Genomic DNA, 121,896 nt, shown 5'->3' with positions numbered 1-121,896 from the left:
GCAGAAGAAGCAGAGCCTCTCGCCCCGAGGTAAAGAGCCTCAGTGCATCCACGATCCCAGCAAAGGCTTTGTTCTGTGAGTCTTCGTATCCTCAGAAGCTGCAGCCTTCACCACAGCCCTTGCAGTACCAATAGGAAAAAAAAAAAATACTGTTCAAAGCAGTTTGCAAATGTGAAAAAAGAAAAAAATAATAGTCAAAATCACCCCTGGGGAGCTCTGAGGTGTGACTGGCGTGTGACTCCCTTGACTTTTTGGGTGGAGAAGCCAACAGCCTCCCTCTCTCCTGGCTTTTCTTTCAGCAAATCAGAGATGTGCGGCTGCTGTCGCTGCTTTGCATAAATCGGGAGATCCAGCTTTGTGCCTCTTCCTTGGGGTACGTCCTATACGAAGTACATCTGGGGCCATACCTTCTGGTGCAATAGACTTTAGCCTGGAAGCAAAAGCACACAAACAATGCTAAATTCATGCTGACTGGAGTAGATTCCAAGGGAAAGAAGTGTTGGGAAAGCACCTACTTAAGAACTGAGTAAGGATTATCTCTGATCTGAATCTCTGTGTGTGTGTGTTACTGTTGAGCACACAGTGCGGTTTCAGACACGGCCAGAGACGAGGAAAAATGATTGTTTCGGGGTAACCACAAGGAAGATGAATGCAAATGTATTCCTGTAACTGGGAGAGTTCCTCGCTCCTGAGTTGGGCTCCGGTACATGGCCTGGGGGAAGTAAATTTGCAACGACCTTCATTAAATTGTTTAGGCATGATTAATCAGAAGTCAGAGATTTGAAGTTTTTGCACGTTTCACAATGCAGATTTTAACCCCTGCGCTTCCATGCAGTCCGCGGCGCGCGGTTTAACGCTGGGCACGGGACAGGCACCGGCGGGAGACAGATGTTTCCTGCCAGCGCCTATCTCCTCTGCATCCCGGGTTGATAAGCCACCACCGGCTGAGTCGCGGCCACCTGCACCACCGGGATCCAGGTGGTACAAGGGACATTTGCCACGGAGCCGGTCCCTTCGCGGTGCCCCCGTCCGCGTCACGGGAGCGCCGAGGGCCGGGCTGGGCGGGCCGGGAAGCCGCCGCCGCTCCACCCCTGGCTCTGCCCTTCCGCCCTACGCTACTTTACCGCATAAATCGGCGGCCACCGCCCGCCCTGCTCCGGCCCCATGGAGAGGCAGCGGCAGCCCGGCGGTGGCAGCGGCGCGGTGAGCGCGGGGCTCCGGCCGGGAGCGGGGGGATCGGGGCGGGGGATCGGCCGGGATCGGGGCGGGGGGATCGAGGAGGGGGTTCAGCGGGGGAATAGGGGCGGGGAGATGGGAGCGGGGGGATCGGAGCAGGGGGATCAGCGGGGATCGGCCGGGATCGGGGCGGGGGAATCGGAGCGTAGGTCCGGCCGAGATCGGAGCGTAGGTCCGGTCGGGATCGGAGCGGGGATTCGACCGGGATCGGAGCGGGGATTCGGCCGGGATCGAAGCGGGGATTCGACCGGGATCGGAGCGGGGATTCGGCCGGGATCGAAGTGGGGATTCGGCCGGGATCGGAGCGGGGATTCGGCCGGGATCGAAGCGGGGATTCGGCCGGGAGCGGGGCGATCGGAGCGGGAGTCCGGCCGGGATCGGGGCCGCTGCTGGGGCCGCTGCTCACGCCGCTGTCGCCCCGCAGGTCCCGGCGGCGAGCGGAGGCCGCCAGTCCCTCGCCGGGAGCCATGAGCGCGGGCAGCGTCGCCCCGGGCTGGCCTGAGGCGCTGGCCCGGCCCGCAGCGGGGATGAGCGGCGGAGAGAGCCCCGAGGGGCCCGGGGACGGCCCCGAGCTGCAGCTGAAGGTGGATTTTTTCCGCAAGCTCGGCTACTCCTCGGAGGAGATCCGCGTCGTGCTGCAGAAGCTGGGCCTGGGCGCCGACACCAACACGGTGCTGGGGGAGCTGGTGAAGCACGGCCCGGCCGAGCGGGACGGCCCCGAGGCTCCGCCCGAGCCCGGCGAGGCCCCGCTGGTCCCTCGGGGCGGCGCCGGCAACAAATCCCCCGCTCCCGGCGCCGAGGAGACGGAGAGCGACAACCTGAAGCCCATCGTCATCGATGGCAGCAACGTGGCCATGAGGTGAGTCCGGGGTGGGCGCGGGGCTGGCGGGGTGTTGAGCTCTGCCCGGCGCACGGAGCGCTCCGGGGCGAAAAGCTGTGAGCGCCTGGCTCAAAGCGGCAGCCTCTGGGTGCTCGGAAAGGGGCCGGTCATATTTTCCGAGGTGCTTCTCCAACACACGAGGACGGGCATCGCGTTTGGTGCTGCTCCCGGCAGTCACGGGGCAGTGATGAGGACAGCGGTGCTTCCTTCGGAACAGACATTTCCTCCTGTGCTCTAGCGCTGAGGGGCAACCGAAGGGACGTTGTTCTCTCGGCTAGTGGCTTTGTGTAAGTTTCCGTAGCAGGAAGTTGCTCAATGAATAATTACGGCGTTAATTAGAGGAGGCTTTGTAATACGGGGACTTGTCTCGGAATTGTGCCTCTTGTATTTCGTTGAGTTTCCGTACGAGGTGGAGAAGGATGAGGTGTCAAAGGTGTCGCCGAGGCAGGGCTGTGGCTCGTTCTCAGCATTTCTTGTGTCCCGGCGTTGCTGGAGCAGGTCCTGTTGGACACTCAGAGCCCCCAGTGTCCATGAAGCACCCGGAATCTCAGGGCTGGATATTTATCGGTGTGACGTCCCCAGTTTTCACCCTGGTTTTTGCTCCCACCGTGGTGAGCATTGCTTGTCCTCACCTCAACCCCAGCAGGATGTTTTCCCCACCTCTGCATAGCGAGGGTTCTGGGCTCTTGAAATTTAATACACCGGGTTCTGAAAGCTTTTCTCTGTTGCAGCTCAGAAGTCTCCTGCTTTGTTGTTTATGTTTGTGTGTTCAGGTTTTATAAAAAATAACCCTGGGTGCAGGTGGAGCTGCCGTGTGGGTTGCAGTAGGTTTGTCTGAGGTGAAAGTGCTGCGTGGAGCTTTGTTTGCAGGTGTGGTTTTTGCCAAGCCCTGGCTGACAGTTCTGAGAACAGTCCCAGGGCGAATGAGGAATGGTGACAGCAGTGGAACGGGGCTGGAGAGCGAAAGCTGTCCCTGAAGAGAACCTGCTCCAGTTCCTACCCTCTCCAAAGCTATGGAAAATGGCCTTTATGAGCCCAGGCTGATAAGTGACTCTGGCAGCAAAGTTTACCTCGGAAAAGTGCTTGGGCTTTAGCAGCAGGATTGGCTGTGTTTGTTAATGAGGAGCCTCTTACTGGTGAAAGTTACCCCAAAATGCAGAGGGGAAATCACAGCAGCTGTGAGTCAGGGCAGGCCAGAGCCCGGGCTCTGACATGAGAGAAGCAGTCTGGCTTTTTTTTTTTAAGCAATTTGCTAGAAGGGGAATTCCATACTGAAACTTCCTGTATTGATGGTGTGATGTTCCCTGCTGATTCATTTTCAGTGTGTACAGCGGCCTCCCTCAACAGCTCTTGACAAACTTATGCAAATCATAGTGGAAATTAGCTTTTACTTCCTTCTAAGGGAATTTTTCTTTGGCTGCAGCCAAATCAGATCAGCCCAATTTGCTGCCTTCTGGAGATTTGAGGTTGGTAGCAGGGACTCAAAAAATAATAATAAAAAAAAAACCCAACAAACCAAAAAAAAAAAAAATTCACCAAAAAGGATTTGGTTTTCACATTTATGTCTAAAAAAATTGTAGTAACCTGTGCCTGGCTATTTATAGCTAAATCCATCTGATATTGGAGAAAACTTTTAGTGCATCTCCTGATGGTGATTGTCAGCCTTCTGTCATTTAGGATTCTTCTTGGAGGTATGTTAGGTGTCTCTTTTGGTGTTAGTTCTGTTGCCAGGCGTTTAGTTCTTCTAGAATAAGTACTTTTGTACAGCTCTTCAACTTTCTTTGTAGTTTTCAAAGGAAGGGTGAGGCCTGCAGGGGAAGTGAAACTTCTCTGTAGAGGTGCTGCAGCAGTGCCGCTGCAGGGATGGCTCTGGTGAGGGGCTGCTGAGGGGTGGTGGGAGCTGCAATGTCGTTCAGGTGCAGGGGGAAGGAGCAGGATTTAGGACAGGTAGTGCCCAGGCGAGGAAAATCTTCCTGAATTCTGAGAGCGGTTCCCCTTTTGGTGTAGTGCATCTTCCCAGAGTGCTGTCACAGCACGGGCAGTTGGATCCCCACGGTGACATATCAGGCTGGAATAGAAGGGTTGAAATTTTGCCAAAAACGCTATCAGCAGAGGAGCTGATTGCACTGTAAATACTACTGCTTGTAAAACAGGAGGGGCAGTTTCCTCCTAGAAGTTCTGCAAGCCTATTGATATCACCAGATGAATAATGAAGAAGCTTTTTGCATCAGTACCTGGCTTCTGACGGGGTTGTCAGACTTTGTTCTCCAGCTGCCATGAGCTGTTCACTCATGCAGCGCCGATCACAGGAGATGTTGCCATTTTGTGCAAGTAATGCGCTTGTAGATGAGGTTCTGAGCCATGGAATGAATCATCTTTCCTTGAGGTGAGAGTGCATATAAAATATCCAGCTTTCCTGAAGAGATCAGAACAAGTTTGCAGGCAAACCCCCAGTGAGGGTCCGGTGCACCCTGGCAGGAAGCAGCCGCTGGCACTGGCTGTCAGAGTAGCGCAGAGGGGTTTTGGATCACATTGTGCTCTGAGCTAAAAATAACCATCAGAAGTCCAGGGCTGAAGCAGAGGCTGTTTGAGAGCAGCTGCAGCAGTTCCAGCTGCTGTCTCCCTCCCTCAGCGAGTCTTTGGGTGTTTGCTGGTATCCTGAGGTGCTGGAATGAGCAGGGGCGCTGGGCAGGTGTGAGTGAGGCTGTTGTTACACAAGACAAGCACTTGTTGTTTGCTGCCTGTGCTCCTCAGCACTTTACTGGAGCTCGTCCTGGCTGCCAGCTCCCTTTGCTCCGCATTGCCTGACCGGCGTGGACTGAATCATGAAGGAATTAAAGTCTTAATTGTTCTCCTTTGCAGCCATGGGAATAAAGAAGTGTTCTCCTGCCGAGGCATCCTTCTGGCTGTCCAGTGGTTCTGGGACAGGGGACACAAGGATATCACGGTCTTTGTGCCGTCGTGGAGGAAGGAGCAGCCCCGACCAGATGTGCTCATAACAGGTATGAAAACATGAAAACCAAAAGTAGCTTTTCAGGCCGACTGCTCTGCTCACTCAGTGAGCTTGCAGAGTTCTGGCTAAGTCAGTAATTAACTTGGGAATGGAAAGTCTGAGTAGTAGGAGCTGCAATGAGCTGAACTGACCAGGGAGAATTAGTCATTAACTTCTCCCCTAAGCCAGCTTTTGCCTGAATCAGTTGGGATAATTCAGAAAGCAAGGAATGTAATACTGCTCTGCTTCCTAACTTCTCGTCTTTTATTTCTTGATTTTTTTTTATTTCTTGATTTTGCAGGGATACGCTTTATGCTTTATATTTAACTGAAACATATTTAGCCAGGATTATTCAAATTGAGAGGAGCTTGCAGAGAGCTGAGATTTAAGTAACTCAGCTATGAGCAGGGTTGAATACAGTCTGGGTTGTGGAGAGACAGAGTGACTTCACGTGAAATCTCCTGTTAATTTACAATGTCACTTTCGCTGTGGGAAGGGCTGTGTGCTCATGTTGTTACATTTCCTTCGCCTTCTGAAATGTTTATAGTTCTGCAGTGGAGTTTCTCAGCTTGTAACATAAACAAAGTGGTTGTTTTCACATTCCTCTCTGATGAGGGACAGCTGATGGACTTCTAGCCCGGCCAGTAGGACGGAGAGGTGTAACCTTATTCTCCAACCCCTGCCCATTGTCCAGACTCTATATAAACGAGGCCGTGTAAATAAAGTTCCCTTCTCTTTACCGTGACGACTTGAGCGCGAGTACCGCTTCTTTCCGTGTCCTCCAGCCACACGCTCACCCTTGTGCTTGCTCCAGACCAGTACATCCTGCGTGACCTGGAGAAGAAGAAGATCCTGGTGTTCACGCCGTCGCGGCGCGTCGGCGGCAAGCGCGTGGTGTGCTACGACGACCGCTTCATCGTGAAGCTGGCCCACGAGTCCGACGGCGTCGTGGTGTCCAACGACACCTACAGGGACCTGCAGAACGAGCGGCCCGAGTGGAAGAAGTTCATCGAGGAGCGTCTGCTGATGTACTCCTTTGTTAACGACAAGTACGGCTGATGCCTTGGGTTTTTGGCTTTTTGTGGGTTTTTTCCGGGTTTTGTACGGTGTTAGCGTGTGACTCTGGGCTCCGTGTGGAGGGTTAGTAGGGTCTCTTGGCGTTGTGGTCAGACAAAGGGATCCTTCCAGGCCTGAGAACCAAGGACACCCTCTGCCTCAGAGCCCAAAAAGTACAAACAGAGGTGAACTGGGGAGAGGGGAGCAAACTGGGGAATGTGACTTCATTACCTGAAGCTGTAATTGGACAATTAACCCCTGATGTGCAAATAGACCAAACTCAGATCTGTCTGAAAAACTCGTGACCGTGGTCCATCTTGGGCGCAGCCTCTGGGAGGCTTTTGCATCGCCTAAGGTGCATCTATTGAAGGCCTTTAATAAATCCCCACTTTATTCTCCTAACTCTGTCTGGCCTCAGTCCTAGGGAGCCCCTCCGTGGCATCACAGTCACATCTTCCTCGGCTTTTGAGAAGGATCTGTGTGAACACACTGGCTTGTTCTAACAAAGCAAGAGCTAAATGCCAGTGAAGAAATAAAGAAAAGCTGTGGGACACAAAGGCAAAAGAAGTTGGTGGCATCTCAGTAGCTGCTCCTAATTCGGAGCTAGGAGCTCCAAGGAGAGCTTCAGGGTGCAATTTCCTCACAGGACAGCTGTTAGCAGGCTCGGCAGCAGGTACGAATTGTGGTTGACAACCAAGCGTTGAGCCTCTTCTGTGCCTGAAGGGAAGTATTTTGTGCTGGTGTGGACTGGGTGGCAGGTGAGTTGTCTCTGCAGGAAATGGGCTTTGTAGGGCTCAGGTGGCTTTTGATCTTCAACGAAATAGGAGGCTTTGAGAAGAAACCGAACCTCAGCTCAAAAAAGTGAGCTGCTTCTGACTGAGGTTTGTTTTGCTTTAGGTTTATGCCTCCAGATGATCCCTTAGGGCGTCATGGCCCCAGCCTGGATAACTTCCTCAGGAAGAAACCTGTGGTTCCAGAGCACAAGAAACAGCAGTGCCCTTATGGTAGGACCCGCCTTCTTTATGTGAAGAGCAAGGTGTCTCTGCAAGTATCTTTCATAATCCAGTCACATCCAGCTGCTCATTCCATGCTCTGGCTTTCCTTACAGGGAAAAAATGCACTTACGGAATTAAGTGCAAGTTCTACCATCCTGAAAGGATCAACCAGCCCCAGCGCTCGTTGGCTGATGAGCTCCGTGCCAACGCAAGGCTGTCTCCAACCAGAACTGCCAGTGCCAAGGAGGAAAAAAAGGGGAAACGGGGCTCCCAGGCAGAGCTCTTGTGCCCTGTGCCCGCAGAGAGTGACAAGAGCTCTTTACAGAAGGTCTCTGCGGAGAGGAAGAGCTTGACCCACAAAGCCAAGCCCAGTGACGTCGTGCTTCAGGCCAAAGGCTGTGTGTCAGGCAGCGTCTCCCCGGACAGGTACCAGCAGCCTCCCATGGACTCCCTGTCTTACATCTCCCAGGAGCGTCTCGACTCAGGCATCGGCTCTCTGGAGAACCAGCTGTCTGACATGTGGCCCCACAGATGTCCCGCTCACTGTGACCATTCCCACGCCGAGCAGGTGGCCGTCTGCACCTGTGGCAGGCAGAGAGCCGCCTACCCCCATTCCCCCAGCTTAGATCACAACGGTCCGGTCTCTTACAAGCACAGCTCCCATAAATCACCTTCCTCTGGTGCCAGCTTCTTGCAGTACAGCCCCGAGATGTCTCACTCGGGAGCTGCCCGCTCTTTCTCGGGCTATGCCGTCCCCGTGCCCGCTGCCGGGCAGTACAGCCTGCCCGGGGAGCTGGGCGCGGCCCTGCCGCGCTCGCGGGACTTCTGGTCCGAGCCCTTCCCGCTGCCCCCGGTGAGATCCCCGGGCGTGCGCGACCCCCGGGCGGTGCCGCGGGCCCCGGGGCCGCCCTTCGGGGACGCGGGGCGCTGGGCGGGCTCGGAGCAGTTCGCCGAGGAGCGGGCCAGCGTGCACGTCAAGCTGTGCGGCATCTTCCACCCGCACCTGGTGGATGCCGTCATGAGCCGCTTCCCCCGGCTGCTGGACCCCCAGAGGCTGGCAGCAGAGATCCTCACCTACAAAGCCCAGAACCCAGGGATGTGAGGCGGGTGGCAAGGGCGGCCGGGTGGGAGGGGAAGCTCCAGGGGCTGGTGTTGCCTCTGCGGCTGCCACAGACGCCTCCCGAGTGCCCCTTATTCCTTTGGAAGTACTGGGCTCCAGCTGGAGGCTGGGTGCCAGGTGTGGTGTGCTCGCAGCAAATCCTGCTCCGGCTGTGCCAGCGTGCCTGTGGGAGAGGTGAGAACACCCCAGCACCCCACCTTCCCCAGGGGCTGCTAAGCAGAAAGGGAGGCTGCAGCTCTAGAGAGCAGGACTGCTCCTTTGGGGTTCATCAGAGTCTGGCACACCCTGAATTCCTGCACTTGTCCATAACTGGATGTGAGGGAGGTGGCTGCTCTTTGCAGTGGCCTAAGGCTAGTTTCTGAGGACCCAAATGCCTTGTCAATGCTGTTGTTAGGTCCTGGCTAAGCCTCTTTACTAAATCCCACCATTCAGATCTGTGGCAAACGTTGCGTTAGTAATGCAATCTGAAGCTGGGTTTATCTGACTGGTTTTACTGGTGCACTTCTTGAATGATGCTTTCCTCACCCCTCCCACCTCAGCTTATCTTCCTGAGATGAGGTAATTCTGCCACAAGTGCTCAGTGAGCTGCTCGGCTCCCAGGAGCACTGTCCTCGCTCCGGACACTGCTCCAGAGCTGTGTGTGAGCTGTGTGTGAGCGGTGTGTGAGCGGTGTGGGAGCAGTGTGTGAGCTGTGAGCGGTGTGTGAGCGGCGTGTGAGCGGTGTGTGAGCTGTGAGCTGTGTGTGAGCGGTGTGGGAGCAGTGTGTGAGCGGCGTGTGAGCGGTGTGTGAGCGGTGTGTGAGCGGCGTGTGAGCGGTGTGTGAGCGGTGTGTGAGCTGTGTGTGAGCAGTGTGTGAGCTGTGTGTGAGCTGTGTGTGAGCGGTGTGGGAGCAGTGTGTGAGCTGTGTGTGAGCGGTGTGTGCCGACAGCTGCCGTGTCACAGCAGGTGGGTGAGCTGAGCGTGCTGTGAGTGCTGCTCTGGAGCTGTCCCTGTCCCAGGCTGGCTCTGTACAGCTCTGACAAGGATTTATTATGTGCCTTTTGCCTTTAGACAGCAATGGAACAGCTGCAGTCACACCTGGACTGCTGCCAGGGGCCTTCCTGAGGAGTCTTTTAATATTTTACGCTGTAAAGCTGTTGCTTCATCTTCTTCCTCACCAATATTCCCGTCCCATTTGGCTGTGCCCAACTAGAGCAGCATCCAGAATTGCAGAATAAGACTTATTTGGCAAGACTGTTCTGTTTCATTTCCTCTTACTCTGTAAGATATTTTCTATTGTAGGTACTGTAAGAGATTTTTAAATATGCAAAACCAATTGCTGTAGTAATTGGTTCTGGTCCTGGAATTCAGTTGTGCGAGGGATGCAGAAATGCTCCTGGCACTGGCAGGCCAGAAGCAGTTGATTTGTTGATACACATTGTATCTGTGTGTGTTGTTGTTTTCTAAATACAATACGCCCTTCTGTGGTTAAACCAAGGTTATTGAGTGGCAAATTAGGAAGGGGAGAGTGGAAGGCAGCTGGCCCTGGAACCCTCCTGGGAGCGGTGTTGTCTGTTCCTGCTCTTCCCTCTGATGTCCGAGGAATGACCTGCCCAGACTGGCACCGTGTGCCATGAGACCACAGGGACACAGAAACCTGTATACCTGGTGAATAATGATACATTACAAATTAGTAATGTTTCATGTTAGTAAGCAAAATGCTTCTTAATATTGAGTAACCTGATACTTTGCATATTTGTAAATTACAGAGAAGAAAAAAAAAAAATGGTTTATAACGTTATTGTTCAGCACCTTGCTGCTTGCAGTTTTAATCAACGCTGTTCTCACCTCAGCCATTTGTTCCTTGGCAAGGTGGGTTTGGGTTTCTGGTGGAACGCTGGTATCTGCTGCCTCTCTTGCAACGAGAAGATTTAACATTTTTGTACTCCGCGGCTGACACTTGCTGAACTTTCTGTATCACTGTGCAGTATAGTCGTGTACTGAACAGCCACGTGGCAAAGAAGAACTGAGTTATATAAATAAAAACTGCTGAGCTGACATGTTTGGTCTCTGGTGGCTTTGTGGAGGAGCATTCAACATTTTGGTTGGCTTTCCAGGGAAGTCAGAGAAATTATCCTTCCTCCCCGGGGTTCCTGTGGCAGTCTGAGGGATGGTTATTTACGGGCTGTTGATCGATGCAGCGAGACCAAAACATGCATGTGCTGTGGCAGATAAGGGTTTGTGCAGTGCCTGCTGTTTATTTGGCTTCGCTGGGGTTGCTCAGTGCCCAGGGCAGGTGGGACGAGCAGCAGGCTGCAGTGTGGGTGTCTCAGGTGCTAAAGCACAGCACGCTCCTGGCAGTTTTGGACTCGAGAGTGGGCTGTGTTTGGCTTCAAGGGGCAATTCCACAGTACAGCCTGGAAATAAATACGTATTTTATCCAGTTACAGTGCATCTGTGTCAGATGCGTGGAATACGTGAGTGGTAACGCGCCCAGATCTTGCCCTGAAGATTTGTTAGGGACTGGAAGTGCAGCAGGAATATCCGTGCTCACGTCATGGTGTAAGGATCTTCCCCTCTCACCTGCTCCGCTGCAGCACAGCATGTTCTTATCTCACTGCTTAAATAACTTCATGGTCTGTATTGAAACTTGTGCTCTTGGTTTACCACAGGGCAGTGACTCTGCCGTTAATCAGAAACCAGGGAGGCAGGTGCTCCCAGAGAGCAGCTGCATTTCAAAACAAACCTGCAGCCTCACAGGCTGAGCTGTCTTCAGTGACTGTGGCAGAGGAGGTCTCTGAGGACATCACTGCAGTGACAGAGCTCACGTGGCTCTGTGTGTGTGTGGTGGGGATGGAGCGGTGTGCCAGGGCTCTGAGCACACCTTTAACCAGGTAAGGAGTTTGCTGCTGGCCATATTGGGATCCGTGGCTGAAAAACGCTGCAGGGTTTTAAGGCTGGTGTTTCTGTAATAGGCAATAGGCGATTCGAGTTTTACAGGGTGTGCAGAGGGGGTAAATGTTTTTGTGTCTCTCAAAGCTGCACGGAGACAGAATTAAGGGAATCGGTGTGGAAGTGCAGAGGTGCATTATCACAACCAGGAGAGGAGGAGCTGGAGCTGGCTGACTTTGGTGGTGATGTTTCTGTTGCAGTGCAGTCCTGGGGGCACACATGGGAGGGTCAGGCCCTAGCACAGATCTGGTGAAGTCGCTCCCAAACTGCTGTGTGTGCTGCTGGGGCAGCCACCAAGCCCAGCCACGCTCTGTCTCACTGCTGTGCTCTGAATTTCCTCCTTCATTCACACAGAGTTCTGTGTCCCCGTTTCCCAAGCTCGCTGTGGTGCCAGAGGTTTGGGAAGTGGGAATGCTGATTGGAACTGCTGCCCCTGCACATTTTTTCCCCTTACACACTCCTTATTGCCAGAAGCGGGGCTGCCTGCCTGCACACCTTGGCAACCCTGCTGGGGCTGTTAAAGCGGGCTTTTTGGGGTGCATCCTTTGGCTCAGCACTTCTAGCTTTGGGGCTAGAGCCCCTGCTGCGACTGCTGGTGTTTGCTTTGTGTTCCTGGGTGAGCCAAACTGGGTCAGAGCTGTGTGTCAGCTCGCTGCGCTGTTGGAGGGAAGGAGGTCACACATGGGCCTGCTGAAGATTTCCTGTGCTCAGGGGCTTCCCAGCCCTCATCCTGTCAGCTGTGTGCCGCCGAAGCCTCGTGCTGAGCTTCAGGAGAGGCTGGTTCCTCCAAGCAGGCCACTCTGCTCTCCAGGGCTCCTCACCTCTCCCTGGCCCCACCGCCCTGTGCTGCCCTTGCTCCCTGAAACTTCCATTTGAGCTGGGCTGGTTCCTCCCCTTGGGGGTTTCCAGGATGTGGCTAGCCCACTTCCAACATTTTAAAGCGTTTTCAGAGGCAGGAATGGGAAAAGTTCCTGTGCAGGCTGTGGGAAAGGGGATGGGGTGTGTGCACCATCACGGGCTGAGGTGATGGATGTGGCATGGGAGCAGATTCAGCATCAGCCCCGTGTTTCCCCAAGTGCTGAGGCTGCTGCTTTCCCTGTAAAGAAGAACAGATGCACTGAGCATGGCAGCAGCTCTGCAGCCTTTATCCCAAAATGCAGTCAGCATTGCACAGGAGAGAAGGGGAAGGTGCTGGGGAGGAGCTGGGCGCTGCCCCAGGGCTGTGGAGGGAGGCTGGGGTGGGGTGGTGATGGTGCTGCCCCTGCAGATGCCCTCCAGCCACACACCTCAGTTCTCTCCCATGTCCTAAGGGCCCTGAATACCCCGCTGTTCCCCAGGGCCAGGGGCTGTCCCTGGAAGCCAAAGCCCTGTCTGGGGCAGCACAACCTGCTCAGCGCTCCTGACAAAGCCACTGCAGCTCCTGCCCAGGACTGGGGAGCAGCGTTGCACAAGTGTGTTGGAGTAAATACAGCCCCGGGTTAAGCAATAGGTCAGGAGGCTTTGGTGTGGTGGCTGGGTTTCCATGGCCTGTGAGTGGCTCTTGCCTCGCTGCCGGTGCTGTGGGGAGGGGTGCAGAGCTGGTGGCTGCAGTGAAAGCCCAGCCCCAAGCTGGCCCCCACCTCCGGCAGGGATCACAGCAGCAGCCATGCTGAGGCCGTGTCACAGGGATGTGACAAGGTCCTGTTCTGCTGTAGCCATCACTCACCTCTCTGTGGCAATCCTTGGGCTGGAAATCCCCGGCCAGGGTGCAGGAGGTGGAGGGTGACATCAAAGCAGCATCAGCTGCAGCCACCAGCTCTGCACCCCTCACCACAGCACCGGCAGTGAGGCAAGAGCCCCCAGAGCAGCTCATTTACAGGACCTGGTTTATTCTGGTGTTCCTGAGCAGCACGGGGCTGTCCCACCCCCACCCCACCGCGGCCAGGTGGGTGCAGGGTGAGTCAGGGCGCTGCTATTCGCGTTGCATCAGTTCCCTGCATGTGGGAGCTGCACGGGCACGTCGGGAGGACAAATCCCTGCCTGCTGCTGAGGGTGGGTGCTGATCCCCGCTCTGCTCCGGCCACAGCTCATCCTGTCCCCCTCTCCCGGGAGCTGGGGGCTGCTGCGGGGCACTGGTGCAGCTGTCCCAGCTCTGCTGGGCAAAGACCAGGCAGACACAACCCGTGGAGAGCGGCTGCCTGTATTGAACAGCGGGAGCCCGGGCAGGATGCAGCCCCCTGTGCTGGGCCAGGCTGGGCTCCGGGCACCCCTCGGCCCTGCTCCCTGCGGGGCTGCAGCTCTGCTGGCCGGGGAGGGGCCTCAGCCCTGCCGGGGAGCTGGCTGCTCCTGCCCGCCGTCTCAAGGAGCTGACCCAGGGTTGCGACATGTGCAGGAGCAGCCGAGGCAGAGGATGGATCTGGGCAATCAGGAAGTCGGTGGGTGTTTTGCAATCCTGTCACCCCGGTGCTGAGCAGGCTCCGCGCTCCTGGAAGCTCCCAACAAGCAGCAGAGCAGGAGGATGCTCCTGGCTGGGCTTCACCAGAGCCAGCCCGGAGGCAGCAAGCGCTGGGACGTGTCCTCGGCCAGACCCAGGGCCAGTGGCTTGTCCTGACCTGTCTCCAGCTGGTTCCTGCTCCTGGGAAGTGGCTGCAGCTCTGCCGGATGGGGCCGGGCCCCGCCAGCACCAAGGGACGGAGGCACATACAGGGATACAGCTGGGGCTGCACCAGCCTGGCCTGGGCAGGGAGGAACGTGTGGATCCGTTCTGGTCCGCTGAGGCCCTGCTCACACCTTCACTTACATTTTCTGCCTGTCAGGCTGGCTGGAGCCACGTGGCTGCCGAGGTGCCTCCATCCACCGGCGTCCTGGAAAAGAGCGAAGAAGAGAGAGGGGACACCAGTGGGAGCACCCAGCCGGGCCCCTGGTAGGAACAGATGCAGAGAGCTGGGAGCCTTTCCCGGGAGCTACCACCCCGGGCTGCCCAGTGCCACCCAGTGCTGCTGGATTGCCCATACTGGGCACCTTGTCCTGGCGCCAGCTCCGGTGGCAGGTCCAGCACATCGCCCCATCCCAGTTACTGCCCCCCTCCAGTTCCCAGCCCTTACCTTCTGGGCTCTCTCCCTCGCTCCCACTGGCACTTTGGTCCTCTGCTTCCCCCCCGAGCAGCTCTTGGCTGTCACCGCTGTTCCACTGCCACGGCAGCTCCTGCAGCTGCAGGGGGTGTGAGGGTCTGGGGGTTCAGGGGGGACAGGGGCTCCCAGCGGGGCACTCACCCGCTGGCGCAGGCTTTGCTGCTCCTGCAGCAGCTCCAGGAACCGACTGCTCCACAGAAGCTTCTCAGCGCCCAGCTCGGTGCAGAGGAAGCGGACATCGGCCTCCAGAGCCTCCAGCCTCCCCAGCACGGCCTCGCCGGCATCGCCACTCCGCTGCTGCTCCACCGCTGCCCTGGCAGCACAGCTCAGCTCCTGCCAACCCCCACGGCAGCCCCAGGGACACCCCTGGCACAGGGACCCACCTGTCTGGCCGGGCTCCCAGGCAGAATCTGAGTCCGCGTCCTCCTCGCTCCCCTCGAGCCTAAGCTGCAGGGCTGTGCCCAGCTGGAAGCCAACACGGACACGGGGGACTCGCAGCTCCGTGGGCAGCTGAGCCCAGACGGCACCAACCCCGTGTCACCGGGCTCGGGGACACGGGGCCCGGCGAGAGCCGGGGCAGTTACCTCCTCGGTGACCTGGAAGGCGCCGTCCCAGCAGCTCTTGTAGCACATCAGCAGGACCTGGGGGAGAGGACGGCTCACACCCGCCCTGTGGAGGGCAGAGCCTGGAGCGGTGTCCCCGCGTCCCCGGGGCTCTGGGTGGGCACAACCACGCAGCGCCTTGAGCCAAGAACCAGCCCCGGGACGAGGGGTCCCGCTCCCGCAGCCCAGCTGCAACAAACCCCAGCAGCAGCGGTGCAGCGATTGCACCCAGCAGCAGCGGTGCAGCGATTGCACCCAGCAGCACCCCTGCCCCTGCCCGGGCTCCGGCCGCGGTTGGAGCCGGCAGGGGTGCGTGGAGGTCCCCGGGGAAGGGGCTCTGCGGTACCGACCCAGGTCAGGCTCCAGAGCCCCCGCAGCCCCCGCAGCGCCGTCCCGCAGAGCGCCAGGAGCCCGCAGCCGGCGGAGCGCAGGAGCCGCCTCCAGCAGGGCTCGGGCGGGGAGCGCTGCCGGCCCATGGCCCCTGCGGAGCGGAGACACGGCTCGGTGCCCCGGGCTGCCCCCGGCCCCGCGCGCTGCGGGAGCGATGCCAACACGGGCCGGGGGCTGGCCCGGCTCGCCCTGAGCCGGGAGAGGGGAGCCGAGCGTTCGCGGGGCCCCGTCCCCGCCCGCTGCCCCCTCCCCGCTGCCCCCCTTACCCAGCCGTGCACCCCTCCTGCCCCTCGGCCACAGGATGAACTCCTGCCTAATCCTCTTGGTGACGAGGCTGTGCGGGGATTAGCGTTTCCCTAACGCTCCACCTTTGGGGTCCGTAAGGACAGTGGCTGCTCCTCTACGCTTTTCTTTGCTCGGGATTTTATCTTTCATAAGCAAAGGATTCCGGATATATTTCTAACCACTAGTTTTAGCTTTAATTAGCGCTCAGGTGAAGCCCGTGCAGCTCCCTCTGACTCCTGTGCCCAGGCCACCCTGGGGGGCTTTGGGAAGTGAACCAGGAATGTTCAGAAGTCAAATGGAAGCTGTAGGCACAACTGCTGGAGTCAGGGCCCAGCAAGGAACGGCTGATGCTTCGATTGAATCAAGTGTTTGCCAGCGTTCCCCCCTGGGGCTGCTGCCGTCAGACATCGACCCGGCTGTCCCCTCCGTCGGTGACAAGCACAGCCAGAGGCAGGAACGGCTGTCCCCTCCGTCGGTGACAAGCACAGCCAGAGGCAGGCATGGCTGTCCCCTCCGTCGGTGACAAGCACAGCCAGAGGCAGGACTGGCTGTCCCCTCCGTCGGTGACAAGCACAGCCAGAGGCAGGAACGGCTGCGCCTCCCCGTTGTCCCTGCAGCACCCCCGTGTGTCGCAGGAACGCGGAGCTGACCCTGCCGCACCGCCTGCCTGCACCCGCCCGCCGCTGCTTCTCCAAAATGTCCCACCCAAAAAAGGCTGGCAGCTTTCCTGGAGGGCAGAGGTGCAGCAGAGACTTCAGCCTCCGAAATGCAGGTGCTCCAGCCATCCCTGCTTGGAGCAGCGGCAGAACTGTTTTCATAGCGAGGCCAGGGAATCAAAACCATCATCTGAAAGTCCTTTTTTCCAGAACTGGAGGAGCAAAGCCGTGTAGTTTACGATGTTTCCTAGATCTTCCACCCTTCTGTACTCAAACTCTGTAACTTCAAACACAGAAGTAGGCCGGCTTTGCAGCTTGGCCTTTAAGCTGCTCTCTCCTGACCTCCCCGAGCCAGCCCCCGAGCACAGACACAGCTCCCTGCAGGATAAGCCAGCAAACTCCAGGAACAAACACGGAGCTGCCTTGATCCCCAGATCAGACACAGCCCGAAGGAGAATTCTGCTCCCGTGCACTCCCAGTGCCTGGAGGGAGCTGAGGAAGACCCCGAACGCCAGGGGAGCAGAGGTGCAGCAGAACACACGAACCCTCGGCTGTTCCTGGGCTGTGCACGCCCCAGGACTCAGTGACAGCCCTGTCCCATGGCCCCGTTCCCAAGGCCCCGTTCCCACGTCTCCCTCCAGCAGCAGGGGTTACACAAACACATCCCAGCTCTGATAAAAAGGGCAACTCCCCATGAACTGAGCGAAGCAAAGCTCAGCTCAGCAGCATCACCAAGATTCTGACCTGGCTGCTGTGAGAAGCACCCGGCCCTCACTCCTGTCCTGCTCCAGGGACAATCCAGCTGGCTCATCCCTGATCTGCAGGCAAGGTGTCCTCACCAGCAGAACCACGGACATCCCAGTCCTGCCACAGACATCCCAGTCCTGCCACAGACATCCCAGTCCTGCCATGGACATCCCAGTCCTGCCACGGACATCCCAGTCCTGCCACAGACATCCCAGTCCTGCCACGGACATCCATCCCAGTCCTGCCAGGGACATCCCAGTCCTGCCATGGACATCCCAGTCCTGCCACGGACATCCCAGTCCTGCCACAGACATCCCAGTCCTGCCATGGACATCCCAGTCCTGCCATGGACATCCCAGTCCTGCCATGGACATCCCAGTCCTGCCACAGACATCCATCCCAGTCCTGCCATGGACATCCCAGTCCTGCCATGGACATCCCAGTCCTGCCACAGACATCCCAGTCCTGCCACAGACATCCCAGTCCTGCCACGGACATCCCAGTCCTGCCATGGACATCCATCCCAGTCCTGCCAGGGACATCCCAGTCCTGCCAGTGGGATCCGCCAAACACAACTGGAGGTCAGGGCCTGGCACTCCCTGCAGAATTCAGCTGCAGCTGCCCCAAGAAGAAAAAGCACCAAGTGAAGCTCCCAAGGGCCACGGGACAAGGAACAGCTCCAATGCCAAAAGAGAAGAATTCCAGCAAAGTCCCCATAAAGCAGGCAGCACTAAAAAGCACCAGGAGTCTAAGTTTGGACTGAATAGACTGTGAGAAGAGACAAACATGGAACTTTTATTGTTTATGTACAAATGACAGGAGTTTGTATTAAAAAGAGAACCCACCCAAAGTCAGCGACAGTGAAGAGTTGGCTCTGCGCTCTGGCCCTTCCTGCACCTAATACACTGAGGAGTATCAGGAGATGGAGTTTAAAATGAAAGTAAGAGAAAAGGGTTAAACTACCTTCTTCTCTGCTTCAGCAAGAATCAAAAGAGCTGCTCCACAAAATGAAGAACCTTCCACTACACAGACGAAACAAAGAAACCCAAAGTCAACTTGTAACTATACACTTCAGCTTTCAAAAAAGCACAACAAAACCAACAAAATAAAAACAAAACCAAAAACAAACAAACCTGCAGAGCTAAATACCAGCAACAAAAGTAATCTGAGTCTCACAACATGGATGGGACACACTGCTACCCCGGTTCCAGTGGAAAAGGAAATGCCTCTCTGTGCATCTGCAGGTGATGGGGGGGGCAGCAGCATCAGCCATTTCAGGAAGTTCCCGACCAAGGTGGAAGCACAGAACAGTCAGGAATTCAGAACTACTACAACTACTACACCACCTTTGTCCTCCTGCAACTCAGGTGATTTAAAAATGACGCAAAGTACTCGGTCCAGGATTTCCTCCCCCCCATCCAAGTCCCTTAGAGCGAGTCATTCCTGCTGCAGCTGCCATCCTGCTTCAGGGCTTCTCAGTGGGGAGTCACAGACCTAAATCCCAGGAGCATCAGCACTGATGGCTCTAGTAGTCCTGCAGAGAAAGGACAGCACACGCACGTTAACAGCTTCCCACCTCCGGCTCTGCTCTCGGAGCTGGGGGTCTCAGTCCTCTCTCATCCACACACCACCAGCTGCAGGCAAAACAGATCCTTTTCTTGCGGCTAAGCACGGAAAAGGACGGACCCTTCCAACCTCTGAGTATCAACTCAAACCAGATGCTTTTGATGCTCCGGATCATGACAAGACAACAGGATGCAAAGCGGCTTTTTCCATGAGAAGCACACAGGAGTTAGCTGTGACCCGGGCTCAGGGCAGCCCAGCCGGGCTCAGCTGCTGCCACAGCCAGGGGACAATGCCGACCTCACGCTGTGATTCCTCAACCGTGACAGTAAGAACTCAAACGACAGCAGCACAAGGAGGGTTTTTGAAAGCTTGGGAGTCAGCCAGCCCCTCCAGTGAGCAATGAAAACACGGACAGAGCACGGATACTTACGGCTCTTGGCTTTTTGTTTAACTTGAGATCAATCCTGTGGTTGGAAAGACAAGAGAAACGTCCATGTCAATACCTGACCCAACACCAGAGTTACTGCACAGGGCACAGCTACGACAGAGACTACGGTTAATCCATCCATTCCCAACTGGCTGAGCCAGGGCGCTGTTCCCAGCGTTACTGGGCACGAGAGCGGCAGAGGAGAGTCGAGTTATCATTTGCCAAAAAGCAAGATTCCATCCACTCCCAGACAGAGTTAATCACGGGGCACAGTCAATCACTCAGGCAGGTGAACAAGGGGAACTAGGCATGCTCCAGGTTAATTTAATCTGCCAGAGGTGTAACTATGCCACGGGTAATTAGCCAGACACACTGTGAGAGTTATTTACTTGGAGAGAGAGAGTTAGGATGACAGAGATAATATGAGCCAAAGTTACTGAGTTTAGTACATTTTTTCCAAAAGGAAATATCCAAATCTATACTTATCTCCTTAAGCAGCAAAGCCAAAAGAATCAGTTTTTAAACTAATTTTAAAGTTAAAAAGGTTTTATCTATTTAAATATGAAACAGAAAGGTAAAGAAGAGTGAGGTTAATTCATAATTTGCTGAAGTTATTAAATAAAATGTTACCTCCATCACGCTTTTCTGTTTTTAAAAAAAACTTCCCAGCCTAACCTAATATACATACCTACAATTAAACAGATAAACTAGGGGTTAGCGAGGTCTCAAAAGGCACATCGGTGTCTACACACTAACAACACAGCACAAGTACTAATTCAAGTCAAACTTACTCAAAGTCATAATCAAACATGCCAGACGGGCTGAGGGGCAGCATTTGAAAGGAAGAAAGCAATAGAAATTAATATACTAATGAATTAAATCAATTAATTGATTAGCCACCCTAGCGAGATTGCTAAAAAATTAAAACGAAGTAAATAATAAAGCCAGTGTTCAAACACCATCAAGTTCTTCAGATATCTGGACACAAAAAGCACTCTGGCAATCCAGAGTCCCCCTCCCCACTGGATTTCTGGGAACAAGAGGCGTTAGCAGAGGGGTGGGTTTGGTTTACACAGGGGATTTTAGGAGCTGAAAGGGGCAGCTGCCAGGGGCAGAGCTCAGGGGCAGGAGAGGAACCCGAGGGCTTGGAAAACCAAAGTGAGGGGTCAGGAAGCAGGGTGGGCTTAGGGAGCTGGGCTGCCAGGGCAGGGCGAGGCCGGTTCAGGCGGAGGGGACGCAGAACTCGGCGCCCAACCCCGCAGTGGGCTGCTCCCCACGCGCCCCCAGCGCTGCTGTCCCTGCAGCCGTGGCCCAGGGAGCTTTGGCCAGAGCCGAGCAGCGCGGTGACTGTCCCACCCCTCACACAAATGCCACAGCACAGCCTGCAGACACAGCTCTGCCCACAGCTGGCACGGCCCGGGGAGGATCGACCCCGGAATCCCACCCCAGGACTGCGCTGCGAGGAGGAAACGGCACCGGGCTCCCCCAGACACCCATTAGCCACGGAAAATGAGCTGAGCACACAGAAAATATCCAGCCTGGCCTTGCTGGCAGGGAGCAGAGGGGCAGCACAGCCTCTGGAGCCACACCTGAGGCCCTGTGTGCACCTGAAGCCAGACGGGAGCCCCAGCGAGGCCGAGCTCCTGCAGGGCCCCTCCCCAGCAGCTCCAGGAACGGGCAGTGAAACCCAGAGCCGTGCTGGCAAATGGAAGAGCTTCTGAATAAACAGAAAAAAGCCAACATTTCTTTTTATTTTTCTCTTTTTCATGCCAGACCCCTCAGGGGACAGACCCACAGATCTGGCTGGAGCACCTGTGGGGTTGTGGATCACAACTGGGATGTTGCTGGGGTGTTTTTACCCTAATTATACTGGAGAATTGTTTGGCCTTGTCTGCCAAAATTTAGGGGATAGTCAGTAACAGCAATCACAATTTTAACAGAGCTTTTATTACAGACAAATTTAATTATCTTTTTTTTTTTTTTTTTTAATTTTATCTACCTGGCCCTGCTAAGCGTTACAAACAGTCAGTTCCTGCCTCACTGAGCCCCTCGGAGTGTCTGCCAGGGCCTGGGAACACAGAAGCTGCCCCAGGTGAGCAGGGCAGGGCTCCTCCGTCCAACCTGGCCTGGCAGCAGCAGCCAAAGCTGCAGAGGGGGGATGTGAAGGAACCCAGAGCCACACAGCCTGTGTCCCAAAGTCCCCAAAGCCCGGGTCATGGACCGGAGCCAAGGGATTTGTGTCAGTTCCAGCACCTGCCCTGCACCCCACCATGCTGCTGGCCATGGTTTGTCCAGGGAGAATATTTTATAATTTGTCTGAAATGGCAGTTTTCTTAAGCTGTACTTCAGTTTTACAGGTTGTTTCTCTGGACTTGCTCACGGATGTAGTTTCTCGTGTTATTCCTGAACTTCTTCCAAATATCTACAGGCAAAAAAAGAGATTTGAACTCCTTTGGATTCCCAGCTCGTGAGGAACCAAAGGGACATGCAGTCCTTTTGGATATTTGCCCAATTCAGGCTGCTGTAGGAAGGAAATTCTGACCTAAGAATTAAAGACACACTAATGACTCAACACTTAATGAAGGCAAAAAAAAAAGGATTTCAGCATTTTCCAACCATTGTACCTACCTCGTGTCCCCACCCCCAACTGTCCCCAGCCCCTCTTGTAAACTTTTACCACCTTAAACCCTTTCTCTAATTGCATGGCAGGTCCCCTAGAGAGGAGAGCCTGTCCCCAGGCAGAGCCACCAGCTCAGAGCCAGCACAGACACCGGGGAGTTTTAAAAGCTCCATCCCTTCTATTAAATCCTCAGGGCCCAGCTTCAGCAACCCTTCAGAGGGGCACAGCTCTGCAGCGTCTCCTCTCCATGCCCTGCATGGTGTTCCTCCCCCAGGGCCTGACTCACAGGCGCTGGCACGGGGCTGAGGGCACAGGCACCAGCTCATCGCCCTCATTTCGCCTCAGGGGCAGAGCTGGACAGGTAAATCCAACCAGAAAAGAGTTCAAGGAATCTGTTTCACACGAATTTCAGGTCAGTTTAATAACAAACGCTCTGAGGTGAAGGTGACACAGCAACTCCTCTACGCCAGCACTGAGACTCGGCTGGGATGTGAGAGCTGGAAGGGGCTGGAGTGGAAATCCAGATACTGGGAGTGTCCAAAACCCCAAAAACATTCCCAATTGCTTTCCACCCTCCTTTAAAGAAAGCACTAACATTCCTGTCCTACTGGGCTCTGCAGAAACCAAGCAGCAAGCTCAGGAGGCCAGGACCTGCTGAAAGGAATAAGCTTTATCCTGGAGAGATGGGAGAGCTGGAGAAGCTGCCCAGAAGCACAGCTGTGCCACAGCTGGAGCGAGCACCCTGTGCTGCTTGTCCAACTTCCTCAGCACTTTCCCCTCCTCTTCCAAAAACCAGGAAAACCACCCAAACAACTGCCCCCAGCTGCCCGTTATTCCTACGTGTTATTGGCTCCCCTCAGGCAATGAATTCAGTCCAGCCCCAGCCAACTGTCCAGGTGTGGCTGTGGCGAGCAGGCTGCTGGTCCCACTGACCTGTGTCTGTTTTTGTTCTTTCTCTTTTTGTGGCTGCTGTGGTGGCTCCCAGAGGAGGTGGAGGAAGCAGCTTTCTGGGGCTTCACACCCTGCACGGAGCCATCCAGCTCTTCAGCATCCTCCTGGCTGGGCTCATTCTCCTGGTTGTGGAAGTCTGGAGAAGTGTCACTCTCTGTGCCACTGCCCGGCTCCCCTAGAGCAGGACAAACCCAGGTGAGCACCAGGCACAGCCCTGGGTGGGAGAAACAACCCCAGAGGAGCAGCAGAGACAGCTGAGCCCTGCAGCGCTGCGGGGGTGAATGACAGAGCCTGGGGAACAACTCTGCACGACGGACAGGAAGCTGCTCCTCAGCACTGAGGAACCACATCCTATCTGGTGCTGATCACAAAAACAATTTTCAATACCCTGGAGGTGAGTGGCTGCTCCCCACACCTCCTGTGAGTGACACATCTACAGTGACACAGTGCTTCAGCTCCTCCAAAGAGCAGCGAATTTCAACCCCTCTTACACACAACAAACCCCTGCTGAGTGTGGAAGGAACTTGGGAAGTCAACAGCTGGGAGCAGCCAGATAAAGGGACTGGGAACGGGAGCCCCGAGTCCAGCCCAGATCTGGGAGGCTGAATGGTGGGGAGAGTGTAATTCTCCCCTAATTCAGAGAAAAACAACTTACTCTTCTCAATGAGCTGGTCCTGGACTCCAGCTAACGCACTGACAGCCTGGAAAACCAAAGGGGATGTCAAGCCAAGCAGGGATTCACTTCCCAATGCTCAAAGCACGGAGGGCAGGTCACACAGACACGGGACAGCAGTGACACCAGTGACAGCCATCCCCCCGGTTATGGGGACAGGGCTCATCCCCGCTGCGCCCATCCCGGCACTCACCGCTGCTGAAGTGACCGAGGACTTGCTGAAGAGTCTCTCGGCCTCCTTGAACTTGCGGTTCCTCCGATCGTTTTTGCTGTTGGAGTTCCTGAAACAGAGACAGGAGCGATGGCGGGGCCGGGCGGGCATGGGGCGGGGGGGGCCCGGGCAGGTGCGCAGCGCCTCCGCCACTCACTTCTGGTTGGTGAGATAGCGATCCCAGCCGCGGATGATGTTCCCGTACATCTGCGTGTCCTCCAGGTAGCTGCCCTCGAAGGCGTAGATCTGCCGCTCCAGGTTTGCCAGCGTCTCCTGCCGGGAACACCGCCGCGCATGGAGCAGGCCCGGCCGCGCCGCTCCGGCCCCGCCGCTCCCTCAGCCGCTCCGCCGCCACCCGCACCGCACCGAACCCTTCCCCGGCGCTCACCGCCAGCTCCTGTTTGCGTTTCACCAGCTCGGCCAGCTCCCGGCGGGTGTCCGGGATCTGCGGGGGCCCGCCGGCCTTGGCGTGCAGCGCGGCCATGGCGGCGCGGCCTGCGCGGGGCGGGGCGCGGCGATGCCGGCAGCGGCCGCTGGGGGCGGTGGCGAGGCCGGAGCGGGCCCGGGCTCGGCGGCAGCGGCCACCGGCACCGGGGACGGGCCGGCAGGAATGCCGATATCGGCGATCGATTGTGCGGCCTTAGCGCCGATATCGGCGATCGATTGTGCGGCCTTAATCTCAATTTCTGCGTTTGATTGTGCCGGCCTTAATTTCAATATCGGTGATCGATTGTGCCGGCCTTAATAATTCAATAACTTTAATGATTTCAGTATTCTGTGATTGTGCCAGCCCTAATTTCAATATTCTGTGATTCTACCAGCCTTAAAGAGTTCAATAACCTTAATGATTTCAATAAGCTGTGATTCTGCCGGCCTTAATAACTCAGCAATTCTGTGATTTTGTGGTCTTTAGGGTCCCTCTGAAAGGAATGAGGGATTTGTCTTTACAAACCAACCTCGGGTCTGCTGGAAGATAAAGCTGGCACTGAGGGATAAAAGAAACAACGGGAAGGATTCCACTGATTCATAAATGGAATGAGAGAGATCCGTCTTTACAAACAGACTGTAGGTCTGCTGATAAATAAAACTGGATACTGTGACATTAAAGAAGCAATGGGAAGAGCCATAAATTCCATAGGAATTCCACTGATTGACACAAGGGAAAGAAGGGAGGTTGTTATACGTTAGAAGGGGCTCTGTATTAGGTGATTTGGGAAGTCTGTTAACCCTCAAGTACCTCAGCCTTGAGGAAAGAGAGAGGGAAATGCGGTGAGGAATTTGGGATAAAAAGGAGGCTGCGTCCTCTAACAATTGGAGGATGCAGCCCCACGGCCTCTCCCTTTATTCGAATCAAGTCACAGGACTCCTCTGTCTCCTTTTTGGACATAAACCTCGGGTGTTTGTGGATTTACTTTCTGGACACCTCCACCCCAACCCTTCCCATGATCCTGTTAAACTGTGTCCCTCCGATCCTCTGCAGTGACACTTTAGTTTGCACTTCAGCAGTCCAGCAATTCTGTCACTTCACATTCCCATGTGAACTATGCCAGGGGACACAGAATGAGCCTCAGGCCCGGCCAAGGGGAGCGACACAAACCTCCTGTGCTCACAGCCTCTCCAGGATACAAACTGTGCCACTTTTAACTTATTTCTTTACTACAGAAACAAGTACTGAAATTTCATTTCTTTTGACGAAAAGAAGAAATAAAAAGGACGCTAGAAAAGTATTACAACTGAGAGCAATCGGAGCTAAATTTACAAACTGTTTATTTAAAAACCCTTGGAGCAGATATAAAGGAGCTCCTCCTGCTCAAACCCCATCCTACCCATGTGAAACCCCAGAGCAACGCCCCGTATTTACACTGTCAACGTGTACAACAAGCACCCTGGTGTCAGTACACAGCAGGGACGAACAGGGGACACCACAAACACCCAGGGGGATCGGCCAGGTGTGGGACACACACACTGAACACAAAGCAACGTGGAGGAGGCACCAAAGACCCTGCAACTCCCAGTGAGTGGGACTGGTGCTTCTCTCCCCTGAACACTGACTTCTTTACTGTGTGGGGAAGATTTTATAAAAAGAGAACTTAAAATAGTGCAAACTGGTTAAAACACGTCACCCTAAGCAAAGGTGTTTCTGTGTGACACAAACAAATCCTGGGGTGGGGTCAGATATAAGGGCTCCAGCTTTCAACACAGAAACTCCCCATCCAGGACAGTTTCAGCATCATGTGTGGGAACAGGAAACTCGGGTCACAGTCTCATCACCTGAAATTCCAGGAACTCTTTAACTTCTGTTTCCCATTCCCTTGTGATTCCCAGGCGGAATTCCAGTGAAATGCCCACCCCTCAGTCACCACGAGGCAAATTAAATACCCAAAACATACAAATACGCGAGGGTCTTTGCCACATTTCTGCCATTTTAGCAGTGATCCAGGTAAGTTCTCCTGTCAGAACTCCCAACAGGCAGAGGAATTTGGCAAACTACGGAACAGGACGTGCATCAGGTACTCTCTAACTAATCTTTAGTCTGTAGCATTTCCAAAGGGCTACAACAAAACAAGCCACAAAAATAATTTTCCAGATGCTGTCCGTGTTTGACATGGTTTGCTGGAAGAGTCTGGCAACATCTCTGGAGGGTTTCCAGCACCAGAGCTTTCACGTCCGGGTGCTCTTCAGCTTCTTGGGAGAAAAATAAAATAAAAAGTAAAGCTGTATTTCCTGATATGCAAAACTATCAAAACAAGCAAAGCCACCCCCAAAACGAACGATGGGAACAGACCAGCAACACAGAAAGGACTTTAAGGCAACAAGAGGCGTCAGTGCTGCAATGCTCCACGTTCACATCCCAGTCCCGTTCAATCGCAAGGAGTTTCTCTCCTCTGCCTCTCCCCGACTTCTTCCTCATCCGTTAACTGTCAGACTCTTCCTCCTTCTCCTCATCCTCGTCATCGTCCTTTGCATTGGCCTCGGATTTATCTGAGGACTCGTGCAGCAGGACGTACTCCCTGCTGCTGAAGCCAAACTTGAGCACGTCCTTCTCCTTCAGTTCGTAGTAGCGCTGGGGCTCGATGCGCTGGTTGTTGAGGAAGGTGCCGTTGCCCGAGCCCAGGTCGATGATGTAGGGCCTCACCCTGCGGCCCACGGTGCCGTCAGCTCGGGTGTACTCCACCAGCCTGGGAAACAGAAACGCTGCCTGAACCACCAGAGACACGGGAAGCGAGCTCTGAAAGCAGGTGGGACAGAAACTCCCAGGAGCAGGTGGGTGTGTGTGCAGAGAATCCAAGAGGGGAGCAGCCCAGCGAGAGCAACAAGGAACTGTGAGACAGAGAGGCTGCACCATTCCCTAAGCCTCTGGTGATGTACCACAGCAACTCCTGCTCTGGGACAGAGGTTCCCCAAGAGAGCACTGCTGGCAGCAGCAGCAGCAGGAGCCCCCTCTGCATGGGAGCACAGCTGCCCTCCCTGTGAGAGCAAACCAACAAACCCCTCCTCGAAAGGCTTTCACTGTCAATCACACCCCATGCGTTATTCCAGCCCGGATTCACGCCCCATGCTGTATCTAACCCCTGCACATGATTTCTCTGCTTATGGCTAAATTTCAGGAGTCTCAGATATATTTGGCCACTGTTGGGATGATCCAGAGCAGTCACACAGAGATTCCATTCCTGACGTGCCCACAGCGAACTCGCCCCTCCCCACCACCCATTCCACGGCGCTGGCTTTGCGCGCTGCTTTCCTCCCCTGCGGGAACTGACAGCAGTCAGAAATGAGATTTTTAGTCTCCAGGCAGCAGCTTGAAGCCTGTGGGAAAAGGCAAGTACATAACTCTCCCACTCTGACCTGGGAAATCATAAGGAGGAACCCAAACCAATCCTCATCGACATCCTCTTCCTCACACCTGCTCTCTTCCCAACTTGTTCACCAGTAAAGACATTTACCAAAAGGCGCCGGTCTGAAACGACCGCATAAACGAGCTCGTCCTTCAATAACCCTTGGCTACAACGCCCTCCAAAAAGCCTCAGCTGTGCCTGCTGCCTCCCTCCCCAGCTCCCCGAGCTGCTCACCGGTACTGGAAGACGGCGTGCTGCTTGGAGCACGAGGGGTGGTCGATGGGGATGTCGGCGATGCGGCGGTGCCGGCCCAGCAGGTATGCGCTCTGCCTGTGGATGTACATCACGGGCAGGAACTCGTCGTTCTTGAAGGGGTACAGGCGCCAGCGAGTCTTGGGGATGCGCGCCTCGGGGGGCTCGCTGTACTTGATCACCACGCCCCTGAAGGTGTTGGTGTCCTCCAGCAGCGCCCCCGACAGCTCGAAGCTCGGCTTCTGTTTGTTCTCAGCGGTTTTTTCTTTGGGTTTGCTCTCCGACCGCCAGGGCTCCGCGCTCTGGTCGCTGCCGCCCTGCCGGTGCTCTCGCCTCCTGTCGTTGTAGAGCTCCCTCTCCGCCTGCTGCTCCCGCAGGTTCTGCGCGTCGCGCTCGTGGCCGCGAGCTGCCGGCCGGTCACCGGCGCTCTTCTTTCTGTCTGAGTGGTCCTTGTGCCTGTCCCGGTCCCCGCTCCTGTCCCGGTCACCGCTCCTGTCCCGCCGGTGCTCCTGCTCTGACAGGGGCCTCTGCTTCCGCTCCTCATTCCCCCTGCGACAGTGATCATCTCGCTCCTGGAAGGGACAATGAGAATAAAGAGAAGTACATCGACCTCGGCCTTGCAGAAAATCCCAGTCCTACACACTGGGAATGCACGCTCTGGGACGTGTGTGCGCAGCTCTGATACGCTGTGAAACGGATTTTCTCGCCGAACTGCTTGGGTTCCCACAATTTGCATCGAATAAAGCACCAGAAACAGACAGCGTAACCTGCTCTGGGCGAAGGATGCAGCTCCCGGGGACGCCTGAGCCGTGGCACAGGCTGGGCTCCAACAGGAGCTCCAGTCACTGGTGGCACAGCCTGAGCTGGGCAGCGGCAGCTCCTGACTCGCTCAGATCCTCCCCCTGCCCATGGGACACGATGCAGGGCCCAGTCCGAGCTGACAAATGAAGAGGCGCCTTCTGGACCCGGCACGGCCGCGTCTCTGCGAACCGCGTCCGGTGCGGCGCTCGTTGTACCGACAGCAGCGCTTACCTGCTTCACCCTCACGGCGCCGTGGTGCGGGCTGTGGCTGCGGCTCCTCCTGCCTCGCGGGGAGCGGCTCCTCCGCCCGGACCGGCTCCTCCGCCGGGGCGACCTGGGGAACAACGGGAGGGGTTGAGCGGCGGGGCCGGGCCGAGCGTGGGGCCGAGCGGCCGGGCCTCCCTACCTGCTGCCGCGGCTGCCCGCTCGCGGCCCCGCCGGGCCCCGCCGCTCCTCGCCCGGCGGCGACGGGCTGCGCCGGGGGCTTCGCCGCTCGACCTTCACCGCCGCCTCCCGCCGCCGCCGCCGCTCTCGCCGCCGTTCCTCCGCCGCCGCCTCCATGGCGCCCGTCCCGACGGGAAGTGTCGCCACTTCCGCTCGAGGCGCTTCCGCCCTCCGCCGCTTCCGCCCGGGTGACGGGCCCGCGGTCGCCATGGTGACGGGCCCGCGTCCGCCGTGATAACGGTGCCGCGGTCGCCATGGTAACCGGGCCGCGGCCGCCATGGCGGCGCCGCCGGAGTCGCTGCTGCGGTACAGCCAGCCCGTGCTGGTGTCCCGGCGAGGAGACAAGGCCTCCGCGGCGGTGAGCGGGGCCGGCGGGCACGCTGGGGGATACCGCGCCCCGCCGGGGGCACCGCGGTCCCCTGGCCGCTGCTACGGCGCCGTCCTCTCCTGTTCCCGCAGAGTCAGCCGCTGAAGGGGTCCCCCCAGCGAACACCCGCCAGCATCCCCTCCTCGCAGCAGCCGCAGGAGCTCCTGAACGCCATCCTGCCGCCGCGGTGAGCGGGGCCGGGCCGGGGCCGGCAGCGCCCGGAGGGGCTCCCGGTGACTCCCGGTGACGGCCGGTGCTTCTCTGGCAGGGAGTGGGAGGAGGCGCGGAAGCTCTGGATCCAGGAGGTGTCCACAGCGCCCAGCACCCGCCGGGACGTCGTGCTGCTGCAGGAGCAGCTGGACCGGCAGCTGCAGCAGCGGCTGGCACGGGAGACCGGGCTGTGCCCCGTGCGCAGGGAGCTCTACACGCAGTGCTTCGGTCAGTGCTGAGCGCCGCTCACACACAGATGTCTAAATATTTTTCAGAAGGCAAAGGGTATGGAAGGATTTGTTGTCTAATTCTTGCCACCTTTTATAAGGTGTTCCGATACAGACCCAAAATGACTGGGGACTAGGAACGACGCCTCTCTAATCCCGTTGGTGAAACTAGAGAAACAGCAAAACACCACCTGGAGAAGGATTGTTTTGGGAAAGGATCTTGTTTGCTAAGACTGTTTTGAGAAGAAGCTTTCTTGAGAATTTTTCTCTTGAGAAACAGTTAGCACTGCTAGCACGCTAAAATCCCTTCAGACTTGGAAATGTCAGGCCCACACACAAAGGACAGGCTTCAAACCCTCTTAGTTATCCACTTAGCTGCACTTAGGATTTATTTAAAGTAGCTTAAAGGCGTGTGTGTCTTGTGCGCTCTGATGGCACAGCGCTGGTCTCCCAAAGGCGCGGGGTGGAGAGCAGGATCCTCTGAAGGCTCCCCCATAACTGACAAGTTGTTACACACTTTTTGGTGTTTGCTGTTACAGCTTTAGGGGATCAGAATCACTGGTGTTACCTGAAGGGGCTGCACCACCACTGTTCTTTCCTGCTGTGCTCAATGCTACGGCTGCAGTGTAACAAAACAAATCAATTCTTTCTGTCTCTAGTACATGTCATGTCCTAAGTGTGGGCCTGTTTACCCCTAAGGCCCCATTTACCTTTCCAGACCCTCTTTATTCCCTCAGAACCCTCTTCACCCTTCTATATAACAGCTAAAGCTTAAGGCATCACTTCCAGGACTTCATTTTCCCCTCAGGGTCCCCATTTACCCTTCCAGGACCCCATTTTTTCTTTGAAAACCATCTTTACTCTTCCATGACGCCTCAGGAGCCCAGTGCCCCTTCAGGGCCACATTTACCCTTCCAGAACCCTATTTTACACGGTCATGTAATAGGGACTGTGAGGAAACAGATTGTGGGGAGACAGAGATAACGCTAAAGACGATCCTGCCTCCAATACATTGCAGCTCTGTTAGTTATCAAAGGGTGGGAGCAGCCTTGCCCTCACAGCTATGGGTGTGATAAAAGAGTGGCTTAACTCACAGTCAGTTGGAGCCTGCTGGCCCTGCTGTGAGGAGGAAGGGACAGAAAGGGTAAGATGCCATACGAGGGACAGCCAGGAGCAAGCTGGAGCTGCAGAAGGAAGGGAGAAGAAGGAGGGAAAGAGCCAGAGCTGTGTGGAGCTGCCCATGGGAGGTTACATAGAAAAGGCACGAAACACTTGTAGATAACAAAGTGCTGATGCTCGGAGCCCTCTGAAGTTCTTAAAGAAGTGCTCTGAGCGCAGCGTCCATCTCAACAACCACAGGGACGGTTCTGATCTGTGCCTGGCTGTGAGGAGCAGGGAACAGGCGAGAGGAGCGGCTGTGTGTGTGCAGCCACAACACAGGGACAGTTCTGATCTGTGCCCAGCTGTGAGGAGCAGGGAACAGGCGAGAGGAGCGGCTGTGAATGTGCAGCCACAACACAGGGACAGTTCTGATCTGTGCCTGGCTGTGAGGAGCAGGGAACAGGCGAGAGGAGCGGCTGTGAATGTGCAGCCACAACACAGGGACAAGTTCTGATCTGTCCCTGGCTGTGAGGAGCAGGGAACAGGCGAGAGGAGTTACTGTGTGTGTGCAGCCACAACACAGGGATGGTTCTGACCTGTGCCTGGCTGTGAGGAGCAGGGAACAGGCGAGAGGAGTTACTGTGTGTGTGCAGCCACAACACAGGGACAGTTCTGATCTGTGCCTGGCTGTGAGGAGCAGCTGTGCATGTGCAGCGCTCCCAGACGAAGGCACTGCAGCCTCTGTTCCCTCTTTGCAGACGAGCTGATCCGACAGACCACGGTGAGCTGCGCCGAGCGAGGGCTGCTGCTGCTGCGGGTGCGGGACGAGCTGCAGCTGACCCTGTCCGCGTACCAGGCGCTGTACGAGAGCAGCGTGGCCTTCGGCGTGCGCAAGGCGCTGCAGGCCGAGCAGGGCAAGGCGCACCTGGAGAAAAGGGTGAGTGGACGGAGCTCCCCGCATGTGAAAATAGGAAATTCTATCGCCTTAAAGGCCATGGTTTCCACGGGATGGCAGCAAAGGCCGTCAAAGTACTCGGCTGGGTGTTAGCTGCGCCTCTGAAGCTTGTTCTACAGCTTTAAAGGATGTACCACTTTGTCCTGATGCCTTAAGTTTTAGATCCCGTATTTTTCAGATTCTGTACTGCCTTAGTATATAACTCTGAACCTCATATAGAGTGTTAGCAAGTTCTCCTCAGTTTAGTCAGATGAAGCAATCCTTTTCCAGCTCCAGAACAACGCTGCAGCTTCGGGCCCAAAAGTATAAACAGCAAATTGAGGAGAGCAGCCTGGGAGGATGGGACTGCATCACCTGAAGCTGTAATTGGACAATTAACCCCAATATGTAAATGGACCAAAACTTATAAAAGTGTGAAAACTATGACCCGTGGTGTATCTTGGGTGTAGCCTTGGCCAGGCTCTTGTACTGCCCAAGGTGTATCCTTTTAAAAAAAAACCCTTTTATTCCTTTAACACAGTCTAGCCTCTGTTCTAGGTAGCTTCTCAAGGCATCAGTCCCATCTTAACTGCAAATTGACTATTTGCCAACAATAGTTGAGACATCTGTACTCTTTTCCAAGATTGTAGAGCTGGAAGAGGAAAAGAAGGAGCTGGAAAAACAAGTGAGCGAAGAGAAAGCAAAATGTGAGGCTATTGAAAGGCAGGAAACTGAAAGGAGAGAAATAGAAGAGAAGAAACACAGTGAAGAGGTTCAGTTCCTCAAACGGACAAACCAGCAGCTGAAGGTCAGTAAAAATCCAGAATTCCAAATACTAGTGGTAAAATTCTCATTAAAACTATTAAAGCCCTAGTAGCACAACACACCATTTCATATTAAATATTACCCAAGAACAACTGTGCAGGGACTGGATAATTATTTGTATATGTGGCTTTGGGGAGAACAGAGCTTCTGCTCTGTACTTTGTTTTTTAAAAGGAAAAAAAAAATCCTACATCTTTTGAGTAAGGAAAGAATGTCACCCTGAACATCAAATGTTTCTGGCTACAGCTTCCCTCAGAGCAAGCTGCTTTTCCTGCAGATCCTACTTTCTAACTCACATTTTCAGGCTGCCCTGGAATGTTTTAGGACAAAAAAATCTTAGATCAGGTGTGTGTTGCCCCTGAATCTGTTTCTTCCTTTGAAGTACCTGTACTTGGCCCGCTGTGTGTGCCACTGCTGCGGGTTATTGTGCTCCCATCCATCCACTAACTGCTATCAGATTGTCTCAGTAATCACAAAACTTGCTGTTCCCAGAGACAGTCCATGTTCCAAATGCTAGAGAGCCAAATACTTAATTTAGCTCACACAGTCCAGCCTGAAATCAGAGAATTCAGACCACTGTTTCAACAGCTTTTATTTAATTTCCCCCTCGATGCTTCACATTCTAAACCGAGTCTCTCATTGTACAACAGAGCTAAGGCCAACTCTGGTCTCCTCAGAACGCAACAAGTGTGCATGCCAGGAATGAAAAACTGATTTATAAAACATGTAGGAATGGAATTGCTGGGGAACAAACCTGGCCTGGCTCTCCTGGCAGCAGCACAGTGTCCCTCAGCTCCTTGCTGTGAACATCCAACAGAAAATTTAGCCCTTCACAGCACTGAGGGTTTTTTAGGTTGGGGAATCTAATTTGTGTGTCTCATTTGTTTTTCAGGCCCAACTTGAATGCCTCATTGCAGCAAAGAATTAATTGTTTTGTTGTCCTCAAGGCAGGCTCAGAAGAGCTGTCAGAGCAAGAAGCTTGCAATTAGTGACAAAGATTTGTCTTCCTAAAACGATCTTGAGTTTTCACTTACCAGTAACAGCAGGCAGCATAACTGTGTTCTTTCTTTCTCTCTTGAAGAGTTGAAATTCAAGAGCTTCATTAATTACTGCTCCCTCCTTCAGAGCCATCTCAGCAGTCAGCTCTTTGAACAGTGAACTTCTCTGGGACTTGCCTGTTGGTAACGTGCTAATGACCGTCAGAGCAATAACTAATAAACCTTTTTAAATGCAAACACCTCTCTGACATTATTAGTTTGAAAACGATGTAGAAGATTCAGAAACACTATAAAAGTGCCTACGAGAAAAGCAAGTCACATACACCAAGAAAGGCACGGCAGCTCACTCTTGGACAGGTGTCTTGGGGTGTCAACTGTACATGGAAATCCCTTGTCAGAACACACCGAAGCTCTGGGTGTGATTGTTTCTAGTGAAATGAAGAGGCATGGTGGCAGTCAGATTCACTTCTCAGTGGAAGCAAATGAAATCCCTGCTCGAGGTACCTCTGCGAGCAGCTGGTCACATAGCAAGTGAACACGGGAAAGAGAATTCCCTGCAGTCATGTGAAAAACCCCATAAACACAGTTTCCAGAACAAAAAACCCACCCAAACCCCACCACTGAGCAACACTGGGATAGCTGTTTGGCTACTGCAGTGTTTGCTGGCCTAGGACAGCGATGTGGAAATACCATCAGCTCCAACAGCACAAAGAACTTTCAGATGATGCAGAAACAAAGAGGGAGATGCTGCTGCTGGGGCCAGGACAGACCGGTCACACTGGGCTTTGAACAGGAACCGCAAGTTTTATAGTAAAAAAAGCCACTGCATACTAGAGCTGTTTTATGTAAAATTTAATAGAATAAGCAGCTATTGCTTATGTTTGTATTTTTTGTGCTTTGATCTTTGTCCCTCCAAGCCAGTTTTTTTCTTGTTCTTATTCTTATTTTTCACGTTGTGAGTTTCATAATACCGGACTCCGACTTTCTTGGAGCGCTGCTGCCTCTCGGCTCGTCTCCTCTGCAAACACAAAACACATTAGCAAATCCCCAGCACCCAGAGCCTCGGCGTCTGCAGCTCTCCGATGGTGCTCACTTTGCATTCCACACACGTTCAGTAAAATAAATAATTTCAAACAAAATGTTCCTGATGTGAGTCTATACGGAGCCCACCCCTCCTGCTCTTACGAGAGTAAGCTGCACTTCAGCCTTTGCAGAAGCAGCCAGAAAGATACAAAATGCAGTCTGGTAACAGAGAGGTGACAGAAGTTGTCACATTCGTAACAGAATTTGGTTTTCATTCCCCTTCTGTTCATGCCCAAAGTGTCAAAGCTCTGTAGTGGTATCACCAAGGATAAAAAGCCAGATTATTTCCCTGCTCAGCTGTACCACAGGAAAGCACACTTACTTCTTTGGATGTGAGTTTCTTACGAGGCTGTTTACCCAACTGGTCATCATCATCATCACCTTCCTCTTCTTCTCTCCTCTTTCTTTTCTTCTCTGTGCTGCCTGCAAACAGCAGAGATTGTGCACTTGGTATCTTCCAGAACACTCATTTATTTGGAGAACTTCAGGCTGAGGTCAACATCTCAGCTCCTTGAGCAACACATTCCCTTGCCTGTATTTAAGAGCTTCTCCAAAACCAACGTGAATGTTCTTCACAAGGGAATCACAGCTGTCACTGCGAAACCTGCTCTTGAGAAGAAGGTTGTTCCAGCCCCATTCCAGTCCAGGAGAATTCCACAGTCCTGTCAGGACAGGTCTCTCCCACCTGACTGTGCCTTTACTCAAACTGACTACAACAAATGAAGCAGTAAAAACCTATAGCCTGAAGTATTTCTGCTTTTATAACATCCTAAACCCCATTCACCCCTTCCTGTAACACCCCAGAGAAGGGGAGCTGCTCTGGCTTAGCCTGGAGCCCAGGCTGTTGGAACCCAACACATCCCTCACTAAGAGGGACACCTCCCATCACACAGACAGCTGCTCTTTAGGAAAGCTACACCAGGTTAGCAGCAGCCCCTGGCTCAGCTAGAGGGAGACTGAAGTAGCTTTAGGGGAAAAGACATTGCAGAGCAGTGGATGCTTCTCCCCTTAATGCCTTTTTTTTTCCTCTGGCTCCTAAGACTTTCCAAATGTAAATTAAGAACATCTACTAATTTTGTTTTACCTCTGTCTTCAGTTTCTTTGGGTTCTTCAGCCTTCTGCATGGATTTTGCAAACAGTTCGTCACTCATTCTCTTGGGGATTCTATGGAAGATAAAACCAGCAATAAAAGATTGCTGTTACACAAACAGTGACCACCTCTGAGAAGCCATCAGACTCCAGCAGATCCCAGTCCTCTGTCAGCATCAAAGCCAGTCTTTGCACCAGAATATTGCAATACCCTTGCTGGAGTTACTGTGCTTGTGCGCTATATGAGAGAGAAAATGTAGCACTTAAACCTCGAAATCTCAGAAAACCAAGATAATGGTAACTCTAATCCATAGTTCAAGATGCTGCTTTCCAAAAGCGAGAACATTTTAAATTTGCTGGTAAATAGCAGCTCTTGGAGTAATCTTTCAAAAACAAACTGCTACTTGGCACAGTTTTCAACCCTTAGAGCTAAGCCAGATAAGCTGTGGCAATTTGTGTGTGGCAGCACGGGGGAACTCGTCAAGCAAGTCAGAAATGGAGTAAAACTTCAGCAGAGCATCATCAACCCTTTTTCCCCCTTCAATGGATTGGACAGATTCAGGTACCTTATTGCTGAGAATCTCTTAGCCTTGGCTTTATCCAAAAATTTTCTGTATTTTGCAATCTTGTCCTCCAAAGCCTTAAGAACTGCTTTAGAGCTCTCCTGGGCACTTGGTGCAGCCACCTGCAATTCCTCCTCTCCTGGATCTTGATGTTGCTCATTCTCCTCTTTCTCCTCCTCCTCCTCTTCCTCCTCCTCCTGCTCTCCAGAGGAATCATTGTCAGTGTCATCAAAACCTGGCGCATCCACAGGAACCAGGTCTTCTTCTGAGAACTGAGGGGCCACGTTAATCCTGCCAAAGTTCTGCCGAACGTGGGACATGAGCTGCCTGATTTCAGTGTTTGTGCTGTTCCCCTCTTCTGCTGGCTCCACACCTGATGCCACCAGCTCAGAGACTTTCTCCTCAGTATTCTGCTGGCTGGATGTCAAAGATGCTTCCAACACAGGAGGCTGCAAGGAAGAGAAGGATACATTATCCCCAAAGTCTGTCCCACTATCTCCGGGAACAACTTCCATTTTCTCTCTTTGGAAAAAGCCTAAGATGACACCATGATTATGACACTTCTGGTAGTCAGCAATGACTCAGGCACCTCTGTGAAGAGCACTGCTACCTGGTCCTCACCAAATTCAGGTGTCAGCTGAAGACCAGGCTTGGGCAGAGCCCAGGACAGGCACTCTGGGAAAGGCAGCAGTGAATACCATTAGGAAAATCAAAGATGTGGGAAGAGGAGGCACAAGCATCACATTCTTACCTGGGGACCTGGCTGACCTGGTTCTGCATTCGGTGGCTTCACAAAGAAAGGGATTCTGCCCCTCTGCCAGTCATTGAGAACCATCTTGCTCACAGTCTGCAAGTCAGGCTCACCACCCTGAGAAAAACCAGGAACAGTTTATGTCCATGTCTGCAGGGCACACAGCCCTCCTGTGCCCTGTGAGCAACACAGACGTTGCCATTTCCCATGCTCAGAACAGGCCACGCTCTCTTCCAGCCTGCAAATGCAGGAAGCTGTTGCACCTTTAACAGTTTTCCAGTCCTGGCAGCAAGTTTCTCAAGGAAGTCCTCTGTATCCGTCCAGGAATCAATTTTGTACGTCTTCCTGATGTACTCTGCTTTGGCTCTTTCCAGCACGGCACCGATATGGTCCTCGGGGCTCTTAATCTTTTCAACTTGAACCTGAAAAAGCACAGCAGAGGATCACACAAGAGGACCAACCCTCTGAGAGCACCACAGTGACAACAAGCAAAGCTTTCCAGCACCCCGTGCAGACACATACCACTCCCTTCAGCACAATGTCTGTCTCTGAGTCTCCTGATGGATAAACCACCCCGGGGCAGTCGATGAGAAAAATCCGCCGCATCAAGGTGATGTACTGCCACACCTGGAAGAGATCAGCAGCTCCCCATCAGCACCTTCCACACAGACATGGTTTAATTTTTCAAGACCAGAGTCAGAGAAACAGAGCCTGATCCAGCATTTGGATCAGGAGAGCACGGACAGAGAGCAAGGGGAACTTGGGAATTGGGAATGCTGCCAGAGCAGAGACTGTCCAATAGCCCCTCCTGAGGGTCACACAACGTGTGCAGCTCAGTGCAGAACTTATCAAGGTCATTAGGCTGATTTCACACCAATTCTGCCTTCACCACGTCTGTACCTTTAACCCAGGATGTTCCTACCTTTGTCTCCCCTGCAATGGGGGCCACGCTGCACACCTTCTTGGACCGCAGGGTATTGATCACCGAGCTCTTGCCAACGTTGGGGTAACCAATGAATCCCACGCTGATCTGCTTCTTGTCAGAGTGTAACTGGTGAGAAATAATGCGTCCTTTTACATCTTGGAGCAAGGGACAGGATCACCACTGCAGCCCTGAACCCACAAATGCCAACAAAGCAGAAGGCCACGCACAGTAACCCCTCCAAACCAACCACAGAGCCCCAAAATGATTTTGTACCTTTCCAAACTGCCTTAGGAGCTGTATGAAAGCACCTTTGCCGAATGGGTTTGTGAGGCTGGCGTGGAAAGCGAGCGTTGGATACTCCTGGGAAAGGACAGCAACCCAGCGCTTCTGGAGAGGCAAAAGGGGACTGGGTTAGAGAGCCAGGGCTGGAGAGCGACACTCTGTGTCCACAGAGGAGCACACAGCATCTGCACTGGGCTCACAACTGCAACTGGCCATGGACATTGCTAGGGAAGGACCTTTGAAGCACTTCCCCAACGCAAGAGCTAAAAGCACTGAGTATTGTTTGTATAAAAGACAAACAATTTCCCAAAAACGCCTTCACTGCTAGCTAAAACTCATTAGTTTAATGACATAAAGCAAACCAGCTGGGGTGGATATGGATCCTAGGCAGACTAACATTTAGCACACTCTGGAGACAACAGCTGAACTGTTAAATCCAGACAGAGGAAGTAGGGAATTTGTGGCTGGCGTGTGTTGCTCAACTTGGCCAAACTTGGACAGATTTACATGGTAATTGTTACTTTTACTGCAGGCAAGCAGAGAACTCCCAGCACCCCAGTTGCAGTTCAGCCTTGCAGACCAGCATGGGGACTGGCAGGGAGCTACAGGAGCAGCACAGCCACAACAGGAACAAAGAAGGTCCACAGAACAACAGGCAGGACTGTGCTTACAGTGGCCCAGGTAGGAACGAGATCACATTTGTTCAGGACAAAAATGAGGTGTTTCCAGTGCTTCTCCTTTTTAAGGTAGGATTCCACATGAGGGGAGCGAGTGCCTATGGGATCCCGGGCATCAAGAACTTGAACAACAACGTCTGAGGAGTCAATCACCTGAAAAATTTAAAAAAAAAAAAAAAAAATCACACAGAAGTAAAGGATTTTGCAGAAAGCAAGGTATCTGTACCTCTCTAATGGAAACTAGTCATATTTGAAATTATATCATAAATTTAAAACCTTGTATCCTCCACCAACTGCCACTTCACCACAGACCAGTGAAGTTTAGACTAACATCCATTGATGCTCTACTCTCTCCTCTCCTAAATTCCCTCCAAATTCAGCCTGGACAGCTGAACGACTTTTACCTGTTCTTAGGCACCAGGGAAAGAAAACACTACACCCAAATGTGAAAACTGAAGTGCTGCAGCACACAACCCCCCAGTGCTCGTCATCCATTCAGCAACAACTCCCTTCTACCATTTCATAATGGATCAGGGGATAAAGGATGTTTTCTGGAGCAATATGAAACACACAACCAAGCAGGAACCTGCTGTTAGTCCACGAAGCAACTACAGCAGGGAGCTGTCATTTTACGACTTGCTTCAAGCCAAGTGAATTTGTTTCACAGCTTTTTCCTGCAGTTTTGGCAGCCTCTTACTGAAATCTGTTTTTCTGAACCATTCCCAGTGCTTTTAGATCCAAATGAAAAGGTTTTAAGCTACATTCAGAAATTCAGAGCAAAACGTCAAGCAAGTTCACACCTATAGTGACTGAGAGCACACTAACTTCTCATACCACCCCAATTCACTCAGTCTCCATTTCTCTGGCAGCCTTGGTGGCTTCCTGGAGAATCAAGGGTCAGGGCTCTCCCAAGATGACCCCATCAACTTGCCAGATGTTTTTAGCCTAAAGAAACTTAAGGGAACATAATTCTTTTACTTGTGGTGAAGACCCAGGAATCCAAGAGAAACTTACACCTTCATTCAGCCAGTCCTCTTCTAGATCTTTAAGATCTAGATCTTTAAGAATGTTTGCTCCTGTAGGAGAAGAGCTCAAGAATCAAGCTCAGTCAGGCAGAGATTTGGAAATTAAAATCTACTCTTTTTTATTTTTTCTCATTGTTGCTGTACAGGATTTCAATGCTGTGCTGAAGCCCCTAACTGTAAAGGCTGACAGACTCCAAGTGCCATTTACCTTGTAGAGCTCACCCCAAATTCTTTTGGATTGTCCTTTCTTAAAGATTTCCTCTTGTGCTTCATTCCTAGAAGACATCACCAGAAACATCAGCAACCACAGATATAGGGTCAGGATCTTCTTCTCTTCTCTTAAGCCATTTACAGACAAAGCTCAAGTAACAGTTGGTATTTAGCCAAAATCCCAAATCCAGTTTTTCTTTCCTCCTCACACAGTAACAGCATTGACGGAGGTACCAGATACTTCTTTAAAAACAAGGCTGGCTTTTCACACGTGTAAACAACGAATCATTTTTCCTTTCCAGTCACCTTACACCAGTGTCCTCTGTCACCAGGTCTCGGTCCTTGCCCTGGTCATAAGACTCTGTCGAGGCCTCAGCATTCTCCACCAGAGACTGCACATCACTTGCAGAAAGATTCGGTCTCTTCCTTTGTGATTTGGGGCCAAACGTCGTTTCAAATGTTTCTGTGTCAAGAATGTGAACTCTGGAGGTCTGAGGAAAAACAGGTTGGTTAAAAAAAAAAACAACCCTGAGCACTGGTTTTTTCCCATCTCTTGTGACACGCAGGGAAGGAGCCCCGAGTTCAACACAGCCCTGGCAGCCTGGAACAAGTGACAGGCACTTCCCTAACAATGTTTGAGTTTTCCAGCTCAAGCTTTGAGAAACACAAGAGTGGATATTTAACAAGCAACAAAACATTCTGCGCTCGCCAACGAACCATGCTTCAGTTCTCCCACCATAAATGGTGTCAAGTGCAATTACAACCACCATGATGAAAATTCAGCTGCTATCTTTGATCATTTCTCGTTTTTCTAACAAGAGCACAAATCTCGCCAAATTCTCAGATTTTTGTCAGGGACAATTACAATCAAAACTGTAGATTTTAAAGCTTGCAATGAAAGCCAGCTTGTCTTGGAACAGCGAACAATCCATCGCTGAAAGCAGCAATTTGTTTTTGTAACGCACGTTTTAACACAATTTTTTTCCCTAATTTAAATAACGTTCTTATGACATGAACTTAGAAAGTTTCCACATGACAAAATAGCTACCAATAGTCCAAAATAACAGTTCAGACACCGTGAAAAAAAATGGCAATAACTAGAACTTGATGTACTAGAAATGAGGGCTGAATGAACAAGAACTTCTGATACAGGACAAAAGACACGCATTTGAGCTCAAATTCGTCTCGTGAGTGCCTGCAGGGTGAAGCAGCCTCAAGAAAGGCCCAGGAGCTGTTAGAAGCATTAGAACATCAGCTGGCACACCAACCTATGAGAAATCAGACAATATTATGATAGTATCATAACCTATCATAGAATCACAGAAGGCTTTGGGCTGGAAGGGCCCTTAAAACCCATCCAGTGCCACTCTGTGCCATGGGCAGGGACACCTTCCACCATCCCAGGGTGCTCCAAGCCCTGTCCAACCTGGCCTTAGACACTTCCAGGGATGGGGCAGCCACAGCTTCTCTGGGCAGCCCGTGCCAAGGCCTCCCCACCCTCACAGTGAAGAATTTTTGGGGTCATTTCCTATTGGAAAAATGAGAATTTTTATTCAGTAACGTATCTTTCTTTGCCCTTACACTTGATGCCCACAGCGACAGAGAATCAAAATCATCCTTCCCCAAAAAATCTACTACAGCTGCCCAGAACTTCACAGTTCTTCCAGAACCCAGAATTTCCCCAGAGTGGGCAGAGGCAGCACAACTGCTGCCAGGTGAATCCCCGTGTGCACACGGCTGCACAGCGAGGGATACCCACGTGTGGTTTGATCCGGTCATAGAACAGCGACATGGGCAGCTTCTTCTGCTTCATGATCACCCTGTAGGGATCCTTCATCACAGTCTCCATCTCCTCCTGGAATTTCTGTAGGGACGACTGCTTGATCACACGAGTATTTCCTGAGTGTGAAAAACAAACATCGCACCTGGCCATTCCTGATCTCAGCTGCTCCAGCTGGGGACACTAATAAAACATGAGCTTTCCATCTAGGAACAAAAATACCAGAGAAACCCAAAGGGTTTTACCTGATACCAAGCCCAAACAGGCAGCCAATGCCTTTATTTCCCACCATTTATAGGAAATTTCAGAAGTGTCTCTAGGACACTTAACAGCCATACACATGGGCAAACCCATAGGAGCCAAATAACCCCCAAAGCACAGGTACACGCAAGGCGTGACAGTGATGCCTCAGGATTTTAGCTTTTATATTTTTCATATTTTGTAATCCTGCAGTTCTTTAATGTGTAACTCTAACAGTGTGAGCTGCTGCTTTCCCATTTTGGTCACACACAACAATTCCTCTCCAGGCTGGGGATCAAGGACACCTCACTGCCTCAGGCCTGAGAGATGGAAACAAAAGTGAGTTGGGGGCAGCAAACTTGGGGTGAATGACTTCATTAGCTGAAGCTGTAATTGGAGGATGAACCCCCAATGTGCAAATGGACCAAACTTATCAAAGTGTGAAAACCCATGACCATTGTCCATTTTTGGGTGCAGCCCCTGGAGGGGCTCTGTCTGCCCTAAATGAAGGCACTTCAATAAATAGAACTGCTTTTTATTCCCTTAATTTTGTCTGGCCTCTGTTTTTAGGTAGCCTCACAAGGCATCAACAACAGCAGGGACCCCTGACCCTCCCTCTCAGCACCTGTCCCACGCAGCTCTCAGACCTCCATTCTGAAACGCTTTTCAACACACAAAGTTCAACAGTTCTGAAGCTTGCTGAGTCTGGGAGTTGGACAAAACCCACCAAACCATTTGATATTTGGTTCCACTCTTGCGACGGTGCCTGGTGCCACAGTCGACTGATACTGCAGAGGTTTGATCACTTTGCCACGCTTGTTCCTAAGGGACAAATGAAGACCTGTCAGTGCACAAAGGGCAGCACTGACCTCTCCAGCCCCTCTGTGTAGCAGGCCAGAGGTAGAGACACAAAATGCACTGAGATCCTTCACCTACAGCCAGTGCTGCCACGCACTAAGGGTGAGTTAATCCAACCCTGAGCAGCAGCCACGGCAGTCACACCCCCTGGTCTCACTCCAGCCTGACCAGATTCTCCCTGCAGCTGCTTCTGTCAGCCCAGGAAGGGCTCATGGGGCTGCAAAAGCCATCAAGGATGGTTTTCCAGCAAATCCCACTGCCTTCTCTCAGGAAGCCTTTTAAGCAGTTCTGCCCACCAGCCCTGCAGGACTCATCCACACAGGGTTTGCAGGATGAGAACTGCTTTGAATTCAGCAACATTTCAAAATCCCTCCTCCCCGTCTGCTCTCCAAACTGTGGGAAATTGGGCAAAAGAAACCAAACACGCTGATGTGGAGCAGGGATCTCAGAGCTGCCATGGCACAGCCATGGTGGGTGCTGCTCCCCTGCCGTGGCACAGGGCAGGGAACAGAATGGCACAGGGGGGAACAGAGACCTCTGCGAAGGTGCTGAGGCTCTTCGGGTTTTTGTGGGGAGCTTTGGAGCTCTGCTGTGGGAATTTCAGGAATTCTGCTGTGGGAAATCCGGGAATTCTGTGTGTTTTGGGTCTCATGACACTCCACGCAGACGCACCGAGTTTCCCAGCTGCATCCCTGGTACATCGCTGGGCTGCTGAGAGCTCGGGATCAGGCTCGGGATCCGGCTCACAGGGCACACGGCGGAGTGACACCGTGCCAGTACCGAGGCGTTTTGTCGCCTGTCCCCGGCGTGGCCCTGCCCGGCCGGTACCGGGAACGCGGCCGGGCCAGACCCAGCGGGCCGGGCCGCGCTCACCTGCGCTCCTTCTGCCGGTACATGTTGAGGCGCCGGATGGTCGCTCGGTCGCGCATGTTGTTCCCTCCCTCGCCCCCGACGCGATCTGCGGAGGCAAGAGAACATCAGCCTCGGTTCGGTCCGGTTCGGTCCAGCCCGGCCCGACCCGCGGCCCCGTCCGTACCGGGGTTGGTGCTGGCGCGGGAGGGGTTGATGGAGCAGCGGCCCTTGTAGCGCGGCTTCACCATGGTGCCGGTGGCAGTGGCGGTGCCGGTGTTGGTGCCGGTAGCAGTGTCTGTGCCTGTATTGGTGCCGGTAGCGGTGTCGGTGTCGGTGTCGGTGCCGGGACAGGCCCGGAGCGCTCGGGACACACCGCGGACACGCGGGCGGCACTTCCGGCGCGCGGCGGGTCGTGACGCACTTCCGGGAGCACGGCGCGGCCGGGCCCGGTTGCTATAGCAACGCGTGGGCTCGGCCCGCCTCGGCCCGAGAGCCGCGGGGTCCCTTCGTGTCCCGCCGTGTCCCTTCGTGTCCCGCCGTGTCTCTTTGTGTCCCCCGTGTCCCTTCGTGTCCCCCCGGGTCCCCCAGGTGCCCCCGTGCTCCGTGTCACCGCCCGTGTCCGGGCTGGCGGTGCCCGGCCCGGGGCCGCGGCGTTGTTGGAAGGCCCGGCGGGGGCGCTGGCACGGGAGCCCCCATTGTTTGGGAAATGGTGTTTGTTCACAGGCACGGAATGGAAATGGTTCCGGAGAGCGGCGGGAGCGCTCCCTGCCTCTCGCTGATGGATGGGGGCTACTGGAGGGACACGGGTTCAAAGAGGGCACTGGGGCTACTGGTGGGACACTCTGGCTCCCGGTGGGACACCGGGGTTCCTGGTGGAACACTGGGGCAGCTGGAGGGACACTCTGGCTCCTGGAGGGACACTGAGGTTCCTGGTAGGACACTGGGGCAGCTGGAGGGACACTTGAGCCGCTGGTGGGACACTGAGGTTCCTGGTGGGACATTGGGACTCCTGGTGGGACCCCGGGGCTGCCAGAGGGCACTGCTGCAGCAGAGACTCGAGCACAAGGCAGTGCTGGTGGGTGTTAACAGGCACACGGGGCTGTTCTTTCTGGGTTGCTGGCAAAGAATTTTGAAAACTGGCCATCGCAACACTGCGTGTTTTTACGTGCGTGTAAAGAATTGCACGGACGGCGCGCTAACGAATCAAATCTGTGCAAGCTCTGTGTCCAAAGCGTAAGCCCACATTCATGTTACTGCCAGATTGTAACAGCAATTTGAAAGCTCCTCACCTAGGGGAAATGAACAAAGCTGAACTGAAACTGTGTTAATTGATACCAGAGCTTGGGCTAAGGGCCAAGCTCAGCACCTTGGGGAATACTTGCCCAAAACACAGCTCTGGCCCATCTTTCCTAAACACTTATTAGCAGCAGAGCGTTCCCAGCCAGTGCAATGTCCTTCTGGTGCTGCTAATGCTCCTTTAAACCCAGAACAATAACAGAGCTGCTGGGATTTTGTTCTTTTTAATGATTTTCAGCGTTTTGCTGTGAGGTGTAGAGTCCCTGCTGTACAAGGGAGCCACGATGAGTCCGGCCTTGGGACATGTTTTGTAAGACTGAGTCTGGAGTCGGAGGCTGTTTGGCTTAAGCCTACACGTTCTGGTTTTTCTCTTAATAGAATTATCTGTGCCTTGGGCATTGAAAAAGTGCACATTGATGTGGGCATAAAAAAATCAATTCCAAATAGTAGATAATTGTTTAAGCTATCAGACTCGAGGCTCATGTGGAAGAGTTTTCCCGGGACAAGTGTGTTTTCTATTAGAGTCGATATCAATCTGTCAGAAGAGCCTTTTGATTTTTCAAACTTTTAGACTAAATAGTTGAGTAATACTTTTGCTCTGCTCTCCCCAACTCTTTCTTCCTTTCCCTTAAGAAAACTCCCTCTTTATTGTTAGCAAGAGATCTTGGGGCGCAGCCAGAAAGTCGCCGTCTCTGTCTGTGAGAGGACAGCCCCAGCCAGCTTTGGGCAGGAGGCTGTGGCAGAGAGAAGTTGTCTTGGGGGTGCCCCGGAGTTGGGTGCTGAATTCCCAGGCTGGAAGCATTGCTGGGAGGGCTCAGGCCCTTTACCCAGCCATCCCCACGCCCCCATTGGGGTGGGCTACGAGCCTGGATTTTCTGTCACAAGAGAAGATCCTGCTGATAATGTGTGGGGCCTGCATTCAAACTGGCACCTTTTCTGCGGCTCTTTCCTCGCTCTCACATATTCCCTGACCCGAATTCCATCCCTGGGGCCAGCAGTTGGTGTTTAACTTGCAGCATCCCTGAGGCTGCAGCCGCTCATTGTGTATCTGATAACGTGTGAGTTATTTTGCTCCACTGAACTGATGTTTTGTTGCTCTGTGACTCACAGCTTTTCCTTTGCTGTTGATGCATTCCCCCACTTCAATCTTTAGCGTTTTTCTCATTCTGTTACCAATGGCTGTGTCTGTGCCACGACCAGCCAGGACAACAAAGTCACAGATCTCTACGTGGCCCAAGCTTCTCAGCACCACTGCCCTGACCAGGGCTGAAATGAAATCATTTTATGTGGCCTCATCTTTGTCAAATCCCAGTGAATGTGGTTACGTGATGCCATCGGAATGACTCATTCCCATAATTACATATGTTCTGAGGGGTTATTCCCATTGTATTATTAAAAACTAGTGATGTTGGATTTTTGGCAGGGACTGTCTTCCTCGTATGATCTACAGATTTTGTCAATTAAATGAAGGAAAAGTAAATTTCCAAGAGTTCAGAACAAGACCAGACTTGCACTCAGAGCCCTTTTTCAGTGTGCTGTTGAGCTCCACGGTTTTATTTAACAGGATAAAGCAGCATCAGCCATCTCCCTCTATTGCAGCAGTTCCCCGCAGGGCACAAGGATGCAAGTGGAGTTTGTAGCTCATCTTTAAAATCAAAGCAGAATGTATTGCAGGCAGTTTATCACCACAGCAGTTCTCCCAGCTCAGTTCCTCGGGCATGGCTCCCCAGGGATACAGCTGGCAGGAGCAGGAGGTAGGGCTCCTTGGCAAAAGGCTCCAGCTCTTGAACAGGAGAAAACAAAGTGATGCCTGATTGTTGCCCTGGATATGGAATTCCCAAAAAGGTGACTGAAAGCAACAGGGGAACTCGGCTGGGAGGAGAAAACTGAAGTCAAGAGGAAAGGCAAAAAGGTGTGGGAGGACTTGGAGAGCCCGGGCTGAGCTGTGCCGGCGGGGCCGAGCCCTTGGAGCCCTTGGTGGGCTCGGAGCTGTGCGGGCTGCAGAGCCCTGGGCTTCACCCTGGGAGCATCTGCCAGCACCGCAGTGAAATGGGAATGTTTTCCTGTGGTTTGATGTGAGCAGTCATGAAAAGGAACTTCTGCCCCCACGGGCTGGGCTCCTCTGTGCCACAGGAGGGGCTGTGGCTCTAAACCAGCGCTTCACCTCAGGCTGTAAATAACGATATACGACCTACCTGGCTGCCTCTTTTTTCCCGTTCTTCAAAAATCCTGGAAATTCCAGCAAGAAGCTCCATCCAAACTATGGTCTGGCATTCCGTGGGGTGTGATGTATTACCCTGTATGTGAATGCCATCAGGGTGATTTATGTGTGGTGACTGATTAAATACACTGGTATTTCCATAATTTTAATACAGATTTTTTTAAAATGTGATGCCTATCATCTCTCTATGAAGTCTATTGATGTCATAAAATCTGTAAATATATATCGGAATTATCCCTTTTCATATTCTCAATGTAATCCAAACAATAGTTTTGGAGATAACCTGTTTCACTATCCTACTTTGTTTCCCTTAATCAAAGCTAAGATTTCTCCTGAGTGAGAAATCATTTAAACATAAACATGGGCTGAGGAGTATATACATTACCTCCACCTCTCTGGGGGTGGAAAGTCAGTGAACTATTGTGTGAGGAGTGTGTGTGCACACAGTTCATTGACCACAGATGATGAAAAATACAGATTTGTATTACCCAGAGAGGGTTAAGAATGTGATAGAACCAACGTGTGTTTGGTGACATTCGTCTGCTTTAGGTTCCAAATCTCGGCAAGTAAGAGACAAATGAAACCGTTCCAAACCCCTGGCTGCAAGCTGTCCATTATTCCTGGCCCTTTGTTTCCCCCATGGCATGGGATGTATTGCTCGAAAACTCGGGAAACGGACCAGAAAGCATCCTGCAGATCTGAGTGAATGGAATTCTGTCCAGAGAATGACACCAGGTTGTTCAGCAGGGAAAGGGCAGCTGTTTCCTGTGCAGTGCAGTTCCTGACAGAGGATCTCTCTGTCTGTCTGTCTGTCTGTCTGTCTGTCTGTCCACCCAGCAGTGGCTTCTCCAGTTCAGCATCAAGCTGATCAAAGCACAGGGTGGGAATACACGCAGGAGTCAGAGCAGTGACGCTCCCATCCCTGATCCAGGTGGTTCCTCTGGCTCTCAGGAGAGGCTCACTGTGTCTGTGGACATTTTTGGTTCGCTGGCTTTGACTCCAGTTTTGGTGAATAAACAAATGAAGCTGGTTCAGCAAACCCATTTATTGATTTATTTGTGTAAAGACATGTATTTTACAGTGATGCCATGGAGACAACACCACAAGAGGGTTAGTGCATGGAAAGAGAGCGTTCACGTGTGTGAGTTGAGGTGACATCACCCAGCTAAGGACATTCCAGCTTGGACTGGGGAGCTCAGTGTGCAGTTCATGTTGGTCAAAGGCAAAATGTTCCTAAATTCATAACGGGATCAGCTCTCTGGGAGTGGCAATAAGCACAATTCTTGAGCTGACTCAAAAAGAAAAAAGGAAAATAAATTGGATTTATTTTTTGTATTTTTTTCTCCTAATTGTTCTAAAACAATTTAATTTTAAAATCACCCCTACTGAAAAATCTTGGATATTCTTAATATGCATCTTGAACTTCCTGTTGCCTTTGTCCCTTTTTCTTCCCATTTTGCTCTGAAAAAAGGAAGAAAGTAGGGGAAAGGCTACAACAGAAAGAAGTTTGTCAGTTTTTCTAATAATCCCTAGAGCGCTCTAAAATAGGTTCTGTTGATTTATTACATGCAGTTTAGTTTTGAAATAGTTGTGCTAATAGTGCCAGGAGTTACTGTAGGGAATCAAGTCATTACCAGAGCCTCGTGTAGAAATCTTTGCTAATGCATTTTCCTTTCCTGAGCTTCACCGAGGGGTGACTGGTGGGTGCTCGTAAAAGTGGAAGGGAAAATGGTTCTGCTGACAAACGATGCCATGGCACAAACGAAATACTTCTCTCACAAGGTAGAAAATAGAGCAAGACTGGATCGCTCAGCTGGGAGGGTTTCAGAAATCGTATGAACGTGATCTGTAAACAACTTAAAGGGTGGCTTTTGAGAACCTCTTTCTCCCCCTGCTTGGTATGCTGGTCGTTTATCATTGTGCTGAAATGGAATCCCCTTTCAAGGATGTAACAGCTTCTTGTTTACTTAAACACAAAGTGGACGATGGGCTGAAAGGTTTTTCTGCCAGCAGAGCAGTCACGGAGAGCTTGGTACAGCCCCGGAGCCGAAACAACTGTGCAGCCTCCACTTCCTGCACCGAGCCAAGCCAGCCCTGGGGTGCATGGGTGAAGGGATTTGGGGTGTCCTGTGCCAGAGCTGAGTCCTCGGTGGGCACCACGAGCCACAGGACAGAACCGGGGCAGGTGACCCCTGGCAGGGACAGGGAGCTCTCTCACAGGCTCCCTGCACACCTTCTGCCTCAGCCTGCCCTCCAAAGCCAGAGCTGGGGGTGGTATGGAAGCGAGAACAGCGAAGATTGGATTCACAGGGTTCATCTGGGCTGAGGTTTCCTCTGCCCTTTGCCCCACCAGGGGAGTTGGAACTCCAGCAGCGCGTCCCTGATCCACCCTGGGCACATCTCCGTGAGCCATGCCGCCATCCTCGGGAGCAGAGAGCTTCTGCTGAACTCCGGAGAAATGAGATGTGTCTCTAACATGTTTATACAGAGAAAGCACATTTTAAAATCGCGGGGCAGTGGGTGGTGAGACACCCTGTGACCCTGCCACGGGAAGAGCTCCCTGAGCAGAGCAGCGAACGCACGCGTCCCACGCAGGGCTCGCCAGGTCTGTCCTGCGCAGTCCTCGCCCCAGTTCCTCTGCTCAGGTGTCAGCTCTCGCAGAGCAGGAGAATCCAGGACATTCCAGCCAGTGGGATGCAGACAAGTAGTTTCTACGCAATTTAAAATTTTCATTTCTCTTCTGCAGGACCTGAGCTGTGCCTTCCCCCTCCCGCCTGCCTCCCTCCTGTCCCCAGCCCGGGATTGTCGCACAGCTGTGACTGTCTGAGAGGAGGCCCAGTGTTTCAGCAGCCTGTGGTTTGTTGTAGCCTTTCATTTTCTCAATCTGCTGTGTGTTAAGTGGATCCTTCAGTGGGGAATTCCTCGGGGCTCGGCGGGGTGCAGCTGGGGTCCCTCACGCAGGACAGCTGATTTGTGGCTGCAGTGCAGCTGGCAGCATTTTCTGGGATTTTCTTAAAGCTTTGCTGAGTTTCCCTTCCACAAGTGAGTCTCTGTCCTGTGGGACACCAGCCTCCATAGGGGCCAAGGTATGAACCACACACTCAGGAAGCTGGTTGTCATTTTGATTTTGGGGTTTTTTTTTGTTTGTTTTGTTTTGTTTTGTTTTGTTTTTAATTTGAAATAATTCTTTGAAGCAGATTCAGGGCAGATACCACTGACCTCTTACCACAAACTTTTAACATGTATTCGCAATGATAAAGTCATACCGCTTAAAACACAAAATAAGGGGTGAGGGAAGAGAAAGAGGCCACTGCTGCATGTGTCTGGGTCCCAGGCCAGGGACAGTGACCGTGTGGGCTCAGTCTCGTCCCCTGGCTGAGTGGGGCTGTGCTGGGGCCACGTGCTTGGCGTCCAGCTGAGGCCTTTGATCGTGAAACCAATCCCATGTCTGGGTCCTTCACTGGCTTACGCTCCACCTCTCCTCCCTGCAGCATCCCCACGGAGCCCCGGGGCCGTGGGCTTTGCCTCCGCGTGTGCTCCCACTCCTCAGCAGCGTTCTCCCACAGTCCTGGGCGGGGTGTGCGTGCAGCCTCCATAAGTACTGTGTGTGTGGGCTCTGTCAGTCAGTCCGTGGGTCAGTCTGGAGTATATGTCTGTCTCTGGACACGTGTACATGGTGTAGCAGTGCTCTGTTCCATAAAGCTTTCATATACATAGCAGCAACGGAGTCTTGCCATCGGGTGACGCGCGGGGCCGGCTACTGGGCAGGGCTGGCGGGCGTCGCGGGCACCGTGGCCCCTCTCTGTTTGTTCTTCCTCTTCTTGGTGCCAGACTTGGTGTCTTTGGTGTCTTTCCGATTTCTGTTCCCGTTATCCTGCTTTTCTTGCTCTTCCTTTTTCTTCCTTTTCCCTGCGGTAAAGCAAAGGGGCAGCGTGAGGTGGAGCAGATGGACCCTGTCCACCTGCCCACGCCCTGCTGGTTAATTTCTGAGCATTTAATCGCTGCTCAGGACCCTCTCCCCTCAGAACACTCAACACAGCTGCCACCCTTGTCCATCCTGTAACAAGATAACCAAACCATCGTTCATCCTGAAGACACTAATTCCTGGGAAAAACAGACCTGAGCATTGTGGTAGAGAAGCCAACTCCCGTCACAGCAGCACACAGACGTGCACCCTCGGCTGCTCTCTGGGCTGGGAGGAAACTAAAATAGCTGAAACCTGTGGCACACACAGCAAGCTGTGCCAAGGATCACCCCCTCCTTGTGCCTGACCTCTACAGGGTGTGGGGAGGGATGGAGAGACCCCCTCACATTCAGTGTCAGTCAGCTCTCTTCACAGAGCAGGGAGACAAAACAAATCCTTTTCCTGCTGGACACCAAGGACAGCGAGTACAACTTTCAGGCCCAAAAGCATTAAACAATGGTGGAGTGAAGAGAGAAGCAAGAAGGATGGGACATCATAAGCTGAAGCTGTAATTGGGCAATTAAACCCCAACATGCAAATGGACCAAAACTTATAAAAGTGTGAGACCTCGTGACCATTTGTCCATTTTGTGACCATTTTGGGTCCACCTTGGGTGTAACCCTGGCCAGGCTCTTGTCCTGCCCAAGGTGTATCTTTAAAGGCCTTTCAATAAATATCTCCTTTATTCTCTCTCTGTCTGCTCTCTGTTCCAGCTCAGCCTTCCCAAGGCATCACCACCCCTGCTCACCTTCGGGGCACTGGCTCTTCTGCACCGTGCATCGCCGCACCTCTGTGGTGGCAGGACACAGCGACACGTCCCCAGAGGGAGCCTGCAGGATCCGCCGTGTCCGGTCTTCATTGCCCTTCTTGAAGCCACACAGCTTCCTTTTCTTGGAGCAGGGCCCCCAGGGCCCCCACTCGCTCATTTCACATTGTGCTGCGGATAACGAGAGAGCCCAGCTGTAACTCCTGGGCTGGTGTGGGACCCCAGCCAGCTGGGATGGACAACAGCTCAGCCCAGGTTTTTATGCAGAAACCATAAACCTGAGAGCATGGGAGGCAGGATATGGAAATGAGGATGCTAATGGCATCAATTCCAAAATGAGTCATGTCTCTGGTTCTGGTTCTCCATAAGTTTGGGACCTTTGACATGCAATGTCCCTGTCCTGCATTCTGGATTGGATCCCTGCCCTCAGGTAACCTTTGTTAAGTTAGCCACATCCTCTGTGGATGCTGCCTCTCGGACCGTGCAGTCCCTGCGTTTGTTTTTTTACCACCATTACAGTTTATTTTTCGGGCACTCCACCATTCCCTCCCCTCCATTTTCGCCACGCTCCCCCGGCTGGGCCGGACCTGGGGTCGCCGTGAGCCGGGCTGCAATGACTGTCAGCTCAGGCCATCCCAGAGCCCACCACTGCCTCTCTCCCCGACACTGGGCTGCAGGGGAGTCTGCATTTCCCCAGCAGACTCCTGAGTCCCCGAGCACCCCGTTCCTTGCCACACCACACCACCTCTGGGTCGCAGATCACAAACAGCAGGGGCTGCTCCCCACCCAGGCTGGTTCCCGGGGGTTCTGCCCCACCGAGGGCTGTGCTGTCACCCCCTCAACACAGGTACCGTGAGGGGTTCAGATCATCATCTAAACCCCCCTGCAGCACGACCCACGACCAGACGTGCCCGAGTTCAGGGCCGCTTACCAGGACTGCTGCACTCCATGGTGCCGTTGGCAGCAGCGTAGCCTTCGGGGCACGTGACGTAACATCTCCCTTTGTGCAAATACAAACCTTCCTTACATTTTGTGCAAAAGTTTCGACTGAAACAGGACTCACAGTTCTCAATTTTGCATTCTGGGGGGAAAAAAAAAAACAAAAACAAAAAACAAACAAACACCAAAGCCATCATGTTGTCTGATGTGAACAAAAGACTCAAGAAGCTCTGCACTGGCTGTCCTCGCTCCCAGGGGTCTCGCAGCAGCCAGGGAATGTCTCTGCCAGGCCTGGCTGTGCCACTCAGAAGTGAGTTTCCTTTGCACCATTCCCTGTGCTGCAGCTCTCGCAGGCAGCCAGCAGCAGCCACTGCCGGGACAGAATCAGGCAGGGTTGGAAAGTTTTGGGCTGGTGCTCAGCTGAGCATCAGTCAGCCAAAGGGGACGGTGCAAAGGAGACAGCTCCAGCTGCAGCTACAGGACAGGCTGCATGGAGAGGGATCTCGATGGAAACCTGGCCCTGAGGGTGCTGTGCACGGACCTGCCGGGGAGTGACCTCGTGTTTCCACACCCAGCTCTCTCTGGTGCTCTGGCTACAGGATGCAAGCCAAGGATTTCACTCAGAGCCGCCTGAGTCTGGCGAGCAATAGAGCAGGAGAAGATGCACGAAATGCCTGAAAGGATCTCCCTCCTCCCAAAGGCTGCCAGTCTGGCAACAAAACTGCCCAGAGGTCCTGCAGGATCCCACATCCACAGGATGCCCGTGCGGTGCTGAGCTGCCGTGCTCAGCCCTGCCTCGTGCGGCCACAGCACCTGAGCAGAGGCACGTGCTGCCCCACAGAGCACTGCCCCTGCCCCTGCCCCGTCCCTCTCAGCCCCACACTCACTGATGCACTTGTTCATGTCCGTATTGCGAAGGCCAAAATATCCCAGCGGACAAGAAGGCAGGCAAATCCCAATTTGTCGGATATCGTTCCTCTCCAGAAGGATGAAGAGTTTGGGGGAACACCTCAGGCACCCATTGAACTCAGAGCACAGGTCACAACCTCTGGCACAGCCCTGGCTGAGCTCGGTGCTGACTGGAAGAGCAGGAGAGAGGCAGTGGTTAGTGCTGGGCTCTGCAGGCACCGGCTGTGACCCCAAACCTCTGGCACCAGCGGCTGTGACCCCAAATCCCTGACACCACCAGCTGTGACCCCAAACCTCTGGCACTACCAGCTGTGACCCCAAACCTCTGACACCACCGGCTGTGACCCCAAATCCCTGACACCACCGGCTGTGACCCCAAACCTCTGGCACCACCGGCTGTGACCCCAAACCTCTGACACCACCGGCTGTGACCCCAAACCTCTGGCACCACCAGCTGTGACCCCAAACCTCTGACACCACCAGCTGTGACCCCAAACCTCTGACACCACCGGCTGTGACCCCAAATCCCTGGCACCACCAGCTGTGACCCCAAACCTCTGACACCACCAGCTGTGACCCCAAATCCCTGACACCACCGGCTGTGACCCCAAACCTCTGACACCACCAGCTGTGACCCCAAACCCCTGGCACCACCGGCTGTGACCCCAAACCCCTGACACCACCGGCTGTGACCCCAAACCTCTGACACCACCAGCTGTGACCCCAAACCCCTGGCACCACCGGCTGTGACCCCAAACCCCTGACACCACCGGCTGTGACCCCCAAACCCCTGACACCACCGGCTGTGACCCCAAACCCCTGACACCACCGGCTGTGACCCCAAACCCCTGACACCACCAGCTGTGACCCCAAACCTCTGACACCACCGGCTGTGACCCCAAACCCCTGACACCACCGGCTGTGACCCCAAACCTCTGGCACCACCGGCTGTGACCCCAAACCTCTGGCACCACCGGCAGGAGGAGCAGGAACTGGGACAGAGCAAGGGCCAGGGTCCTGCAGCACTGACACACTGCTCTGGCCAGACACCATGGCCCCGTCCCCGATGGCCACAGGAGCCAGAGCTGTGCCCAGCACAGGCACAGGAGTCACAGCAGTGCTGAGGAGCAGGACCCAGAACCAGCTGTGCCCAGAGCCCCAGCACTGTCCCCCCAGCACTGTCCCCCCAGCCCACTGCCTCCCGGCCCTGGTGCCCGTGTGGGGCAGACACCCACGACGGGCTTGTGCCCAGGGCTCCAGCACCTCCCGCTGCCTCCCTGCTTGGAGCTGGAGGTGCCTCCACGCCGAGGAGCAGCGGGGACCGCAGCGCATCGCCCTGCAGCGAAACCGTTCCGCTAATTCCATCCGTGCTGCGTCCCAGCCTGGATCTCACCCTGACCCTGCCTATGTTAAATTTTCTCTGGCAGTCGGGAGGTGTCACTGCCCCCAAAATAGGGATGCGTTCTCAGCTCCTACGTTCAGTCCAAGAAAAATACTCAATCCCATGTCTTGAGAGTTTTCTGCTTTTCATTATCGTGTAAAATGCTGCTTGTTTTGAAACCAATCGCATTCTTTGCAGACTAGAATGCAGGTTATTTTTATTAGTTTATTATGCAAGCCGTGTCCTTGTTTATAGAAAAGCCGTGTATTTAAAAGATGTATTCTTTTAAATACCGTGTTTACTGCACTTCAAAAGCAAGCGCAGAGCGGCACGGTGCTCACGTGTCAGGACTGGAGGTGAGAGAGCTGCGCTGTCCCCCCACCGTGGCCCGAGAGCCTGGCAGCCCCCGCTGCCTGCCCCAGCCCCAGCCCCATCGCCAGGCCTGGGGGTGTGGGGCTGTTCCAGCCTTGGGATGGGAAGGGAGAGGGGTCCTCAGCCCCCAGCTGCCAGGAGGGTTCGCTGGTCGGGATTGGGACCCCCTTGGCACTGTGGGCTCTCGCCCCTCTACGCAGAGACCCCCAGGGATCCGGCCCCATCCCTCCCGCAGCGCTGGGCCCCGGTGCCAAGCTCTGAACCCATGGCGAAGGTATAAACTGGGCCCTGGCTGGAAATTGCCCTTTATAGCATTAGCCATGACGTCAGGTTTTCCTTGTTCTCCCAGGGCTCAGCAGTCCCAGTTTCAATATAAAATCAATTTTATGTAATTCAATTTAAACGGGTTTTAATGTAAAACAGCTCTAACATGAGCTTGCACAAAGGAGGGCAAAGGCCCGTGGCTGCTCTTGTGCCAGTTCTGCCTGGCTGCCCTGCTCGAGCCCCACCAGGGACCCTCAGGGCTGGAGGCAAAACTGACCCCCCCCCCCCGTGACCTCAGGGGACAGCTCGGAGCTGTGGCAGGTCAGGGGACATGGGGAGTGGGACCTGGGGATCTCTGCAGGCTCTTGGGGCTCCACGAGCCCTGCCCAGCTCCCTGTGTCGTAAACGCACTCACACCAGCATGACCTGCACGGCACCGTGAGAGGAAGGAGAGAAGAAAAGCGTTTCATACATACTTCGTCTTTGCCTCTTGCCCTTCACCACTTTGCTGCTGCCTGTTAGATCCATCGAGCTTAGAAAAACCACCACCACAAGCAGTCCAAGCTGCATAGTAACTCTCCAGCGCTGCAGCCCCTCCGTCGTGGGGTGGTCGGGGGAGCGTGCTCCACAGCTGGGCTCTCTGCTGCCGCTAAATCCTCTCGGGTGGGATCAGAGCTGAGAGTCTGTGCACAGAGCCACGTCTGGGACCATATCCGCAAACTACATCAGCACCAGCGAGCTTAGGTAGCGGGTAACATGGCTCTACCTTCATCCCTGTCAGGAGTGCAGGAGCTCGGCCCTAGTCCCATCGGGGGCTCGGCAGCGGGCGTTGGCTGCTCGTGGTTTCCAGGTACGCTGGCAGGAACTGCGAAAGAAGAGGAGAGGAGGTTAACTTGACAGACAGCATCGCTCCCACGGTGACTGGGGGCAAGCACGGGGGTTGTGGGGCGCACTGGGGGTGCTGGCAGACAGCAGCACCCGGAGTGGCGTGGGGAGAGCTGCGCTCAGCCTCGTCTCTAAGTCCCTGTTGCTGATAATCAGCACCGCTCGAAATGCCCGGCGCATCTTTGCCATCTGCCAGCGCTGCAAACAGTAGTTATAGCTGGAACTTGTTTAAAATAGAGCCAGAGCCCTGGGCTGCCCTCCCCAAGCAGCAGATGGCTGCGGAGGGTGCCAGGCACACAAGATGTTTCCCATCAAGTGGGCACCTCTGGGGCTGGTAGTCAAGCCAAGCAGAGAGCGAGCCTGCAGCCCCCAGCCGGGGCTGGGGCTGTCTGGGGACGGGGTGGGATCCTCTGCGAGCTGCCCAAAACGCTGCGTTTCTGCTCTGAGGGAGTTTCCAAACCTCCCATCTCCCGTTCCCCGAAGCACAGGGCAGGGTCAGCGCCGCCTGCACAGGGCTGAGCGCGGGAGCTGCTCTGCCCCAGGCTCACCGGCAGAGACAGCCCGGTGTGGGGCAGAGAGCCCAGTGTGGGGCAGAGAGCCTGGTATGGGGCAGTGAGCCCAGTGTGGGGCAGAGAGCCCAGTATGGGGCAGAGAGCCCAGTGTGGGGCAGAGAGCCCAGTGTGGGGCAGAGAGCCCAGTATGGGGCAGAGAGACCACCATGGGACTGAGAGCCTGGTATGGGGCAGTGAATTCAGTGTGGGGCAGAGAGCCTGGTATGGGGCAGTGAATTCAGTGTGGGGCAGAGAGCCTGGTATGGGGCAGTGAATTCAGTGTGGGGCAGAGAGCCTGGTATGGGGCAGTGAATTCAGTGTGGGGCAGAGAGCCTGGTATGGGGCAGTGAATTCAGTGTGGGGCAGACCGTCCGGCTGCCAGTGCGGCGCTGCCCTCACCAAGCTGTGGCACAGAGGGGCCCAACGTGCACGGCAGGGCAGAGCGATGAGATGGCATCACCAGGAGCACAGGCTGGGCAGCAAAACAGCAGCTCTGCCTCAGCTGCTGGAGAGAGAAGGGAAGCCCAGCACGCAGAACTCCACATGAACCATCCTTTCCTGAGAGTGCCCAAGCCCAACTGGCTGCTGACAGCATTTCCCCTGTTTCCAAGTGGTTTTCCCTGTGCCCTGTGTGAAGCGAGGGCAGGCTCCGTGCAGCACCGAGAGATCTGGCACTGCCCAGCCGGGCCCCACTCCTCTCTGCAGCTGGCAGAGCAAAGCCCTGCCAACGGCGGACATTGTGTTGGAATAAAGGCGACAACATTTGCTCTGTGAAGTCAAATGAAACAGAAAATTGTTTTAATCCCTTTATAACAACTGCGCAATCACCGATGCCCCAAACAACTGGTGGCGACAGTGCTGGAAGCGAGCCCGGCCTCAGCCTGGGATGGGCTCGGTCCCCTCCCTGGCACGCCCTGGGTGCGGGACCTGCTGACGGGCCCCGAGCAGCCCCGAGCTCCGGCGCACCTGAGCGGGGTTTTATGGCCACGGAGCACAACCCCTGGAGGGAGGCGGCTGCTCCAGCTGCTGCGGGGAGATGTGACCCGGCTACCGCCGACGCTGAGCTGTGCCCGCTGCGGGCACCTCCCGGCAGCGCCGGCTCACCTGTGCCGGCACAGCTGGCGGCCACCGGGCGCTCCTGAGCCGCTGTCCCCCCTCCTCGGTGGTTCTGAACTTTTCACCGTGTCCCTGCCGCGACTGCCGGGGCAGGAGCCCAGCGCTCCCCATGTGCTTGTCGTTACAGCCCACGGCTCGTCCGCTGGATTTTCAAATAAATAATTAGTCGCTTGTGTAAACACCAACTTGTTCTGCACTTCCAAGCCTGTTTGCTGCGAGCCGCTTTATAAACACTGTCAAGTGCTTAAGCCGGGCTGCGGGGGGATTTACGGAGCTGCGCAGGGCAGGGATCCCCGCAGCCCCTCTGCTCCTGGGGACAGCGGCTCGGGACGGTCCCTCCGGGCGGGTGGTGTGGGACAGCACGGCCACGGCACCCCGGGGGTGTGAGCGGCCCCGTGGGGGTGCAGCACGACCCAAAGTCTCCCCGAACGAGTGCCGGGTGCCAGCGGCTCCGGGGGGATCGCGCTGCCGCCCGCTCCGGTTTTTAACTGCGGCGGGCGAAGCGCGCTCGCAGGAAGCGCACGCCGCGTTTGCACAACACTCGCAGTCCGGGCACAGCCTCCCGGCGTGGGGACAGCAGCAGGATGGATGTCCGGAGGGAGCAAACGCGGCCCCAGCGTGCCAAGAGCCAGCGTGAAAGCTCGTGTCACCACCAGACCCCATTTCTGAGGGCAGGGACGTGCCACGGGAAACCTGGAGACCGCAGCACAAACCGAGCGAGCGCACGCTCGCCCCTCCTTATTTCCTTGCTTTCTGGCCCGAAGAAAGCCTGGGCTTGGCCACCGCATTCTGAGTGCTGCAGAGTCAAGTGTCTTGGCAGGTCACACATGATCCAAATTCCTTCCCCCCGGGAGCACCTGGGGGTCCGTGGTGAGCTCTCCCCACCCTCAGTGCAGGACACGAGTTATGATTCTTTTTGTTACTGCAGCCATCAATCAGGCTCAGGTTGCTGCAAACAATTTCCAGTCTAAACATTAGCAGGATTTATGCCATTATCCCATCTACAGGAAGAATTTGGGGTAACCTGAATTGCTCTGAATTCGTTTATGGAGAGACCTGAGTCTGAGATGGCGCTAAGCCTTGTTTGCAATTCAATCAGGATAAATTGGTCCTTGGGAGCTCCAATACAAACCAGAAAATGTAAACCATCCAGATAATTTGCCATTAGTCCTCCTACACACAAGGTGAGAAAGACCAACATCATATCCCCGGGATATTTGAGACCTAATCCACAATAACTAAATTGCTGATATATTGCCTCTTGCTGAATGTACCCGGGATCCGAAATGTAAACAGGCTCTCCAAAGGTTTACTGAGCCTTGGAGAGAAGGACCAGATGCTGGAGGCAGGACAAACCTGCTTACAGCAGGAATGAACCCCTGGGAACTGCCAGGCCGCTGCCAACAGAGGGCTGGGCACCAGCTGTGAGGTGAGGAATTTGGGTTTCCAGGTCCTAGAGCTCAACAGGGAATTTGAATTTCCTCTTGGTAAGTCAGCGAGAGGTGTGAGTACGCACAAACTGGCTCCCTGCAGGAGTCACTGCTTTTGCAGGGTCTCACTCGGGTTGGTTTGGTCCCACATCTCCCAGCCCCACACCACGGGACAGCACCCAGGACACAGCCCCAGTGCTGAGGGAGGTTTGGGCCCTGGTTCTCTTTGGGGAATTCCCTCTCTTGTGCCGTGCTGTGCTCCCTGGGCTGTTTCCCCGTCAGCAGGGCTGATGCTGCGGGAGCAGCACGGTGAAATCCTCCACCGTGGAAGGTCCCACGCGCGTGGCTCGGCCGTCGCAGCTGCCACAGGGTGTCTCACGTGCCTCTGGCAAACATCTCCGCACATGCACGGGCAGAGCCACTTTGTGCTGCTCCATCCTCGAAGCAGTAAAAGACGGCTGCATTAAGTCAGATTTCCGAACCAGAAGGTCCTCGTTTGGTATTAGAACCCGGTGCCAAGTTGTGCAAAATCCCCAACCCATAAACTTCGCTGGAAACAAAAAATAAAATAAAATAACAAAGCCCGATCTGGCAGCAGAGCTCTCCGCAGCATTGCTGAGGTCTGACTGCTTCCACGAGCTCCTGCACCGCATTCCCCGGATCTGAGGAGCTGGTGGGGAATGCGCTGAGGAGAGGCTGCTCGTGGCCATCCCTCTGCCCTGGCCTGGCTCTGGGAGCTGCTCCGGGGCTCAGCAGCACCTCAGCAGCTCCAGCCCCGGCTCCTGGCCCGCCTTGAGCGGTGCCCCCGCAGCAGCTGCTCCGAGAAACGCTGTGATCCGTAGTGCCACAGGCCTCCCTCCAGGAGTGCTTGTGCTTCAGCCCTGTAAAACATCAGGAAATGTTTTACAGGGGGATTCCCGTGGCCCTCGTGCCAGCGCAGAGGCAGCACGCTGCTCTGGAGGAGGAGGAGGCAGAGCCCTGAGGCAGGCGGCAGGATCTGTGCCTGCTGCTTTTCCACAGAACCAGAGCAGCATCTGGAGCTGCACTGGGATGGTCCTGGCAGGCACAGCTCTGTGCCTGGGGAGATGACTGCACCCGTGGGAGCAGCAAACCTGTGTCTGTGTCTGTTAGCTACAGCTCGGGCGGGTCTGAGTCTCCTACAGATCAGCGACTCACCAGAACGGCACAACCAAATTTCAGACCAGGAAACAGAGCAGCCCAGTTCGGGGCAGCACAGACCAGGGCACAGAAAATCAGCTCTTCCCCCAAAAGGGCTCCCTGAAGGCCCGTTGCTGAGCAGGGATGTGCTCAGCAGGTGCCCCAGGAGGTGTGGGGTGGGGAGCACGGGGCTCTGACACAGGCAGGAGGCACAGCCAGGGCTGCCGGGGCTCATCCTGCAACAAGTTCACACATCCAGCTCAAGACAGTTCCCCTTATTTCTGTGGAAATGCACACAGACAAGGGCTCACAGCTCCTTCCACCACAGAGCCTGCCAGCTCTGTGAACACAAATTTCCAGGCTCACAGGGGCCCGATGAGCCGTGAGCTGCTGCGCTGAGCTGCAAAGGCAGAGCCAAAACCTGAAGGCCAGGGCAAAGCCCAGAGCAGCGCCTGGGACCATCTGCCAAGCAGGGCTCCCTGAAGGGATTCCTGGTGCTCTGGCTCACCCAGACATCACTGCCTGGGAAACCTGAGCCCTGCAGAGCCAGGAGTAGCTAGCACCATCTACAGCAGCAGAGGGAAACAAATTGTGTAGGATAACCCCCATCCACAGCTCTGGGCACGTGGCAGGACGGAGCAGGAGGCAGTGAGCAGGCAGCCAGGGTGCCCTCCAGAGCAGCTGCTGCTGCCAGCCTGGACTGAGCCCACACAAGCTCTGCCTTTTGTGGGGTGACAGCCCCCCGCAGCCCCCAGGACAGGGGGAGCGAGTTCTGAGCTCTGCAGGTGTGGCAGTGGAGGACGCCCTGCCGCCATCCCACTGCCCGTGAGCGTGTGAGGAAGCTGCAGCCCCAGAGGATCTTCCTGGAGGCAGGCTGGGGGTGGGCATGACAGGAAACCTGTCGGCGTTTGCCAGGTCTTGGGCAAAGACAGGCACTTCCACCCTTGGCACGGTGACAGGTCACCCTCACACCGCGCAGGGGAAGGGTCTCTGCTGCCAGTGCCACCTGTGCCAGCTGCGCTGTCCCCTCTGTGCCTTCCCCACGGGCCGGGAGGGTTGACCTGGCTCTCATCCCTGTTCCCCACGGGCCGGGAGGAGCTGTTCCAGCTCACATCTAGCCCGGCTGATGGAAACGTGGGGTCAGTGCTGGGCTCAGCTGGTTCTGGCTGTGCCCAGGGGATCTCTGTCCCCGCATCTCCCCGGCACCCCGGCTCCTCCCTGCCGCGTCCCTCAGGGTGGTGCTGCTGCTCTCGCAGCGGCCGCGCAGGGGCCGGGGAGCTGATCCAGCTGAAAAGAGCCCTTTTTTTCCAGGGTGGTTTCCAGGCATGCCGCAGCACTGGCATTCCCGGGCCCGCGCTGCTGCTGCTGCCATCCTCCCACCCAGCCTCCAGAGCCCCACGGCGGGGTGAGTGGATGGATTCAGGAGTTCACCCGCTCCAGGGTCACCAGGGCACCTCAGACAAAATCAATCTCCCGACGGAGAACCCTCCAGGCAGAGTTTCACTGCCAGTGCCTGGTCCCCGTGGGACCTCAGCACAGACCTGGCCACCCCAAACAGCGCCCTAAGCGTTGCCCCAAGTTCGCAGACCTTCAGGTGACAGGGTTATTTTTTCCCGTGGGTACCTGCTGGCCCCTGTGCAGCAGAGTGGAGGCTCCGTGCATGCACCATGCAGCATTTTCCTCTGCCACCACTCCCCTATTTTAATGCCTTTTACTTAAGGCGCCTCTCTAAACCCGATCCACATCTCCTGAACCCGAGGGAACACACGTGCCCGAGCCTAGAGAACCCTCCAGCAGCCCAGGGCTGACCCCCTCACCCCCACCCACCAGCGCAGAGGAGCGAGGCTGAAGTCACCCTGACCCTTCGCAGTGTCCCAGCCCGGCTGCGGGAGCCCTGGCTGAGCCGCGGCAGCCGGCCCCGCATCCAGCAGCGCTTGCCCTGCGCATCGGGCTGCTCGCACCGCGTCCAGTTATTGCCACAATCCAAATTAACTGTCTCCCCGCCGATCCCCCGTCCGGACCCCGCTCCCCAGAGCCCGTACTTACCCCGCGCCCTCCCAGCGCCTGCCGTGCGCCCATGGGTGCTGGCAGGAGGCTCGGCTTGGGCGCAGCCACAGCGGCACCGAGACCGCAGCGAGTGAACTGCCCCGTCCTGGCAGCGCCCCTGTCCCCCCGATCAGTGGGAGGGCAGCAGGGCACGGCCACCCCGCTGCCCCGGGACCCCGCAGCTGCTCCAGGACCGGTCAGGAGCTCCGGCGAGCTGTTCAATATCCCGAGCGGCTCTCGGCGTGCCCTTCCCCGGAACGCGAGGGTGGCACGGTGCCGGGGGACACGCGCGGCAGCCCAGCTCCCCTGCGAGCCCCACGCACCTCGGGGAAGGGGAGGGGGGAGGAAGGGGATCCCACAGATGGTGCTGCGATTTCGCACGGCTCTCATTGTCTGAGCTCATTCTCCACGTTGCACAAGGCGAGCCCGCAGTCAGATGCTGACACGGCTCCCGCTCCGCTCTTCGCTAGCAGCCCGCATTGCAAAAGCTCCATCGACACGAACATGCACGGCTGAAGCCCTTACCTTCGGCTCGTCACTCCCTCATCACTGCGGAAAAGACTCTACTGGGTTCTCAGATTTAAAATACTACAAGAGCAACTACAAAATTCCTCAGTTCCTCCAGAGAAAGTTACAGGCACGTTTCTGTCAAAAAAAATGAAAAATATATTCATGGCGAGTTCATGGAGAAGTCTGGTGCCTTTGGATGTTTTGGTCACTCGGTTTTTTTGGAGCCGGTTTCTAACGGGGTCCCGGGTTTTGCACAGAGAAACAAACCCTTCTGCGATGTGCAGGATCTCAGCTCGTAAAGATCGCTCAGGCTAGTTCCTACTCCATCAGCCCACGCTGCTCCCTGCGTATGCAAAGCAGAAAGTATGTGATCATATCAGAGCAATTTGCACATTAATAAATCCTGGTCTCAATCCGTAGACTCCGTCCCCATCCACCGGGTAGGGGCTTTTTATTATTATTATTACCGGAGTATCCAGCTTTGTAAAGGCATCCAGTGCAAACTCCTGCATGAGGGAATTCCACCCCACTAGTACCACCTCCTAAGACAATATCCAGCCAAAATATGGTGACTGTTGCAAAACCCGGACTGGAGCTCCACAAAGGACCTTCCAGCCTCGCATCCAGAGCCAACGGGGTCTCAGTAAATTACTGCAGAGTGACACACCATCGAGCTGTCTTTGTAGTCTTTTTTATTTATGACAGCTAATTCCGAGTTATTACTAACATTTTAGCGGTAAGTGGCGTATGAAGTCATCAGCTGTCACAACTGCATCTGTTAATAAACATGTCAGATATTAAAAGCAGCTTATTATCCTCTGGAGGGGGGAAGGCATGAAGGGAAGAGCTCGGAGCCGGGTTGTTTTTCCATCGCTGGCTGTGCAGCAGGAGGAAACTCTCCTGCCCAGGAGAAGGCGTGGCTGCGGTGGGACTGCCTGGGACACCTGTCCTCCAGCACATGTGAGCAGGCTGGGAGCTCTCCTCCCCGCGCTGTCAGCTCCCTGTCCCCCCTCCACCGGCACTCCAGGATGGACCTGACAGACCCCGCTTCGTGCGGGTGAACGGGGGACATCAGCGCCCAGGCGCCTTCCCTGCGCCCCACCGTGCCTGGTGGGAGGAGCAGACCCTGCCCCGGGGCTCAGGTGGCAGCCAGGCGCTCCCAGGAGCCGTGCTGGACCTGTACAAGCCATACGGAGGGGTTGGTGGCCACCAGCCCCCCGAGGGCCAGCAGCGCTGGTGCCCAGCCATGCCCGACCCTCGTCCCTGGTTCTCGCAGGGCTGATGTGATGCTCAGGGCCATGGGGCTCTGCTCAGAGCCCTGGTGCCCTGGACAGTTGTCCCAGGGGTGTGTGACAAGCCGCCAGGCAGCCCCTCGCTGTGACGTGCCCATGGACCCTGTGGGAGATTCCTCAAGCTTGCAGGGCTCTGAGCTGGAAGCCAGAGGGCACAGGCTCTTCCAAACGATGTGACGAGCGCTGTGGTGGCTCCTGAATCCCTCCTGGATCCCCTGCTGGGGCCAGGGCAGCTCCCGTTGAGCCCTCATTGAAGAGAGGTCCCTGAGAATCCCTGACAGCTGCTGGCATGAGCCACCAGTGCTCCCTGGGACTCAGCACGGAGCTGGGGAAGAGGAGGGCAAGGGTGTGGATGCAGAACATGGCATCAAGCAGCCCCCAGACACAGAGATTCAGAGAGCCCCACGAATTCTTGCCTCACCTGCCACCTCCTCTGCCATACACAGCGCTTGTGTGGGGGCAGCTGGGAACGAAGAGGTGCAAAATAACCCAAACACAGGCGAGGGGGAAAAGTCACCCTTTCTGCATCCTTTCCTTTCTGTGCTGTGTGTGTTAGTGCTCGTGTACATGGAAGTTTCATTCATCCTGAATTTTCCTTGGCGCCTCGTTAAGCGTCCCTCGTTTCCTATGTGTAAATGATGTCACTGAGCTCTTTGCTGTCTCACGGGAGTGTTGTCAATGTGTTCTGCTTGTTGGCAGATGCTGAGCAGTCACTGCTGTGAGTCTCCATGTCAAAGACCTTTTTCTGTTTTTATTTAGAGCTGCTTTTTTTTTTTTTTTTTTTAAACATTCTATTCTAGGAAATTCTCAAGCGCCATCAAATGCTGTCAGGGACAACGTTACTGTGTTTGACTGTATGAGCAAAAACCAAAAAATCTGGCGAACCCAAGCTCTGTATTTCATGCACATTGAACATCCAAACCTCCTTTCTGACACTGGAGTGGTGCAGCCTCAGCTGACAGCTGCAGATCAAGTTTCTAAGTGAGCAATAAAGCCCAAAGCCAGAGCTCTGTGCTGGCGATGCTGACAGGCCCAGATGCAGCAGCAGGGCTACTGGCACAGAGGGAAGCAGCCAACAGAGCAGCGTGTCTGGCTGAAGGCAGCGGGACACGCTCCCAGCTCCCTGGTGCCAGAGGTGTCATTGCAGAGCGTGGTCAATCCAACTAAAACCTGCCTGAACGCCCTGCACCATAAATCCAGCACCAAATCCTGCATTCCTTCCACCTCTGACCGGAGCTCGTTTACAGGCTCGGTTTTCTTTAGCTAGTGGCTGTTGAGGCTGATCCTAAACGGATCACAAACAGGTTGTTTCCTGTAGAAAAGGACATGAAATCCCCTGTTTTAGCAGGGTAAGATGCCAAGCTGCTCCAGAGTGGAAGCAGAGGGTTCCTGGACACTCACAGCAGGTTCCCAGGGCTCCTGTGGCTGGGACATGGGCACAGTGGCTCTGCACAAAGCTCAGGGGAGAACCTCACTCTGTTTCTGCACGGGAACTGCCAATTCCCCCACATCCCCCAGCCCACCCTTGAAGTACGTGGTTCTCCTCTGCATTAAAAACCTGAAATACTTCGGTCCAATTTCACCCCTCTGTAGTTCCTGCTTTACAAAACCCTCTGGCTCTCTCGGAGAGGGGGACGATATCTCCATGGAACGCCGACCCTGCCCGGGGACTGCAGGGACAACCAGGTACCCAGGTCTGCACCGAGCAGATCCAGCACCGAGCACCACAGCTTCTTTCAGACCCACATCCACCCCACCAGAGCCTACAAACTCCCAGCTGGCACAGGAGGCGCATTACTCATCCCCGGTGCCTCATCAGCCTTTGATAATATCTCAGCATAAGCAAAAAGCAGAGAAGACTCATGGAGAAAAGCGGAAGGAAAGCGAGCGTGTCCTGAAAGCGCCTGTGACGCACCCGGGCTGGGCACGGGGTCTTTTCTGCTCCGCTGCGCTCAGGGTTCTCTGCTGCAGGATGAGCGATAGCCCAGGAAATCGTTTGTAACAGCCCCTGAGCATCAGCAGGGTGTGAGGAGCACTTTCTGCCGGTGCCTGCGCGCTGCCCGGACCCGGCCAGGCACGGGCTGCGCTCCCGGCGGGGCTGCACGCAGCGAGCCGGGGCTCAGGGAGGCACCGGCAGATGTGAGAGCCGGAGGATGTGGGGCCGAGTCCCCGATAGCATCACCCAGGCATGCCTCTGCTTCCCAAGCGAGCCCGGGCTCCCATCCAGCCCCTGCTGCCTGCGGGCTGCGCTCGGAGGCGCTGGCAGCCCGGCCCCTGCTGGAAGCGTCTCCCTCCGGGATTGTCCGCGATCCTCAGCCCGGCTCGGGGCTGGGAGCCGCAAGCTGCAGAGACACGCGAGTTCCTTCCGTGTAAAAGTCTCTGCAGGTGAGGGGACAGCGGGACCCTGCCACGCCAGGGTGGGGGATTGAGATGCTCCATCCTGCCCCGGGCGCGGTGCGGGCACAGCCGGTGCCCAGCGCCCCGGGGGCTGCTCGGGAGCGCTCCAGCAGCACTGACCTGCTCGAGGCTTGCCATGCCCAGGGCAGGGCGGAATTCCTGTGTGCCCCACCGGCTGCTCAGACCCTTTCCTTGGGCCTGACATGTCTCCTGGCACCTCATCCAGGCAGTCTGGACGTTTCCCCTCTCCCCAAGGAGCGTGTGTGTTGGGAAATGCTCTTTTCCCATTTGCTCCGAAGGCCCTTTCCCCTGTTGTTTGAGGAATGCTGTTTGAATTAGCTGCACGGATTGCAAACAGACCCCGTTGTTTTCCTTTCCCAATGCAGGGAGGCTTCTGTTCTCTCTGGCCTGCTGGATTAACCAGGGGCCTTGCACACTGACCTCTCTGCAGCTCAGGGAAGCTAATTTAATCCCAATATTGTTACAGATCACAGCAGGACGGATGTCACAGATTCCTTGAGGCAAACCAGCTCGGAGTGCTGGCAGGGACGGCAGCACGCTGTGTTTGTAAGAGGCAGGAGCTGCGGCGATTTTTTTCTGTTGAATTCCCTCTACAAAACTCATGCAGCTGGGGAGGGCAGCAGCACTGGGGAGCAGAGGGATGCCCTGAGCACCGAGGTCCAGCTGAGGAGATGCTCTGCCTGCATCCCCATGGTGGGGATGCCAGAGGGTGCAGGGTGGCTCTGAATCCTGGCAGAAGAGTAGGAGATGCAGACTCGCATCTCCTCGTTATTTCTTTCTCATTATTATTATTATTATTATTATTTTTCCCCCTTGGTACCTGCTCCTGAGATTGGTCTGTGATGTGATGCTGAGCCTGGAAAAGGCATCAGCACCCTCACAGCGGGGCAATCCACACCCATCTCACTCGTATTTCCAGGGGGAGGATCTGCCTTCTCACATCACACTCTGCTCCCCTTGGCCCCACAGCCCCCTGAAATCATCGCTCTCCTGGCACAGCCAAGGAGGGTGTGCAGCCCCCCGAGCAGGGCAGAGGGGTGCAGGAGCCACCAGGATTTTGGGGAGAAGCCCTGCCTCTCCCAGCATTGCTCAGGGGGGGGCTTTGATGTCTGGGAAAAATAAATAACTTTGGGATGCTATTAAAGAGGAGTTTGGATGATGACACATCGCAGGGCTGCGACTTCCAGCATTTCTTGTAAGCTCCATCCAGAGCTGGAAGTGGAAGAGGCCACTGGCACGGCCAAGAGGACATGAAACCAAGAGGCTCTGCAGCAGGAGTGGCTTTGTGAGCAGCTTGTGCCTCTCGGGGCGTCTGCTCCCCCCCTCCCGCCTCTGCTGCTGCAGATGTCCCTCGGGACCGCGGGGCAGGGTTGGAGCAGCACGGATGGGGCACCCAAGGGAGCCACAGCCCTTTGAGCCCGTCCTGGGAGACCTGGGACAGGGATGGGAGCCGGGCATGCAGCCCCTGCTCGAGCCCATCCTTCTCTCAGCCATGATCAGCTCTTGGGAACATTCCTGCTGGATGACATTTCCCAAGGCATAGAGAGAGAGAGAGAGAGAGAAAAAAAAAGGACTTCTTCTTTTTTTTTTTTTTCTTCTTCCCAATATAAATTCTTGCAACATTACAAACCCCACACAATAGTTGTAAGCCCTGGAACGGCTGGGGGTAAAAAAGTTACAGTTCAACATGGAAATAGCACTGCCATCTCCAACTGGCGAGTCCCAGATGTGGGACATCATGTGTGACAAAACCCCACAGGCGGGACAGGCAGGAAGGCTGCAATCGCTCCGGGCTCCCGTCGCTGTGTGGGGACAGGCTGGGAACCCTGGGGGTCCCGTGGGTCACCCCTCAGCGAGAGCAGAGCCCTGCGCCCTGGGCTGGCACTGCAGTGACACAGAGCTCCTCGTTGTGCCCACGGACAAGAGGCTGCAGCGGCGCACTTTTGGCACCCTGGGGTGATTTGGGGATGCTGGGATAGTTTGGGAACGCCCCAGCCATGAGCTGGAGGTTCCTGCTTACCCACAGAACGGATGCTGGTGCTCTGGGTTGTACTGACACAACACCAACGGGTGGGAAGCGCCTGTCCGTGTGTCCACTCACAGTGGGCATCTGTCCCCGGGGCAGGGACCCATTCAGGGGCATCACAGCGCTGAAAGCAGCTGAACGGATCCGCAGCCAGCGCGTGGAGGGGAGCCTCGTGCAGCCAAAGCAGCAGCGATGTGCTCGCTCTGCTGTATCCTGAGCCACTTGCAGAACACCTGTAATTACTTTAATTAAGCTTGGGACTCTGCCATGCCCGTGCCCAGCCACCTCCTGCCACACTCTGCAGAGCTTCCCAGCAGAGCCAAGAGCTTTGCTGGTGTGGATGGGAAACGTCTGCATGCTGTGTCTTAAGCTATAGAATTAATTGGATGCAGCGCTGAGCAAGGAGCTAATTCTGCCCAGGGGCTTTGGTCGTTGCACAGACGTGGAGAAGAGGGAGGCCCAGCCCAGCAGGGCAGGACGAGGCTGGGATGGAGGAGGCTGGGCAGGGAGCAAGGTTCAGGCCCGGGTGGGGAGGATGAGGAGTGAAAAGCTCCCTCGGTAGGAGGGAACACAACAATGGCAGCTCTGCCCTTCCTCTTTCTGCCTTCCGCCCCCGTTCAGTTTTTGGATGCATTCACTCTGCGGGACCTCGAGGTGAGGCTGGGCCAGCCTGCACCCCACAGCAGCACCTTGAACCACCCCACATCGTCCCACATCGTCCCACATCACCCCACATCACCCCACATCACCCCGCATCACCCCACATCGCCCCGCATCAGCAGCCCTGGTTACTGCCCCTGTCCCCCTGCATCTCCACCCACAATAACCCCACACCACAGCACCAACACGGGACACTTTGGACACCGTGCCTGCACCGTGTGTGTTTTAAACACCCACAGGACCGCGGCAGGAGGAAGCGACGGGTCAAGCCTGGCTTTTCCAGGAGGCACGCCAATCCCAGCACAGGGCAGGACAGGCAAGAGCTCAGCCAGAGCAGCAGTGGGGCAGTGCAGCAGGAGCTGGGGCGGTCTCTCACCGTGCCTCTGCCCTGGGAGCTTTGGGGGTTTCATTTCCAATTAAGTTTTTCATATGGTAGCATTCAGAATTTCGATGGGAGATGAGGCTACTTTTGCCTAAGAGAGAACATACTTTCACTGCTGCGCCTGGCCCGGCAATGAGTCCTCCACTATTAAAATGTAATTTAATTTATCTCCGTGGGTTTTGCGATGATTGGGATTTGCTCTAAGGAGACCTTTAAAGGAGAATTTTTGCATTATTGAATGTATGTGCTAGGAAGTTGAGTTCTGGCATCCTCTGATAACCAAATTTCTTTTCTATCCTCCACTATATCAATCATGATAAAAGCCCCTGCCAAAGCCCTAACTCAAGCCATGCTTCTGGCATATTGTGAAACAAATCAGCGGGGGAAAAAGGCAAAACCCACAAGATGCTCTAGCCCAGTATTTTTTAATGTAGGTTTCAAGGATATTGATGGTTTACCTCATCAGGTAAGTATTTGTAACACAGTTGCTTTCCCAGGGTTAAACCGGGACCAAGTGGCTGCTGAAACTGCAACTCATTTGCTCTGACAGACCCCAAGTAGCTTAAAAATGAGTTTTCCCTGAAACCCGAGGCCTGGCAGATGCCAAACCATGGCACTGGTACCTTCCCAGCGAGGGCTGCGGGGTGATCCCCTTTTCCAGGGGACACCCAGCTCCCACAGCTTCCCCCCAAACCCAGCAGACCCCACTGGGCTGTGGCTGAGCTCTGTGCCCGGGGCAGTGGGCAGGGCACCCTTGGCCCTTTGGCCTCTTTGCGGGATTTCCTGCGTGCAGAAGGGAAGGTGTCTCTTTTTTAGAGCCGGAATTTTATCGCTCCCCTGACGCACCGGCCCGTGGAGCGCAGCGAGAGCGAACAGCGCCGTGGAACCCTTCCCTGGGAGCATCTCCAGGGCTGAGGGCAGCGGGGAGCCGGGATGAGGCCAGCACCCAGGCTGGCATCGCCGCCAGGAGCCGCGTGGCACGCACGCCTCGCCGGCATGGCCCAGAACAAGGTGCCCGTGTGGTCCCGGCTGGGAAAGCTGCTGCTCTGCTCTGCACAGAAGCCAAAACCTGCGAGCTACCGCTCACAGACACTCGCTGCTTCAGCAGGCTGGAGTGGGAGAAGGGAGAGAGCCGCCAGATCCAGCTGCTCTCCGCTCCAGGAGCCGATGGAGGATTAGCCCAGCAACGTGCGCCTTTACAAATTGTCGGTTCCCAGAGTACGCAAAGCGAAGCTCCGAGGGTGGAGCGTCTCAGCACAGAGGCAAAGGCAAAAACTTTGGGAACCTGATAGCACCTTCCACCCAGACACAGAGACGTGCAGAACCCGGCCTCCTGCTGCCCCCACAGCAGCTCAGCCTCGCCAAAAGCCCCGCCGAGCCTCTCCTTCTCTAGACCAGTGCCCCACGAACCGGAGAGGGTTTGGAAAGCCACCACAGGTCCCTCCTGGGATGTCCTGGGATGCAGAGAGCCGTCCCCTGCTCTCCGGTGCCCACTGGCACTCTCCTGCAGAGGGCCGGGGCCTCCCCACCGCCCGCTCCGTCACGCACGGTGGCAGAGCTGGAAGCTCTCGCTGCTCGTTTCACGGGAACTTCCGACATTTCAAAAATTGTTTTCATTCTGGCTTGGAATGAAGACAAATATTTCAGAAATTTCCTGGATAACATAAAGTTTAAAATATCCTCCAAACTAAAATAGAAATGTTGGGCTATCTCAGCTCCCGCGTTATGTCATATCATGCCAGCTCACGGCACGCTCTGCAGAGTCACACATGACTTCTCGTGAGGAGACGTAAACAAAAATAAAAATAATGTCAGCAAGGGAGGAGAAATGAAATGCTGAAGTGACAAATACTCTAAAACTACTTTTTTTTTTCCCCCACCCCTCCCCCCCCCCCCCTTTCAAATTAATTCTCCATGGGAAATAGCTTGGATTTCTTTTTTTTTTTAAAAAAAAAAAAAGAGCAGAGCCCGGCCAAAGCAGCCCTGCTGTCCTGTGGAGCAGGAGGAGCGTGATGCCGGCGCTCCCCTGCAGCCCGTCCAGCCGCAGTCCCGCAGCCGCGCTGCTCCGGGATGTCCCGATGTCCCTGCCCCCGCGCGTCTCCCTGGCCGCGCTTGACCCCTTATCGCGTTTCTCGCCAACCAAAGGCGAGGCGAGCTCGTCTGTCTGCTCTCTCGGGGCCCTGCTGTCCGTCCGTCCGTCCCCGATAACGCCGGGATGGATGGCGCCGGGCGCGGCGTTGCGGCTCCGTGGGAGCGCAGGAGGACGCGCCGTGGTCCCGCTCCGTCCGCAGCCGTGGCACGGCGCTTACCTGGCTCAGCTCTGCTCGGCCGGGGCTGGCTCAGCTCTGCTCGGCCGGGGCTGGCTCCTGCCCTCCCTGAGCCCCGCTCATCGCCCTCCCAAGGCGGCCGCTCAGCTCCGCGGCCCCGCTCCGGGGCTCCGAGCCGGGCAGACCTGCGGGCGCCGGCTGGCACCCATCCCCCTGCCTGCCCCGTGCCTCTCCAGAAAGGCTCTGCTGGGAAGGAGCGCCGGGGCTCATGTTCTCCGGTGCTGTATCCACCCCTTCCCACCCTCTTGGGGTTCGGTCCTGCCAGTTCCACTTGTGGGCTGTCCTCACCACTTTGGGCCTTTCTACCGCTCCCCTTCTTGTGGCTCTGGATGTCACCACAGACACGCTTTTATGAGAGTGGGCTTGTGCAAGGCTTGTATAAAGTGTTCTCAGAAATACGAGGTCCTGTCATTTGTAAAACTAATAAAAATGTCCAATAATTTTTACAAGGGGAAAAATGAGTCATTGGATGGCACATTTCTCATTACTGGCATTTTACAATTAAAATGAGCATCTATTGAATCAATCCAAAGCTCTTATTGTTAGCAGACGCTAATAACTTCCTGAGCTATTGAAGATACTTTTTTTTTCTGAAGAAACATGACCCTTTGCCACGGCATTTCTCGTTGAGAGTGGTATCCAGCTGAGACCAGCTCTGCTCAGCTCCTGCTGGAGGGTTTTCAAACACATCCTGATGAGACTGGTGGCTATAACTGGGTGGGAAATTGTTTTTAAGCCCTCAAAAATGTTCGAGATTTCAAAATTTTTCCCGCTCCGCATGGGGACGAAACCAGAATTGTTCAACATTTTTTTTTAACCAAAAAAATAAAAAAAAAAAATAAAATAAAATAAAATAAAGTCCTCATGGAAACCATCTCCGGAATCGCCAATAGCCATGGGTCACACTGAGCCGGTGGCGCAGGGACTGCGGTGGCTCAGACCGCCGTGATGGTGGCTGCGCCGGCATCTGCCGATTTTTGCCCCCAGGGTGGGTGGGACGCCCATCCCGGACCTCGTGACCTTTTCTGGTGAAAAAATTTAATTCATTGGGACTTTCCCGGTTTGGCCGCGGCCGTTGCGTGTGCGCGGTCACGATCCGCCCCACGCAGGGCCGGTGGAGCGGAGGCATCACCACCTCCTGCCTTTGGAAGACCGAGAATTTTGCAGCTGCTTGTGTTTTAAGGACGGTGTATGCAGTTCAGAGCCTGATTTTCAGCGGACACCGAGCCCGTCTGCTGCTGCTTTCCGAAGATCAGCCTCCCTCCAGATGTCTCGGGGTGGATCCTGGTCACCGTAGTCACAACCTGCTTTTTGGAAATGGACACCCTGACGGAACAGAAGGTGTGGTCTGAGGAGGATTCAACGAGGAGAAGCCCCACAGAAGCACAGGGAGACTCTGAGTGCCCTCAACAGTCCTTCCTTGTCCGTGAGGGCTCGTTCCAGCCTCAGGAGGTGAGACCAAGGAGGGCCAGTCTGGCTGCAGGACTTGTTTCTCAAAGTTACTCGAGCTGAAGAAAAAGAGATCAAAATGCAAAACCCATTTATTGCCTTCAGCAGAGGTGGCCAGGGAAAGCTCCCACTGTAGGATGTAGCAGAGGAGCTCCAGGTTGCTGTCTGGTTTTAGGAGTGCTCTTTTCCCGTGTCCATCCTCAAGGCAGAGTGGGAATCCTTTCCCTTGCCACAACACTAGAGAAGCCAAATTGCCCCACGTGCCCAGTAAATACAGAGAGTTTCTGAATGTGAATGGACATCTTTCCTCTCAAGCCCCAGCGGGCCCCAGGCAGCCAGGCTGCTGTCACTTGTGGGGAGATTCAGTTCCTATTTGTACTATCAAACACGTGCAGAGCTTATGAAGAGCTGCCACGAAATCCCACTGCACAGCAGTAACAATCCTGGCTTCTAAACACTGAGTGCCCTGCCAAAGGGCTGGCAAATCCAGATCCTGCTGGGTGGAGGCATCCAGATGCCACATCTGCCACGACAGATCCTCTTGGTGAAAGTCTGCAGGGCACCAGCCCCAGCCCAGCCTCCCCATAAGCCAGCTCTTTTCCAGAAATGAGCACCTGCAGGGCTCAGAGACATCCACGATGGAGGCTTCGCTCTGTCTTGGTTGGAAGTGTCCTTATTTGCGTGGAGCAGAGGGCTGGAGCTTGATTTTTCTGGCTGAGCAGCCCAAAGTGGGCACAGCAGGAGGACACAGGCTCTGCACCCTGAGCACCACACTGGGGACTCTCCTGTCCCCGTGCTCCCCGTGGAAGGGACGGTTCTGCCTCTTAGGAAAGCACCATGGGAGCAGGGGTGCTGATGCAGGGCCCAGATGCTGGGGAGCAGCAGATGAGCTTGTTTTCCATTCTCTGTTGTTGTGCAATGGCCCCAGCGCTGGAGACACTTTCCACTCCTTTTCCTTTGCTACTGAGCATGGGGGTTGGAACCACAATATGTATTGTCATTTATAAGCGCTGGAGGACCCTCCTGGGACCTACGTGCATAAATCTTGGGCTTGCCTTAGCATTCCTTTTCCCTCTTGCGTCCTTGCAGCACAGCTTCTGCCTGCCCTGCCCGTCTGCAAGCCTGAGCTTTGCAGAATCCGGAGCCCCGCTCCCCAGAACGTCGCTCTGTGCTGCTGCCATGCTCATCTGCTCTGGCTCCGAAGGGAACGAGCTGCTAATGCAGCTTGGCCTGGCCGCGGTCCCGCTGCGGCTGCCAGGTGCCTGAGCGCAGCACGCACAGCGGGCACTGCCGGCAGCCGACAGAAACGCCAGGAACTTCCCTTTATGGCTCTGTTAAATTTTTATGGGATTTCCTCAGCACCCAAGAGTCCGGCCACTGGCAAAGCCGAGCGGGAAGACCTGGAGCCCGGAGAGGACAAGGGGGACAGGGCTGGGACTGCCCGGAGGGGACAGGGATGGGTTCTGCCCGGAGGGGACAGGGATGGGTTCTGCCCGGCTCCCTGGAGCCCGGAGGGGACAGGGATGGGTTCTGCCCGGCTCCTGCAGCCCGGAGGGGACAGGGATGGGTCTGCCCGGCTCCTGCAGCCCGGAGGGGACAGGGATGGGTCTGCCCGGAGGGGACAGAGATGGGTCTGCCCGGCTCCTGCAGCCCGGAGGGGACAGAGATGGGTCTGCCCGGAGGGGACAGGGATGGGTCTGCCCGGCTCTTGGTGCCCGGAGGGGACAGGGATGGGTCTGCCCGGCTCCTGCAGCCCGGAGGGGACAGGGATGGGTCTGCCCGGAGGGGACAGGGATGGGTCTGCCCGGCTCCTGCAGCCCGGAGGGGACAGGGATGGGTCTGCCCAGCTCCTGCAGCCCCGAGGGGACAGGGATGGGTCTGCCCGGCTCCTGCAGCCCGGAGGGGACAGGGATGGGACTGCCCGGAGGGGACAGGGATGGGACTGCCCGGCTCCTGCAGCCCGGAGGGGACAGAGATGGGTCTGCCCGGCTCCCTGGTGCCCAGGGCAGGAGCTGCCCGTGCTGGTGCCATCAGGCCGGCCAGGTTCCCGGTCACACACCCTCTGCAGGGACAGCTCCCAGGTGCCACCACAGGCTCCCCGGGGGCTGCCGTGTGCCCGGCCGGCAGTGAATTTGGCGTCCCCGCCGCAGGGACTCATCGGCTGATGTCGCAGGATTTCCTCCCCCGCGCCTGGAGCGCACAATAGCGGGGACAGGCTGCTCCGCAGACACCCTAATCCCTTGGCGATTGTGCCGCCTTTCGGGGGGTGACAATGGCTCAATGAAGGTTTGCAAGGTTAGCAGGAACGTTAATCCTTACAGAAGAAAAATGTGGCGATTACTTAATGCCGTGGCTGGGAGCTTTTGTGCGGCCCTTCTGGGCAGTGTCTCATCCCCAGGCGCTGCCCGGGTACCTGAGACAGGAGGGGGCTGCAGCCGGTGCTGCCACACATCTGCCCAGCCTCCCTCCCTATGGAATTCCCGTCCCAGCCAAGGACTTTCTGCCGTCACCAAGTGAAAGCACAAAACGCCCCCGTGGCCAGAGCGCAGGCGGCTCCGGGCAGCAGCAGAGCTTTTTTGTCGACTCGACTTAATTTCCAGAAAATCGGGTGTCTCTCACAATTCAGAAACACTGCAGAAGAAATGCAGCTGAGAAGAACGTGGAGGGCACACGCCCGCCACGCTGCTCTGGGGGCAGAACACGCTGCAAGCAGGGCCCAGAGAGCCGCAGAGGAGGGGAGCAGGTGGAGAGAGGGGGGCTTACAGGGGCTGGGGCGGCGCGGGGCAAGAGGAGAACGGCAGAACCGGACAGTGATCCCGAGGGTTTGTGGTGACACCATCCGGGAGGAGGGGAGGGAGCCTCTGTCCTGCGGAGCATCCCTGCCCCGTGGCCCGGCGTGTGGGCTCGGTGGGGTGGGGAGAGCCCTCGGCCGGGAGCTGCCGCAGCCGCCGGGGGCTGGAAGGGATGCGCGAGTGCGATCGTGTCAGCGCAGAGCCCCGGCCGCTTCCGCAGGACGCTTCTTCTGGCATCGGGGAGTCGCTGGGAGGTGCAGGAATGAGACACCCTCGGCGCTGCCAGCCCAGCTTGTGCGCGGAGAGCCGTGACAGCCATCCGGGGATTTCTCTGGCTGCAGCCACCGAGGCGAAGGGAAGGAAGGGATAAAGCGCTGAGATCACAGACGAGATCCCGCCTGCTCGCCCGGAGGCAGGCGCAGCACCACAGCACGCCCCGCCGACCTGCTCCCGGCGGCGCTGGCGAAAGTGTCGCCGTGCTGTCCCCGCCTGACCCCGCAGGGACGCGGATCACCGGCAGCCGGGGGCAGCGGGGACAGCCGGGCGTGGTCACGGCGACAAGGGGACCCCGCAGTGCTCCTGGGGCTGCAGCCGGGCTGGGCCGACATCTCCGGCTGTGAGCATCTCTCCAGGTGTGCCGGCAGCCTGCAGCGCGTCCCGGCTCCCCTCGGCTGTCTGCACGCCCGGGATGTCATCGAACCAGCCCCTCGGAGAGAGGCGAGCTGCCGGAAGGCAGAGCCGGACCCCCGCGGGGCTCCGGAGAAGCTCGGGGCAGCCTTCCCTCACCTGTTCCATCCCTCCCTCCCTCCCGTTCTTGGCCACGACCGTACCCTGGGCGCATGGGGCAGGGCAAGAACCCGATGCTGGCCCTGAGCCCCCTCCTCGGTGGGCGAGCAGCCGCCCCAGCCAGCCCCCAGCCCGCTTTTGGGGCAGCGTGTGCGTGTGTGCGCTCTCGTGGGTGTGTCGAAGCCACGGCGGAGTTCAGGCACCGCAGGCGGAGAGCGCAAATCTGCCTCTGATTAAACCGGCCCTTTGTAATATAACCTATATGAGCCTGCACTTAACACCCATCATCGTGAGGAAAGCCCAGGCTCTCTTCCAGCCGCTTGGGCTGCGTGCCTCCGGGGCAGATCTCCCAGGGACACGAAACTGCCGGGGCAGGAACTTGGATGCGTTTCTGTGCGGATTCTTCCCCCTTCTAGAGAGGCACAATGGGGCTTTGCATGAGTGATACAAACATGCCAGTTGTACTTAAGGTTGACAAATAATGTAAACCACACAATCTGGTTTGAGGGAAACGGCTTCGCCACAATTTATTTTAGTGCTTTAAACATCACGCCAAACTCTGTAGTGAATTGCTAAATTAATGCCGGGCTGCCATCTAAATAGACATCTTCAGATCACAAGCATGTTATAGGGGGAATGGTTTCCTTTGAAATGGTTCCCACAGCTTAAAGGCTGCGCAGAGAAAAAATGTGCCCAGGATTCAATTGCTGCCAACATGTGGTGGCCACATTTCTCCGCTGCTATTGGCCAAGATGCGCAGCAAAGCTGAGGAAGCATCATCTGAGGTGGAGAGATAAACTGGTGATTGCAGGGAGAGCGGGAATGCCACGAGCAGCTCGCTCTGAGGAAACGGGTAAAGCAAAACAACCTCAGTTCCAAGCTTTTAGCCTGGAAAAACGTGCCCTGCCCTGGAAGGCGTCTGGTTGTCCCCATCACACGTTGTCTCGGCTGCTTGGGACGCAGCAGAGCCCAGCGGAAGCGCAGTGGATGTGTCCTGCGCTCTTGGCGTTACGTTGGTGCCTTGGCTGATGCTCTCGGCACTGCTGCGCTCTGCTCCCTGGGCTGCTGGCACCGACGGCAACCTCCACGTGCTCACAGCCCCGTCCTGCTCCTCCTGCAACAAAATCCTGCCGGATCCCCTTGGCGTGGGGAGCTGCGCTTCTGGGGCCAATGCTCCCCACAGGTGTCAGAGACCATGGCGTCTTCCCTCCAGCTGAAGGAGCTGGGGATGTTCGTGGTGGGTGCTCAAACCCCACGTGGGCTTCACTTCTGCACTTCAAACTGGAGATACCCCAGCAGCCACTGACCAGGTGTGGACAAAGGAGAGGGAAGGGAGCAGTCGTTTGGCCACTGCTCCCACCCTGGCAAGCTGGGGTTTGTTTCCCCATCACCAGCCTGAAGTCCATCCTCCATGATTTCGTGGCTCAGTCGCTCTTTCCCCTTATGGTTTCCTTCAGCTGAGCTGGAGGAAGAATAAAGAAACGTCTCTCTGGGCCCCAGCCTCTTACAGGGCTCATAAATATGTCTCTGCTTAAAAACTCAAGGATTAATTAACTCATGAGTATCTCCTAACCAAAGTTCTGGGAAAGAGCACCCTCCTGCGTGGGAGGCAGCACATCTGTGGGAGGTTTCCCCGGGGCCTCTCCCCTTCCCACAGATGCCTGAGCGGGATGCACCCGGAGCCAAGCAGTGCCCACCAAGCGGGATCCCGGCCTGGCACCGTCGCTGCATGCCAGCCGTGCCGTGCTGGGACCCCAGTGCCACGGGGCACCTGGGTGGCCATCAGCATCGGCTCTCGGGCCGTGTCGCCGTGTTGCCTTTACAGTGTTTTCAATTAGGTGCTTGACAATGCCCGGGCTTGGTGGTCCCTCGTAAATCCCGAGCGCTGACGGTGCCATGGGAAGGTTTGGGCCGAGGGAGGTGGTGCCTGGGGGTGCGTCACGGGGCTCTCCGGACACACCAGCCCCAGCCCTGCCCAGCTCCTTGCCAGAGCGGCCACCCCCACTGCTGCTGGGCTGGGAGAGCCCTGCCCATGGCTCCCACCTCGTCCCCAAGGCTCCCACCTAGTCCCTGTGGCTCCCACCTCGTCCCCATGGCTCCCACCTCGTCCCCATGGCTCCCACCTCGTCCCCGTGGCTCCCACCTCCTCCCCATGGCTGTCACCTCATCCCCATGGCTCCCACCTCATCCTCATGACCCCCACCTCATCCCCATGGCTCCCACCTCATCCTCATGACCCCCACCTCATCCCCATGGCTCCCACCTCGTCCCCATGGCTGTCACCTCGTCCCCGTGGCTCCCACCTCGTCCCCATGGCTGTCACCTCATCCTCATGGCTTCCACCTTGTCCCCATGGCTCCCACCTCGTCCCCATGGCTCCCACCTCATCCCCATGGCCCCCATCTCATCCCCATGACCCCCACCTCATTCCCATGACCCCCACCTCATCCCCATGGCTGTCACCTCGTCCCCATGGCTGTCACTCCATTCCCATGACCCCCACCTCATCCCCGTGCCCTGTCCCACCTGGGGAGCTGCCAGCTGTGTTGATGGGTGCCTCTTTTCCCCAGATGTACCGGACAGGCGCACTCCCTCTCTGTCCCTGCCGGGTCTGGAGGCGGCAGGCGCGGGGCAGAACAGCTCAGGGGCGCTGCTGGGTGGTGGGCAGGAGTTTGCCCCACGCTGACAGCACCTCTGCCTCAGCATTTGCCCAGGCTCTGCTGGCACCGGCTCAGCAGCCCAGTGGTCCTGGGGGCCCAGGTGGTCACAAGCACCCTGGCAGGGAGCTGGCACAGCCCCCAGGGAGGGAGGGAGTGTGTCCCAACTGTCCCTGGTCCTTGGCACGGAGTGTCAGCCCCGGAGAGCTGAGCTGCCAGCAGCCGCTCCTTGTGCCGCGGGTCTGCGCTGAGCCGGTACGGGACAAACAACTTTTGCAACATGTTTTGTTTTCCGCCGTCGCACTTAAAAAGTAAATAAATTAAATTCATTTTGCTGCCACTTCTCTGTGTCAAGTGTAACCTGAGCGCTGCTGGCAGGGGAAGCAGAGCGGGGTGCGAGGCCTCCCCGGCTCGTGGCAGGGCTGTGCTGGGGGCTGAGAGCTGCGCAGGGAGGGACTCAGAGGAGCTGGGAGTGAACCTGTGCCAGGGACCCGTCCTGCCCTGCTCGGTGCCAGCAGGAATGGCCCCACACCTCCTGGCGAGCTGGGATTGAAGGACCGGTGCTGCAGCAGAGAGGGGCGCAGGGAGCTGAGATAGCCAAGCTGAGCAGGGACCATCCACGACAGCCAAACTGCAGCTGGGGCTGGTGGTGTCCCCCAGGCTGCCCCCAGGCCTCTCTTTGCTGTGTCGCTTCATCTTCACATGTCTGCAGGGATGGTGCTGCTGTCTCAGTGTGGGAAGGAGCAGGCTGCACACGCGGTGTCACCCAGCAGGGCACTGACCCCAGCAGCAGCTGTCCCCAGGGCCTCTCATCGCCCCAGATCAGTGACAGGACAGGACCCTCACTGGGGGAGATCATCTGACCCCATCTCTGCCAGTCCATCCCCAGTCCCCGGGGCTGAAAGCATCTCCCATGGCCACGCTCCCCCAAGGGCAGAGGGGCTTTGCACACAGTCACCCACCACCCCCAGGGCAGCCCCTAACCCCTTGTGGCCAGCACCACAAGAGGGATGTCCAGTCCCAAACCAGCTCCTCTTTGCTGGGGCTCTCTGGCCATGGGGCCTGGGGGGTGCCACTGTCCCCGTGTGGTCTCGGGGACAGCCCAGCCTGCACCGTGACAGCACACTCCAAACCCCTACGAACGAGCAGGGAGGGGACTGTTCGCACTGGGAGCACCATGCAGGGGCCTGGATTTTCTCCTCCCTGAGGAGGCAGCTGTCTGCACCCGGGACAGACCTTGGTTACTTTGGCATGGCAGTCAAAGCACCCACTGATGTCATGTGAAATGGAACTTGGCCCTGGGTGCCGGCGCACTCAGGCTGCTTCCAGCTGGCCTCCTTGCTGCTTCTCGCACTGTCTTTGGGACATAATTAATTTTCTCTGTTGGAAGGGTAGTTTCCAGCTAAGCAGGGATCCTCTGGGTTTAAAAGTCAGTGAAAGTGATTTCCAAAGCACGGGACACCCTTTCCTCTCGAGAGCTGCCTTGGAGAGGCAGCGGCAGCACTCCCACTGTCCCAATGCCGTGCTGCTTGGTTTTCGGACAAGCCCAACAGTTTTGCTTTATCAAACACCTCTAGCTACGACCCAGTTCTCTGCAGCACCATGGCACACGGCTCTGCAGCGTGGCTCTGCCCGTGGGGACAGCTGTGCTGCTGTGCAGGTGGGTGGCCCTGAGGAGTGGCTGCGGACCAATCCAGCCCCTTGGCCTTCTCCTTCTTCCATAGAACTTCTTCCTTTTGCCTCTGCACTGTCTACACTGCTGGAAACCCAGAGAGTTCCTGCCCTTCTTCAGCTTCACCCCAGCTCTGGGAGGTAGCAGGTTGAGCACCCAGCATCAACCTGCCCTGATAAGATCACGGTGCCCGGGATGTGGTCCCCACCTCCACTTGGGGCACTTGCAGAGGTTTTTGATGAGAGAGCTGCCTCCATCCCATCTCACTATCCCATCCCATCCCATCCCATCCCATCCCATCCCATCCCATCCCATCCCATCCCATCCATCCCATCCCATCCCATCCCATCCCATCCCATCCCATCCCATCCCATCCCATCCCATCCCATCCCATCCCATCCCATTCCATCCCATCCCATCCCATCCCATCCCATCCCATCCCATCCCATCCCATCCCATCCCATCCCATCCCATCCCATCCCATCCCATCCTATCCCATCCCATCCCATCCATCCCATCCCATCCCATCCCATCCCATCCCATCCCATCCCATCCCATCCCATCCCATCCCATCCCATCCCATCCCATCCCATCCATCCCATCCCATCCCATCCCATCTCACTATCCCATCCATCCCATCCCATCCCATCCCATCCCATCCCATCCCATCCCATCCCATCCCATCCCATCCATCCCATGCCACCCCATCCCATCCCATCCCATCCCATCCCATCCCATCCCATCCCATCCCATCCCATCCCCATGGCCAGGCCCCATCTGTGCTCCCTGAGCAGGAGGAGAAGAGGAAACATTGCAGCGAACTCTTTTACCAGAAAACACGCAAGTGACTCCTTTAATGATGGCATCCAAAGGAAAACAACGTGGGCTTCAAAGTCTGTCCTCGGGATGCTTTGTGCCCCACGGGCTTTCTGACAGCAGTGCTCCTCTCCATCCCAGGGAACGCACCCAGGGGCAGCAGCCCCTTCCCGGGGTGCCTCGATTTGGGCAGGGAGAGTGGCTGCTGGCAGGGCCTTGCTGGGACACCAGGGATTCTGTCACTGCCCAAAGTGGCCGTGCAGCATCTTCCTCCTCCTGCCCTTTGGCAGCGATGCCTCGGCTGTGGTCGCTCCAAAGGCCGTCTCCCGTTAGCGAAACGCAAATGTTGATGTTTGAGGAGGGGAGATGCTGATGAAAACGGAGCTGGCTCTGTTTGTTTGTCGAAGCAGCTATTTTAAACAAGTTCTGTTCACACAGCTTGCAGATCGGAAGGAAGTTTTCCCAGCCATAATATCCTAGCTCAGCGCTGGGCAGACAATGGTTCAGCAGCTGCCCGGGATTAGCTGGTGAAATCACCCCGTGCAGCCTGGGAAGGGCGTCTGGGAAAGGGCAGCGCTGGATTTTGTGCTGGGGAGGCCGGGGGGGTCAGGAGCTGCCCGGGGAGCTGGGTGTGGTGTGACGGGTCGGGGGCAGCCAGGCTCAGAGCAAGGCAGTGAGCAGCTGCTCCAGCTCGTCCTGGACAGGAGCTTCAGGACAGCCCCCCCCCGGCCTCTCACCACCCCTGTGTCCTGCTTCTTTTCTCCAGGAAGGTGGTTGAATGCAAAGTTTGCATTTAACAGGAGTCCCAGGGAGAGCAAGAGACCCCATCAGAACCACATCTGCCTGTGCCCTGTTCCCAGTCACCTGTTCCCAGTCACCTGTGCCCTGTGCCCTGTGCCCTGTGCCCTGTGCCCTGTGCCCTGTGCCCTGTGCCCTGTGCCCTGTGTCCTGTGTCCTGTTCCCAGTCACCTGTGTCCTGTGTCCTGTGTTGTGTTCCCTGTTCCCTGTGCCCTGTTCCCTGTTCCCTGTTCCCTGTGCCCTGTTCCCTGTGCCCTGTGTCCTGTGTCCTGTGTCCTGTTCCCAGCCACCTGTGTCCTGTGTCCTCTGTCCTGTGTTGTGTTCCCTGTTCCCTGTTCCCTGTTCTGTTCCCTGTTCCCTGTTCTCTGTTCTCTGTTCCCTGTGCCCTGTGCCCCTTGCCCTGTGCCCCGTGTCCCATGCCCCGTGTCCTGTGCCCATGCTCTGTGCCCCATGCCCCGTGTCCCGTGCCCATGCTCTGTGCCCCATGTCCCTTGTCCCGTGCCCATGCCCCGTGTCCCATGCCCCGTGTCCCGTGCCCATGCTCTGTGCCCCATGCCCCGTGTCCCGTGCCCATGCTCTGTGCCCCGTGCCCCATGTCCCTTGTCCCGTGCCCCATGTCCCTTGTCCCGTGCCCCATGTCCCGTGCCCCATGTCCCTTGTCCCGTGCCCCATGTCCCGTGCCCCATGTCCCTTGTCCCGTGCCCCGTGTCCCGTGCCCATGCTCTGTGCCCCGTGCCCCATGTCCCTTGTCCCGTGCCCCGTGTCCCGTGCCCATGCTCTGTGCCCCGTGCCCCATGTCCCTTGTCCCGTGCCCCATGTCCCTTGTCCCGTGCCCCATGTCCCGTGCCCCATGTCCCTTGTCCCGTGCCCCATGTCCCGTGCCCCATGTCCCATGTCTCATGCCCCATGTCCCATGCCCCGTGTCCCATGCCACAGCTGCCCAGCCACCCCGGCCCCGGCGTCACGGCCGCTGCTCCGTGGCGCGTTCCCCTCAGGAAGGCAGACAGGGCTCCTGGAGGGTGGCGGAGGCGGCGGTGCCAACTCCTTTGTTCATTACAGCCTCATATACAAATAAAATCTTTACAAGCTTGCTCTGAGCCTTTAAAAACGCCGTTTAGGACGCGTCGTTGGTATCGTCTGACTCGGGCCGAGCTCGGTGGCAGTAAAAGCTGCTCCCCACGTAAAACCCAAAGGGGTTTATTTTATTTGCAGGGTGAGGGAAGCTCTCAGCAGCTGTGACACCCCAGCGCCCAGGGCAGAGCTCCCGGAATTCATCGCAAATTCCCTTGTGAGCGCCCTGGGGGTCTCAGGGGACAGGGACACGGGGTCCTCACCAGGAGAGCCTCCTGCTACCTCTTGTGCCTCCTCTCCAGAGCGTGGCCGTGGCTGCCGTGCCACGAACATCAGAGGAGGACGCAGGAGATTAAAGCAAATTAATCCCGCCCAACCCTTTGCTTGCTCTGCCGATGCCAAGGCGTGAAAGCTCTGACTCCGGAGGTGCGCATGGAAACTCTCCACCGAGGGGAATTAATTGCAGGAGCGCTGGCCCGCACTGCGAAGATTTTTTCATTAAATGCTCGGATGAAGCGTTCTGCTTCCTCCTCCTCTTGGTGAATCTTATTGTGATTAAATTAAAGGAATTCTTGTTAAAATGTTAGTGTCCTACTAAGACCATTTGTTGTTTTTCTCAGCTGCCTCTGGTCTCTTTAGAGGCTTTGCTGCCTTTTCCTAACATTTTCCAGCTCTCCCCGCTCCGTGCTGCCCTCCCCCCCGGTTTCTGAGGCAAACTGGAAAGTTACAGTTGTGGTTGAGCCGTGGCTGCGGGCGGTGAGTCACGGCGAGGATCCCCACTCACAGCTCGTAAACAGGAGGGAGAAACACGAGTTCCAGCCCGGGGCTGTGCCCGGGGGGCTCGCTCGGGGGTGGGATGGGGATGGGAGGGGCATGGAGAAATGGGGATGGGGACAGGGAGGGGGATGGAGAAATGGGGATGGGGACAGGGAGGGGGATGGTGCAGGGGATGGGAATGGGGATGGCGATGGGAACAGGGACAGGGACAGGGACAGGGACAAGGACAGGGACAGGGAGGGGGCTGGAGAAATGGGGATGGGGATGGGGATGGAGAAATGGGGATGGTACAGGAATGGGGATGGAGAAATGGGTATGGGTATAGGGTTGGGGATGGTGCAGGGGATGGGAATGGGGATGGGAACAGGGACGGGACTGGACTGCTGGCCCTGCCTTTTTGCAGGGCAAAACCAAGGCTGTTTGCTGGTGGCCATCACTGAGCTGGGGGTCAGAGGAAAACCTGGCCCCTGGCAGTTCCCCTGACCCCCTGGCAGTGCCCCTGGCAGTTCCCCTGACCCCCTGACAGTGCTCCTGGCCCCTGGCAGTGCCCCTGGCAGTTCCCCTGACCCCCTGGCAGTGTCCCTGGCCCCTGGAAGTGCCCCTGGCCCCTGGCAGTGCCCCTGGCAGTTCCCCTGACCCCCTGGCAGTGTCCCTGGCCCCTGGAAGTGCCCCTGGCCCCTGGCAGTGCCCCTGACCCCCTGACAGTGCCCCTGACCCCCTGGCAGTGCCCCTGGCCCACGCTGCTCCCACTGCTGTGCACGTGGCCATTCCCCACCTGTGTCCCAACCTCCCTGAGTGGTGGGATGGCTGCACAAAGACCTTCCAGTGACGTGACAGCAGCGCCTAAAAACTTGCTTGAAAAGCTATGGAAAAGTAGAAGAGTGATAGGTTTGGTTGTTTTTTGGTTTTGTTTGTTTGTTTTGTTTGTGGTTTTTTTTTTCCACAGCTAAGGAAAAAGAAATGTTCATTTGTGGGCATTTTCCATTCAGGAGCATCCTGTGCAAATGCATTGTTCCTCTTTGAATTCCTCGGCATATGGCATTCTGTGCTGTTAGAGTTTAATATTCTTTTCATTACCGATATCTAATACAGACAAGTCTTGAGGGTTACACAAAACATATGTGAGCCTAATTTGTTTTTACTGTGCCACATGGTTTTACTCCCTGCATCATTCAGTTTGTCTCTTTTTTTTTTTTTTTAATTTTTTTTTTCGAATCATGTGATCAGCAAAAAACTTAATGCTATTTTTAAGCATGGTAAGAAAGTGAAAAACACATTTACTGTGACTGCAGAGGAAGAGGAGTGCAGATTGCCCTCTGCAAAAGTAGCTGTTACAGCGTGATAGTAAATGACACTGCTGCTGTAAAAATGGCATCCCTTTGGCAGTGCAGTCTGTCACAGCAGCTTGTAAGGAGAATTCCTGAAAATTCTGGGCTTGGAGGGATTGATCTGACTGAGGCAGATGAGAATGGGCTTCACAAACAAGCAGAGCTGTGGTGACAATTCACCTTTCTGTGGGGGAGCTCACCTTCTTCCTGCCCTTCACCCTTCTCCAGCTTTTCCACATCTGACACCTCTCTAGAAAGCTGGGCATTAATTTATTGCATAAATCATCTCTAATGCTCTTTTTTAGCCCTCAAATCATATTGTGGCCCCCATACTCACACAGGGGATGCAGAAATACGAGTCCCTGCTGGTTGTGGTCCCCGTGCCAGCAGCGAGGAATCCGTGCTTGGCTCTCTGCTCTGCAGCTGTGCCCCCAGTCAGCCACGTTGGGGTTGAGCTTATTTGGGGATTTGGGAGCCTGGGAGTGAGCGGAGCAGGGAGCAGGGGAGGGTTGGTGGCTGTTTGCAGAGCGCCTCTCTGCTGCTGGAACAGAAATGAGAAGTCAGATGCTCGCTGCCACACAGGACACGGGCTTCTGTAACGAAAGAACCAATCTTACACCACAGCCAGCTCAGGTGAGGGTGGACCTTTAGCCCAAATCCGAGCCATTGGTGATGAGATCAGCAGAAAAGGAGGGGACGTGTGCTGCCCCACTGGTGGGGCAGGGGGAGAAAGGTACTGCCCACCCACGTGCTTCCCTTTCGGGGGAGCTTGGCCACAGGTGGCTCCTCCATGCCAGGACTGGCTGTCCCAGCCCTCGAGCCAGCACTGAGCTGGTGTGGCAGCACCATCCTGCTGCCAGCCCAGTGCTGCAGCAGGCCAGGGAAACCTGAGCCCTGGCACCTCGTGCTGCCAGAGAGCTCCAGCCATCCCCAAACGCAGGAAATCCTGGTGCTGCCACACGCCGCATCCTCCCTTCCCACACATGTGCCTTGTTAGCAGTGTCAGGAGCCTCCAGCTCGTGGGTGACTGCTAACCACAACCACCAGCATTAACCTCCTGCTTGGAGGTCATTTGCAACAACCCACAGAAATGCCTCAGAGTTGGGCTATATTGAAAGAAGCTGGTGCGTTCCTGAAATAATTGAAAAAAAAAAAAAAAGGAAAAAAAAAAGCTGCTTTATTATTTATGTATTCGAGCCTTTAAGAGTTCTGGAGTAGAGTAATAAAGCTGTTGTGGACATCTGGAGCTTCCAGGGCAGGAACCCCGGAGAGGCTGTGGAGTGGGACAGCTCCATTAATGGGCTGAGGTCACGGCTGCTGCTCTCTGCTCAATCACAGCGGCTGTGTGCATCCAGATGATCCTCAAGGGACCGAAGAAGCCAGTGAGAACTATCTCTCCATCCCAGGAGGAGCCTGGCCTGCAAGGTGGAGCCTGGAGCAGCACACAGAAGCTAAGGAGGCATTAAAGCATGGGTGGAAGGGCAGAACGGGATGCCCCAGCAGCTTTCCCAGCGCAAGTCTGCCCCTTCCAGATGGAAAACTCTAGAAACTGACATCAAGCAGGACCCTCAGTTTGCTCGGCAGAGGCTGGATGCTGTTGGGGGGCTGCCCCACACATCTGGCCAGACATAAATAACCCCCCATCCTGGGGACCCTGGGCCAGCCGGGCTCCTGTGGGGCACCAGGCATCGGGTCAGGAATGTGGTTCCGCGTCACGGAGCACGCTAAAAATCACACCCAGGGCCCGGCCATCAAGGGGTTAAGGGTGATTTGAATGATTCCTTTTGTTTAGATTCATTTCAGGTTTCGTGATTTCTGTTATTGCTGCATCAAATCACTCGCAGGCGCTCGAGGTGGGGCGGGCGCGAGGCGAGCGGGAGCAGATGTGAGCTAATTGGAAGCACAACAGCAGCCACAGCAAGTGCTGCCCGGCTCTTCCAGGCCCAGGGTGCCTCCGAGGCGTCAGCACACCCTGCTTGGGATTTGCACCGGCCAGGGAGAGAGCCTGGGAGCGGGAGGGCATGGCAGGGATGGGTGCAGGGTGGGGAGCAGCAAATCTCTGCCCTTCGCCGAGTTCTGCTCATGCAGGAGTAGGTGGAAACCCCAGTGCTCCTGGCATCTCGGCTTGGCTTCGAGCGTGGGTCGTTCTGAGTTCCACTCAGTTGAGGAATGAAGCTGGAAAATACAGGAATTTCCAGCGAAAAAGGTGAGTTCTGTCTGCCAGGAATTTGGTGAAGGAACAGACCCGGAGATCTCATCGGGGGTTCAGCAGATGGGCTGTGTGCTGGGGGCCAGGGAAAACGCTAGCACCACCATCCTGGGATGGGATCGGATGGGATGGATGGGATGGGATGGGATGGGATGGGATGGGATGGGATGGGATGGGATGGGATGGGATGGGATGGGGTGGGATGGGATGGGATGGGATGGGATGGGATGGGGTGGGATGAGATGGAATGGATGGGATGGGATGGGATGGGCAGGATGGGATGGGATGGGATGGGATGGGATGGGATGGGATGGGATGGGATGGATGGGATGGATGGGGTGGGATGGGATGGGATGCGATGGGCAGGATGGGATGGGGTGGGATGGGATGGGATGGGATGGGATGGATGGGATGGGATGGGATGGGATGGGATGGGATGGGATGGGATGGGATGGGATGGATGGGATGGGATGGGATGGGATGGGATGGGATGGGATGGGATGGGATGGGATGGGATGGGGTGGGATGGGGTGGGATGGGATGGGATGGGATGGGATGGGATGGGATGGGATGGGATGGGATGGGATGGATGGGATGGGATGGGATGGGATGGATGGGATGGGATGGGATGGGATGGGATGGATGGCACCTCTGCATCCTCTCACTTTGCTCACAGCCTGCCCTGGCCTGCAGCCCCTCTGTGCCTGTGCACCAGTGTGACCTGCTCCAGCCCCCCAGGGCTGGGAGCCATGAGAGAACTGTCCTCTCCCATCCCAGAGGCGAGGGCAAGATGCTCTGCTGTCTGTCAGCAGCCTCCTCTGGGCTGAGGGCAGAATCTGCTCCTTCCTCCACCCTCAGAGCCGCTGTGATTACACGCGTCCGTGCCTGGCACAAGCTCACCAGAACCTGCCTTATTCCCAGGGCCCGAGCAGAAGCTGCTGCTCCTCCAACACCCACAGAGAGGATCCTGCCACGCTGGGAGTTGCCAGTGCCAGGCAGAGCAGGGCTGATTGCAGCGTGCCCCAAACCCGCTCCTCGTGCCGCCAGAGGGCTGAGAACCAGGGGAACGCAATGAAAATTCAGAGCAGCCCAATCCAATAACGTGCTGGAGCTGCAGGTGCTGATGAGATTGTGGGTCAGCTCTTGTTCCCCAGCCCCAATCTGTCAGGAACTCTCTGGACCCCACCATGGCAACATTGACCTTAATTAAAGAATCTCTGCGTGGCACCGGAGGGCAGATCCACCCGTCCGGGATCTGTGAGAGTCTGTCTCTCTCCAGGGATTAGGCTGTGGGAATCTCAGGTTGCTTGGTGCGAGGAAACTGGGGAGCTTCTGTGTGAATCCGAAGAACGTAGCTCATTAACTTTTCTCACTCTCCCTTTGGGCCAGATGCAGAGTGTGTCCGGGGGCTCACACCCCAGGAAGGCGACAAGGCTCGGGGTTAATTAAGAAGCTGACATTCCCAGAATCTCACTCTCCTGGGAAAGTATCCTGGCTCTGGAAGCTGCTGCTTTCCAGAGCTGCCAGAAGGGCACGCAGAGTGTCCCCGGCCTCCTGTGACTGTCCTGGCGGGGGGCAGCGGCTGGCACCTCACTGCTCACTCCGTTCCTGCGCTGGAAAGTCACATCCACCAGCAAACCCCTTGTCATGGCTGCAGAAACCACGTGTGTGGGTGTCTGTGTGTCTGTGCGTCTGTGTGTCTGTGCGTCTGTGTGTCTGTGTGTGTCTGTGTGTCTGTGTGTCTGTGTGTGTCTGTGTGTGTCTGTGTGTCTGTGTGTCTGTGTGTCTGTGTGTGTGTCTGTGTGTCTGTGTGTGTCTGTGTGTCTGTGTGTCTGTGTGTGTGTGTGTCTGTGTGTGTGTGTGTCTGTGTGTCTGTGTGTCTGTGTGTCTGTGTCTGTGTGTGTCTGTGTGTCTGTGTGTCTGTGTGTGTCTGTGTCTGTGTGTCTGTGTGTCTGTGTGTGTCCCTGTGTGTCCGTACCTGTGTCCGTGTGTCTGTACCTGTGTCCATGTGTCCGTACCTGTGTCCGTGTGTCTGTACCTGTGTCCGTGTGTCCGAACCTGTGTCCATGTGTGTCCGTACCTGTGTCCGTGTGTCTGTACCTGTGTCCGTGTGTCCGTACCTGTGTCTGTGTGTCCGTACCCGTGTCTGTGTGTCCGTACCCGTGTCCGTGTGTCCGTACCCGTGTCCCTGTGTGTATCTGTGTCTGTGTGTGTCCATGTGTCCGTACCTGTGTCCGTGTGTCCGTACCCGTGTCCCTGTGTGTATCTGTGTCTGTGTGTGTCCATGTGTCCGTACCTGTGTCCGTGTGTCTGTGTGTGTCCATGTGTCCATACCTGTGTCCGTGTGTCTGTGTGTGTCCATGTGTCCGTACCTGTGTCCGTGTGTCCGTACCTGTGTCCCTGTGTGTCCGTACCTGTGTCCGTGTGTCCGTACCTGTGTCCCTGTGTCCGTACCCGTGTCCCTGTGTGTATCTGTGTCTGTGTGTGTGCACCCCCGTGTACCCAGGTGTGTGCACCTTGTCCGGACTCGAGGGGTTCACTCCTGTGCCTTTGTCACCTTGGCTCAGGGCCCGGCCGTGGTCCCAGCGCCAGGGGACTGGTGGCCAAGGCGGGGTAGAAGGAAATTTTGGAGCAGTGACAGGGAGGGCGATGTGTCTGCCCTGACCTGTCAGAGCACACGGTTCCTCTTCCAAAACCCCAGCGCTTCCTGCAACCTGGTCCACTGAACCAAAATATCTTTCGAAAGAAATCTGGAAATAGACTCTGACAGTATCAAAACATCCTGTTTCGACATTTTCTGAATGAATCACTTTGATTTTTTTTTTTTCTTTTTTCTTTTTTTGTTTGGAATGACCTCGCTGCCTTTTTTGGTACAGAAGTGGGTTTTGTTTATCGACAAGTTGTAACCAAACAAAGTAATTGATTCTTGCCTCACTGAAACATCTCAACCCTCTTCCCCCAAATCTTCTTTGAGGTTTGATTTGCTGTACCGGAGTATTTCTAAATATTATAGTTTTGTTCCAACTTGGAGCCAGATTTTGCAATCCCGAGCAGGGCCGGTCAGTCCGGCGGTGCACTGCTGGGCACGTCCTGCTGGGGCTAGGGCAGAACTGGGGGGTCCCACCAGAGCTGGGGGCATCACCGAGCCCCCCGAGCCCAGAGGTCACCGCAGGCTCCCACCTGGGGCTGGGGGTGATGGGGCTGGGGGTGATGTGGTTATTAGCACTATTTGACAACTTGTCAGGATTAGAAAGCTCATCATAAAACCCTCCAAAATGAGCAGTTTTTGTGTGTGTGTGAGTTAAGCTTTTCTGCCCCAACCAGGAACAGATGTCTGAACTGGTTGATGAATTGGAAACATCTGAAACAACTTTCCAAGCCGAAGTACAATAAATATACCTTTCATCACGATCCCTGCAAGAGGGCTTTAGAGGCAAAAATCACTGAAGTGTTTAATATGGACCGTGGTGAAGAATCATTATAACAAATGAACCAAATTAAATGAGAATTTCTCCCCGTTTCAGTGACTTTGCTGGGACTCCAGGTATCACCTCCTGAGCTGGCAGCGGGGCTCTGTCCTGCCAGCAATGCTCCAATTGCTCTTCCATGGTCTCATCCCATCACCTCCCATAGGTGCAGGAGGATGGAGAAGTGGGGCCACCCCAGAGGGTTTGGGGCCACCCCAGAGGGTTTGGGGCCACCCCAGAGGGTTTGGGGCCCCGAAATGCACCCAAGCCCTGCCCTGCCTGCACGGGCAGGAACCAGGAGCTGCTGCACGGGGGTGGGCAGCTGCCGTCTCCCAGGAGGCTGGCACCCACATCCACCAACAGGACAGACTGGGGCAGATGCATCCCTGGTGCCTCTGGAGCCTTTCCTGAGGTTCCAGCATCTCCAGAGGCTGCTGGTGGGGCCACAGCTCTCCAAGCCTGACGCCTGCCTCGCCCCCTGAGCCGCTGGCAATGCCACAGCCGGCGTGGGAGGCAGGGGGAGGCTGGGGCTGGCCCCAGCGTGGCACCTGGGGCTCTGTGGCTGCCCAGGAGCCCCAGTCCAGGCCAGGAGCGATCAGCGAAGCATCCTCGATCCTCAGTGCCAGGAGCAGCTGTCAGAGCCCCTGGGCTGCCCGCCAGCGTTCGGGTGCTGCCATTCCAGCACTGATCCCGTGACCCACGGAGATGAGAATCTTTCAGCAGGAGTCGTCAGAGAGGGTTTATTTTTTCCTCCGTGTCTCCGCTGGGTTTATTCCACCCAGCGAAGTTGCGTTCCGTTGATTTATTCTGAAGTCACGTCAATTTCCCCTTAAGAAATAAACCCCAGTGTTTCTTCCTTCTGAATTTATGTGGGCTGCGCAGGATTTGAGGGTCAGGTTTTCGAGGGTGAGCATGTCCACGGAAGCTCCCACCCGAGCCTGTAACTTCCTTTGTACGTGGGATCCCAAGGTGAGACCCTGCCCCGGTGCTCCCGAGTGCAGGGAGATGCAGCCTTGCAGGAGGCCCCGTGCTCCAGGGAAAATTCACTCCTGCTCCCCTTGTGGCTCCCCACTGTGCCCCCACCAAGGACGGGACAGGTGTAAGGGATTTCAGAGCCGCCACTGAGAGCTGTAAATATGGAAATAGAGCAGGGGCCAAGGCCACAGCTGGGGGACCCACAGTGCATCCCCTGGTCTGGATGGAGCTGCCAGTGCCTCCAAGCCCTGAGCCCTGGCCACTCTCACGTCATCAGCCTGATGAGAAAGGGTGGGAATGAGCCTCTGGGGTTTTTACTGGACACTCACTGGCACACGCTGACCCTCTGCCAACACCTCCCCACGGACCCCTGCCCTGGAGTTGGGCTGTGACCCCATCCCTGTCCCTGGGTTTTGTAAGGACTGGGCACTGGCTTTGTACAAGCGCAGCATCAGAGTGGCTGCAGCATCGCCCACAAGCGCCTTGAGCAGAATGAGTCACCAGAACACAACTCATAAACAGAGGAGACACCTTTGATGTCTCCATTCCCCAGCGCCTCTGGAGCTGGTGGCGGGGCCTGGGGCGTGCTGGGGTTATCACAGGTGTCCCTAATGGGATGCTGATGCTCCTGCACAAAGCTGTGGTGCCTCTCCTGCCAAGGAAATGTGGCCAGGGATCCACAGCCTCCAGCTTGCCTGCCTACAACCTCCTTCCCTGGGGCCCGTTGGCTAATTCCCACCCGTGGCAAGGGATCAGCTTTTCCTTCTGCTGGGGATCAGGGGCTGGGGGATGTGGACGTGACCCCCACACGTGCACCAGGGGCTTGGAAGCGCTGCCTCAGGTGATTAGAGCGAGGTGCAGCCGGGGTCCAGGTGTGGGGGCTCGGCCTCGGCCAGGCGCCCGCGGGAGAACCAGCACAGAATCTGAAGCAACTTTCTCATTTAAGGAAAAATATTTTGGAAGCCGCCACCTCCCTCCACTTGCCAGCAAGTTTAGAGTTTCATAAAGTCAGCCTGGTAATGGGTTACAAATGTACCTATCAGTTTTACATTTGTTTTCATTCAGGCTCAGCGAGTCTCCACCAAACCTGGCGATGGCAGGGAAGGGAAGGGCCCCCCCCAGTCCCCTGCCCTCCCCGCTCCCCTCCCAGCACACCCACAAGTGAATTGTTCTTCCCTAATCTAAACCAACACTTCTCTCCGGCAAATTGGATTTGGGTTAAACCCTGTGACTTATGTGCAAATCCCGACAGCGGCCGGCCTTGCGCAAAGCTCCCCGCGGGCGCGCGGAGCCCAGCCCGCGCAGCTGCTGCCCGTCCCCGCAACCCCGCATCCCGGCCACTGCAGCCCCCCGCCGCCGCCCTCGCACCCCGGACCCCGGCCGGCGCACCCCTGGGTGCTGAGCCTCGAACCCCCTGGGAGATGTGGAAGTGTTCCCCCAGATGTGGAAGTTCCCAGTCTTCCTGGGAGATGTGGAAGTGTTCCTGCATCTCTCAGGCACCGTGCAGCAGCTCCTGGGTGAAGGTGTTGCACTGGGGTGTTGCACCCCGGATCCTGGATACTGCACCCCCAATCAAGCAGCAGAAAGCCGATCCCAGCAATGAGAAAAACCAGCAAAGGCTGATTTCAAAGAGTGCTGGGAATTCAGACTGCAAACCTCACGTGGCACAAGGCGTGGTGGGCGCTGGCTGAAGTCATAAAAGTCGGCTTTTTTTCTGAACGCTATTGAATTTTTGAAGCTGTAATGAAGCGCAGTTCCCAGAGGAGTCAAACGAGCAGGTCTTGTCTGGATCGTGTGAAACTGAAGCTGAGCAAAGTCACCCATTTCTAATTCAGTTACATGGTGATTACATGGGCTCTTGGCTGAACAGCAATGAGGGGTTTTATTTTCTGTGATGAATGAGCATTTTTAGTGTCTGAAGTAGCAGCTGTCACACAGCTCATACTTTTGCCAAGAAAGTAATTCAGAGGGGGAAGATAAATTTTGACTCAGCATCTTTATTTTATTGCGAGATTTAGGATCAAAGATTCACGGAAGAGCCGGCAGTCCTCAGGATCCAGCCACACCCGGTGGTGCTGGGCTAGCTGTGGACGCTGCCACCACTGCACGGTCCCCTGGGTGTGGTGATGTCACCTCCCAGCTCTTCCACCTCAGCCCTCCACCTTCCCCTGGCCTCTGTCCCTCTGTCCATCTGACCCAGGGCGTTGGACACACGGCAGCTCTGGGGTTTGTTCGCTGCAGCTCCCCAATGCCCGAGCAAGAGCTTCACGTAAGATCCACTTCTGACTTACTCTGAGATGTTACTGGGTCCCTCACGATTGACTCGGCTGCCGAGAGTTCTCTGATGGGGAAAAAAAAAAAAAAAATCTATTTAATTTTGTCATCTGTTAGCAATTTAAGTTGAAGAAGTGGTGCTCAGTTCCATTGTTTTCAGCCCATGGCGTTCATGTGAAAGGTTTCTTTGACTCGGGATGCTGCAGTGCAGGAAGGAACTGCAGACACTGTGCAACAGCACTTTGGTGAAAACACGGATAATTGATCAGGAGCTGATTGCAGCAAGATACCAATGTTGTTGTTTGTTTAAAGGGATGTCATCAACTTAAAATTCATGTTTAATTTATCAGTTAATTCACATGCTAAGAGCGGGGAGATTTTGCATTGAGTCCAAGAGAATGAGATCAGGGACAGGGTGGTTTTCCCTGTCTCACGTCTCCTCCACTTTGCTGCGTCTCTGCTGTATCCCGCACTCCCTTAGAGCACAGACCTCGTTGAAGTGCATGCTGCAGTAAAACCAAACACACAATTCTGTGCATGGTCTGTGTTCAGATCTTCCTGTCACATTACACCTGGCTGGAGCACCCAGCAGGAACAGGTTCTTGTAGCCATCTCCCCGAAATCCCAGGGGGCTTGGAGTAATGGGCGGTTTCATCCTCCCCCTCCTCTCTCTGAGTTTCATTTCTGGTTTGCATTAATCAGCTTCATTGTCCCAGTCAGAATATCTAAAACATAAGCAGCAGCGATGGCGTTCAGCTCTTGGGACTGGCTCTGGGCACTGCAGGGCAGGTGCTGGGCCAGTGCAGAGCTGCAGATGCCAACCCCTCGTTCTCCCTCGCTCCACATCCTCCCCAGGATGCAGCTCTGCAGCCAGCGGGGCAGAGGCACCCCAGGAGCCCCAACAGGTGCGGGCAGGACGGGCTGGGGTTGTGCGGGGCTGCGGGGCTGAGCCCTGAGCGCAGCCAGGCTGCAGGCACAGCTCTGAGCGCGGGCTGTCCTGAGCACAGCTCTGAGCGCGGGCTGTCCTGAGCACAGCTCTGAGCGCAGGCTGTCCTGAGCACAGCTCTGAGCATGGGCTCTCCTCACCCAGCCGGGCTCTCCTGAGCACAACCAGGCTCTCCTGAGCACAACCAGGCTCTCCTGAGCACAACCAGGCTCTCCTGAGCCCAGCTCTCAGCCCAGGCTCTCCTGAGCCCAACCAGGCTCTCCTGAGCCCAGCTCTCAGCCCAGGCTCTCTTGAGCCCAGCCAGGTTCTCCTGAGCCCAGCTCTTAGCCCAGGCTCTCCCGAGCCCAGCTCTCAGCCCAGGCTCTCCTCACCCCAGCCAGGCTCTCCCAAGCCCAGGCTCTCCCGAGCCCAGCTCTCAGCCCAGGCTCTCCTGAGCACAACCAGGCTCTCCTGAGCCCAGCTCTCAGCCCAGGCTCTCCTGGTGCCACCGCAGCTCAGCAGAGCAGGATCTCACTTCATTCACCCTGACCAAATTACGAGCAGCCGTGCCGAGGCTCTGCTCTCACAAATGAAATCCACGCTGTGCTGGCTGCTGCCTTTGCCAAGAGGCTGCTGATGGGTGACCCAGCGCAGCGCTCACAATCTGGTGTTTTCCTGATCTCACCAACCTCCTCCAGTAGTTTGTTGATACCAAGCAGCTGCAGCCCAGAGGAGAGGTCAGTCTCGCTGCTGGCACGGGGCGGACGCAAAAAGAGGAGCTGTGTCACGAGGAGCTCGGCTTTCCTGTGCTGCTTGTGGCCTGGTTGGGGTTACAGACCAGCTTGCAGGAATGCAGCAAAACCTGCAGCCACTTCTTGAGGCACAGCCACCAGCGCCAGCTCCTGGGGACCTCACGGAGGGAGGAAGGATGCTCCACCAGAACCGTGTCCCCCACATGTCATGCCTGTTGTTATTTATCCTCCTTGAAGTGTCAGCGCAGACACTGGTGGAGCACTTAACGTTTTGAACTCGGCCCACAAACTCTGCAGTGACATTAAGCAAATCTGCTTCTTATTGTTATTTATCTGTTTAATGAAGCAGCAGGGACAGCTCCATAATTAAGGTCAAGCTGTGCTGCGCTCAAAGTAAAACTCATTGCGAACTCTCTCTGAAGTGTCATCGTTTTCAAAAGAAAGTTCCTTCTGAGATTTTACAAGAAAACTTCTTATTTAGGTTGGTACTTTCAGTGGAAACTTCCCCGAAGGGGAAGATTTTATATCCCAGGATCAAACAAAACAAATCCTCTCAAGTTGTGAAAAATAACGACTAAAAGTGTCTATTAATCCTGAATAAAAAAATGTTGGGTTTTTTGTGTTTTTCTCTTTTTCCTAGCTGCCCTGCTAGCTCTGGAGGGGCGGTGCAGGGGTGGAGGCAGAGGCGAGGAGCGCTGCGGGAGCGTGGGAGCAGGAAGGGTCAGCGTGGGCAGAGCTGTGCCTGTGGACCGCGGGGCCGTGGGTGAGGCTGGAGCGCCAGGAGGATCCCCAGGATCCTGCCAGCCCCAGCGGGGAGGTCGGGGGTACCCTCAGGGAAGGGCAGGGCGCACCCAGCCAGGCACGGCGGAGGCTCTCCCGCCAGGCTGGGGTGTCGGTGGGACCCCCAGGGCTGCGGCAGGGCAGCGATGGGCACGGACTCACATCTGGATGCCCTGAACCGGCCAGGAGCCCGCGGGCGGCGGGATGAGCTCCCCTCGGCCAGCAGCGTGTCCCACGCACCGGGGGCCGCGGGCTCTCCCTGAGTGACAAGATTAATGCGCTCCTTTCTGCGGCTTTCGCTGCGCTGCCTGACACGCGCTCTCGTGCTCGTACACAAGCGCCGAGCCCTGGCCGCCGTGCCAGCTCTGATTCATATGTCAATAAACAGCGGAAGGGAAGCGCTCTTCCCTGCCAAACCAAACAAGAAATATCTCCTCGGTCGGGGCTGCGGCGTCCCCGTGAAAGCGGTGGCGAGGGGCGTCGCGCTGAGGTGATTCCCCGCTCTCCCCATGCTCCCCACGCCGCACCCACGGCTCGGCAGCCCTCGGCAGGTGCGGGGCAAAACGTCCCCGCAGATTGCTCTGCCCATCGGTGCCAGACACCTTTACAGCCATAAAGTGGAAAGGGATGGGGGAATGCGTTGTTTGATGGTAGTTTTATCAGTAAAAAGGAATTATTGGCCTGTATCCCTCCCGAAGCTTTAATAAAAGTCGACCGATGGTTTTGTCTTCTCTCCTTTTTCATTTATTTCTAATTCAGACCTGCACCGGGGTCAGATCAAGAATGCTTTTAACCTTTCCAGGAGGCCTGGTGGAGGCATGCCCAGAGGCAGGACGGGCAGGAGGAGACTGCCTGGGCTCTCCACCACCGTGGCACCCCGAGGACAGCCGCTGGTGCTGCAGCAGACCCTGTCCCACGGCCCCTGGAGCTCCTGGCACACCTTCCCCCAGCAGCCAGCCCTGCCAGCACGCAGCGTGCTGTCCATCTGGGTCTGAGAGCCACACATCCATTCACACCAGCCAAAAAAAACCGGCTCCAGATTTCAGTCCTTGCGCCTTGAACAGCTCCTACAGCCCAGGTGAGAAGGGCAGAGGTGCTGGGATGGACAGAGGCGCTGGGTGAGCCCAGGTCAGGGCGCTGACGGAGCTCTGCTCCCTCTAACGCTTCACCAGCCCGAATCCTGGCCACGCAGACTCTTCCAGATCGAATTCCGCACTGGTTTGGTGGAAACAGCTGGATTTGCCAAAGGATAAAGGGAAGTGTTTTCCATTAACACATCTAACACCCCCGTTAGCGCAGCTCTGGCTGTACGCGAGCGCTAATGAGATTTCACTGCGACGCCGCAGGAGGACAGACAGTAATTGGGGCATTTTCTCTTCGTGGCTGAATTAATTACTGGAATTAATCCTTCCGCAGGAGGCAGGCGCTCTCTCATGAGGGGGAAGCAGGGGGAAATGAGTTGATTTGCTGTGACTGTCATCTGGCTGAGGACAGGTGCAAGCCTAGGTGATGACAAAGGGCGCTGGTGTGGGTGGCATAGCCGGGGACGTGGGTGCAGGGATGTGGGGGCACTCTGAGCAACCTCAGCTTGCTCTTTACGTCCTCCAAGGTTTTGTGTGGGTCCTTCCAGTTGTCCGGGGAGCACCTGGGTGGGGAAAGGCCGCCCTGGAGGAGGTGTTGGTCCCCAGGGTGTCCCAACACCACTCACAGGGCAATTCCCACTGTGACGCTGCTGCTGGCAAGACCCCAGGGCAGGGTGATGGGCTCTGCAGTTCTGGCCCCTTGGAGCAGCTCTGGCTCCCTCAGGAGAGCTCAGTTCCTTAGGGAGGTGCCCCACGCTGCCCACGGATGCGCTGGAGATCCTTCCCAGAGGATTGCAGCTACGGGGGGAAATATTTCTCTTCTCAGCAAATGAGAAAAGGGAAAAAAAGTAAGGTGAGTGAATGTTGTTTTGGGTTTTGTTTTCTTTTTTTTTTTTAAATGGACAATTTAATTGCTGACATCTGTGATAAAAGCTGTGGGTTTTTTCCAAACTGGAAATTGTTTCTATCTCGGGATGAAGCAGGGATGTAGGGGCAAATTCTTTAGAAAGTCCCTTTGAGTCTCATCCAAGGAGGATGGGGAATGAAATGTGGCACATGTTAAACATGTAAATGAGGTACTGATTTACTGATTTATCTGTTTCTTGCATGAGATCTTCTTTGGCTGCATCGGAATTACTGTATTATTTATAAGTCTTAAACATTTAAAATTAGATGTGCGGTTTTAAAACAAAACATCAAAACCTTAATGCAAACCACATTGTTTCAATAAGAAATTATATTTAAAGAAAGCAAATTCAAAAAGTTTCTGCACTGGATCAAACCTGCACCTCATGTGGTTCACATCCACGTTGGACCTATTCTGTAGGACTGGGTTCCCTTTGCAATGATTTGCAACGGCGAACTCAAAATAAACAGATCTGGTTTCATTCATGGAATATTTCCTTGTTATTGAAAAGCATCATTTTCTGCACTGTCCCTTGACATTTCTTAGGGAAATCCTGGAGACTCGCAGCTCACTGGAGGCACCAGGACACCCCACTGGAGCCAGCAGCGTGATGTGCGGGCAGCTGCTCCCCTGCCCTGCTGCCAAGGGCTTGGGAGCTGCTGCTGCGCTCTCCGTGGAGCATGAGAGCCCCTCCAAGGGCACAGAGCCCCCCCCAGGGCAGCTGCCCGTGCTGGGCTGCTCCAGGAAGGATTCAGAGGGATCTGCAGAGCACCATCACGGTCCAAAGGCAAAGTGAAGGGTGCCAGCCCCTGCCGGTTTGCCCATTTGTGAGGCATGAGCCCGCTGCTCTGGAGCCAGCAGAGCTGCACCTGCTGAGGAGGTGGAAGGGCTGGAGCTGCTCTGGTGGCTGATAGGAGGGAGCGGGGTGAATCGTGGCCCTGAGCATCGTGGAGACCGGGCTTGATAGCACAGTCACCTCCAGCTTCTGGCCATTCATGCAACTGGTGCGCTCTGCAGGGGGGGAAGGCACTGATGCACAGCTCACCCCCCTTCAGGGGTCATTTATGGGCACCCCATAAACTTGTCATCAGTGAAACACAAACCACATGACACTGAAGGCAACCACAGTCACTGCTGCACCAGCTCGTGCGCGCTTCCTCCGTAATTGAAATTGCGGCAGAGATTTCATGGAGGATGAAGGACTCTGGGGCCCCACAGCGTGGGACAAGGCTCACTGGGCATGGGGATGGGATGTGGGCTGTGCTGTACCTATTCCATCACTTCCCAGTGCCTGATGTTCCCAAAACGAGCAGCTTCCTCCCCACGAGGCCGGGAAGGATCAGCACCCCCGCGAGCAGAACAAGCCCCTTGCCCAGTGCCAGGCTGGGGCTGGCAGCAGGCAGAGAGAGCACGGCGTGGAGCTGTCTGGCGTGAGCAGAGAGCACGGGCCGTGGAGCTGCCCCGCTGCTGGGGTGCCAAAAACAAGGCAAAGCGTCACCCCAGAGACGTGGAGCGGGGCAGGAAGCGAGCCGTGGCTGTCCGTGCCGCCAGGCTGCCACCAGAGCCTGTCCCAGATGTCACTGCCTATTGTCATCGTGGGGGTCCTTTGTCAGCCTCTGCCCAGTGGTCGTGATGTGTTTTTTTTCCCTTGTGTTTGTCACAATGAGTCGGCATTACCCTCTGCAACTCATCCCTCCATCCTTCTCGGCGCTCGGAATCTTACTGGAGGACAGGAAGCGTTTGCTAACACCCCATTTAATGCACATTTTTTTTTCCCCTAAGAGCAATGGAGGAGCTTAGGGGGAAAGCATGAACTGCGGGAATTGCTCATTTCATTTCCTGTGGTTTCATAATTTTTCGTTGCTCACCAGTTTTGCATTTCAAAAAAGCTTGTGGTTTCCCTACAGCCCTCGTCGGAGGGGAGGATACAGTAGCATTCTGAGCCGACATGAGATCACAAGCAGAAATAACACGACTGGCATTTTGGCCAACGTGAGAGGGAAACAACCCTCCTGTGGCAGTGCAGGGCCAGGTGAGGCGGCAGAGCAGCAGCCCGGGGTCAGCAGCTCAGCCCAGGCTCTGGCAGGGATGGTTTGGGGGTTTGCACGCCGGGGGCGAGCGGCCCATGGCTGCTGACACTTCACAGAGCACGGTGGGACACGGCAGCACGGGGAGGGGACAGGAATGGGGCACTGGGTGCCCGTGCCTCCCCTCTTTGAGCTGTTTCTGTCTCGCTGGGGCCGGTGCAGGCAGCGCTCCCAGGCTCGGGCTGGGTCCCCTGGGCTCGGGGCTCGGCCTCTGCTGCCAGAGCTGAGCGGGTGACACGGGCGGGTTTGTCCTGTGCCAGCTGATGGGCGGTTCAGGGGTGCCAGCAGGATGAGCCCCGCTGCCTGGGGTGGCCTTGGCCGGGGTCTGTGACAGCCACAGCCTCCAGCCTCGCGCAGGAGCCGTGGGAAGCGTGTCCCGAGCGCCTCACTGGAACGATGCACAGATCACACGGGCTGGATGCAGGGACAGCTGTGAACATCCTCCTCCGGAGAGTGCCGAGCAGTCAGCTCGTGTTAATTGAAAATAAACTTTCGGAGGTAAAGAGAAGCCCGTTGGTGAGAAAAAATAGTTCTGTGAGCTCAGAATTTATAGCCTGCCTCCATAAAGCTGTCCAGAATCTGTGGATCTTTCCTTCAGATACTCATGTTAGAATAATTTTCGTTCTGTTAAATGAAAAGTGCTTTAAGTTTGGCAGGGTTGTGCTGCTCATGCTCTCACCACTTAATAAATAATACTTTATAATAACAGCTCAGAATAAAACAAAAAAAAAAAAAAGGGGGGGGGGGATGAGGGGGGGCAAGGTCTGCGCCGAGCTCTCCTTGTCTGCTGTAAATACCTCTCGTCATGATGTCAGCCGCCCTGACAGAGGATCTGCCCAAATCACTACCACATGTGGAGCCAGGGGTTGGGCTTTACCTGGACTTTCCACTTCGTGAGTAATGCGGCTCGCAGCCCTGGCAGCATCCACATCGCTCGGGGCTGCAGGCTCCTCTCTGCTTCCCCCCGAACCAGTCACCGATATTGGGACTGTGCAACTTCATCCAATTCCCTCTCCCCCCCGAAACTTTTTCATCCGCTAAATAAAAATCACTTCACACTTTCCCGAATGCCTCCGATAGGATTTAATTCAAAACACGCAGCCACGGGAGCAGGAGAGGGATGAGCACTCCTCGTTCAGACAGAAACCAGAGCCCTGTCAGGCTGGAGCGAGACGGCCTCGTCGCTGGGAAGGCACTGAAGTGTCAAGAAACAAACTTCTTGCAGCGGGAGACTCATCCAACTGTTTGAGGCTGGCTGCAGCATTGCAAAATGGGCTCTGTGGCCTGAGACGCCCTCCTCGAGGCCTGGGGAGCTGGCAGAGAGGGCTGGGGTCCCCTGTCCTGCCCGCTCCACCTGGCAGGAGAGGCAGCGTTTGGGCCGAGGAGGGGCTGGGCGGACGGGCAGGGATGAACCCGGAGCATCGCAGCCCCCACGCCCGTCCCGGCAGCGCTGCGGACCGATAACACTTTAAATGACCCTCGAAAAAAAAACGTTTGCCAGCCCTTGAAGGGGCTGCATTGACGGGGATCTGCTCGGACGTGGCCTGGGAGTGACAGAGCCCGGGGACAGATGCGTCCCTGGCCCCGCGGAGCGCGACCCGCAGCGCTCCAAGCGCTTTTCCTCCGCGCCTGGCTCCGCGCCCACCGTTCCAATTAGCCGGCTCTGGGAAGCGCAGCCAGACCGAGCACAGCGGAGCAGCGAGGAGCAGAAGGACGTGTCCACACGCGGCAGCTGCTGCTCCCATCGCCGGGCCCTTTGTCTGCGCCCATCCGGCCGCGCACGCCCGGCGCTGCCGCGGGGAGAGCGCGGGGAGCCCAGCGGGCACGAGCAAAACAAACGGAGCAAAAATTCCGCCAAACCCCCCCCCCCCAAAAAAAACCTTGAGAGCCGCGCGTGTGATAACACCTCGCCGACGTCTCGTTTCTAAAAACGCTTTTCGCCTTTGCCTGGCAGCAAGGAAAGCTTGGAGCCCACGGGGAGCTGCTGCTGCCGAGCCCCCCGAGGTTTGTGCGGGTGCTCCGGTCAGTGCCACTCCCGTGGGTGTTTCCTGAGCCGGGATAAGGACACCCCAGGCTAAAGGCTTCGTTATCCAGCCCTGGCCCCGGCTTTTGTGTTAGCGGGAGGGAAATCTCCGAGGATTTGGCTCGGGGCAGACAATGATGCCATGAGCGCGGTTTGGTTTTTTTTTTTTTTCCCTCAGTGCCAATGAGTCTAACCTAATAAAAGGGGGAAATTTCCACTGACCGCAGGGGAGCGGGATGGTTGAGACGGAAAAAAGAGGTGGAAAATTATTTATGACAGTGTAATTGCATTTGAGACAGCTCGTATCCAGCCAAGATTCCACAAGAAATTTAGGAAAGAACAACTTTAGGTCAATCTGATTTTCTGTCCTGTGTGTAGGGGGTGGAAACTTCCCTTTTGAAAATTGGACTCTGCAGCCATATAAGAAACCCATAATCAAAATTAATGTGGAAAATAAATCGCTGGCTGGCATCCCTGTCAGTGACGGACACTCGCTGTAGCCCTGCTGCCCTGAGACAGCGGCACGTCCCAGCGTGCCCGGCCCTGCCAAGCTGGCATCTCCCTCTGCTTCCCTTAAAATCGGCTTTTGCTGTCCCCCGGGCTGCAGGGAGGAACAAAAGGATTGCCAGAGCCGTGGGCAGGGTGGCAGCGGCGAGGAGGGGCCGGCTCACACCCTGGCTGAGGGCAGGGCTCCCCGCTCTGCTCCCGGCCATGCCTCATCCTCAGGGGCCCCCAGCACCTCCCCGTGGGGTTCCGTGCCCCAGGAGACACTGAGTCACTCTGCCTGTGGCCTCCCGGAGCTCCTGGCACCACCAGCCGCTCCCTGGCCAGCACAAGGGCTCAAACCCTGAGTAAATGATGGGTACATGCTGCTCTCTGGCTCCAGCTGGGCTCCTGGGCATCGCACTTCCAAGATTTTCCCTGCCACCAAGGTAGCCAGGAACCTTCATCTTTATTTCAAATACAGGTGAGAATTAAGTGAAAAAATTAAATTGCAGAAAAAGATCCTGTCGTGCAAGAGCCTCTGTCGGCTTGTTTACTGGCGTCCAGAAGCTGGAGTTTTCAGAAAACCCACTAGTTCCTGAGAAATAAAAAACAGCGTCGTTTTTACAGCCAGAGCTGTTTGTTCTCTTCAGCAGAAACCAGGGACTGCAGAGGAGTCCTCTGTGCCACAGGGGCACTGAGAGGGCTCCAGAGCTGCTGTCCCTGCACAGAGGGACTCCTGAGTTTTAACCTGGCTTTGTTAGAGAACGTGCTGCTAATTCCAGTGGTAATTTTATTATGTGTCATTCCCCTCCATTATTTGGTTCAAAAGAGGAAGACTAAACGTAGATTTTTAAAATTATCCAGGTTTCAGATCTTGCCTCTGGGAAGGCTTCAGTCTCATCTTTTGTTTTCATTTCTGGATTTTTGCAGGTCTGCAAATGTGTTTGTTTTAATAATGCAGCTGCAGGACAGATTAAAAAAAAAAAAATAAAAAATCCAGCATTGCTGGCATTTAATATCTCTAATCCAGCAGTAAGACAAGTCTGCCGATGGTTTACTTAATGTTCGACAGCCTTTTCTGATTAAGCAAAAGGTTTGAAGTGATTATAGTTTATTTACAACAAAAGTGGACTTAAATGAGAGTTAATTCCTCCCCCTCCTCCCTCATTGGGCCGGGTGCCAGTCACCATGTGTCTGCTTCCCTCCCTCCTCAAGAGCATCCACAGAAGCCGTGGCAGATGTTCCCATCAGGCTCTCCAAGAAGAGTTTCTCCTCCAGGCCTGGAGGTGTCCCTGGGGCCCCAGCTCAGCCCTGGCCCCGGCTCAGGTGGGAGCCTTGCTCACGTCCCCGTGGAAGGTCCAGCGCTTCTTCAGCTGATATTGCACGAGGGAATTTTAATTTCGAGCACCAGCGGGTTTTATTTTCTTTACTGTTAACCAAAGAAGCTTGAAAAGCAAGAGGTGACTGGGATGAGGGGTGGCAGCAGCCGCTGGAGCTGGGATGTCACATCCCACCACGGCCCTGCAACCCAGAGACAGGGGGGAAAAAACGATCAGGTGACTGCTGGGAAAGAGGAGGCAAAATTCACTCCCAAGAGACGCAAACGCTGAAGGGATTTTAAAAAATACATCAGGTGGATTTTGATCTGTTTTCCGGGCAAATGATTTCCAATAGGAACCTGTGAATGGCTTGGTTTGCTTTCAGTAGACATCAACACTCAACATCGTATAAAACCAGCGGGAGGGGCAACATCCAGGGGCTGCTCCCGGGACTCCCCGAGCCTCTGCCGGGCGCTGGCTCCACCTGCAGCTCCTGCCGGGGGTGCGAGGCGCAGCCGGGGATGCAACAAGGGCATTGTTCAGACACCGCTGGGCACGGGGCATTGGGCACGGAGCGCTGGGCATGGAGCGCTGGGCACGGGGCATTGGGCACGGGGCATTGGGCACGGAGCGCTGGGCACGGAGCGCCGGGCACGGAGCGCTGGGCACGGGGCATTGGGCACGGAGCGCTGGGCACGGAGCGCCGGGCACGGAGCGCTGGGCACGGGGAATTGGGCACGGGGCATTGGGCACAGAGCGCCGGGCACGGAGCGCCGGGCACGGAGCGCTGGGCATGGAGCGCTGGGCGCGGAGCACCGGGCACGGAGCGCTGGGCATGGAGCGCTGGGTGCAGAGCGCCGGGCACGGGGCAGTGGGCACGGGGCATTGGGCACGGAGCGCTGGGCACGGAGCGCTGGGCACGGGGCTCTGGCACCTGCTGGCAGCAGGGAACAGACCCCTCTCAGCCAAAACCCCCTCCCAAAAGCACCTCCTCCCCGGCGAGCGGGTGCGCTTTCAGGTCGGGAACCCGCGGAGAGCCAGGGGAGGCCATGGGGACCGGAGCTCTCCGATGTCCCGGGGCAGGGAGTCTCTGCCTGCAGACTTTTCCGCTCCCTGCCGAACGCCCGTCCCTCCACTGAGCAGTCACCTTAGAGCCATCGCTCCCCCGTCAGTCGGAAGCGATTTTCCGATAGAAACGTGAAAGCGTTTCTCCGAAGGAGCCGCCGCTGCCCGGAGCGGGGGAGCGCTCGGAGCCGCGCTCGCTCGGCGCCGGGGTCAGCAGGGCGTTGCCTCGGGGGGGATTTGGCATTTCCCAGCTCAAGGCGCACAAAGAGGCCCCAGGGCCAGCACCAGGCGCTGCCTCCGTCCCTACCTTCCCCATCAATGGAGGCTCCGGCTCTCACCGGCAGGGAGTGCGAGGAAGAAAGACACAAAAGCTTCGGAGAGTGAATAAACTCAATTAGATCGCTGTAATTGCAACAAGAATTAGTGTGGGGGTCGGGCACATGTGCCGGCGCAGAGCAGTAATTAAAAGTGCCATGTTTGCCATGCTGGGGAGGAGGCCTGCTGGGTCCCAGCAGCGCCCTTTGAAAAGCTCCATGATGGAGCTTCGAGCCTGGATAAATACAAATGTCAGTGCCTCGCAGCCTGTGGGGGGACTCTCAATCCGCAGCTCAGTGGGAGAATCCCCTGCTTTACATTCCCATCACTTGGGCTAATTTCAGAGTCAGGCTTTGATGTGCTTTGGGGAGCCCTGTGCGCTACACACTTTCCCAGCGAGGCATCCTCTCCCTTTCTCAAATGCTTTATTAATTTTCTCCTGTGGTTTTTTTTATCCTCCCTTTCTCTTGGGCCTGCCTGCAAGTTCTCTTTTGTGCTCACCCAGCAGGGCCCACAGCGGAGAATTTATATCATTCTGAAATATATATAAAGAAAGGATAAAAGAGGATATGGGGGGAACCTGCAGAGACCAGAGCAACAATCTGTCCTGGGAGCAAGGGTCCCCTTCCTCAGCCGCTGGCCCCCTGTGGCCCCAGCCCTGATGGCACCAGTTTCCCAGGTCAGTCTGGAGCTGCTCCTCCCCACCTCTGCCATCAGGACGAGGACGACTGATCCCCCAAAGAGCAGCAAAGCCACAGCCAGGGCTCCCCACATCAGCTGTGCAGAGGGAAGGACGGAGCAGCTGCTCGGGGGTCCCTCCGGGCCACCTGCCCACAGCCACTGCCAAGGGCAGCGGGGCCACCAGTGTGGGCACAGCGCCCGCCAGGCACCGGCTGGGCAGGCTGTGACACGCAGGTGGCGGCACAGGGTGGCACGGGGTGGCACGGGGTGCTCCTGGCACGGCCAGCAGGATCCTCACAGCCCTCAGCCCCCTTCCCCGTGCCTGGCACGGCGCCCTGCCCGCCCTGCTGTGGAAGCGGGAGGTTCCCTTGGCCCTGCAGCAGCCCCGGTGCTCAGCAGGAGCAGCAGCTGGGCTTTGGGAGCATCGCCTCCCCTTCCCACCCCTCCCTGCAACTGCAGCCTCCTGTGCCCCCCTGCCTTCCCCCCACCCGCCCCCCGGGCCCTGGGGTGCTGCTGGGTGCCGGTGACGCCCGCGCAGCCCCTCCGAAGCTGGCATCCCCCCTCCCTTCCTGTTTTTTATTATCAACTGAGTTTGGCATGAAGGGGATTCTCTCCCCACATCCCGTTGGCGCAAAGAAAGGCTCAAAAACCAGCGAAACCATTGTTTGTGCTCGAAGGGTGGGGACCGGGGTGAGGAGAACAGCATGTTTAGAGCCCAGAGCTAGGAACCATAAGAGCATCTGGAACAGCTCGTGGGACAGAGGCGTTGCAATTAAATAAAAATGGGCGATTACAGAACCGTTCCCTGGCTCTGACACACACAAGGCCAGCTTCAGCACATGCCTGAGCACGCAGTTAGAGGGGATTCCTCTCCTAGAGGCCCGGAATAAATGGAGTTTTCATCGGGAAAGGCTGAGGTTGGTGCGACTTCCATGCCTGGGACAGAGGAGCGCGGCTGCCCTTTGCCAGGGACGTGGTGCAGAGGCAACGCGTGACTCCAGTGAAACGAGCCACATTCCTGGGGTCAGAGAGGCCCTGGAGGAGCCAGAGGATGATGATGGTTTCCCCTGGCCACAGCTGCTGCCGCAGCCACGCACAGTGGGGAGGATCCCGCACCTGCCGAGCTCCCGGCCCCTTCGAGGGCACAGGACGTTCGACCTTGGCTGTTGGTCTGCAGTTGGAACGGAGATCCTGAGGTGGATTTCCTCCTTTAAGAAGCCCCTGAGGAGCATTTTTGCCCCATCCCTCCTGTTCCTGGTGTTTGCAGGGAACTGGCAGGGCTGGACAGCGCAGCATTTGCAGATACACAAGTCCTGCAGAAAAAAAAACCCCTACTGTTCAAGGACCTCAGCCCCGTCCCCTGAAATGTGCTGTTTTCATTAAAGCAGTGAAATTGGATTTCAAAAAACCCAGGCTTGGACAGTGGCCCTTGATTTGGGCCTGAGGAACAAGATCCAGAAGCAAAACAAAGGCTGTTTCCACAATGGTTGAAGGGAAAGGGAACCGGTCCAATTGCAAAACTTGGATCCTGGCATCGAGGGAGTCTTTGTGTGCGAGACCTGTGGCAAGGGATGGCAGCGACTTTGGGAAATTCAATACTCCCCTAGCTCATAAACAGAAAACAAGGAAAATAAACTTGGGCAGGATGGGAGGAAGCAGAGAGCCAAACTGTGGATTTCTGCTGGGCTGGAAAAGAGCCTGACCATCCCTGGACACGGGTCCTGGGCCCTACCAAGGCTGTGCCAGGGTGCTCTGGGCTGGGCAGCTGTAGGAGGCAGCAGCCACCCCTCTGCCAGGGACGCTGGGTGGGAGCAGAGGCCACAGGGACTGGGGGCAGGAGTGGCACGGCAGGAGCAGGGATGGTGGCAGCGCCGGTGCCACCGCAGCTCACCCCGGGGCACAGCGGAGGGGACAGCGGCAAATTGCCTTGTGAAAAGCTGGAAACACTTGGCCACGGCAGGGACCGGGGTGGGGCGGCCACTTGAAAAGAAAAGAAGTTTCTCTGCCAGCCTCCTCCCTACCAGCACACGCTGGTGCGTGGTGGTGCCACTGGATCCCTCTTGCGAAGCCTCCGCTTGTGCAACGTCCCGGGGGCAGCTCCTCGTCTTGGCATTTCCACCTCCTCCAGAGCTTCCAGCTCTTCGGGGGAGGAGATCCCTCCGAGGGGTCTGGGTGGGGAAGCAGAGCCTTAAACCACTGACCATCCTCGCTGTGTGGCAGCTGTGAGGAGCAGCCAGGCACAGCCGAGAGGGCTGGGGATGCAGCAAGAGCAGGGAAGGGCTGTGATGGGATGAGGGCAGCAGTTAAAGGTTCGGTGAAAGAAATCGCTTTTGGAAAACAGCTTTTGAGAAACAGGGCTGAGAAACAGAGATGCGGCCTCAAATCCACCGCCAAATGATGCCGGCTCTTGTTCAAAAACCCAGGAGCAAACCCTTGGCTGCAGACGAGAGGAAGCGGTGTTTAGACCATTCATGGGCCACAGAAGGTCAGCGGAGATACGGAATCTGCGGATTCGCTGAATTCCCTCAGTACCACGGCTCCACATTTGCAATTACAGATTCACGGAGCTCAGCCTCCAAGCGCTGCCTGTAACCCTTGTGCGGCCCCAGAGCCAAGCCTGGCCTTAGGTGCACCCCAGCGTGACACAAAATGTTCACCAGAATCTGGTGTGGGGACACCTGAGTGTCCCAAGTCACCCAGCCACCTCCTCAGGACCAGAGTGTGGGTGTGAGTGTAGGAAAACCTATGGAATTTCTGTGATAAATTGTCTTTCTTTTGGCTCAGGAAGAGAAGCAGCAACCTCCCCCTCAATTTGGGCAATTATCCTTGGTTATTTCAAGTTTTAAACTCCTGGCTTATAACAGAAAAACAACCGAGAGTGGAGCAGGATGGCTCCAAAGCTCGGGAGCAGGGCATGGGCAGTGCCAGTAGCGCTGCCCTGGACCCCACCCTGCCCCTGGTGTGTCTGCAGCACCAGGGCCAAGGGGCAGGACATGCCCAGCCCAGGGCTCTGCCTGTCCCTGCCATCAAGAAGGCTTTGCCTGCACAAACAAGCACAAACCAGACTAAAGAAATCCAAGCCAGCCACCTACTGCTGCTCCTTGGAAATTCAGAGCGGTGTCGTGCCGGACCTTCCTCCCTGACACAGAATCACATGAGAAACGCTTGAGGTAAAATACAGTGGATACATTGCTGGGGGTGGGGGGAAAATGGTCGTGAATCAGCATGAGAAGCACATTTGAATTTTAGAGGAATATGTCAGATACGCTGTCCAGCCATTAAATTTCACAGGTTCAGTTTAAGAACTTCAGGAGATTGCTGGCACTGCCTGAAAGGGAGAAGAAAATTGCAAACACGTGCTGGGGGCTCCGAGCGAGACACGAAAATCCGAAGATAATCCTTATTGCTATCCAAGACATTACCAAATAGGCACAATGAAGAATTCCATTCACCTGCCCGGAGAGTGGCTGGCCATAACCTCTAATGCCAGCAAGATTAAAGGCGTTTCTTCAGAGGGCACGGGTCAGGTGTTTGCTGACGGGCTCGGGATCGCTCTGGCCCGGCTCTTCCCACCCCCAGGCGATCTCCTCCCGTGCCACTAGTCTGCAATGTTGCACAGCGCATGCAGCGGAGCCGGGTGCCCGTCCGTGCCCTGGCACAGAACCCGGGCGTGCCGCTGCGCCGGATCCCCGCCCCAGAGGCTGCAGGCACGGGGTGCAGCACGGCACAGCACAGCACAGCACAGCACAGCACAGCCCAGCACAGCACAGCACAGCACAGCCCAGCACAGCACAGCCCAGCACAGCCCAGCACAGCACAGCACAGCACAGCACAGCACAGCCCAGCACAGCCCAGCACAGCCCAGCACAGCACAGCCCAGCACAGCCCAGCACAGCACAGCCCAGCACAGCCCAGCACAGCACAGCACAGCCCAGCACAGCCCAGCACAGCACAGCACAGCCCAGCACAGCCCAGCACAGCCCAGCACAGCACAGCCCCTCCCTGGCGCTGTCACATCCCACCTGTGGGGAGAGGAACAGGCGCCATCGCCGCCTGTGGTGCCCTTGGGAAGGGACAGGAGCGGATCCTGTGCGCCAGGGCGTGCGGAGAACGCGAGGAGAAGAGTCACAGTGCTCTTGGACATCTCTAGGCAAGAACTGGGCCTCTGAGGAGGCAGAGGGAGGTAAGAGCCAGGGAGGATGTCCTAGCTGGCTCCTGGGACACCCTGTCCATCACACATTCTCACAAAGTTCTCCTGCCCAGCCTCGGGCACAGGGGACGCTGAACATCCACGTGGAGCACTGAACATCCACGTGGAGCACTGAACATCCACGTGGAGCACTGAACATCCACGTGGAGCACCAGGCCGTGGGATGATGCCCCAGGACACAGGAGGATGCCCCAGAAGAGCTGCACGATGCAGGATGATGCACCCAGTGAGTGCCAGGGTGAGGGATGCTGGACTAGGGGCAGGAGGCAGCTCTGGGGACGTGTCCAAGAGCCCTGCACATCCAAACTCCCAGCAAGCAGGATCCTGAAGGGAGCAGCGTGGTGGGGAAGCGAAGCACTGGGAGCTCAGGGGTGTCCATGTGGACGCAGCGGGGAGGCCAAGAGGCACCATCAGCAGGGACTGGGGAGTCGGGAGACTCTGCATCCAAGGACATTGTTACTATACTTCAGATTATATAAATAACTCACTGAATAAAACCACATGTGACCACACTCTGTTTGCCATCCCTCTGCTCTGCCGGCAGCGCACAGGCTCTTGCAACACTTGTTTACTGGGGAGGCTGTACATAAAGCGAAAATAGTTTGCTGGGTCTTATGTTTTCACTTTAATTCCCAGGGTATAAAAAAAGCCAAAACCTGTGAATTTGCTAATGGGCCTTGAAAACGTATTTTTAAAGCAAGGGCAGCATGACTCGGTGAGTTGCTACAAAGGATTACAGAAGGAACAAGGTTTGCTAGGAAAATTATTCCCCTGAGAAAATCTGTAACAGCTGAAAGGCCAGAGCCTGCTCCTTCCCAAGAAAATAAACACATTTCTGCATCCAAAATCAAGCTTCATCTCAGGTATGGAGCGAGCTTGTTTGTTCTCTGGTGTTTATGTGCTTCCTATAGCTTCGGTGTTCGATTTGACATCTGAAGGCCAAACATGCACTCCATTCTCTCCCCAAAGGAAGACTCCTGTTGTGTCTTTAAAGCACGCTTTTGGACAGAGATAAATGGCCATGAGCTCCAGGAGTGTCAGAGCCAGATGGCCAATTGAGATTCCTTTGTGTGTTTCTCTATTGCACTTCAGAGTTGATCTTGCATAAAAAATATTGTTTTAGCATTAGCTCTGACTTTCAGCCTGGAGGGAACCTTTGGAGCAGGAGGATTTGCGAACAGTCTGCTCAAACTCTCGGCTGGCTCTTTCCTGGTCATTACAATCCACGTGCTCTGGGAGTTTTGTACCCAGGGGCGATTCAGACCACTCGATTTGCTGGAGTTTTCTGTTAAACAGTGACCACATCCAGGGGAGCAGCCCCTGCTGTCACTGGAGCTGGGGCAGTCGGTGTGAGCCTTGCACTTCTCCGGGTGGTGAATCCCTTACTCACAGCCTGAACCTCCCGGGGAACGATCCCCGAAGCTCTCCACAAACTTCCTCCAACATTCTTCCTCCAACAGCCAAGAATACCTCGAGAGGTGGGAAGGCAATGAGCGGTGATTGGATTGACAATTTTACAATTTAATTTCACAGAGCCTGCTGGGGGGAAATGCTCACGTCCTCTGCCATCACAATTTACTTTCACAGAGCCTGCTGGGGAAATGCTCACGTCCTCTGCCATCACAATTTACTTTCACAGAGCCTGCTGGGGAAATGCTCACGTCCTCTGCCATCCTCCCTGCAGCCGCTGTCCCTCTGTGAGGACTCTGCCCGTCCCAGCTCCGTGCAGGGCCGCAATAACCCAGCATTATCCGCTGCCTGCAGGCGATTGTCACCGCTTTACCCCTTCCCACCTCTCCCGTGGGCAGTGCGCGGAGCACGCTTGGCTTTTCTGCATCCCGTCAATCAGAGCCGGGCGTGACTGGGCTGGTGGGAGAGCAGCAGCTAACGCGACCCCTGGGACCGGGCTGTAATCGCCGCTGTGCTCCCAGGATGAATGAGCTTTTAAGGACTGCCAGCTTCCGAACGGAGGTAGGGGGACCAACAAGAGCACCCGCTTAACAACCGGCAGCCAGCGGCAGGAGCGCACATGGAGGCAGCGCGGTTCAGCTGGAAACAAACCCTGGAGGTGTCAGGGCGGCGGAGAAGGGCTCTGCTGGCAGCGTGGGGGTGGAAAAGATGAAATTCTGGCTGCTGGGGGAACAAACAAGGCGTGCGTGTGAGCTTTGGTTCCCTGCTGCAGCCGGGGGAGCCGCAGCGCTGGGTTTCCTCGGAGCTGATGGGCAGGGGAAGGTGTCCCGGGGTGGGGAGGGTGTCCCGGGATGGGGAGGGTGTCCCGGGATGGGGAGGGTGTCCCGGGATGGGGATGGTGTCCCGGGATGGGGAGGGTGTCCCGGGATGGGGAGGGTGTCCCGGGATGGGGAGGGTGTCCCGGGATGGGGAGGGTGTCCCGGGATGGGGAGGGTGTCCCGGGATGGGGAGGGTGTCCCGGGATGAGGAGGGTGTCCCGGGATGGGGAGGGTGTCCCGGGATGAGGAGGGTGTCCCGGGATGAGGACGATGTCCCAGGCTGTTGTAAAACAGCTGCCGGCTCCCAGCACACAGCCCAGCCCGCGGCTTGGATCGTTTTAACTCAAAGCGGAGAAGCGGCAGAGAAAAACAGAAAACCAGGAGCGGGGTTTGGCCTCGGGAGACCACGGAAAGGCAAAAACAGCTGCAGAGAGCAGCACCTGCAGGGGCTGGGGGCTGCTCCTGGTGGGTCAGCGAGGGGCACCTGCTCCTCCACGGCGACACCGGCACCTCTGCACCGGGCCCCGAGGCACAGAGGGGTGCAGGGAACCTGCTGTGGCCGTGGCCCTGGCTCCAAGCAGCTCCCGGAGACCCGCAGAGCAGCAAACACACTCGGAGCGTCGTACATCACCCTGAGCAGGGACAGCAGGACACGGAGGAGCCACAGCTAAGCTTAAACATCTGGTTCTGTGCATTCCTATATCGTAATAAAAGAAGTCTTCCCACAGATTTCACATCATCTCTGTCTGGGCATCAGTGAACTGTGACGAGAGGAGCTCTTTTTTTGTGGTTTTTCAGAGGAACAAAGAGGCAATCTCCGTCTGATGAGGTGTCCTGGCAGCCTCCTGCGCTCCGAGGCTGCAGCTCGTGCTGTCAGCGCAGCGCCGTGTCCCGGGACATCTGCCTGGCCACAGCACCCAGACTGCACAGCCTGGGGGGACAGCGGCTCTCCAGGGCTGGGGACACTGAGGGAACCTCGCTGCAGCCCACGAAGGCCACGAGCAGCAGCTCCCAGGCAGAAGGAGGCAGCAGAAACACACCTGCAATCTGGATCCCACCTTTTTGGCCCCCGGTCAAGTGAAAGGGGCAACAAAGAACATAAAACAACTGCTCAAAGACTCGCAGTCCCCAGTGAAGTCCGGGGAGGACCATTCCCTGCAGCTCACCCAGACCCCCACAGGAGCAGCCTCAGCACCTCCCAGCGTGGGCACAGAGACCAAAAAAAAAATTTAAAAAACGCATTATTCCCTGGAAAATATGTTCCTGCCTGGAGGTGGCTCAGCAGAGGGAGTGGGCACGGAAAGCCGTGGAGGATGACCAGTGCCAAGCTGAAGGAAGCTGGATCAGCTCATCCTCTGCGCGGAGCACGGAGCTGTCTGCGCCCCCCGGGAGCAGCCCTGGGGCCGTGCGCTCCCGCAGCTCCTCCCGGCACTGCTGCTGCTCCTCTCACCCTGCTGTGAAGCGCTAGAGAGAGCTCCCCGGCCTGCCTGTGGTCCTGCGAGGACCAGGAACTCTGCAGCAGCGGGGGAATGGTGCAGAGGATCCCCCGCTCCTGCCCCGGGCAGCGCAGGCTGTGACCCGTCAGCCCGCGGCGTTTATTCGCAGCAGGCGTGTTTAAGAGACTCCGGGATTATCTTAAGTCTCCCACTTAAGCAGAGGAGAACAGCTCACAGGGCTGTTGAAGGTCAGGGCTGGGGAACGTTTGGCTCCAGCTGATGATAAACGGCTGCTGGGGGATGTAAGGAAATGGGACAGACTGTGCTGTAAATGTGAGAGGACAAAGGGATTTCAGGAGAACCTGAGCGCTCTGAGGAGGAGAAGGTGGCCCCCAGTCCCAAATCTCCTCCTCCCCAGGTGTCCTTGTCCCTGTTCCCTGGTGCACAGACCAGAGCAGGGAGACCCCAGCCAGAAGCCTTCAGTAGCCATTTTTCAGTGGGATTAGATTACATTTATTTCATGACTTTGCAGCCTGTTTGGGAAAAGGGATTTCATTCCTTTGCTTCTTGTTGTCAGAATGGATTTGCTGATCCCAAACACGTTCCTCGCACTTTATTTAGGGCTTATTATGCATCATTTACATTGCTGAGCTGTCACCAGCCTGTCTGCACGGTGCAGGCAGACAGGCAAGGCACTTCTCTGCCCTCTCGCTCTCCTCCCAGATGTGGAGCTGGCAGGATGAGGCAGTCAGGAGATCCCTTGTCTGATACCATTCGCCTTTTTGGGGGTTGTTCCGCTCTGTGCAGGGTCCAGGCAGGCTCAGCACTGACGGACATCTTCCCCCAGCTGCATTCCCAGGATCAAGCCACCTGGAGCAGGCAGTTCTGCGGGACGAGGTTTGATGTTCTCATTAGGAGTACCTTTGTCTCTGGGACCTGGGGGAGGTTCCCTGATACCCGCAGAGCTCTCTGGGTGGATCTGCAGCGATGGTAACATCCTTCCCTGAACTGCAGCCCACGTTCCCCCCCCGAGAGCCCCTGTGCACGCTGCAGGGGGATCTGCCTCCCCACACACTGCCCAGCGTGAGGAATGGGCTCACATCCCAAACCCCTCTCGCTCCGGGGCTGCCTGCTCCCCAAAAGGAATCCGTGGCTTCTTGTAGGACTCCATGAACTGAGCTGCTGACCTCTGGGAGCTCTGTGAGGAGAAGGAACCGTGGCCTTAGGTGTCAGGTCCCTGATGATCACACAGGAGGGGAAGCTCCTGCAGGACTTTCTGTTCTGTCCCATATGAACGCTTTGTCTGGTGTACTAAAACTGGACAGAGCATAAAAAATGGAATTTATTCAAATGAATGGTTGCAGATGCCATCCTGCATTGAGGCAGGAAGTTCTCCTACAGGCAAAGAGTAGGGTTTGTACTTCCCAAAATGTGGTTTTACCTGTGGTCTTACTGCCCAGGAAGGACAGGCCTGTCCTGGACTCCTGATCTCGAGAGAACAAACAGCATCACCTTGCCGGGATGCAAATGAAAGATTTCAGACAGGCAGCATACACCGTTTCAATCAATGGACTGGACACTGTTTCTTTCCAGGGGAACACAGAAACCAGGGTTACCTGTAGATGTGACTATAACAGCAGTTGTTATTGATTAGCATTTGCCCCGAAGTTCAGAACCTCTCACTCACTCACTCACTCAGGAAAGGAACATCAGGCTGGTGCCCCGTGGGTGCTGGCACCAGAGATCCTCAAAAGGAACAAGCTGAGCCAGGGAGGATCTCCCTCCAAAAGACACACCCCTCGGAAGCTTTTTTTGGGTGAGGAGCCCAAATCAGAGGCACCAGAGCCCCAGGAGCTGTGGGGAGGTGACCTGTGCAGGCTGCCGTGTGTCCTGGGGCACAGGTGAGGATCCTTGTCCCTGCTGCTCCTCCAGCCCCAGCAGAAGCTGTGCAGGAGCTGGCTCTCATTCCAAGGGATTCCTGGAGCAGAGAGCAGGGCTCAGCACCTGGAGCCAGAGCTGGGCCCCTCATCCCTGCCTGCTTATTTTAGCCCACGGCTGCCTGACTTCTGATAACCGGATTATCTTTCTGTCTGCTGTCAAACACTCATTGAAGCCCGGCATGCCTGGGCCGGTCCTGGTGGGGCTGTGCACGGTGGGAGGCCAGGCCAGGGCTCCTGGAGGACACTGGGGCACCTGGCAGCTTTCATCACACCTGGTGGTACACGCAGAGCCTGCTGGAAACAACGGCTTGTAAATGCAAAGCTCCATCTCCAGTTACTGCTCCCCTGCATCTGCCGGTCCCCTGCTCTCCGTGAGATGTGTTCCAAATGATAGCATTTGTCTTTAATAAATGGGCACTGCATAAACTGCCTCCTGTGGGAAACCTGGGGGTTCTAAGTAAAACCTGATGTTTCCATTTCATTATAATGCTTTTTTGCTGCGAGATGAATTCCGACCCATCCCCTGTTCAATGTCAGCCGAAGGTGTGCAGTGGGTTCGCACTGCTGTTTGTGAAATTCACGTTGCTGGGCCTGACGTGTCTCAGATCACAGCTGTCTCTGTGCTCTGTATCAGCTCGACCCAAGGCAAGGATGCTCTTCTGCCACAGTCCCTGGCATCAGCGGCATTCAGGAAGGATGAAGGGCAAAGCTCCTTCCGTGGCCACAAAGCACCTGAATGTAGATATTTGTCACCGAGACACGCACAGCAATTACACGTAGACGAGGAATTTCGCAGGGCAGAGAGGTTCCTCTGTGCCAGCTCAAGGCTGATTCAGGGCAGAGAGAACCTCCTTGTTTATTTCTTACTTTTTATACATTTGTGGGTCTGGCTGTAGATTGGCTTCTGGGGTTTTTTCACCCCTCAGCCTCAGTGGCTAGACCAGCTGTCAGTTACAATTGTTTTCAGGTTAGAAATATACAAACAAAGGACAGAGAATGAAAAACAAAGGATTTGTTTGTGTTACATCTGTGAGAAAAAGGTAGAAACTGCTTCTAATATTGTACAGTAGCTAAAAGGTCTGACTCCATTTTATGCAAATTCAAAAGGCTTTAAAAAACTCAGAAAAACCAGGGTAACAGATATTACGCTCTTTAGTGAAATATTTCCTCAGAATACCTTCTGTGATGTTTCCTTTTAAGGCCAAATCTGCCCGTGCTGGTCCCTACCCTGAAATGCAGGATGAGTTTCCAGGTATCACAGCAGCCTTGCTGCCGCACTCCTGCAGGTGCTGCAAGGCAGAGGAACAGGCTGGCACGTGCCAGGCTGCCACACTCGGGGCGCCGGGGCTGTCACACGTGCCCCTTGTACCCCTCTGGTGCCAAACACGCTGATCTGTGTGCACAGCCTGGACCCCGAGGCGCTTCAGCAGAGAAACGCTTTGCAGGTGGATGATGGTTGCTCATCCCCCTGGCAGACACCTGCCACAGCTTCCCTGTGACACTGAGAGCACAAAACCCGCCCAGAGGACAGCACAGAGTCACAGGCAGGAGCGTCTCCGGTTCAAACGGATGAAAACCGTGCTCTGAGCCATCCCTCGAGTCCGGGGCTCGTGTTCCACCCTGCTGCTGTGTCCTGGTGCTGCATCACCCAGGCATTTCCAGCAAAAGCAGTGAGATGATCTCTGCCCTGTGGGAGCTGTTCCACCGGTGTCTCTTGTGACAGGAGAGGGGAAGAAGAGCGCTGCTTGGTCCACCGCTCACCTTTGCAGAGATCCCTGCTGTGAATCAAACTCAGAAGGGAATGAAAATCCCTCAAACGACCTCAGAAGGTTTAGAAATCATGCTCAGGGAGGCACCATCGGTTTGTGTCACCGCTGGAGAGAGAAGAGAAGGTATTACCTGAAGTTGTGCAGCCATGGAGAACTGGATGGGAACAAAGACAAATTGCAGCTGCATTTCTCTGCTCCCTGCTTTTCCATGGCTACTGAAAAAACACCACCAGGGAGAGCAAAGGGAGGAAACCACAGCACTTTTAGCCTGAACTCTCTGGCCTCAGAACTGTGTCATTTGGGAGGGTCTGGACAGGACAAGGTCCATGTGCAGGGCTGGGGTGCAGGGCCGTGGTCTGCAGGGACCCTGGTGCAGATGAACCCCAGTGAGAACCTGAGCTTAGCTCATAGCCTTTGGGGGATGGAAAAAAAATTAAAAAAAAAAAAAAAAAAATTAAAAAGAGAGAGGCTGACCCATTTGAGTTCCATCTGTTGGGGTTTATGACTGTTCTCCTTACAACTGCCAACAGACAATGTGAATTGCAATTAGCTAATTGCTTGCTAACTTTGCGTTCTAATAATAGTCATGTTCCAGAGTTATACAAGTTTGGAGGCTGCTGCTGTTCCCTTGCAACTGGCAATAATAAATAATATCATATTCCCTCGGCTTTGCCATTTCTTCCAAGTTTCATCCCCATGCAAATTGCTCCAGCATGTCCTAATCCCTGACGGGAGGGCAGAGGCATCGACAGCGTTTGTTTGTAGTTGCCTGCGCGGGGAGGATTCTGCACACACATGAGGATGTGGTACCGGGAGGCTGTGGCACCGTGTGCCACCTGTCCCTGCTGCAGGGCCAGGAGGTGCCTCCCCTCCCGGCAGGGTGGCAGGAGCAGGGTGTGCATCCCTGGAAATCCAGCCCTACCGTCGGCACGTGCTCGGTTAGAGCTTTCTGGAGGTTTTGGGGGTTTGTTTGGATTTTTGCTCTCCCTTTGCAGGATGGGACGTGGCCCTGGCCTCTGTAGTGACATGTTTTATTACCAGTAGCTTCAATAATGTCAGCACAGACCCAGACTGGAGCTGTCAGAAGCGCAGCCTCTCCAGCAGCAGTGCAAGCTGTGCAGCGTCACCACGGCAGCGATAAACCGGGGCTGGAGCCCAGAGGGGCTCCCGGGGGGAACAGGGGTCAGGATGGGTACAGAGCCCCAGCACCCACTGGGCAGGGGGCACAGAGAGTGTGAACTTCCACACAAGTGAACTTTTGGGCACCCCTCTCCGGGCTGTGCGACCTCCAGCTCGTTACTGCCACGCAGATGCAGCTGATTGAGAAGCAGAGCAACAGCCCGATCCAGCGGAGGCAAGGCCAACGAAATGAACATCATTCCCTGGCACACGAGGAACTACTGAACGGGGAGCTGCCAGCAGGCTGACATCTCCAGAGCTTACAGACTAATCTCATTAAACCCGACCAAAAAGCCTCTCCGAGCTGGGGGAGCCGTGTCCAGAGAAAGCCGGGCTGCATTATTCACCTCGGGGGGTTCCCACATGCCCCCGTGTTCCCACAGCACAGGCAGGGCGGTGTGGCACCCGGCTGCCAGGCGTGATGCAGCACAGGACGGGCAGCACCCGCCCAGACCCTGCTGTGCCAGGGCTCAGCCCACCTGAGCTCTTGGCCCCCGGATGGGGCTCGCACAGGGGCTCCTGTTGAGGTTCCTCATGAGCAGAACGTTGTGTCGCTGCCTCGGGTGCCCCCAGCCCCAGCTTCCAGTTGAGCAGCTGTGGGATTCTTGGTTCCAGAGCTGCTTCAGGCTGCTTCTCCTCGGGCACTCCACCAACTTCCTCATCCCTCACTTGTCCCCTCTCCTGCCCCTGCCATCTGACTCACAAGTAGATTTGTGAAGTTTAAAGGCGGTCCTTGGTGCTCTACAGCTTTGTCTTCCCACTCACACAACCTGCTCCCGCCCCCTTCCCTGGGCTTTGGGCAGAGGCACCAGAGCTGCACCATGGAAGGGAGCTGTCCTTGGCAAAGCCACAGCGAGAGCTCTCCCTCACAGCAGCTGGAGATGGCTGTCCCCTCCCCAGAGCTCAGGTGCACGGGGCAGGGGAAGGTGGCTCGTGCTCAAACCAAGCAGT

At 55.8% G+C, this 121,896-nt stretch overlaps 6 protein-coding genes across 12 annotated transcripts; 2 read left to right on the top strand and 4 right to left on the bottom strand.

Moving 5' to 3' along the window:
* Nucleotides 1-1,703: 1,703 nt before the first annotated feature.
* ZC3H12A (zinc finger CCCH-type containing 12A) lies at nucleotides 1,704-8,894 on the top strand. Its single transcript, XM_040086409.1, has 5 exons — nucleotides 1,704-2,095; nucleotides 4,979-5,118; nucleotides 5,923-6,157; nucleotides 7,062-7,168; nucleotides 7,273-8,894. Exons 1-5 carry the CDS (start codon nucleotides 1,704-1,706, stop codon nucleotides 8,259-8,261), a joined length of 1,863 nt encoding a protein of 620 aa, XP_039942343.1. The 3' UTR covers nucleotides 8,262-8,894.
* Nucleotides 8,895-17,774: 8,880 nt separating this feature from the next.
* On the bottom strand, nucleotides 17,775-23,956 carry MEAF6 (MYST/Esa1 associated factor 6). Of its 6 annotated transcripts, XR_005704053.2 has the most exons (9): nucleotides 23,837-23,944; nucleotides 23,606-23,721; nucleotides 23,431-23,518; nucleotides 23,220-23,265; nucleotides 22,547-22,739; nucleotides 19,785-19,814; nucleotides 19,624-19,681; nucleotides 18,997-19,030; nucleotides 18,428-18,534 (listed from the first exon to the last, which is right to left on the bottom strand). XR_005704053.2 is itself a non-coding variant. In XM_040086399.2 (8 exons), the coding sequence occupies exons 1-8, from the start codon at nucleotides 23,930-23,932 to the stop codon at nucleotides 18,526-18,528; spliced, it is 612 nt and encodes a 203-aa protein (XP_039942333.1). In that variant the 5' UTR covers nucleotides 23,933-23,956; the 3' UTR covers nucleotides 17,775-18,525. The 6 variants fall into 6 exon arrangements, 4 of the variants coding, with proteins under 4 accessions (XP_039942333.1, XP_039942334.1, XP_039942335.1 ...); XM_040086399.2 differs by lacking the exon at nucleotides 19,624-19,681 and having other exon boundaries at nucleotides 17,775-18,534; nucleotides 23,837-23,956; XR_005704054.2 differs by lacking the exon at nucleotides 19,785-19,814.
* A 1,242-nt stretch (nucleotides 23,957-25,198) lies between these two features.
* Nucleotides 25,199-29,060, bottom strand: SNIP1 (Smad nuclear interacting protein 1). The gene is made up of 4 exons (XM_040085970.1): nucleotides 28,744-29,060; nucleotides 28,569-28,686; nucleotides 27,519-28,108; nucleotides 25,199-26,627 (listed from the first exon to the last, which is right to left on the bottom strand). The coding sequence occupies exons 1-4, from the start codon at nucleotides 29,058-29,060 to the stop codon at nucleotides 26,363-26,365; spliced, it is 1,290 nt and encodes a 429-aa protein (XP_039941904.1). The 3' UTR covers nucleotides 25,199-26,362.
* Nucleotides 29,030-33,679, top strand: DNALI1 (dynein axonemal light intermediate chain 1). Its single transcript, XM_040086398.1, has 6 exons — nucleotides 29,030-29,139; nucleotides 29,241-29,335; nucleotides 29,417-29,586; nucleotides 31,445-31,623; nucleotides 32,264-32,428; nucleotides 33,337-33,679. The coding sequence occupies exons 1-6, from the start codon at nucleotides 29,059-29,061 to the stop codon at nucleotides 33,370-33,372; spliced, it is 726 nt and encodes a 241-aa protein (XP_039942332.1). The 5' UTR covers nucleotides 29,030-29,058; the 3' UTR covers nucleotides 33,373-33,679.
* A 600-nt stretch (nucleotides 33,680-34,279) lies between these two features.
* On the bottom strand, nucleotides 34,280-44,178 carry GNL2 (G protein nucleolar 2). The gene is made up of 16 exons (XM_040086397.2): nucleotides 43,962-44,178; nucleotides 43,799-43,883; nucleotides 42,795-42,889; nucleotides 41,807-41,946; nucleotides 40,354-40,538; nucleotides 40,046-40,112; nucleotides 38,807-38,965; nucleotides 38,127-38,240; nucleotides 37,851-37,979; nucleotides 37,451-37,555; nucleotides 37,192-37,350; nucleotides 36,929-37,045; nucleotides 36,181-36,626; nucleotides 35,610-35,689; nucleotides 34,848-34,948; nucleotides 34,280-34,460 (listed from the first exon to the last, which is right to left on the bottom strand). The coding sequence occupies exons 1-16, from the start codon at nucleotides 44,023-44,025 to the stop codon at nucleotides 34,311-34,313; spliced, it is 2,196 nt and encodes a 731-aa protein (XP_039942331.1). The 5' UTR covers nucleotides 44,026-44,178; the 3' UTR covers nucleotides 34,280-34,310.
* Nucleotides 44,179-51,051: 6,873 nt separating this feature from the next.
* RSPO1 (R-spondin 1) lies at nucleotides 51,052-63,661 on the bottom strand. Of its 2 annotated transcripts, none has more exons than XM_040086222.1 (6): nucleotides 63,601-63,661; nucleotides 56,366-56,754; nucleotides 53,851-54,042; nucleotides 52,956-53,105; nucleotides 52,007-52,195; nucleotides 51,052-51,203 (listed from the first exon to the last, which is right to left on the bottom strand). In XM_040086222.1, the coding sequence occupies exons 2-6, from the start codon at nucleotides 56,457-56,459 to the stop codon at nucleotides 51,052-51,054; spliced, it is 777 nt and encodes a 258-aa protein (XP_039942156.1). In that variant the 5' UTR covers nucleotides 56,460-56,754; nucleotides 63,601-63,661. The 2 variants fall into 2 exon arrangements, with proteins under 2 accessions (XP_039942156.1, XP_039942158.1); XM_040086224.1 differs by lacking the exon at nucleotides 63,601-63,661 and adding an exon at nucleotides 63,076-63,182.
* Between the last annotated feature and the right edge of the window lie 58,235 nt (nucleotides 63,662-121,896).

The sequence above is a fragment of the Hirundo rustica genome, chromosome 25 (genome assembly GCF_015227805.2).
Source record: "Hirundo rustica isolate bHirRus1 chromosome 25, bHirRus1.pri.v3, whole genome shotgun sequence".
NCBI lineage: Eukaryota > Metazoa > Chordata > Aves > Passeriformes > Hirundinidae > Hirundo > Hirundo rustica.
Note: the sequence above shows the minus strand (reverse complement) of the source record. Positions and strands in the feature narration are given on the sequence as shown.

Bases quoted from the DNA above. Each gene is read 5' to 3' on its own strand.
- ZC3H12A (XM_040086409.1), top strand. From the start codon at position 1,704: ATGAGCGCGGGCAGCGTCGCCCCGGGCTGGCCTGAGGCGCTGGCCCGG. The intron at 2,096-4,978 runs GTGAGTCCGGGG...TCTCCTTTGCAG, and splicing joins GGCAGCAACGTGGCCATGAG to CCATGGGAATAAAGAAGTGT. The intron at 7,169-7,272 runs GTAGGACCCGCC...CTTTCCTTACAG, and splicing joins GAAACAGCAGTGCCCTTATG to GGAAAAAATGCACTTACGGA.
- MEAF6 (XM_040086399.2), bottom strand. From the start codon at position 23,932: ATGGCCGCGCTGCACGCCAAGGCCGGCGGGCCCCCGCAGATCCCGGAC. The intron at 23,722-23,836 runs GTGAGCGCCGGG...TGTTCCCGGCAG, and splicing joins AACGCAAACAGGAGCTGGCG to GAGACGCTGGCAAACCTGGA. The intron at 19,031-19,784 runs GTAAGTTTGACT...TTCCAACCACAG, and splicing joins ATGTTTGATTATGACTTTGA to GATTGATCTCAAGTTAAACA.
- DNALI1 (XM_040086398.1), top strand. From the start codon at position 29,059: ATGGCGGCGCCGCCGGAGTCGCTGCTGCGGTACAGCCAGCCCGTGCTG. The intron at 29,140-29,240 runs GTGAGCGGGGCC...CTGTTCCCGCAG, and splicing joins GAGACAAGGCCTCCGCGGCG to AGTCAGCCGCTGAAGGGGTC. The intron at 31,624-32,263 runs GTGAGTGGACGG...CTCTTTTCCAAG, and splicing joins AGGCGCACCTGGAGAAAAGG to ATTGTAGAGCTGGAAGAGGA.
- SNIP1 (XM_040085970.1), bottom strand. From the start codon at position 29,060: ATGGCGGCCGCGGCCCGGTTACCATGGCGACCGCGGCACCGTTATCAC. The intron at 28,109-28,568 runs GTAAGCGCTGCT...TGTCCCTTCCAG, and splicing joins GCGCCGTGAGGGTGAAGCAG to GAGCGAGATGATCACTGTCG. The intron at 26,628-27,518 runs GTGAGCAGCTCG...TCTGTTTCCCAG, and splicing joins CACGCCGTCTTCCAGTACCG to GCTGGTGGAGTACACCCGAG.
- GNL2 (XM_040086397.2), bottom strand. From the start codon at position 44,025: ATGGTGAAGCCGCGCTACAAGGGCCGCTGCTCCATCAACCCCTCCCGC. The intron at 37,556-37,850 runs GTAGGAACATCC...GATCTCTTCCAG, and splicing joins CCATTGCAGGGGAGACAAAG to GTGTGGCAGTACATCACCTT. The intron at 37,046-37,191 runs GTGCAACAGCTT...GGTTTTTCTCAG, and splicing joins GGACTGGAAAACTGTTAAAG to GGTGGTGAGCCTGACTTGCA.
- RSPO1 (XM_040086222.1), bottom strand. From the start codon at position 56,459: ATGCAGCTTGGACTGCTTGTGGTGGTGGTTTTTCTAAGCTCGATGGAT. The intron at 53,106-53,850 runs GTGAGTGTGGGG...TTTTCCCCCCAG, and splicing joins GGACATGAACAAGTGCATCA to AATGCAAAATTGAGAACTGT. The intron at 51,204-52,006 runs GTGAGCAGGGGT...GCTTTACCGCAG, and splicing joins GAAGAGCCAGTGCCCCGAAG to GGAAAAGGAAGAAAAAGGAA.